This window comes from Coturnix japonica, chromosome 2 (assembly GCF_001577835.2).
Source record: "Coturnix japonica isolate 7356 chromosome 2, Coturnix japonica 2.1, whole genome shotgun sequence".
In the NCBI taxonomy this organism is placed as follows: Eukaryota; Metazoa; Chordata; class Aves; order Galliformes; family Phasianidae; genus Coturnix; species Coturnix japonica.
Window position 1 is genome coordinate 117,808,315 of NC_029517.1, and position 144,179 is coordinate 117,952,493.

Genomic DNA, 144,179 nt, shown 5'->3' on the forward strand with positions numbered 1-144,179 from the left:
AGCAGATCTGGTATTTCCAGAGTAAAAGCAGGACATCTATGTGTGCCCCAAATCTGTTTGATATCGATGGCACAGCTTCATTTATGATAACTGCACAAACTTTTCAGCACTGGGATGTCTGTGGTGCTTTGTTTCGTTGTGCGTCTTTTGGTAAAGGATTTAGCATCCAGTAACTGGGCGACCTTAGATTTTACCTGCTAAACATTTTGAATCCTAGTCTGAACTTTGTTTTCTTAAAGACAAGCAGCTAACTGCTGGAGTGCTGTACTTTACAGTACTAGGGATGATTCTAAAGGCTAGTTTTCCTATCAGTAACACACCATTTGGGAATCAGTAACACATTGTTAAAAACTTGTGTACAACAGCCTTTTGTTGGCAGTGAAATACTCCTTTTGTGTTAATATACACTGCGGTTCTGCTTATTTTAAGCATGCTATACATTAAGTAGATATGATAGGTTGGCATTCATTGACAAATTAAGTGAGTTGATTAGCAATCTGAAATCTGCATGGACCTTCATTATGTTTGTCATGAATCGTAGGCCTCAAAAGTGCTTTCCAGATAAAAGACCCCAAACATGAAAGTGAAGCAGTGGCTGATAACCCTTTCTGAAGGAAGAGCTATTAGTAAGTCTCGCTGCTTAGCCATCTAGTAAACACTTCAATGACTTCTGATTACCATTAACCAACAGGATGATGTTTTTCTCAGTAAAAAAAGAATTACTTGTGTTTCCCAAGCAGTGCTTTTCTGTTCAATAGAAAGTGAGTATCTTGTTGGCAAGTCAGCTGCACAAATGTTGGCAAAATGTGAAAAATGAGAAATACAGGCTGATTTTACTTTGTGGATTTACCTGTTCTATCCAAACCAATTAAAGGTTTGTGACTAGAAATTATGATCTTCAGTATTTTTTTCCAAAGTGGAATTCATTGAGCCCTTTAGTCTGCTAATAGGTTCAAAACAAAGATCTCACTTTTGTGCACTTGATTTAGTGTTTTCTTACACTCATGGCTAGATGCTGAACTGAGGTTTCATACGGAGAGGAGCAGGGGAAAAATTCTTTGCCAGAACTGGGGTCCTATGGGAGTCCCGACAGCATAATTTAGGACAGACTTAATATTGCTCTAAATTGCATCCAAGTAGCTTCCACATAAGAAAACCATTGCCAAACACAGCAAAACTTTTTACCTTTTTCACATCCACACTCCTATGGGAGAAGCTGTGAAAGAGGCAGTGTAGGAATAAGACCTTATGTCAGTGTGAGAGAAGATGGTAAAATTTAGTTAGCATTCCTGAGAGATTGATAATAGGGATCAGACTCAATATCCATGGGAATATGTTAAGGCATTTTAGCATATGTAAACAAAACTTGCAAGAAAAGGTAAAATCTTTTTCTTTTTTTTAACCATCTACTGTAGCTGGAAAAAATGGGCATGCTTTCAGGTGCACCTCCTCTCTGAGTCATTCACAGTTCTCTTTCAATTTCTATTTTTAGAGCAAGAGCAAAATGGACACCAATATGTCAAGGCAGTTTTGAACATTTATTTTCTAAAGAGGCAATATCATCACTGTTGTCAAAGGCAATGGTTAAAAGAAATTTAAAATCACCATAAATGCAAAGCTTGGATCATTTTATGAAGAGGTGGGGCACAAACAACTCATCTCACAGCATGTGTAGAGCCCAGCAGGCCATGCGAAGTCTAAGTGTGCATTTACTCTTTCATTAGAGTTAGGGCCTGATTCTGCTCTGTCAAAATGATCAGAACATTGTTATTGAGTTTACATGAATAAAAATCGCCTGATAGGGAAAATAATTCATATCATATTATACAGGTAATTTTACATGTACAGTGTCAGAGTATGATTAATAATAGAGGATCTACGCACTGGAAAATGATTTACAGCTATAAAAACCCTGTATATATTTTATTATCTCAGCCACACTACAATAAACCACATCAATATAACAAAATATTTGACTTGCAACAAAGGTTCTGCTACCATTTTGGAGGAAACTTAAAGTCTTACAATATCTACAGCTTGACAGAAACATTTAATAAACTGGAAAACACAGTCAGTCCAGAAGCATGCTGAACTAAGAATGTAGTTGTTTGCAGTTTTCAGACAGGCTTGTGTAGTCCCTCAGATGGACAAAAGCATTTATTTATTTACTAAGTAATCCAAAGCTGAGAAAATTTTCAAGTATTTCTCTAGTGTCAGAGAGTGTATTTGTAATGACCAGCTTTATTTTGTCTTTTGTCAACACTTGTTCATTTTAAGATGCACAATGCTTTGTACGTAAGTCTTGTCTGTGTTGATCCAAGACGGAGCTGATGGTCCTGAGATGCTGGGAAGAACTACTCCATTCTTAGGTACAGGTTTGTTAGCAGCAGAGGTACTTCACAGTGAAGGCATAATCCCAAAGAAATTCACAAATAAAATCTTCAATGACTTCACTGTCTGTTGAGGTTAAACTATTTGCATAAGTGTGGAAATGAATTATCTATTCACTTTAGATCCATTGTGTCCTTATTCAGCATAGCTATTAAAGAAAGGCCAAAGAAATACTGAATTACACTAGAGGAGCTTTCAAATTCTTCAAAGATTGTAGCATCAATTGAAATATCATCAGGCATTCAACATGCAGCTGTCAGGTAAGCCTGATGGGCTGATGTTGTTACCACCTTCCCAATTATTAGTGCTAATATAATTATTTCATCTAATTATAGGATAAGTCAGCTTGCTTCAGTATGTGGTGTATAAACACAGAAGGTCTCTGTCCCAAAGGCTTGCAAAGCACAAGGCAAACTCTTCCCCACTTCTCCATCAGTTAATGCGCTAACCCTAGCACAAGCAAGGGATGCAGAAAAGAAAGGAAGGACAGACTGACTTTCTGTATTAATCAGTGATGTCTGATATGTATTTACTGTAGATAAAGTACATTACATTTGATGCATTTTCTATATTTATTTATTTAGTTAGTTGCTAGACAGTGCAAACACAAATAATTCCTACCCAACCAAATCAAGAGGCACTAAAGCCCATGGGTAAAATGACATATTTTTTAATTGATAGCAAACAATTGATAACAAAAAAATGAACGAAATCCAGAAGAAGAGCAGGACAGTTCTTCTTCCAGAATTTATATGTTAAACTCATTTAGCTGTGCTAAATACTGAAATCATGTCAGAAAAAGCTTGAAAGTATAAGATTCCACAAATCTTTTCTTTCATTTCATATGCTTAAATTTCCATAGTGCTTGTGCTTTTTAGTATTGCATAAAAGTTGCATTGTTTTCATTTATAAGCAAATTTATTTCTTAGAAAAATCTTCAATATTGATATCTTGCATTTGGATGTTTTATTTTGATAAAAATTGAAACCAGTATTAGAGCATGCAAAATTTCAAAAGCGGTATAGTATGCAAAATCCTTTTCAAAATACTTCTAGAAGTTTCAGCAAGAGGATAATGAAATGAGCCTAAAAGATCCGCAAAGTCCTTAAGTCCATTCAAAAATAATAGCATTTTCAAATTTCTGTAATTTTTTTTTTTAATATTATTATTATTTATTTTTTCTTTTAAGATATGAATCCTGATTGTGCATGATGACTCATAGTTTTCTTTCTACTTCTTAGTTTTCTTTTCCTTTTTCTTCCCTTTACATATTCTCAGCCCAGCTTAACAAGAACCATTTTGTGTCTCTCTCCACTTTATGATATGATGAATGCAGCCATTCTTCTCTCCCCATCATTACAGCTGGTCTTTGATCCAGTACAGCTAATTTATATTTACCATCTATCATCTACCATCAAAACTTTATTGAATGGGGTGCACCTGGACTGAATTAATTTCTTTTGATGGAGTTTGAGACTGTTTTAGGAGGTACAATTAGGACATATTCATCCTCTTAATGTAATGCAACAGAATCATCTTCAGATTTGTGCCAGCAAGCACTTGGTTTGTTTGGATATTTCAGTTTTCATCCAATGAGATCTGGTTAGTTTCATTTTTTGATCAAAAAAAGGTTACCTTCTCTGATAAACTCTTCTTTGTTTGTACACATATAAATTGTGTATATAATTGTAGTACTGTTCTAATTAGAAGTCATTATAAAATTGTAAAGAAATATCTACCTAAGAGACGGTAGAAAGAACAGAATATAGTAAATATTTCTCACCTCTGTTATTCCATAGCTGAAATGGTGCGACCATCTGATCTTGCTGCTATCATCCAGTTTAGCTGTGCCCTCTTTGCACATTAACACAAACATACTAAACGATCATAGACATAAATTTTTTTAAAAAGTGTATTCTTTATACCTCCATACATTAATCAATTATTTTTAATTAAGTTTCTTTAGACACTTCATCTGTAAACATCTCTATTCTAAAACAAATATGTTATCATATAATTTTAAAATCTTGCATTTAATCCAAATGGATTTATTTATTTATTTATTTATTTTTAATATGCAGCTGAAAAGTTAGGGCTAAACTCTCAGTTCCCTTCTATGAGATTTGAAATACGTGTTGCACTAAGGAGTTCTGATGGTAAATATATGTACGAATCTTAGTGGGGTCAGCTGTAAGCTAAGACAACTGAACTGAAGGCTGTGAAAGCATATGCCCACATGGACACAAAGTGTTTAAGATTTTATTATAGTTAATGAAGTTATTATGAATAGAGCCAAAAGAGTGAGTTAGCTCATCTAAAGTAAAGAACTACATAATAAAGGAATATCTAAACATGGCTGACTATAATGGACTTGATTTGATAGCCCCCATAACCGCTAACCATTGTAATTTAAGATGACATTGATTCATCTCGGACGAGTTCAAGAGCTCTCAAATGTGCTACAGATCCTAAAGAAGAACAACCTCCTTCTAGAGTGGCAGCAGGAGGACCAGTTGGACACTCCAGGACATCTCAAAGGCTTCCAAAGTTGTGCTTAACAGACTCAGATCAGATATCTAGCACACAGTTTTCCTGGTAGACCCTTAAAATACATTGTATTAACTACACACTGAATATACACTGAAACTGATCTTTTTTTTTTTAATTATTATTATTATTTTTTAATTTTTTTTTTTATTGGTATGTTTTGTAATGTTTTTCTAAGAAAAATGGAGCAGCCAGCTATTTGAGCTCCTAGAAAGTCATCACGCTCTCCCCAGTAAAAGCAGAGCTGTCTCTTGGTAATGAAAATTAACTGGTGAAGCCTGACTTATGGGAAGCCTTTTGATTCAGGGAAGACTCTTGTCTCAAAGATGGAAAGCTAGAAGTATAGAAAGTTAAAATTCAAATTAAGTTCTGCAAAGCTTCCACTGTGACCAGTCCCCTGGCTGTGAGAGAGGTCTAGGGTACCTGAATTGCTTTATCACACACAGGCCAAACAGGCAGTTCAAAATTGTAGCCTGCTGGCAGGGAACCTGGAGATTCTCCAGTCCATGTGGCTAAGGTAAACCATAGTAGTACTGCCTCTGGGTCACAGGATCTTGCAGATGGCTGTGTTCTAACAGCTTACTCCAGTCCTCTGATATTCTCGTATAATGATGAGAACTTTTCTTATTCAGGAGAATAATCCTGCAAAACATTTGAAGTTAAAAAAATATCTATTAAGAATTGTTTTTCAGGTCTGTAGCTGGTCCCTCTTAGCATCTTTCAGCAGGGCATGATTGCTCCATGTCCCATAATGAAAGAGTAGCAGTATAATCATATGTTAGAGTTGCACTTGATTTCATGGGTTATGTTAGATAAACATCCAGTCTTATCATTTGGAAGATCCTCTGTATAAAAATAAGAGAGAGTTCAAGTGGAAAATTCCTGCCAATCTAACATTTGTAGTTCAAATTTGATACAGAAGACTGAAATGGAGAGAAGAGTTTTTCTGATTGAGACCACAGACTTCAAGAATCAAGATTTTACACAATCCCCAAGACAGTACTGTAATGATTCTGTAAATTACAGCAAGCTCGGGGGTTGACTTTACATAGGTGTAGGAGAAAGTGCAAAGAGATCTATCTGTGCTGCTCCCTCCCCCATTAGCATGACCTGCCCTATTGGGGAAATGATCCTGTGGTGTCTCTGCTGTCTGCTCCCCACCTGGTCCCCGTCACAGCTGCCTCCAGTCACTGACTCCCCACGTGACTGTTGATGGGTTGTTCACTGATAATAACCCACACTTCATAACTCATTTTCTTCAGTACTCCCTGATAGACCATCAGTTCCAGCAAATCTGCGCTATACAGTGACAGAAATGCAAGAAAAGAGATTATTAATAAAAGCATAACAGACTCCAAACACCTAGGCAGAGTCAAGGCATCCATACTTCACCTTGTTAAAATGTAGTAAGAACATAGCACATCACACTTAAGAGTTGATATAATCTTTTTCTGTATTTGATTTAGAATAAAACCAGCAGATGTTACATTAATTGAAGTCTGTTGGCCTTGGTCAAGTTAGAGGATTGTAATCATTTACTTACTTAATCCATTTCCTGTGTTTCAATCCCGAAAATAAACACTCATTCCAAAAAATAGTATCTATCTGCACAACTTTTCGTTGTAGCCAGAGCACTGATGTTAATTAAGTGTTGTGTAGGATTTTAATCCCTATCGCTTGCCAGGATGCACACAAGAAGGCAGCACCTTAAACAATGCATCACATCAGAGAAATCTATTTAATCATTTGCTTTATTCTTCAGAGGATGTAAAACACCTTCCTATGGTACTGCAATACTCAGTATTTGCAGTTGCTTGATAACACAGAAGTGAAACCATTGACAAATTTCCAACCACAAGTTTTCAATAAGCCCGAGATTGGTTTAAGAGTAGTAAAGTTTTAAAAATAATGTAATTGATTTCTTTTTTTTTTTTTTTTTTTTTTTTTTTTTTTTTTAAATGGACTTTTTGGTTTCAGTTCTGTTGTGCATTTCAGTATTTCCTCGGCCTACATGAGATCTGGGAATTCTTTCTTAAAGAATGCATTTCTGTTATTTCTTGATCACAGTGCTGAGGTTTTCAGAAAAACAAATGAACTAACAAATAAACAAAACCCCCCAAAACAAAGAAGTGTGACAGAGTGTGACAGAATTCTGATTTATTTGGGATTTTGAGAGGTATCTGCCTACATTTTATGCACTGTAAGTCATAGCTCCTGCCCATGAAGTAAAGGCCTTTTATTCAAAATGCCAGGTTTTATTTTAATCTCAACAAAGGTAATTAACAAATTCTTAAACATCGAAGAAAGCAATGCAATTAGGTCAAAGCGCATGTAAGTAACAAGAAAGAAGAGAAACCCTTTCTTGCATCTATAACAATCATTCAAGGTCTGTTTCTGCTTCCCCACTGGATCTAGCCACACTGAAACCAGGTGCATTGCATCACCTTGCACGCTCCTCTGCAGCTTCCCATCCCTTTCTTTTCCCACTGCCTCAGAAGGCTGGCTATGCATCTCTTGCTTGCTATCCTAGCAGACCCACTGGACCTACAGTCTCCTGGATCCTCACTGTGACTTCTTTCATTTCCCATTCTTGCCAAAACTGGATTTCAGAAGCAGTTTTTCCAAGAGACCTCCCAGGGCCCTCCCAGCTGCTGAGGGTTCTCCCCTGACCCAGTCACTCTATAAAATCATTAGGGAGTCAGAATGTCATTTTGAAGTCATTCTCACTCTTTAAATGCTCAGATATATTTACTATTTTATTATGCAAGTTGAATACAAATGTATTCTGCAGTTGTGTTGCCTTCAGAAATCTCATGTAAATAGAAATTCTTTCCATACCAAACACAACAATATATGAGTGATTTTCATTCACTTGATTAGATTTTATATATTGATTTATAAATGGGCAATAAATGCTACTAAATGTTTAATAGATTTGTTAATAAATGATTTATCAATAATTACAAGTTGTTGGAAAGCCTAGCGGGTAATTGTGGTTTTCATATGCATCACTCACCTCTCCTTTGATAGGGATTTTAAGCATTGTCTATGGCATACCATTTGTGCTTACACTATCAATTTATTTACCATTTTAAGATGAAAGTGCATACGATGTTTGATTTTAAATAATGCTTAAAGATGTAACGGTCAGTCAAATACAACTACAAATTAGATACAAATCTACTCACTGGCAATTGGGCCTATTATATTCTTATATGTTGTTCTTATATATTGTCTCCATAACTAGCATAGGGACTTAGAAGTAAATCCTTGGTAGGAGTTTCAAAGTGAAGAGCATAATCCAAATATAAGCCAATAAACTTTGTAAAGAGTAAGCCTTTGAAACTCAGGACAAGAAAACTCTCTCACTTCAGGAGAAATGTTTTTCTTTCTGTAGCTAAGCAATCACTTAGCTGATATTTGAATCTCAACTTATGTTTCCTGAAGTTGTTCTTTGATCCAATGCTGCTCAGTCAAAATGCACTGTTGTAAGTTTATATATGGGATAGAAAAGTGACCTCAGAATGTCACACCATGTGTTTCTCATGAGCTGTTAAAATGCTGTTCCCTTGTGATTAGAAACGGCAAGATTCCCCTGTGTTGAATGATCCAGTGATATCACAGGACTTGCATTCCTCTGGATCTGTAGTTACTGCATGGAGACAATACAGCACAGAATCCACTTTTTTCTTTCTTCTTTTTTTTTTTTTTTTTTTTTTTTTTTTTTCTTTCTTCCCTGAAACAAATGTAAGACTTTCATAGCTTCAGAATAATGGGATTTTATGTAAGCACGAGGACAATGGCTGATTCAGGCTGGTGTTCAGAGGCAAGAACTGGACATTTAGTTAATCAGCTGGAAATGTCTGTTAACTGAAGACTAGATAAATGATACCGCAAAGGACAATGCACCCTTGGAAGACTGACTCTATGTCAAAATGAAAAGATAGGCCTGCAGACCATGATGCAAATTTTGCTTTCAAATAGTGCTGTCTATTGAAATATGACAGCGCACTGAGTAGCAGAGCTTCCTCCCCACGTGTGCAAACACAACACTGTGTGCCTTGTTGTACAGTGGCCATGTGCAGCAGACTGGCATGAAAGATCCACAAGTAAAATGGGACTGGAAAGAAAATGAAGGAAGACTGTTAGGCAAGAAAGGCTGGTCTTGGAGATGGGAGAAGTCTTCGGATAAATCTCAGCATTTCAATCTCCAGGTGAACTGGCATCCAAGAGAGGGATGCAGGTGATGGAAGGTGGGTTGTGGATGTTCTGTCTCTTAGTTACAGAGCAAAAATGTAGCCTCAAAGGAGGCTGCCTTTTCTCTGAAGGAAGAAAAGTGCAATGATTATGTCTATTCCTATAAACTGTGTGGAATGAGATTATACGGGGGTGGAGTGGAAGGAGGAACAGCATGAAGAGATGGGTGAAAGCCTTAGGGTTCCCACACACACACCAGCTAATCTCCTGAGACCACATGTCTTGGAAGAGGAAGAGCTCATGCTAAGATGCCTGAGGCTCTTCCACTGCTGAGCTGCGCACTCTTCCTGCTGTGTCAGTACCTCCGTTGGAGGAAATGCTAGAGGGAAGGAGGAAAAATGAAACTTGGAGCTGTCTGGGTCTATCACCAAATATTCTGGACACCCTGTACGTATTCCAGACGCAACAGTCCAGTGTAAATAAGAATGGAAAAACACCATCTACATTTTTAAGCCAGCACTGCTAAACTATTGTTTGAAAGTGACTATGTGAGTTTATTTGGAAGAGCTGTTTCTTTCTGCTGTCTTTCAAATCTGGGTGTGTTGTGTGGTAAGGGCTTGGTGAATGTAGTTGTTTCTGAGTTCCTTACTTAGCTCTGAGCACCTCAGAAAAGTTCAGGAATGACTTTCAATCTGGCATTTTAAAACTGTTTTTAATTTATCTAAAAACAAGCTAAAGAGTTTAATTAACCAGCTCAGAGTAATAGTTATACCATTTTTCCACCGCTATCAGCTTTCACTTTTATTTACGATGGGAGTCCCCCTTGTATCTCCTTTCCCACAGGGCCCACTATCACTAATATTTCTGTGATCTGTGAATAAACCAAAATTTAAAGTTAGTACTTACAATCAATGCAAATTAATGATTTCTTAAAAAAAATATTTCAATCAGGAAAAGCAGCTTTGTAGTTGAAAATCCCATGCTGGCCTTAGAGTGGGAGTTTTTCCAGCCTCTGCTTAAATCCAAAAAAATACTGCAATCTTCTGGCACAGGCTCACTGTAATGCTTTAAAAACAATTTAGCAACTGTCATTGCTGTAATTACAGTAACTAATTACCATCCTTAGCAAACAAATAGCTTAACATAATACGCAAGCCGAATCAATTTTGAAGAAATGCAAATTCCGAAAGCGAAAAAGGGCATTTTGGCAAACCTGAAAGAGAAGCGGGAAAATAATACACTTTGTTTTATCTGCACATAATTCCCAGGGAATATCATATCATAAATATTTGCATTCAGTTCTTATCAGGACATTTGCATTTGCTTCTTATCAGTCTGCAGGCCGGACTCTGCCAGATAGAGAGTAGAGCTCCACACCATGCACATATTTCTAATGAATCACGTCTCAGGCCGAGAGAATATTTTGGCTGGAACTTTATCACTGAGATGAAGAGGTCATTTACTCTCAGAGTCGGTTCATCTTGGAATTGTCTTGAGATTTTGATGTGATTCAACCAACATTTTTCAAAAAGAAAAAAGAACTTTGCGTTCTGTTCATTTCTGTGGCACTTATTAAGTCTGATTGTTTGAGAAGTAATTCCTCCCCCCAAAATCAAAATCATATGTAAACAGATTTGATTCATATTTGTATCCAGTGCTGCATAACAGACAATGCTGCACATTTTCCACTGTACAGAGAAAGAATAAAGCAATAAAGACCAAAAATAAAGACTAAGAATGAAACAAGCCTCACTTAACAACCATTATCTTGAAATTTAATGCCAAATCCTTTTGTAGTACTTCAGAAAAACGTTTGATTAGTGGCAGTTTTCTCAGTAATGAGAGGAAATGTTTATGATGAGAGAACAGTCTCTCTAATGAGCCATCAGATTTCCTTAGCAGTTTCTCCAGAAAAAATACAAAAACAACAAACACGTATTTTTTTATCTTCTTATTATAAAAGGTGCATCTCACCTGTAAGAAAACCAAGTGGAAAATGTCATAAATGAGTTGCATACATTTTCTCATTACAACCTGAAACATACAAACAAAGGGAACATGCAGCAAAACCACTTAATCGACTCAATTCTACTCATTTCATCCTATGCGTGTTCAAGGAGGTTTTGTTTGTCTTTCTTTGGAATACAAGCGTGAGCTGATAAATACACTTTGCAGTGGCAAAAAATCACTCACAACTGACCAAACTTAAGTATAAAACTGATAATTAAAATGTGCCACCTGGGAAAGGTGTATTCTGCATGAGTCCAATATCTCCAAATATTGTAAATGAACTGAGTAATTGTTTTATATGACTTCAGTGCCCAAATATCCTTTTTTCTTATTTACATGCATTTATTTATACTTAGTCAAATTCAGGATTTAAAACACCTTTTCTCCCAAAATGCATCCCTTAAAACCATGTCTGTTACCACTTACAAATTCCTAGACTACTGCACCAGCTGGATTCTCACCTAATGCAAATTGGCATTGCTCAGTGCAGTGTTGCTGTTTACAACAGCTGACTATTTGACTCTATTTATTTCTATGTAACTTGGGAAGTTAAATCTGGACTAGCGATCAATCTACTGTGTGGAATGTGATTTCTTTTTTGCATTGTTACAGCAACAAATTTCTCTCCTGGTCATTTAAAGCAGTACAAAACCATTCTAAAATGGATCTATTTTTTCTTTTTCTTTTTTTCTTCTATGTAATGTTCACTTAAGGTAAGTTTCACCTGATGCCCAAGTATTCCACTTTGATTTATTTGTTGGAAAAAACAGTGCAGTTTCTAGTTCATTATTATTCAAATGACTGATACAGCTCATTTGAACCAAATAAAACATTGCGTCAGTGGTGTCAGAATTATCTGAAAACAGCTCTTGAAACCATACTGTATTGTCCTAACTTGGATATTTTTGAAGGTGTACTGTGATATTACAGGGTGCATGCTGTACTGCCTTTTCCTGATGGAAAATCTGGACGCATTGTTGCAGTGCTACAAACACAGGGAAGGACACTTGGCCACCTGTAATGAAGAATGCACGCACACATGCAAGAATAACTGCTGGAGAGCTGCAGTCATAGAAATCATCCAGTTGTTTCTGTAGAAGAGAGTGTTGCCTGGATTTGTTCCTTAATTATTAGAAACTGATGGAAAAGACTCCACAAGCAGACAGTAGCATCTTCAAGAAATCTTAGAGACATCTCTGCAATAAGTACATGTCTGAGGGGATTCAGCCCCTAAACATTTCTGCCCCATATAAAATGTGTAAGAGAAAAAAAGAAAAGAAAATGACTGTCTGTCTCTATTAGATTGTATGAAATTAAATGTGACTTCACTGAAAATGTAAATTTGGTATTTCTTGCAAAAAGAGGGCAGTTAAGCCCCTTTTTTTATTGTGTTGCTGAATGTATACTACTGCAGTCAGCGACAATTTAGTCATTTTAGCTCATTGGCAGCAGTTTCATTCTCATCCACAGCCTTTTTCTCCTCTTCTCTCATTTTAAATTACATTCATATTAAGCTAGGACTAATCGTACAGGGCAAAAGGCATTTTGAACAGGCAGTTGAATTCCACAATTCATCTGGTCTAGAAATCATCTCTGTGGTTCATGTTTTATCATTTGTTTTTAGCTCTTTCTTTGAGGTGGGAAGGGCTTACAGTTAAGAGCCCATTATCAGAGTGAAGGATGCAGGAAATCCAAAATATTTATGTTTGTTCATGGCACATGGACAAGAAACAGTGCTCAGGAAAAGGGTTTTCTGATTAAGTGATTGAAAACACTCTGGTGTATGTTAATGGCATCTTCTGTCCAACAGATAACATCATCTTTAGCCTTATCGTTGTTCTTGAACTTATTTTAAACATTTTTCTGTGCTCTTCCAATTATATACTGTGCTCTTTTGGCATCCCATCTCTTTACTGCAAATCATCTCATTTGTTTGCTTTCTAATTTTTTTTGCCAGCAGGTTGGGTGTAAAAAGGAGCATTTAACAGATACTTGAAGTGAAAAAATACTTTCCCGAGTGAAATTAATTTACACAGAACTAAACCGTACACTTACAGAAAAAAGAAAAATTGGTTTTAAAAATAATATGGTTTGAATTTTAATATGTTGATATCATTCTGGCTGCATGAGCACTGTGAAAAGATAAAGATGAAGGAAGATCTGATCATTATTTAAATGTATGCAGAAGAGCCTCAACAAGATAAAATTATGTAAGATCATGATAGATCACAATTTTTAAAATACTGAATATGTCCTTGTCTTTTTGGCTGTAAGAATCTGTCCAGGATAAGAAATTATGGAGGCTTTTGTTATAATCATAGTACCAGTAATAGCAACTTAAAATGCACCTTTCATTGTGCAGGATCCCAGGGGGGTTAACAAACCTCTTTCTGCTTCTCATTCATATAATTATTACTGTTTCCATTTTAAAAAGGTGCATTTGTTTTAGTAGTGCTTTGTTACTGGTAGCCACATTCTGTGTAAGGGAGGAAGAAGCCCGGTTCAGAAATTAGTAGGCTAACTATATGACTGGATTTGACCTAGCCTTGTTGGAAGATGCAACACTGTGCAGAAAATACAGCTTTTAACATATGAGCCAGAGAGTGAGGGAGCAAGAACAAGAGAGCAAATAAGGGTTTATTTCTGTATTTTATCTACTTATTTAGAAATATAGAAAGGCATTGTCTAAAATTCAGCCCTACCTCTTCCCAAGCCAGCTTAGATGCTCTCCTGGCCAGTAGAAAACATGTTTAAATCCCCTGAAAGGAGCAGGGCATCGAAGGAAATCTGTTATTTTCTCATTTGGAGGACTACTCACTTTATTTTTTATGAGAGGTAGTTTGCACCAGTAGAGACAACAGTAGTTTGAAACAAATGGTGCTAGGAGCTATAGGAAAAGTCAGGCTGTGCATTGACAAAGGCATGGCAGAGCTATGAGTGAGACAAGAGCCTGTAGTGCTTGAAGTACCCGCCCTTGAGTGGTGTTCATCAGATGACTAAAATACAGATCTTACTCATGTACAATTATAAACTGTTCCTAGGATGGACTTATCCTCTCTATCCATGAAAAAATATCTGAGTCTTGGTCTGTAATTCATATATGTCTCCTGTCTGCAAATTGGCAGAAAGAGACCTCTGTTATTCTCTGAGAAAAAAGTTGACCAAAGTTTTTTGAAGTGATCAGTATTGGAGATACGTCAGTATTTCTGAATATAAAAACTAATTGACGCTGGCCACATTTTTAAAGGAATAAAAAAATTGAACACTTTTTTTTTTAAAATAAATATTACTGTTGTTTATTGTATATTCAAACATATGGTACTCAACTACACATAGAATTGCTTTAGCACCTCATAAAACTATTTGTTTAACACATTATTTGATGAAAAATGGTAAATTTTCTCAGATAATATATTCCTTAAGTACTCTTCATCCAGCTAACATATAGATAAGAGATTTTTACAAAAACACAAAGCACTTTAGGATCCCTTTGAAATGAGTGGTCTACATAAATATTGTGTCCTATATACAGAAGAGTATACATTGGTTTAGTTCTACTGAAATTTCAGCAGCTACACCCATTTTTACAGATGTGAATCCAACCTGTGTTATAAACATTACATATTGCCTTCTCTTTTCTATTAATGAATACATTTGCCCATCTGTCTAGCCTTATGTTTTTGCCTAACTCTTTCTAGGATATATATGTGAAACTCTCCATGCATCACTGAAATGTTGGCATCCATTGAGGCCTCCTGCTTAACAGGAGACATAAACATAAAACAAATGTTTAGGACAGGAAGTGAAAGAGAACTAATACAGCTGAAACTCTGGAGGATTCCAAACAGACAGAATAATATTTGCAGATATGATTAAATTCCCTGTTATGAATAGGTTTTTCCATGAATTTAGTGCTTTTTTTTTTTTTTTTTTTTTTTTTAAATTTATCTTGTTTCTGTATCATAAACTGAACGTAATATGAATGTAGGTACAGTAGGTAGGTAGCTGCAGGTGTTTGCCTTCCTGTTCTTAGAAAGGTACTGCAGTCAATATAATTTTGAATCACTGATGTGGCCAACAATATTTAGTATCGTTCATAGAGTGCAACTGATTATCTAAGCCTTATACTTTTGGTTTAGGTAATTGATTAATGGTTGATTCTTTTTAAAGCCCCCTATTTAAAAAAAAAAAAACAAACCAATAAATACCAAGGGATGAAAGATGAATGCCTAATAGCACCCTCCTAGTATAAATATTCATGCTGAAATAATTCAGAGTCTTGGGAATTGTGGACATTTCTATGAATGAAGAGGTAGTTTTCAGTAAAATCTATACCCTAGTTAGCTATAATGACAGAAATAAAGAGGTTAACAGTGTTAAGAGCTTATTCTTTTAAAACTAGTCAGGCAGAGCTTTTCATTTTCATTCTTCCAACCACAGCAATTGTCCATATTATAAGCTGTCACATAGCAGTCCCTTCAGTGCCAGACTACACTGATGGCTTGGAGACACAAGTAAGCTCAGGCACTGTAAGACCAGAATACCTCAGAGCCATTAGAACTATAGGAATCATAGAGTCATTAATGTTGGAAAAGATCTTTAAGATCATCTAGTCCAACTGTCCACCTACCACCGATGTTGCTCACTAAACCATGGCCCTAAGCAACATATCTACAAGTCTGAACACCTCCAGGGACAGTGACTTCACCACATCCTTGGGCGCTCTGTTCCAGTGCCTGACCACTCTTTTGGAGAATGAGTTTTTAATTTACCCACCCCTAGTTCTGTTGATTTCACATTGTACGTTTTGGGGAGCTTAATTATGTGTTACGTAGTTAGGGGAAAACTCAGTTCTGCATTTGCTTGCTTGCATGGGCTCAAGACCATTCTGGAAATCATAATGTATGTGGGTGTAATGTGCGGGCTTTGTTAATTTGGAAGAGCAGTCTCATCTCTCTCTGGTTCTCCTTGTAGGAGACATGCTCCAATCCTTTGATCACTCCTCCACTGAACTCTTTACTAAAACCTTGTGGTGCTGTGATTTGGCAACAGGGAGAGAAAGACTTAAGTCTATGACAGCTCATCCTGGAGCTCTGGGGCCATGACAAGCTGTTGCTCCCAGTCACCACCCTAGGAAACATGATTTTTGGTCTGCAAGATTAAAGACAAGGGCAACAGAGTCTTGTCAGAGGGCAGCAGCTAGGGTGCAGTATGTAGACCAGCAGGCTGCCTGTTCCTGGCTGAAGCCATCACTCTGTCTTCTCCTGAACCATTTCCCACATACCCTTGGCCCACCAGTGTAGGCCTATCACATTCTTGGCCCACATCCATGGAAAAAGCAAAACAAAAGAAAACCTCTGCAAGTAGAGAAAATCACAGTAAGTGGTGAAGATGACCACGGTGGAAACTTTCTGGACCTGACAGATTTTCAAACTAATATTTAAGCACCTATTCTATACCCCAATTGTATTCTATATCCACAGTAATAATTACTCCTTTTGATGTAGACTAGAACAAAGAAGAAAAATATGGTCTCTTTGCATCTGGTAAATGTACTGATTGAAATATCATCTTTGGTAAGTCTGGTCTACAGACACTAATTGATATTGTCTGAGTAAGTGGAAGTGCCTGTCAGAAAAGCCTTTTAAGCTACTGACTTGTTTTTCTATCCAGTATACTTAAAACTGGCATGATTTTAGATTCCCTCTTAGAAACCCTTGTATTTTGATTTATGAATGTTTTCAAATTTTTAAGATTCTCAAAAACGTTGTTTCACCTGTAAGTAGAGAGATAGCTTGTTGGCTAACTGCCTTGAATGAGTGTGTGCCAGGTAATGAATAATGCCATGTTCAATATTCTAAATTTGTGTTCCAAATTCTGAATTCCGAATGAGCTGCATGGAAGTATACTGATAAGTGACTGATTTTTACTGCAAGGATTGTCTTATTTTAAACTTCAAATTTAGTTGCCTTACTTCTACTTAGAGGATTTTTGAGTGGAACGGGATTTAAAGTGATAGTCAATAATGTTCCTCCATCTTTCTAAGTGTTGGAAGATTCTAAACTGAATAAAAGATGAATAAAACTGTGCAATATATTTCTGCAAAATAGAAGGACCAAATTCATCCCTGTGTGAATTAAGCTGGGAATGAATCGAGCCCAAGTATTAAGGTACCAAATCTTTTGAGATATTCTCCTGAGACCAGTTAGTCTTTATAAGTAAACAATATATTTTAATTATAGCACTCCTCTTAATTACCTCAACTAACACAATTTGAAAACAAACAAACAAAAAACAAAATGAGAAATTCAGGCAAAACAGCTCTGAGATGCTGCACCAGTCTGGAAAACATTGTATTTGTTTCTCATTTACATAACCTTATGGTAGCTGCTGTCTATCGGACAATCGTTTTTTTGAAAACTGAGAATAATAAAATTAATTTGACAGAAGAAAAGGAAATAAGTCTTTTAGAAGTTTAAAATGAACATTACCTAAGATTTATTTGAATGTATGACTAAGGTTCTCATCATGTAAAAAAATGTGAAATAAGGATAGTTCACATAATTTGCTGTGGCATATGCTTAAGAGAATATATATCATTCAAAGCATTTTTTTTCCTCTTTAATTAACACTTCCAGAGAACAACTGCAGTCATATTTACAGACATGGAAAACTACTGAAATGGTGCAACTGATAAGCGAAATATTATTAAAAGTCAATTATAATTATCATTATGTATCTTGCTCGGTGTAATTCCATAAAACTGATAATCATTGTTTAAGTGCAGTTAAGTAGCTTCCTTAACACTAATATAATACTAAATTAAAAAACAATTTGGATATACAAAAAAAAAAATTCACAGTAGAATTGCATTTAGTCAATGAAATACATGTAACTTTGTAGTTGTGGAAATGATTGACTACATTATCTACCACTCCATACTGTGATTGCCCTTCACCTCACTTGTACAAATCCTTCAGATAATTTTAGTTTATTAGTAAAATCTGAGTTACGGAGAGTTGTTACCAGCTTTATTCCTTCTAGTGTTGTTTTACTCTATTTTATCAGGATATTGTCCATCTATAGAGTGCTCTCTTGATAAGTGTGTTTGCTGTTAACTTAAAAAAAACAGCCATCCTCCTGAGCAACCTATAAGTCTCAATGTTTTATTCGCTGAAGCTTGTGAGAATTAATTTACATCTCCTCAGCTGACATGAAGAATGTTTCTATTTCAGTACAGTACAGTATATGTTTTACAGAGACATAAAAGGTAACAAAAAGTGAAAGCTGAAAGTAAAAAAGCATAGTCACAGACATAGTCCACTGGAAAAACAGTTAATAACTGCATGAAGCTATTACTGAATTTTTTAAAACTACATTTGCTATAGATATTAAGATCACAGACATGGAATGATTAGAATACTATATACAACTGCCAGAATGATTTCTCAAGGATATGTTGAGAGTAAAAAAATTTCTAGAAGTCATTTGGTTACCAGTAACCCTGGACCAAGGCCAAAGCCAGAGATTAATTAGTGAAATTAGTGCCAGAATACCATAGTCTGCAGTAAGAGATGCAATCGCTTTTCACAATATATGGTGCAACTGCATCCCACGAAGACAATGGATGTTCTCCTATCATAAATTAATGTTCACTGCTTACAAATGAATTGAATACGGCTTATTATTGAAACCCCTTTAAAAAGAAGTCTGTATCTTAAAAGAAACAGGAAAGAATTTGGTTCTCTCTCTCTTTCTCTTTCTCTCTCTTTTTAATATGTACCAATTGAAATTGGAATTACTGAAAACATTTTATTCCTCGTGTTCTGTGATTTTATATAATTTATTGGTTTGGGTTTTTCTTTGTTTTGTTTTGTTTTGTTTTTCTAGAAAGGAAAGATTTCTGTGTTTTCATCTCTAGGGGCTCTTCTGTATAGGTTAAGGTAATTTCATATCAGCGAGGAATGCTTCAGGTGCTACTATGATGTTAAATGGTCCTTTTAAAACTTTTAGATTCTTTTTACTTCCCAGTTGGCGTGTTGCTTTCTAATGACATTTAATGTTAAAAAACTTGGCTTGTTTTTCTTATCTATTTTCTTATCTCTGTTTCCTTATCTATGTCTCCTTGTTTTTCATTACCCTTATGTTATTCATCAAGATAAAGGGGGCCCCAGCACTGTCATTCTATTTCCCAAAAGATTCTTTGTACACTCCATCTTTCCTTTTTTAGTTCTTGACCTTTTAGAGAAGCTTTTGCCAAGATGGGCTCTGTACATTATCTGAATCATGCTAAATATGTTTGAAGTTCAGCCCTATGTTAATGATGTCTACAGAAGTCTTGGCGTCATCTTCAAAGTTGCATAGGGCCATATTTTAAAGGTATTTAGGCACCTAAGCATGTTTTTATCTGTAGTTTAAGGTGCCTAAACATGGATTTATCTGCTGTACTAGCTGATTAAAAAAATGTGTTTATGTGCAGTTTTAAAGATCTGACCATAAATTCTCAGGTAACTTCAGAAATGTTTAACCAGAAAGAGAAAAGCTTCCAGAGTGAAATACATCACTTTATGATCTGGGGAATTTGGTGGCTGCTTCTTCAGCATGAATTCAAGTCTACCCTGTAAGTCCAGTGATAACTCATGTGAACATTTGCGTATTTATAATGGAGACAACAAAATATTCATCTGGTCCTCTGTTCCAATGCCCAGTAGTTGCCAGTAGCAGACTCCAGCAAAGAATATAACAAGTAAGGAGAGAACAGTACTTCTTGTGGCATAACCTGCCATGCTTATCATGGATTAGAGATTTTGTAAGGCAGAGACTGCCTGCTTAACAACTCCTTCCTAACTCACTATCGGCACGTACTGGTGGCACAAAGCAGTGACCTGAGGATTACAGAAAAAATAGCCATTATATCTCTAGAATCTCTTTTTGAAGGGCAGTAGCTAACTGATATCATATTACTGCTATTCCTTCTACATTTAGGATTTTTTTCTCAATGCATCTTATTTTAGCTTACTTGACATTAACTTGTATCAGCAGATGCACGGATATCTTCCTGTAAGGTCCATCCACTTACCACTTACCACAGACCACATCACAGGTCTTAGCTTCCCCACTGTTGTACATGGTGATTTACCTATCTCTCACTTCCTACCAGCGTTCTTGGTACAGAAATGAGTCTTACTAATCCATAGTGCCAACAATATCCCCTGGAGCCCTTCTTAGACATATTTGCTTACTCTCATGCCTTGTGGACTGAAACACAGTTGGGCAAGGAGTACCAGACCACAGTTCTGCATCAGATTGAACTTGTTCTATATTTTCCACTTTATTTTCAGTGTGATCCCTTTTTGCATCTACTTCATCTATCACCTCTTCAGACTCTGTGGCAGACTCATTTCTTTATGGGTCAGAAGATGACTTACTGTCAGTTTTTATGTTATTAGCAAGTTGTTCCTCAAATCCTTTTCTGGACTGCTATTGGTTTTATATTTATGGTTTTTCATTTAAATTACTTATATTTAGACTAGAGAGAATTTGCAGACAAGCTAAATGCCAAGATTATCCATGGAAGTAGAACTGGATCAGATTAGGAGTCCACTTCTCTTATCTTGACAGTGGCTAACCCCAGATATTTCACCAAAAAGAAAAAAAAGGAATATGTTTTCCGAGGACCTGTTTTAAGATATTACAGTGGCTAAATACCTCCAGAAGCATAAAATTTTATAACAGTAATGCTTTTTAAAATCCTACTCTTATGAAAACCTGATTGCATGCTTTTGCAATATCTGTGAGCAACAAGTTCCACAAAGTTTTTATTATAGGGCGAAAAAAGTATATTTTAACATGAAACTTGAAATTTGAAAATTTCAGCATGACTAATTTATTTGTCTTTCTGTTGTACTATGAAAAAAAGGTGGAAAATATGACTGAGTTAATCTTCAAGATATTTTGGAATATTCAGTGGAGAAGGGCCTTTATTTTAGAAGAAAGATGAACAAACTGGATGCAACCAATACATCTTTGATTTACTTCAGAGGAACAATTACAAACCTGAGGACAGAAGACTCATGAAATGGCTCAGTTTCTGATTTTAATGAAAGGAAGCAAAAGTAAAAAGTAATCACAAACACAATAAGCTTTGGAAAAAACAAAATAGTGAACTTGTGGTAGGTAACTCACTTGGGAAATAATTCTGAGAAGAAAAATGAGTTCAGAAGTGCTGAAAATATCTAAAAGAGCCGTTAAAGAGGACAGGAAAGGAGAGCAGTGGAGAGGAGAGGAAAGGTGGGGAGAGCAGTTGAGAAGAAAGGAGAGGGGAGGAGAATTTCCTTAGAATTCAATAAACCAGTCAAACCAATGTAGCAAGTCATTACATTTAAAAGCTCCTACTATATAGAAGGGATTCACAGAGCTGCAAAATGGGAGACAGAGCACTTGATTTGTAAAAACGAAAAAAGCCACAATAGGATGCAGTAAGCTGTAGACCTAACTTACTATATTGAATCTAATGATTAGTCAATAATCTATAAGCAGGAAGTTAAATATGGCGTTGTCCAAACAAAATTATCTCAATCTTATCTATTTTCTTTCTTTTTCAGAGTAATTGAAATGAGCTTGAAAAGATAATGATGATTTGTCTTGACATTTGTAAAGATTTCTGTGCTGTCATATATAACCCTCCTCAGGAAAATCAGTGGAATACAAACTAGATTAAATAATTTCATGGTAGACAAACAACTGGTTGAAAAACAATACTAAAAGAGAATATATCAATGGCACTCTCTAAAACTGGGAGTCAAATTGAACCGCATACAATATTTTTTATGACCTGGATTAAGAGTTGGGAAACACAGTTACAAAACTGGTGAGTATCAAAATTAAGTGGGAGGATTACTGACAATTTGAAGAATGAAATAAAGTATTAAAATCTCCAATTAATGAGATCAAACTCAAGGGAAATGAGTAAAAAGTGATACACCCAGAAAAGAGAAATGTGTGCAAAATGGACAGTAGCTAGAGAGACTGCTGTACTGCAGAAAATGTCTTCAGCACCACAGACTAAAGGTGAGGCACAAACCTGCTGTTTCAAAAAGAGAAAATTGCAATCCAAGATACAGAAAAATGATGGTTGGATGGAAGATTTGGGAGGTAATTATTCTGGTCTATCTACTACTTGTAGAATACTTTATCCAGTTTTGGGCACCATGCTTTAAGAAAATCTGAGCTTGGAGAGAATCCAGGAGTGACTGACAAGAGTGATTAGAAATTTAGAAAGCATGGAGTATGAAGAAAGGTTGAAAGAATTTGGTTTGTTTAGTCTAGGGGAAAACAGACTGAGAGGGAGACATGGTAGCAGCTTTTCAATATGTAAAAGTTTGTTACAAAAAGACTGAATTTGTTCCTCATGTCCAATATAGATAGATTCAGAAATAATTGGAACAACTTTATGTAAAGAAGATTTAGGTTATAAGCTAGACATGCTCTTATGACTGATATTCCTAAGCAATGAAACACAGAAATGAAAATATTTGTGCAATCCAAGTTATTTATTTATTTTTTTTTTCATATCAGGTAAACTAAATATTTATGTGCTGTTTGGGCATGTCAGGGCAGGAGGAGATGGTCTCTTAAACCCCCTTTCATTTTATTTTATTTTTTTTTTTAATTCTTAATGATTTTTATTTATTAGAAACATTTCAAAAACATGGCTAATGATGAAAAGAGATGATCCTATCCCTCTCTACTCTGCCCTGGTGAGGCCACATCTGGTGCACTGTGTTCATTTCTTGGCTTCTCAGTTCCAGAAAGATAGGGAACTTCTAGAGAGAGTCCAGCTAAGGGCCACAAGGATGATAAAAGGCCTGGATCATCTCACATAAGAGGAAAGGCTTTGATCCCTGGTGCTACGTAGACTGGAGAAGATAAGACTGAGGGAGATCTTATCAGTGCTTATAAATAATTGAAGGGCGGGAGGCCAGTGTAGGCCTTTTTTTTTTTTTTTTTTTTGGTCCCCAGTGACTGGACAAGGGGCAATGAGCACAATAGAGGAAGTTCCATATAAGCATGAGGAAAACCTTTACTTTGAGGGTGACAGAACACTGGAAAGGGCTGCCCAGAGAGGCTGTGGAGTCTCCTTCTCTGGAGATGTTGAAAACCCACCTGCAGGCAACCTGCTGTAGCAGGGGGTTAGACTGAATGACCTCCAGACATTCCTTCTAACCCCTACAGTTCTGTGATTCTGTAAAGAGATGTAAAAAAGTAGCAAAAATCACCATCTCAATTATTCTATATTTTCCCAGAATCATTTTATAACAGTTCTTTCTTGACTCTAATAATTGTAATCAGCTATCAGCAAACCTCTTCTTTACCTACCAGCTGAAGACTGAGTTCCTGTTGAGGATGTACTATTATTTATTTATGTAATGATCTGATACAATTTGTTAGAGTAATTGTCTATCCCATTCTTTTCTCAGCCTTACACATCATGTTCTTTGACCACTATTGACAGTGAAATTATATTTCATTAGATGCCTGTCATGCAGACTTGTATGTGCTCTAAACGTATCTTTGTATATGCTGGTTACTCTGAATAATGTTGTGTCATCTGAACATTTTGTTGCATTGTTGTTCTTTCTGCCCATCATTCACATATATTAAGAAACAGTCCTAGTTTACAACCTTTATGCACTCCAATCTTAATCCACTGCCAGGATAATACTATCCCATTAATTTTCTCTACATTTTTATTTTCCACATAACGAATACTTATAAAGTCACTCAATCGCCTTTATTTCATCTTAACTCCTTATATTAAGGGGGCACAGTAAAAGTAACTCCATATCTGACTTTGCCACATTGAATGTCTTTATATTTAGAGGAGAAAAATGTATTCTTAAGAAGGCTATTTTAGATGACTATTATAGACTAGATGATCTACTTTTTTCTGTTATTCTCCAGTGATTATACAGATGGGCAGACTGGCTTAGATATGGAGGTTGACTACGTTGGCTAGGTCAATTCTTCTAAACATGGAAGAATCATGCTGTTTCAATGTGTCTGAGAAGTATGTTTAAGTTTTGAGAAACATTACCTGCTAAGATTTTAGATGTTTTAAAATGACATCCAGTGATTAACACAGTCTGAGCGCACATTAGCTGATATCACAAAATATTACATAAGAATCGGAAACTTATTTGCTGTACAATATACAAGAAGGCATGGCCTCTTTAAAGATTTGACAGAGCATGATTTTTCTAAGTACATACATCACTCCAAGAGTATTGCCTCCTATTTATTTTTGTGGAAATCACAACAGATGCAAAAAGAACAGTAACACAGTTTGACAAAGCAAATTGTCAGCTACAAAACACTATTTTTCAACACAATTACACAGTAATGTATGGCTATGCAGTTTCTCCAGTAATGAACAAGTGCCTGCATGCTATGCTTCTAAAAATTTGTGTTGAAAGAGATGACCCACTGTTGTTGTTGCCTATACTCACCCATTCCTCACTATGCTCTTGGTCTCCATAAATGTTTGGCAAGCATCAGTGAATGTCAGCGGATGCCATTTTTACACACGGAGGAATTCAGTGACACACCTTTTCTCCATACGTACTTCCATGTCAGACACCAATTTCTCAGACTGCCCATCTACTGCCATCTTTCATATAGCAACAAAATGTAATGGAATATTGGAAAGAAGGTTTGGCCTTAACAGCCATATCACCAACATCTGCCTCTGAGGTTGTGGGCCAACATAAAAAAATTGTAGAATCATAGAATCATGAATCATAGAATGGCCTGGGTTGAAAAGGACCTCAAAGATTTCAGTTTAAGTCCCCTTGCTATGTGCAGGGTCACCAACCACAAGACCAGGCTGCCCAGAGCCACATTCAGCCTGGCTTTGAATGCCTCCAGGTTTGGGGCATCCACAACCTCCTTGGGCAACCTGTTCCAGCGCATCAGCACCCTCTGTGTGAAAAACATTCTCCAAATATCTAGCCTAAACCTCCTCTGTTTCAGTTTAAGACCATTCCCACTTGTCCTATCACTATCCATCCTCATAAACAGCTGCTCCCCCTCCTGTTTATACAACCCTTTCTAGTACTCAAAGGCCGCAGTGAGGTCTCCCTGGAGCCTGAGTCTCTTCTTCAAGCTGAACAAGCCCAGTTTCCTCAACCATTCCTCACAGCAGAGGTGCTCCAGCCCTCTGATCATCTTAGTGGCCCTCCTCTGGACCCGCTCCAAGAGCTCCATGTCCTTTATGTACTGGGGGCTCCAGGCCTGGATGCAGTACTCCAGATGGGTCCTCACAAGAGCTGAGGACAGGGGGACAATCACCTCCCTCTCCCTGATGGTCACCCCTTTTTTAATGCAGCCCAGAACACAGTTGGCCTTCCAGGCTGCAGGTGCACAATGCCGGTTCATGTCCAGCTTCTCATCCACCAGGACCCATAGGTCCTTCTCTGCAGGGTTACTCTCAAGGAGATTTTCCCCTAATCTGTATAAATACCTGGGATTACCCTGACCCAAGTGCAGCACCCTGCACTTGGCCTTGTTGAACCTCAGTAGGTTTTCATGGGCTCACTTCTCCAGACTGTCCAGGTCCCTCTGGATGGCTATCCTTCTTTCCAGTCTATCAACTGCATGGCTCAGTTTGGTGCCATCTGCAAATTTACTGAGGGTGCATTCAATGCCATTGTCTGTGTCACTGATGAAGATGTTGAAGAGCTCCGGTCCCAAGACCGACTGCTGAGAGACACCACTAGTGACCGGCCTATACCCTGACAAAGAACCATTATAAATGGGAGGCATTACATGCAGAGCATTGCTTGAATGCATCATACAAAGAACATGAACCACCAAAATCACAAAGACAACCATGATACAACCACGGTATAGATGATTTCTAGACATCTTCCTACAGAGAAGTAAAGATTTGTCCTTATCATTCACTTGAAAGGAGTGAGCCACTTGAGATAACTTCAGGCAGAGAGAGATTTTGTCAGGTTTTGAAAAAAACAAATCCGCGAAAGCCTACAACCTGAGATCACAGAATTAGTACTGGTTGGGAGGAGTGGGTCTGAGTAACCTAGATTTTGCAGTCACTGAGCTTATAGGGATTATTGCACTGTTTTATGTTTAAAACTAAAACCACAGGATTTTTTCTACATAATTATCATTGGCTGCAGAATCATCTCCTTGATGTTAAATCAAAAAAGTTTTAAAAATAAAAACAACAACCATATGCTCATCACTGTGATCTCTTAAAACATGCACCAGGTAGGAGCTGATAAAAATGCTGTTTTCTGAATCTTCAGGGAGCCTGAAATTTTATCTGTAACAGAGATGTAACCAAACTGGTTCATTCAGTTGGATTGTCCATTGTGAAACCTAAAGATAATAGAAGTGCCACAGCTGCTAACTACTGAAATGCTGATGAAGTTGAGGATATTCCTGTGAGTTTTGTTGAACTTTAGCACTCTACCATTTTTGTTTGTGTCCTTGTTTTTTTCCTTAGAGCTCTCAAAACTCATTCTTTCATCTTTCCCTATCTCTGCCCAAGGCAACTTCTACTGTGCAGTTCTGTGCACAACTCCCAAAATCTGTAGCTCACTGAAAATGTCTGGTGTGACTCAGATAAAGGAGATGTCCCAATAGCAAATGAAGAAAACAGCGGGGAATTAAAAATTTCATTTAGATTTACAAAATTTTCTAGCTTCTCCCCTTAGTTGGCCAAGTTGTGATCACCATAACTGTGCTGAGCAGTAGGTTAGTCTGAAAATGGTGAGATCACTGAAATTAGTGAGGAAGAGTGTGACTGCCATGAACAGAGGTGTCACTGGTCAAAAAGGCAGCCCTGCCTAAATGTGAAGGATCTGCCAGACACACAAGAATCCTTCATTGTATATCTCAGTGATTATCCGATGTTAATAACCTCATCTTGGTTTGGGATTTATCTGCAGTAGATGCTCTCATACAAAGGACAGGACTTCAGCGCAAATGGCAGAATAGCTCAAAGCCAACTGAGCTAGCATGGCTACCAGAAGCAGTACTGATATTTTAGCATATAGGTTAATGGCATGTTAGGCACTAGTTATTCTTCCTGTTTAAAGCTAGCCCCGTTATCTCTGTAGTGCAGTGATGTCTGCAGTGTGACATACCCTTAAAACAGTTCTCATTCCTGGAAAAAATGAGTATTGTTTGCATGGTCACACAGGAACCCTGTGGTTGTATAAGGAACTGAATCCTTAAGTCTCAAGTTTCAGTGTTTAATCTAACTACCAGATTGCGTGTGATCATTCGGGAGTCATCTGTGCCTGCACAGCCCTTGGAAGTTCAGCATGTCACTCACACACAGGCATAGACATGGCACCTTCCCTGCCCAGGTCCAAGCCCTCAGCCTGGTTGCATTCCCCAGCCTTCCTTAGGCCTGCAGTGCTCTGCCTCAGGCTCTGGGCACTGCAAGAGGGATTTCCTGTCCTGAGGTCAAGGACTCTCACATCCAAAGTGACAGGGGCCTTGCTGGCAGCTTGCTAAACCAAAATCAGTCAAGAAACAAGCTGTGCTAAGACAAGAACAAATAAAATATTTACCAGATCTGAATGTAAAAAAAATGTTCATAAAGCAGGTGTAGAGAAAAGAAGGGAACTATGCTTATTTTAAAGGTGCTTTTTCATTCTCCATTGACAAGTTGACAAGCAGTTCATGTGCTTATTTTAGCACATGGTTGTGAGCTAGAACTTTTTGTCCTTTATTTTGTAGTCACTGAAAAAATCTTAGCTTGCTGTAATTGCTTTAAAACGTAATTCCTATATTTTCATTCATTCTTTGGGTAAATTGATTTGCTTAAAATAAATAATATATTAAAAACAAAGTAGAACACCCTTTGCAGGTAAAGTTTCCACTGTCATGTTTGCCCTTCGCATTTTTATGAATCAAGCAATGCAAAAACTACGCTTTACACAATTAAAGAGGATTTATGCAGAAAGTTTCACATCATATTAAAGCTGAGACCAGGAAAAGATAAAAAATTATGTCAGGTGAGTAAAGGTTAGAAACCAATAACATGCTCACTAAGGGGTATCTTAACACAGTCTCTTTCTTTGGACTTTATTAAAAAAAACTTTTAAAAAAATGACTGTATATTAGCCTGCTGTAGCTGTGTTTGCAACCATGAAGTTCTGTGAGAAGTGCCTGAATATTCACCAAAGTCCTGGGGAAAACAGGAATCCCCTTGAAGTTCTTGTTAATTTGAGTTTATACAATTCTGGATGAAGCCCTTCAGTGATGCCATATTGAATAACAGCATAGTAAACACATTGATTCAAGATAGTTTTGAGGCTACTTATCCAGTGAAATCCCTGAAATACCTATCAGCATGAGTATTTTATGGAAATATTATGAATGCTGTAGAATAAGGAAGATGATGTCTGAATATTTTCACCACAAGAGTCATTAGACAGCAGTTCTGAAGCAATGCACACACACACATTACCATCATAATTTTTTTCCTCTCTTTCTGTTCCAGAAGGAACATGCCAAGGCTCTCACCTCATTTATATTGAAACGAAAAAAAAATAAGCTAACATGTGAGAAAGACCAAATTTTGGGGAAAAAAATTATTTGTTAACACTATGACCTGTAGACAATAGATTTTATGAATACACCCAGAAATTATAATTGAAGACAAGGAAAAAATTTCACCAGAGTTGAACTTACTTCTGATTTATGCTGCTTGGCTGAGAAATCCCCTCAACCTGTCACTCTGCTTGCTGTGTTCACACACTGCTGAAATCACGGCAAACATGCTGCCAAAGCAGATCGTGGTGCTTTCTTTCCTCATCAAACTCTGAAACTGTTGAATTTATCCACACAAGAAGTGTTAGAGCTACTTTAAGACTCCTGAAGAGTCGTTCTCTTCACAGCACATTTCTCCAGCTTCCTTCCAAGATCACTGTGCCAGAACGTCGTGATGTCTGACTTGGGCAAACCACAAACTCTGGGGTCAGTGTAGAATTAGAACTAATCACTCTTTAAAATACATAAGGTACAGTACTGAATAGATCTCCCAGCATATCTGTGGGGCAAATGACAAGACAGATAGCAGTTTGCCCTCAGGAGAACTCTAATGAGACATGCACTCCCTGAAAGACTTGCCTGCAGTTCAGCCATTTTATTTTAGACACCAATCTAGAATTGTTTCAGTTTGCATCACTAAAATACTTGGGAACGCTGACATTATTATAAAGTATCCTATTTCTTCTCCTTATGGGAGCTGCTAGGTTTCTTGGGTAGCATCCAAATCTCTAGAGCATCTTTAAAGAATACATACATAGAAGTTCCCATGGTTAGCACATGGGAAAGCAGATCTTTGGATCTAGTTACACATCTCCCTGACACCAAAGGAGTTAGTAGCATGGGTGATTCCTTGCTGAGACACTCCAGCTAGTAGCTGGTCTTGCTGATGTGCAATGAATGAAAAGAAGAGACTGGGGGGTGTGTGTGCCACTTTCAGGTCTTGCCTTATAAGACTAGCAGTGGCTTGGAGACGCTGCAGTGCTGCAATAAATATTGTCTGATGGCTGACTGATTAGTAGTCCAGCAGCAGAATCTAACAGTCTTTTTAAAAATATACCCTTAAATGTAGCTTTGCCTTTTTCCCCATTATGGCAAACAAATGATTTGCAATGGGTGAAGTAACAGAGCCCGACAGTTCTACCTTCTGGTGGAAGTCCCATGCCAAATTCAATCAACAGCGATACTGAGAAATTCTGATGGTTTATTCTGAGCTTTTATGGGCAATGGAAAATAATATTTGCCTCCTCTCTAGTTTCTGCAGAGTGACTGATAGCCTGATTAAACCAGGCTGACTCCATTTGGTTACAGAAGTGAGGTTTTGTTACTGTGAAAAAAAAATCCTGTTACAGTGCTTTGCAGTTAAAATGAAATCACGTGGATTTAGACAGAAATATCTGCATCCATGGCGACAGGGCAATGTTCAGAGAGGACAAATGTTAGTTCTTCTCAGTTTGAGTGCTACTTGTTACTTCCAGAAGTTCAGTACAGTAAGGCCCTCACAATGCAGAGAACTACACCCATATGCATTATGGTAAATATAAAGTTGATACAGTACAGGGAGTTATGATCTGCTTCTGGTAGTTATGAAAAACATTACAACTATCTTCAGTTATGCTGCTTGTTAGATCTCTGCTTATAAAAGGTCTATTGAAATTTATAATAGCTGCATATTTGGATAATGATGTGATTTTTTTTAGTAAGATCAGGATTTTAAGTTGTAGGTCTGAATTTCAAGGGGATTTAGGTAGAAAGACAAGCTTAATCAGAATTAATAATTATACATTAAACAAATAATAAATACCACTTTGCTTGAGATCTGGAGTTCAGCAGCCATGGAGTGCAGGTGACACACCTTCAGACACAGTAAAAGAAACCTGCAAAATTTCTAAAATCAGTTCACCTTTGCAACGTCAGTTCCTCATGTACAACCACAGAACTGGAAAATGCCTCTGTGTGTCCTCAAAGGATTCTCTTTCGATGTCACAGATTTTATACTTTTTGCTAACTTACTATATAAATCCACATCTTCATTCTAAAAGTGTTTTTGCAAACAGCTGTGGTTTTTACTTCATTTCAAAATTCTTACTAACTGTGCTTTACATAAAGATTGTACATAAAGTATGCACTTATTGTTGCCTAAGTGAATTGCATGAGTTTTACGTTACTGCAGCTATTATGCCAAGCTGATGAGTATAATGTAAATAATCCAGCCATTGTTTTTGTATTGTGCCAGCATATAAGGACGCTGCCCTAACCACTGCATCCTGATTTAACAAAGGTTATTTTTTTTTTTTTAATAAGGCATACTAATCCTACTGCATTTGTAACTCTGTCCTTTTTTTTGAGTTGAGCTCTGCTATCCCACAAATTGGATGGAAATCTCATTAGTGGAGCTATAATGAGCTGGCAATGAAACCCCTTCAAGCTTGCGTGCTTACGGACATTTGCCTGTTTGTCTTACTCTTCATCATGAGCCTGAAATTGCCCATTAGGATTACAGTGAAGAGCAAGTTGGACAGAACTGTGATGCTGGTGGAACCACCAAACAGGTAGAAATCTGATAAAAGCAAAGAGAGCTGTTGGTTATTATTCACAGAGAAACTGCACCTGTCTGCTTATATAGTTTATAGATGTTTGTGTTTCTGGAGGTCAAACTACAGGGGGAAAGAGGAAAAAAAAAAGGAAAGAGGAAAGGAAAGGAAAGGAAAGGAAAGGAAAGGAAAGGAAAGGAAAGGAAAGGAAAGGAAAGGAAAGGAAAGGAAAGGAAAGGAAGGAAACGAAAGGAAACGGAAAGGAAAGGAAAAAGGAAAGGAACAGGAAGGAAAAAAAAGAAAAAGACAAAGAACAGAAAAAAGAAAAGAAAAGGACAAGGGAAGAAAAGAAAAGAACAGAAAAAACAGAACAAGAAAAGGGAAAGAAAAGAAACAGGAAGCAAGAAAAAGGAAAAGAAAAGGGAAAGAAAAAAGAAAAAGAAAGAAAAGAAAAGAAAAGGAAAACGAAAAGAAAGAAAAGAAAAGAAAGAGAAAAGAAAAGAAAAGAAAAGAAAAGGAAAAGAAAGAAAAGAAAAGAAAAAGAAAAGAAAAGAAAAAGAAAAGAAAAGAAAAGAAAAAGCAAGAAAAGAAAAGAGAAAACGAAAAGAGAAGAAAAGAAAAGAGAAGGATAAGAAAAGAGAAGGAGGAAGAACAGAAAAGAAAAGAAAAGAAAAGAAAAAGAAAAGAAAAGAAAGAAAAGAAAAGAAAAGAAAAGAAAAGAAAAGAAAAAAGAAAAGAAAAGAGAAAGAAAAGAGAAGAAAAAAAATGAGAAAAAAAGAAAAAGAAGAAAATAAACGAACAAAAAGAAAAGAACAAAAGAAAAGAATCGCAAAAAAAAAGAGGAACAAAAAGAAAAAAAAAGAAAAGAAAAAGAAAAGAAAAAGGAAAAGAGAAAGAAAAAGAAAGAAAAGAACAAGAAACATAAGGAAAATTAGGAGTGAATAAGAGCCAAGGACATTATTGCAACATTTAGGTGTGATCCATTTTCTTATGACTGAAACTAATAAAATAGCAATAGGAGTAATCTCTTAAATAAATGCCAGAATTACTATCAGAAAAGGGAAAAACTCAAAATGGTTCTGATATCCTTAGAATCCCAATTGTTTACATCTGTCTCCAGAAAAAGAAAATAAATAGAGGCTCTGACAAAATCACAGCCACTCTGTTAGTCCACCAGTAAGATAATATTTTAGTCAGTATCTAAGAGTAGGAATGTTTTCCACTCCAATAATTAAAGTACTGTCATAATGGCAGAAGCCTCAAAGTTGCCAAAGCCTCAAATCAACGCCGCCCTTACAGTAAAAATAAAAAATATGTATTTAAGAAATGCTCATCTAGTGTTCAGCAGCAAGCAGAAACCCACCCAGTATCTGTGTTATACATACAGGATTGAGTACTTCTTGTAAAAAAAGTATGTTCAAAGTGATGTACCACTTTAGTAGAACTGGAACAAGTGGCAAATAGCATTGCATGTCTTCATTTTCTTGCTTTTCTGATTTCCTTTATAAAATGTATTTCATGCTTTGGGACCAAGAACTTAACTCTTTGCTTTGTTGTACTGAAATTTGTTTTGAGTGAAGCAAAGAGAACCTGATTGGCACAGAACTTTCAATGAATTCTGTGTATTCAAACTATTAAACTTGCACTGCAGCCAATGTTCAAAAGTTTGTATGTTTTAAATCAAGTTTAGCAATCTGTTAAAATGATAAAAATTGCAAGTTAAAGCATAGCTGGTACTGAACACAGTGTAAGAAAATGTCACAAATCAAATCAAACAGGATCAACCTGATGACAGTTATAAAGAGTCTACATTGGGGTTCATTTTACTTTAACAATCTAAAAAACAGAATTATAAGTTAGTTATGCATATTTTTTTGTTGTTGTCAGTAGAAATAGTTAACTCCAGCAAGTGAGTCATCACACTGTAATGAAGAACCTCATCTCACTGTCTACAAACAGAACCTAGATGAAAAGCAAAAGCTTCAAGAAATATATGGTAGAAAATGGAAATTTAATAGCTGAGTTTGCTACAGCCTTCCAGCAATCTGCTTAATGTCTGAAAAATATTTCTGCCTGCAAGGAAAAAAAAATCTCATCCACACATTAATCAGCTCCTGAACCACTGCTGTTCTCAACCTCATATAGGACAAAGTGGCTGAAGTAGTCATTCATGGATCGAGTGTTTCTGCCCCAGTTTGGATATACTTGTCATAGATACAAAATGGCCTTTTCTTTGTATTTTGGTTCTAAAACGTTCATTCTTTGTGTGAGCTCTTAAATTAGACATCACTTTTCAAACAACTGAAGTAAATAACATCAATCTCACACCTTAACATCTATGGCGTTAACTACAAAGTGTTATCTTCTGTGAAATTTGTTGGATGGAAGGAGAATTAGTGTACAAGAACACAGCAGAAATGTTAGAGACCTTGGAGATTCCTTATAACTCACTGAGTTTTCCAAGAGAATAGAAAAAGCAAAGACAAAAGCAAACAAACAAAGAAACAAAAAACCAATCTGAAGTCCATTACATTCTATTGCAGAATGTGGTGTTTCCTCTATTTTATAGATCCAGCTCTAAGTATTTATTATATGATTTCATGGCATTTGTTGTATAAAATAATGAAGTCAATATAAAACCTTTACTGCAGCACTTCACTTTTAAATCTTAAATTGAAAAAGACGACAGAAAGTTAGTTAATTATAGGTCATACGTACCAGTGTACCAGTGATTATTAATTAACTGTATTCTTTTCCAGCAGTTTTGTTAATCATAGAACAATGACTCAGTGAGCACTGGATCCTTCTTGATTCGACAAAACTGGACCTAGTCAAGAGGTCTGCTACTTCTGCAGTACTATGCTACTGTACCAGAGAATACCTCTCAAAACAAGCTCAGGCATATTCAACACTAATCCACTGTATACATTCGCCAGGAGATATGTGTGCCTTCAGATTTATTTCCTTTAAGTGAATTGCATGTAGGAAAACACAGAATCACAAGCAATTGTATTATTTTTTTCTAGATGGAATAATTTCTTCTCAGGTCATAGAAGAGGAACAATTGCCTGAAAATGATGCTAGGGAAGGAAAACATAGCCACAATCACAAATACACCGTGCTGTTAAAATCATTGCTTGTGTAAACAATGCATTCTAGCAATGGCAGAGCAAGTGTTACTGTTGGAAGATCAAGTCTTTGCCCAGGTCAGGTTGTGTAGGGTTTTCAGGCTGAACCAGAAAACTTTAAACTTGGCACTCTTCTGATTGCTCACCTTCATGTGCTTTTTAGTGCTCTGCTGAAGGCCAACATTCCTAGTGGTTGTGCTTAAATATATTAATTGTACTTCCTTTCCTGTTTTACATTAAGCATACAAGCAGACGGTGTTGATAATGATGATGAGGATCTCTGGAATCGGTTTTTCTGCCTTTTACTGATTTATCCAGATACATGATCCCTAAGGTTCTTACCTTTTTCTTTCATTTGTCAGTAAATCAGGCTGCTGATCTCATTGTTCGTGATGTCTAGGAGGGAATATTGGCCACACAGATCATAGTGAAGGGCAATGCTGATGCTATCTGTGGTTTACACATTGTGCCAAGTGCAATATGGCATTATGTTTTATAGTCTTTCATGTATGATACCCCTCCTCCCTTTGTATGTAAAGAGACAGTGTGCAATTGAAGCCAGAACTGTAGTGAAAGATTTTATCTTACCCAGAAGAGTCTTTATTGACATTTTAATGTCTCTTCCCTCATTCCAAGTATCAGGGCCTGCTACCTCTAAAACTGACTTTTTTCTCACTTGGATTTTCTTTTTCATTCATCTTACACAATTACTCCCTTAGCCAATAACATTAAGGCATATTAGAGAAGTAACTCTAAGCACAAGTTTTTCAGACATCTTCCAACTTTCCTCCTGAGTATATTTAATATTTTCACATCTGGCTTTGGATGGGTTGCACATTAGATAGTAAGTCCATTTATTATTCTTCCATCTGTCTCTGTTCTATTAAAACAAATCCATGCAATACACAGTCAGGATAACACACAAAGTTATTTACCTTGAGAAGATATTTCTCCTATGTGGCTTATAAGGTGATATTTTTATCTAAGAGTTAACTACTCACTGGCTTCCTTAGGTGTTAAATATAAATAATTTCCTGCAACTTGATCTACATGATTGCTGGTTGGAATAAGTTTACCTGACCTTTCAATCATCTGACATTATTTGTGCATGGGGTGGTTATTAGTACTATTTTGTAAGATGCACTGAATTTCCATTCATATTTTCCTTTGAAGGCTGACTAATGGCAAAATGCAAATTATAAAAATTGGAGTGATAAAAAGTTCCCCAGGAAATTTTCTCAGGCATAAGTTGTAATCCTGGAGGATGAGATCTGTCTTCAGGATAGTTTTATGTGATGTTTTCAGAATTATGTTTGTGTAGTGCTATATATTCTTAATACTTGAAGAATGAAGGAGAAATCAAAAATCTCATTGTCTTTGTCAATTTATTGAGATCTTCTGCTTCTGGCAGTCCACATAACCAACATGTCAGCTCTCTTTTGATTCCTAAAATTCCTAGTGCTTCTTATGCATCCCATGATTCTTTTCTCATTTCCACATGAAATGTGCATTACACTGTAGTAGATTTGCTCTGACATTATCAGTGTTAGCAGTTTGTGCATGGTTGAGAGATGGGATTGTATAGGAGCTGGATCTACTTGATGGCCCATGCTTTTGTTTTCCATAATCACAGAATCACAGAATTGTAGGTATTGGAAGGGACCTCTAGAGATCATTGAGTCTAATCCCCCTGCCAAAGCAGGCTCCCTACACCACGTCACACAGCTAGGAGTCCAGGCGGGTCTTAAATATCTCCAGAGAAGGAGACTCCACCACCTCCCTGGGCAGCCTGTTCCAGTGCTCAGTCACCTTCACTGTAAAGAAGTTCTTCCACACATTTGTGTGGAACTTCCTATGCTGTAGTTTCATCCCATTACTCCTAGTCCTATCCCCACGCACTACTGAAAAGAGACCAGATTCACCACTATGGCTCCCACTCCTCAGGTATTTATAAACCTGGATCAAGTCCCCTCTCAGCCTTCTTTTCTCAAGGCTAAACAGACCCAGTTCCCTAAGTCTCTCCTCATAGGGGAGATGCTCCAGGCCCTTCACCTCTTAGTGGCCCTCTGCTGGACTCTTTCCAAGAAGATCCCTGTCTTTTTTGTTACTGGGGAGCCCAGAAAACTGGACAACAATATTCCAGAATGAGGCCTCACCAGGGCAGAGTAGAGGGGAGGATCACCTCCTTCAACCTGCTGGACACGCTCTTTTTAATACACCCCAGTATGCCATTGGCTTTTTTGGCTACAAAGGCACACTGCTGGCTCATGGTCAATCTGTCATCCACCAGGACGCTCAGGTCCCTCTCAGCAGAGCTCCTCTCCAGCAGGTCTTCCCCCAGCCTGTACTGGTGCATGAAATTATTTCTACCCAGGTGCAAGACTCTACACTTGCTTTTGTTAAAGCTCATCCAGTTTCCTACCACCCAGCTCTCCAGCCTGTCCAGGTCTTGCTGAATGGCAGCACAGCCTTCAGGCGTGTCAGCCAATCCTCCCAACTTCGTCTCATCAGCAAACTTGCTGAGGTTTGCTAATCAACACTATTTTGACACGAATCCTCATGATTGCTACCAAGAGAACTGCCCAGAGTTCTGTGATAGTTTTGGGTGCAAAAATACAAATACTGCAGCCAGAAACTACAGATAACATCTGGTCCTTCAATTTCTTATTTATTTTTCTTAAGGGATCTCTTGACCTTTTTTACATGCTAATTTTACTTTTGCTTGATTTCAAAACTCTGTTCCAGCATCTTTAATCCATCTGGTAGTACTTTTTCTGTTTAATAGTGTTATTCAGTATTTTGTTGCACAACTTAATAGGCTCAGGGTAGGAGTAGTTTCCAGAGATTTCTCCCAATAAACTATTTTGTTCAGAGTTGAATGGCTAACTGTTTGGATGCCTCTTCTGTTATATTTTTGTATCTCTAAGCCAGCTGATAAGGAGGGCATGGCTTAGTTGCTCACTGTTGGATGAATAATAAATTTTAACAACAACCCATGTACAATAAATTCAGATAAAGATAAAAAAGATAATATTTTTTTTCCTGGTTTAGCAACACAAATGTTTTGGGACACTGCAGATTTTTGGATGTGCATGACCAGAAAGAAACGACTCAGTTCCTGTGACTGTGATTGACTGATCTTGTCCCATTAAAAGATGTGTTTTGCTGTTGGTTGTTTTCTCTGCTTCTCCAAATGCGATTTTTAATCTTACCTGAACTTGCATCTGAACAATTTTCTTTTTCTATTGTTATTATTATTATTATTATTATTATTATTATTATTATTATTATTATTATTATTATTCTATTCTCATTCAGATATTTAGTCAGAGAAATACTATTATCTGAACACTTGTGGAAGATGAGACTTGTGTATAATCCACAGGGTGATGGTTTGGCCATCCCACCAGTTTTACACAGGAACTGAATAAGAAAGGTTAAAGGATTAAAACCTCAAGAATGATAAACAATTACCTATTCTTATCCCTGGAGTCTGTCAGAGAAGCTGGGGTAAAGTTCATGATTTAACAGAAAGAGAATCTTCAGAACTTTGTGATGCATGGGAGCAAAAACAATTGATAGAAATCACAATATTAATGTCTGCTTTGATCAGTAATGCTTGTGATAGCTCAATCACAGCTATAAGATTAGCTATCATTACAGTCAGAGACGTGTCTATTTCTTATTCATTTCAGTAGTCACTCTGGAAAGATCTGAAATATGGTTAAAGGGAAATTTTATGCCTTGGGAATGGGATCATCATTACTTTTCAAAGTGAGTCTGGCCAACGACCAAAGGTAAATCTGTAATGATTATTTTCAGCATTTTTAGTGCTAGTTGATAGTTTTTTGTATTGGGTGTTGACTTGGCAGAAGGAGAGGCCTCTGTGAGGACAGGCCAAGGCAGACTCCAGCTGAACATAGCTGGTTCCAGATAGTTCCAGGCAGTCCTAGCTGGCTCCAGCAGCCCCACCACAGTGACCAGCTGACTTCATGAGCCATGCTGGTGGTACTGCTGTGGTAATATATTAAAGGGCAAAAACACAGGAACACCCTCTTGAGAAAAGTAACCAAAAGAGGCTACCAAAAGACTACCCTCCAGCTACTGAAAGGTGTTCTGGCTGTTGGAAGGCTGGAGCTAACACACCATGAAACAGCTATAGCATGAAGATTATATCTGTAAGCACTTTTGCTGCATGCATCCATTCCTGTAGTGATATCTGCTAGTGTAGACAAAACCAATAGCTGTCTTGGAGTTGACTTTCATTAATGATAAGGAGCATGGACTAATTAAGTGAATGACAAGATGGATTTTCTTTAGTGTTTCATAATTTTCACCTGCATTTGCAATGTTGTAGGAACAATTCCTGACCTACATACCATGTTGTACAAAATATTGTCCTCACTGGTCTAAGCCATCTGTCACCCAGCCGTGACATGTAATGCAATTTGCAGGCCATTGATATCCCTTTGAAATATACCATAAAATACAATGCTACTTTCAGTTTGAAGTAACTAGGTTGCCATGAGGCTACAACACAGTACTGTTAACAACAGGCTGAGACTGGTGCATCGGCAGTGGTAAAACACAAAGCAGGGTGTCTGTAAGACTTAGACTGTGGTCCTTTCATCCTAGAGCAAACAGCACTCAAGACATTTGAGTTTCACCTCAATAGGTAGTGAGTGCCCAGGAGCAGGTCACAGTGTGTTTGACTGGGACAGTGACTGAAGCAGTCTGAGAGAAATAAAAGTGGAGCTGAGACTCTAGGAGCACCTTCTGCAAACTAAACGGACTACTCCCCAATAATGGAGTATGTAGTTTCTACAAAGTTAACAAATGTCACTAAATTTTCAAGTAGTTTCAGTCTATTTCCATAGATTCATACTGAGATGAAATTTTGTACCATAATGTATATGGTGTTTTCCCCTGATATAAATAAACATTACTAAGGGGATTACAACGAGGTAGAATTATCAGCCCTTTCAAACCTGGCTAATTTTTCATCCCTCTTAAGCAAAACAGTCTAAAATTTCAGTTCTTCCTTCAAGGATAACCTTGATTTTAAGTAGGCAAAGACAGTTAGGTTAAACAGTCAGACCTATTGCCACCTTCTGGAACACTTCAGCCAGTCAGGATTTAAATAGGAATTAAAGTACAGGAGAAGGAAAATGTCCTCAGAAATCTGTGTGTGATAATTCCTGCCAAGACCAGCTTCCAAGACTTTTACTGATGACATTCGGGTTCAGACTCAGCAAAGTGGCTCTGAACTTCCCATTAAACCTGGGCCCTGGGTCTTCATCTCTTTCTGTTAATTAGTCTCAGTCTCTGAAGAATTATGATGTCTTGTGATGCCAGCACAGCTGTGAAAGGTCTAAGTTTGTCAGTTAGTATCACTATCTCCTGTTTGCAGGGCTTTATCAGTCTTCCAACACACTCATCTCAGGGAAGGATAGCACTCTTCATCAGGATGTTCTGGAATTCATATCCCTTAGTGTCCTGCTATTTTAAAGTGACTGAATGAAAAGAATTAATCTTTCATAGTTTTACAAGCTTAGAAAAAATACCACCCCTTTACCAGGAATATTGTTAAGTATTACGTAGCTAGTGCTATGAGTGACTCCAGGAACAAAACTTCAGATTTAGGACAGGATTGCCAGGATGCATGAATCATTCACTTAATTTCAGAGCAAATTCACAAAGCTATTCTTAGAGGACTAATCTTTTCAGTAGAAAGTATGTGACGTACAGCTACTGGTATATTTTGTTATTTTTACTGTTTGCTTGGTTTCTTATGGAATTTTCTTTTCGGGGGAGTAAGGGGTGTGTGAGGGTTTACAAATGTTTCAACTTTCAATTATCTTGAAATAAAATATTTGTTCTGATCATTCCTGAAATTTAGTGCACATTTAGTTAGTGACATCAGTGTAAAGGGATGATGTTTTGCTACTTCTAAAACTTGCGCTACACATAATGGTTCCTGTATAAACTTTGTGAACTTACATTTCTGTTTAGACGTATGGACCTACCTTGGAGAACTGAACTTGCTCAATACACAGAACAATTTACAGAGAGAACCACCACTGAAACCCTGGTGGTTTAGCTGTGGTTCTTCAAGTCTAAATTACAAGCTACCCTCATTCTCAGTTGAATGCATGCAAAAATTTTTCAAGGTCAGAATTTGACCATATTATAGGAAATGTGTTTATTGTTAATTATTGCACATGTGGAACACTAGTATCAGAGTTGCTTTTATTTGACTGTATAGAGTGAGGATAATTGAGGCTTGTATTTGGAACAAGTCAGCCTGAAAGGCATTTTTAACATTTGCTCTAAGGACAAAAGGACTTTGAAAGCCAATGTTACCAATTTTTAAACAGTTAAAAAAACAACAACTGGTAATTCCATTGCAAATATGATGGAGACTAATTTGGGCTGGTAATATACCATGATCATAGCATCTTCCCTCTGTTTGGCTGTTAAACAGCCCTGGAAGATGTTAAGTGCCAGATAGAGGGTACGAGGAGGAAGAGAAGGCCAGATTCTAGCCAGAGTCTTCAGGAATAATTTCATTAGATCAGTTTGTCCAACATAAAATAAAACAAAACAAGAATATTTATCCTTCTGGATTGACATTTTAACTGGAATTTGCTAATTAAGACAGAGAAAAGGAATGCAGAAGGAAAAACAGGGACCCTTTTATGTGTTAAAATGAGAGATTGTAATTCCAGTGCAGAAACAAGTTCTACTAAAACACCTGTGTATTATATCAGGCTGAAAGAGTCACTGCACTAAAAGCTGTCCAATTGTGCAAATGGCTCGATTTTTTTTTTATTTTATTTTTTTTGGGGGGGTGAGGGGGGTGGGGGTGGGGGTTAGGAATATCGTTTCATTCTGTTTACTGCTCTCCTAAGAACTGCTACATTTTGTGATGTGTGATTGAGTGATGATGATGAAACTATTTCCATTTTTACCCATAGGAAATTTGCTCCAGTGCATTTAACATAAAATTATTTTAGTCTTGAAACTGATTTCTGTAAATCATATTTTTCGCTCTTTAAGCTTGATTATACTCTGCAGTTGACTGAAGTTTATATTAAAATTTTACATTTTTCTGAAGCACAAAATCTGCAAAAATTTTGCCAAATATATATATATATATATATATATATAATTATAAATTTATGTTACTTCTACAAGGCTGAAACGTGTCTTTACAAATCTTTTTGATTTGATAGCACTGAATGTTCAAAATTACTAAAGAAGAGCAGGATGCAAGAGCTGATCACTGTCAATGAGCAGTGAGTGCTTACAGAGGCATTAATGTATGGTATTTCGAGACAAAACAGGTAATATTTTCTGTGCCTTTCTGCAGTTTGTCTTCCTGCTTTAACACATTACATGTTATAATGTAATCTATGAGATAGAAACAATACCAGGGCGCCTAATTAAATTAAAAGTAATTACCCGTTGTGTAGATAGGGCATTCAATTGAGCAGCTGCAAGTTGATATTTTGTCATCCTCAGTTTATCTATATGCACATGCGTGATTCTTTGTATCAGTTATTAATGACGTGTTCTCAGTAGTCATGAAGTGTTACAGAAAACAGAAGAGGAAAAGGATGAATGGAAAAAGTGCTATTGAAAATGCAAGCAGTGAATGAGTGTATTCACTACTATAAGTCCTCAGCTTGGACAATAGTTTCATGCTAACTTATTTTCTGTTGTATTTCAGAGTGATCTGAAAGCAATATCACATTTTTTATTTTTCTATTTTTTTTTTTTTCATTTTTTTGGGGGCTGGCATTTTTGAAAATTTAAAAGTAAGCATAAGAATTTAATTCTTTTGCTTAATAAAGACCCTTCTGTCCTTCCTTAGCAATGTAAAAAATATCCAATATTGATTGCAGAGAGAATTTCTTTTTAATGTAGTGACATACTCAGTGCATCTCCAAAGAGCTTTTAGAATATTACAGAGGAGAGGAGGGGAGCAGAGAGAAGGGGAGAGGAGAGGAATTTCAGTGAGAGCAAGACCCAAAAGTCCTTTCCCTCCCCCCCTTTTTTTTTTTCTTTAAACTGGAACAGATTTAGCAGTTTGAGAGAGAATGGAAGGAAACTTCATTACAGAAAAATATTGCACAAGAGGTTTAAGCAGACTGATTGTATTTTTCAGCTGCATGATTCTCCTGTAACAATTGGATACAACATCATCCTCCGGTTGAGAATAATATACAGCTGGTTAAGAGCGTAAGCAAGGTGATGTCCGTCTGAGTGACTGTTATCTTGCTGGCATAAGCCTGCTACCAAACAGGAGCAATTATTCCCAATGCAGTCAAATTAAATTTTCATAACTATGAAGCTGCTTTTTACCTTGGGGCACTATCTGATGTCCATTTCTTCATTCCTAGTTCCTTAATCCTCTATATTAAATCTAAACAAATCAATGTTTACTAACATTAATATTTTAACATACAGTACTTGCTCTGCCTTCTGACATCTTTTGCCTTTATTAGTAATATGGTGAAGGTTTTCTGCAGTGTACAGCTAGAAGCTCCAATTTTTCTTTTCCATTATTGTTAACAAGTTTATTTCTTCATGCACAAATGCGCAAGTGTAGGCATACATTTTTCTGTTACTTAAAATATCCAAAATTACTGAGAAATACGAGGAAAAAAAGATCATGATGTCACTGAACTGGGTTGTATAATAAGAAAAAAAACAAACAACACAATGGAGGATTAATTTTGTTTCAATTCCTTAATTAATCAAAGGAACGGCATAAGTTTACCTCCCTTTAAAGAACCAACAGTACCTTCTTGGTCCCCACATTACTGGTACAAGTTCACACACCTTTGACCAAGTCATCCCTCTGCCTGGAGGCTAAAGTTGAATGTTAGAGAAGATGCATCAAAAGCAAAGCTCCTTTGTCGTTTGTGAAGGTTCTTCCTAGATGTGGCAAACCCACAACTGCCCTCACAACTACAGACCCAATTCCCTGCTTGTAGTTCCTTTCATATTCCCATTAGATGTCTGCCAAATATCTAATTATAGCATTTGACAGGACATTCAATACCTTGAACTGGTGTTTGTCTGTATGAGATACTAAGCAAATTAATGGATATAAACACAAAACAATTAAAAAAAATAATTACTCTAAAACAGTATTCTATTTCCTTTCCTCTTTCCCTTAGTCCCATCCTTCCCACTCATTTTGTGATTTTTCTGCTTGTATCTGTACTGTAGGTTCCCTGGCATTATTTCTCTGTCCCCTGTGAAGTTTGAAACTCCTTTCAATTTAGTATCAGCAAATGTAATTACAGGCTAGTTACTTTCACTTCCAACTCATTAATGAAAATGTTAAATAAGACCAGGCCTAAAATACCTTCCTAGAAAATCCACCAGATAGTGCTTCTAATTTCTATAATGTGGTCACTCTTTCTCTTCCCAGAAAGACTTCTCAGAAAATAATCAACATCACCTCTTTACTTCCTGGACAGTCATCCAGATTCCTCCAGGACTAAGTATAATCTCTCTCACACCCTTGAGTTTCTTGCCAGCATACAAGCTAGCAAAATAAGGCTTGAAAACTGAGATTCTTGGCACATGGCTGCTGTTAGTTTAAGGGTTTGCTCCCTTTTCTGAAGATGAGGAGATGGGAATAGAAAAAAACAAACAACACCTTTATAGTCCTATGGCTAGGACTATAAATTTGAAAGTCGAGTTCAGTAGGCTGTGTCCATCAGCAATGAGGGAAAAAAAGGCAGATAATATGGAAGCTGATAATTACCAAACTAACATCAGCAGCCACATTTTCTCTGCCCTTTCATTATTAGAAAAAGATAAATCCTGATATCTAGTTTATTCGTTGTGTTTTCTGGCACACACAGGATGTTTGTATGCCTGCTGGGCTGGAATCCTGATGCTGGAAAAAATAAAATAAAGCATGCTGCAATTTTGAGCTGGCTACTGGGCTTTCCTCTGCACTTAGCTTCAAAGATTTTTTAAAATATATTTTTCTGCACCACAGCTCAGAGTTGCTAAATCCAGAAATTGAAACATTCTGGGAACCAAATCATGTGGGGGCAAATCAAAGCTTTTGGAATGTTGCCCTAGGATTTTGAAGATAGCAGTTAATAGCAAAAAAGTTCAATATTTTTAAGGAAATCCCAATTATAGAAGGCAGCACCATTCAAATCCTTGATTCAGGAGTAGAATGAGAGCTGTATGCCTAACAGTAGAGGAAATACTTGCCTGTGTTGTGAAGACAGGAGTGAGAGTGATGAACGAAAGGAAAACCCTTGTGCTATTTTGCATCTTTTGCATATTTATACTCATATGTTGGTGAAAGTTATTTGAGACGTCAGAAGTTCATTTTATTTAATAGTCCAGGTCAATATTCTATTGTACATTTGAAAACCAGTATGGATCCCTGTGCAATTTATGTAGTTGATTCTGAAAGTGTCAGTGTTGAGTTCCAAATTAAAAAAAAAAAAAAAAAAAGAAAAAAAAAAAGAAAAATATTAGCAATAGAAAGTTTAAATGGTTCTAAAGCTCCTTTTCTTGCTCCATCAGGACTCCCTAACACTTGAATTGTGTAATGGCATTTTAAAGCATAGCTTAGCTGAATTGCAAGTTTGCAGAGACTACGGTTACACTGTCGCTTTCATCTGACATAGATGTGCCTTGCCTGAAAGGAAATCTCAGGACATCAAGACTTACAGCTCAGGTTAGATCTCAGGTTAACTCTCAACAGGACCCATCTCTGTGAACAGCTCTGCAAACCCAAGTACCAGAACAGTGGAGTTAGAATAAATTAGTAGCCAAGGATGGAGAGAAGGTCTAGAAATAATTTGAGTTAAGCAAAGCTGACCAAAACAGTGAAGCCGCATACAGAATATTGTGCCCAGTTCTGGGTTCCTCTAGTGAGTATGAAGAACCTAGACTAATTCTACCTTCAGTGCTGCTAATGAAGCTCCACTTGATTTGATAAGAACCCTAGTAACAAGGGTGGTTGTCAGCTACGTTTAGCTTTCTCTAAGCCTTACTGAATATCCAATTGCAATGGTTAAAACCTGCCTTGGAGTACTTACCTAACAAGCTTTGTAATTCACCCCAGAAGGATAGAGAGTTTGCAAAATATTTTCTCCATGAAAGTGTAGAGCAATGCACAACTTTTCTGTACATCCTGGTGACTATTTGGAAATTATTCTTGTTTTACCATTCCTGTCCTTGAAATATAAGAACAGAGGATAACTCTCTTTCCCATCTATAGAGACATCTGACACAGAACTTGAAGCAGAAAACCAGTATTTTGGCAGTGCTGTTTCTGTGTAGAGTGGCAGGTCTACTGGACAGCTACCCCAGTGAGACAGGTGACTGCACAGCTGGGGTCCACAGGGAGCTGTGGCCAGTCTGTGTGGGGATCCTGACTCAGCTCTTCAGTGCAGTTTGAGAAACTCATTGCTGCTGACAGCTAATGGGGAGTCTCTTCAAGCTCAGGAAATAGGGTTAGTGAGTCCATTCATTGCTCTGGCTTTGTTGTTTGCTTGCCAAGCAAAATAAGAGCCACAGCTATAGAGTGTTTTCAGCAGCAGGGCAGAACAAATTCCTTTCCCAGAATTTTTTTCTTTTCCTCAGAATGTTGAAGTGGCTCACTTCCTTTTCAGAAAAGGAGTATCTTGGAAGCATGACCCAGCTATTATGGAGCAATAAGAAGTAGTGAATTAAATGTTAACTGTTTGGACAGTACAAAACCTTCATGACCAGAAATTTCAGAAAACAACATTTTATTGGTACTAGAACATCCCACAGAAAATGCTTGGTTTTAGTAGACTTTGCACTGGTGTAAAGTATTCTGTTTCTGTAAACAGAATCTGTAATCTCTATGTACAATTACAGTGCATTTCTATGTCCTCCAGGTCCTTACCAGGATTCAGCTAACTAGATCTAATTCTCCACAGTGTATCATGGTATCCTGCAGTCCAGGTGACTGTAATATGCTTGCTGTATCATGTATAAATGAACATTAGGGGATGATTTTATTTTATTTTTTTTTAAATTTACTTCCAAACCAAGCCATATCTCTTGCACAATGCTATATTATGTGCTGCATTTGGTTTTGTTTAATTCTCAGTACCAGCTTCACATTTCCTAAATGTGTCAAAGATGGTTAGGAGATTTATTTTTTCTTAAAATAAGACGTGCATGTGAAGATGGATTTTTAAAAAGTCTTTACTGGCTTAACTCAGCTCTCTTTGATAAGGATAATACTAAGACTGTTCCAAACATTTTTCACAGTCCCAAGTATTATGTAGTGAACCTCAGATGCACTGCAATACTCATGTTTCCCACTCAGCATTACCTACTTTCATTTCTCTCACTTGGTCTGCCTTTGGGAGACTGATTATGCATTCTTTTTGTTAGTTTGCTGTTGTCTTCTATGCTGAAAAATTTGCTAATGCTGCAAACCTGTGACTTTAAGTATGAGAGATATTACCCCTCTGATGATGTGACTGCTGAAATTCTGCCCTTTACTCATGCTTTTCCTACATGAGTTATGCTGATAAAATAATCTTCTTATATTCAAGACTTGTTGGGGTGCCTCTCCCTCTGTTTAGTTTGCTCCGTGTTTTCTCTTTTTCTTGTGGAGTCTGTAACTCCACATTTTGCAAGTCATAATTGATTTCAAGAATATTAGTTTTATGCATTTTAGTTTAAGAAGCAAAAAATCACATGATTTCACAAGATTTTGAAAATCAGAGCTGTTTATAAGCTTGTTGCTTCTTATTTGAAAAGTAAAGTACAAAGTACAATAAATTCCCAAGTGAGATGTTTCAGAAGTTTATACAGTGTGATAAAGATTAAACCGGGCACTCAACAATGTTAACTTCAAAGTTACTGGTGCTTCTTTTGGGATTCTTGTTCCTTGTTTTGGACACCGTCTTCCTAAATATTCTATATTTCAAATTACATTACCTAATAAGTGCTTTGGATATGGACAATACTTTGGTTCTGATTCCAGCAAAACCATGAGGTGTTTATTTTATTTAGCATTTGAGATGAGGAGGACCATTTCTGGATGTGTCAACTTCATTACTTCCAACAACATAATTCTTATTTATAATATGTTCAGAAAGAGACCTGCACTGTATTTGGAAAAAAATGAATATGCACATAAAGATAAAAATATACATGATTTTTCTTCCTGTCACAAAACATCCTAATTGCTCTTCTGTTGAGAGAGAGGAATCATACACAAATAAGTTCTCTAATCTCACTGACCAGATTGCTGATGAAACCTCCCTTGCACTCTAGCACTCAACTTTCTGTATCATATTTATGACATGTTCAGAACTAAAGATCAAGTATTATTTGTAAAAAAGGAATGATTAATTTTTTTTTTACAAGTTAAAGTGTTAATATTTAATTGTGACCTTGGTAGAAATGCTAAGATCAAAATATAAAAGTGAATAAAACTTCTATTTGAAATAACAGCAGATATTCATGTAGTGAATACAAGCTTACAGTCACTCTTGGGGCTTTATTACATTCACAGACTGCCTGAGCTATCAATTACCATGTATGTTACTGACAAGAGAAAAACTGAACTCTGTTTCATGTAGTGCACCTTCACTGAGTATCATCTGACATGAAGGGCTATAGAAGTCTCTGATTCCTAAGCAAATCCCCTGTAGAGTTGCGTGGCATGTTAAGTTAAAAAGGTATGCTTTCAAGATTACTGTTTGTTGTGGGTTTGGTTTTTTTTCCATGAAAAATTTCATGAGTACAACACAGATTAAAAAGTCATGTGGTTGTAAAATAAATACTTTAATTCCACAAGGCAATGCTTTTGAAAATATGAGAGTGGTGAGCCATTTCTTTTTGTGTAGGAGATACAGGATTGGAAATACTGGTTAAGAAAAATATTCGGTGAAAGAGATACTCGTGGCTGATGCCCTGGAACTTGGAAAGTGAGCCCAGTTTATGAGAATCTGGAAAAGCAGTGTACAGTAGAAGGAAAAGAAATTGGATGAAAACTGTAGAGAAGAATTAAGCAAACTCAGTGAAAGAAAGAGGTGATATAGCTGATATTGAAAAGGCAGACACTCTCCTCTATTCTTGTATTTTTTTAAATAGCTTTAACCATCCTGACTTGCTGAAATTTTACTGGCCTCTTTTGTCCTCATATGCCCTGCAGAGGAAGACTGCCTTTTTTTGTTGTTGTTGTTTGGCAAAGGCAGACAATGCAGGTGGCAAATTGTTTTTCTTTGTTTCATTTCCTTCTTTTCCTGCTGGCAGGTATTTCTAACCCCTACTATGTTTTCCTTTTTTATATCCATGGCTACACTATGTTCTTTGGGGCAAAATATAGGAATGAAAAGAACTGTCAAAATAGGCCTTTCTAATAATATTTTTGCCCCATTCTCCAGTAAATGTCTAACAAAAGTTCCTCAGAAAGATGGCACAGACCTTAGTCCTGTCAGACTTAAGTACAACACTCGCTTCTATTTTACCACACACTGGGAACACACTTGCAGGAAACAATGGGCAGGAAAACTAAAGTTTATCCGCAGTGCCTGATATGAGGACTTTAGGGAGTTTCTCATGTACGTATTTAAAGAAACATATTAATGGAGATACACAGGGGTGAGAACTGAAGTCAGCCTGTAACATGAAGTTTGACGGTTCTGTGAGGTAGCTGGGTCTGAAAGTGGGCTGCAATATTAGTTGATTTTTGTAAGGATAAAATTTTCTGTTTCCTGTTTTATTGGTGTCAGAAGAAGCCCTCTATCTTTATTGGTTCTTCTGGGAAAAAAAGAATGTCTACTGAGAAAAAAACAACCAAACAACAACAACAACAAACAGATAGTAAAGGATAAGCAGGGAAGAAAAAGGGACAAGCGTGGAATCAGATCATCAGCTGAGCATGAAAGACCTGCTGCACACAGACCCATGGGCCAGCTTGAGTCACCCACTTGATCATAAAACCTCCCAGGAGAGATTTTCCAATTCATTCTTACCTACCAACTAATCTGGATGGCACCGATGCCTTTGGTTCCAGTCATAATATTTTGTAAATGATCAAAAAGTGAAATGCTTGCAGGTGTCACAGATTAATTAAGAACACTGCATCTGAGGCACACAGCACATAGCAACATGCTAAAGAGATCAAAGAAGGGCTGTTGTAGTAGCGCAGCAAGCAGAGATTTTCTAAATCTATAAAAAAATAGTACTTTCTCCAGTATTTCAGGAGAAAATGGCCTTTCTGATGATCTGGAGGTCCAATAGTGGACAAGAGGATTCAGGGAACAGCCAAAGAAGGAATATAAAGAAATTGCTTTGTGTTCACTGAGCTTTAATGCTAACATCTTTACATAGAATGTATTAGAGTCTGCCTGAAACCAAAGTGTCAGAAAAAGATGATTTTTGAATTTATTTATATTTTGAATGACAAAATATCTTCAGCTGGGATTACAGGCATGCAGATACATGTTATAATTGCACTGCATCAAGAAATTTTAGACTCTATTGTAGAATTATAGAACACCTTAAGCTGGAACGGACTTTAAAGAGACCGTCTAGTTCCTACACTGCTGCTGTAAGCAAGGTTGCCACTCACTTGACCGTGTTCCTCAGAGTAAAGAATTTCTGCCTCACGTCTAACCTTAATGTCTTTAGTTTAAAGCCATTCACTTGCTTTGCATTTGGCTTTGTTGAACCTCATGAAGTTTTCCTGTGCCCACTACTCTAGCCTGTCTAGGTCTCTCTGGACGGCATCCAGACAAGTTGACTGCATCACACAGCTTGGTATCATCCACAAACTTACTGAGGGTGCACTTGATCCCATTTTCACAAATAAGTGTCTTCTTTAAATACATTAAAGAGAGGGTAGGAGTAAATGGTCAATAGAGGAGGAAAACCGTGTACCCTACTATGCTGAGGCTTGTCCTATTCAGCATATTCATGAAGAATCTAGAAAAGGTGGTAGAGACTGATAAAGCTTGATGATGATAAATTATTCAGTGTAGTAAAACTGAAAGCTGGCTCTGAAGAGCTGTGGAAGAATCTCACAGTATTGAGTAATTGGGCAGTAAAATGGAAGATGAAATTCAGTGTTAATAAATGCAGAGTAATGCAGTTGAAGAAAAACAAGCCCAAATATACAAATGGAATAGGGCTCTGAGCTGTTACCACTCAGTAAAGAAATTCCAAAGCTGTAACAGGTAGTTCTTAAGAAAACATTCGCCTAACACACAGTAGCTATTAAAAACAAACAAACAGACAAATAAAGGAAAACATAATTGAAAGTTCAGAATCATAAGGAAGAGACTAAGGCACAAACAAAGAATATAATTCTGCCACTAAGTAAATCCAGATACCCTACATGCATACTTTGATGCATTTGTCTCAGTAAGGATAGAGCACTTAAGTGCGTTTGATATTCTCCTTTTATCTGAGAAGATCTGAACATATCTTCTGTCTCAGTGGCTTGATCTTAGAGATTCAGGAATAGGTGCAGTGCTTCCTTTTTTTCACTTTGCAGGAGTGCTTATATGTACATATGTATACCTTCAGATCAGTCCTGGTGTAAATGTAAAATACCTCATACAATGATAACAGTGTTGAGATAAGCATCAGTAAACACACTCACCAGGATACATGAACAGTGCATGGATGAATTTGAGAAAACATTTCAGCTGCTGGCAAATGAGTAAATTTCAAAGGAAACATTGAAATGAGGCTACATGACTACAAGAGCAGGTGAAGATGGGATACAAAATGAGGATGTGTTTCATATGCTGAAACAGCAGCAGAGGTCAATAGAAGCTGCTTGGATGCTGATTTGAGAAGATGGCTTTCAAAGAGTCTTTGAAGGGGAGGTGATGGTTTTAGTTTAAGGCAGAATAATCTGAAGAAAAAATAGTCATTAAAAAAAAAGGTTCACTCAAACCTAATTTATAAGAACAGTTTTGAAACACTCACTCCCGAATAGGAAAATAAGCTAATATAACTAGTCTACTTCAAATAAAATTATGGTGGATGATGGGTGAGCTCTGGGTGCCCAGGTGGGAATTCTCATTCTTCATTCAGAGAAGGTTGTTTCTAGAGCCAGGAGAGTTCTGCAGGGAAATGTTTGAAGTGATATCCTTGGGGAACACACATAATGGGCAAGTGAGAAAAAACAGCCCAGACCCTATACTGTACAGTGATTTTAATCTCAGACCAAAAGTAAATGCTGAGCAAGTGAGAAGTGAAAAAGTTCCAGACAATAGTGTTTATACAGAAAAGTTTTGGAGAAAAAATAACTGTTTACGTTGAGTCCAGGGGCTGGAAAATCAACTCTTTACAGGCACAATCCTACCTCATATTTTCTTTTGAGAAGTATTGTTGTCAAAAAAAATAAAAATAAGAATAAAAAAAATCCCTCTGTTAAAATAAAATTAAGACCAGCTGCAAAAATACAAAGGTTCTTTCATAAAACAATCAGAACCTGACTTACAAAAGGAAAACAAAAGTAGCTGCTTAAATGGAAGGGCTTTGGAGTGCATGAAGGGGAACACATTTTTTTCATGCAAACTGACAGCTTTTCACCAGGAAATTGAGGATAAATACCAGTGCAAAGAAGACTTGGTGAGGAGCTGGCAACCTGTGTCATTTTCTTCTTGCCTTGCTGATGATCTTATGTTCCTTCCATTCCACTGCAAATCCTATTTATTTCTCCTTCCTTGCCTTCTCACAACTCATCTTTGTGGATTGCTTTTCTTTTTGGTCTTAGAGCCTTAACTTGTGTCCAGCTCTCCTTTGGAATGGCTCTTTACTTTCTGAAACTCGTTTCTTGTCATCTTTTGGATCTTTTTTCCACTTGACTTTATTTCCCACTTAATCTTTACGGCAAAATAGACAAGGAAGAAGAGGTGCTTAGAAAAGTGCATAACATAAATGTGCACTCTAGACAAATTCTTTGGAGACAAGGATTTTCAAAAGCTGTATTTGTTCACTGAGAAACTCACCAAATGTTTCAAGTCCAAATCTTCAACTGTTCAATTTAAGGCCTTTACACTGAGAGCCATCATTACTTTTCCTTGGGGAGTGTATGAGTGCCACTGCTCTGGAGCAGGGTTTCTTCCAACATCTGGGAGGAAGTTGAGCCAGTGGTGTGATACTGCCCTGCTCAGTTCTGCAGAGACTGCAGTAAGTCATACAGAAAGGACTACACAATTCCTGTAAAAAAATAAACTGTAAAATCAGCGATAAACTAGCATTGACAGGCTGGCATGCTTAGATACCTTTAGACTTTGGGAAAAACCTGTGGCTCTCATGCATTTGCAGCTGCTTCAGAAAAAAAAAATAGGCAAGTTTCTCCTTTTCAGATAGTCTGTGATTTTTATGAGCTCCTAATTACAGAATGTAGAAAAGAATTTCACACGTGTTTACAAAACAAACACTTACGGTACTTGTATAATTATGAACTCTGCCATTAAATTAGTGTTTCATGTGTTTGTGTTTTAATTATTAACTGCAGGAGAATATTGCTAAAGCAGAAATCATGTAATTTCTATGATAATAACTGAACATGATTAGCTGCATATCTTTCTATAAACAAAATGTGTTTTTCATTTGCATTCTTCTCTTGTCTTAGTTGCATTTTAGGCCAGTACAAAAGATTTGGCCTCCTCCCTGTTAACTGTACATGAATATATGGTACACATTTTATGGAATTTATTGGGCTCTCCCCAAACCAGGTGGGACATGGTGGGTTTTCTGTAACTCCATAGTCTTACAGATCTAACTGGAACACTGGACTCAGTAGGCACACTTACAGCATCTCCTAAACCTGAAGTCTCAGGCACTTGTAGTGTGTGTATATAAGAGCAATACCAGTTCACTCCTGTGGTCAGGAGTGAATTCTTATACATTTTTTTCAGTTATTTAATTCATAGAGCTTTCCTCCACTTAATTTCCATGGCACTCTTTAGCATTTGTCACATTAGTCAGGTAATATTTTTCCTTCTTTAGCCTTGTTCTTCCCAGAGAGAGACAAAACTGAATGTTTCTCAAAGTGTTCCTCTCACAAAACAGAGAACAACTGCATAACTCCTGAAAGCTGCCTCCAGGGTCTGTGGGCTGGGTATGAGAACTGATAAATCTTGAAAATGTTCTGATGATTTACTTGATCAGGTACAGTTACAGTTTACTTACAGGTGCCCCTTACGGTGTGGTGCAGTACAGATCCTGCATCTTATAGAAGTAGACTACTCTCAGTTTCTATACAGATTTATTTCTTTACTGTAGCCATCATGTCATGAATCCAGCTTTGGCAAAGCTACCCTGGCAGACTTTCAAAGAGTTCCTGACTGTACGGAGTGGGCTTTCAGTTCTCTTCAAGGGGATTGTCCTAGGTAGACCTGTGCAGGCTCACTCCATCATCCAAACAATGCTAACAATAATTCTCTGAGATGTGTTATTCTCATCTACTCTATAACTTGCCATCTTTTTCTACTTTCAGAGCTTTTGACAACCTGGATGTGTATAAATGGAATACTAGACTAAAGAGCATACATAATTTTTTGTCCTCACTATCATAAGGTAAAGAATCTGATGGGAGGTGAAGGACATGGAGGGCTCAAACAGACACTGAATACCAGAATATCATGATGCTAAATGCACAGAGCACATGAAGTCCACTTGTGTAGCTGATGTGGCAACAAACATACTGCAGATAATGATTAATCATGCATAGATGCAGAGCAGTAGGGTTGTCTTTGCCATAAGCCATTATTTTGTATAAAAGATAGTATGTATTAGGATATAGTTAGATGACCTTTCTTGACAAATTCACTGAAAAAATAAAAGTGGTCTGTTTAAACTTTCCCTGGTGAGGACTTCCTTATGTGACCCACATGTTCATTTCAGTAGGACTCCATTTGTTCTGCAAAGCCACGATTTCACAATTCAGTTCATACTGAAAGATTGGCACACGTAACTTCTCTCTGTGACTCTCACCCACATCTACCATGGCTGAATTCGATCCAAATCACTTAACATTATTTTCCTTAAATATTCATTTTTCAGATAAAGGGTTTATATAACCTGTCGCTTTATATTATAGCTGATGTAAAAAGTTTTTGACTGCAACCCTAAATGTTTTATCACCTGTCAGACATTTCAATGATAATAAAAAGTAACATCCTTTAAATTAATTAGACATGATTAGGACTTCAAGCCCACAGGCCACTTCATTATGCAAAAATTATAAGTTAGCTATTTAAATTACCATTAAATTGATTCTTATGTTAATTGATCTCTCACTTAAAACTCCTGTTTTTAATTTCTATAGGAAATTATTAAGGTTTAATACAAGTAGCTAAAATGTTTTAAGTAATCATTCAAATAGAGAAAATACACTGAAAGTGTTGATAAATATTTTTACTGCATTATTTTTACATTAAAATAAGAATAACTTTAATAAAATATATCAGACATCACTCATACAACCCTATTACTATGCAAATTGTTGTGATTTGCTCTTCTACCCTACCATTCAGCATAAGTAAAAAGTTCCTTCTACACATGCGCAGAGGCGTTTTTCTGAGATATGCAATGATTTGCACAGGGTATTGAAAGGCAGAACTGAGGTCATGGAATACAATCAAACCAATAATGCAGAATGATAATAGTGGAGATGGGCATTCAGATCCATTAGAGTCACATACTAACGCTTAGACAGGATACTAATCTTGAATTTTCAAGGACTGCTTTACTCCCTTATGGCAAAGAACCAAAATTCCTGCAAAATATGTCATTTGTTCCTCAAGTCTGGGTCTGGCAATGCAATAGTAGAACAGAACTGTTTGTTTCACCAAAGTGTTTCACTTTCTTAGCTATTTCATTAAAGCATGTTTATGAATTCAGTTTAGTGACCTTGACCTTTTGGTTTCACATATTTCTATGAAATTTCATCTGCCAATTAGTTTCTGTCCCAGATTATTAGGTTTCTGAATGGTGCAATTCACACAGGAAATTGAGATACAGGATGATATCCTTTCAGTGCTGTTGGCAATGGCTGATCTGCCACTGATCTGAGTCAAGACAGACAGTATTTTTCTCTTGGACCTTCCAAGGGAGTTCAGAGTTTGTATGATGCAGATGAACAGCATTGGCCAGATCCAAATGGAGACACAGGAGCAACTTTCATGTCCCAAATATCGGCAGAGTTCTTCTCCATATCACTGCTAACTTCCAACCTCAGTTATGCTCCCAAGCATGCAAAAGATGCTTTTAGGATTTTGCTATAACAGAGCTCACAGTACATCAAACACTTTCACCTAGAAAACCACCCTAATGGAAGAAATCTTAGGAGGCCAAGCTGCCATGTGGAGTCTGGGACATCCTGGCCTCAGGGCCAAGAGGTGACCTACCTCTTATAAAGCAAACCTCTTATGGAGCAAGCCATTTGGCCAGGTGTCTAGGACTGCATCATGGAATGTACTGAAAAAGTCTTATGTTTTAATACCTTCTCTTTGCAGCTTTGGTACCACCCCCTGCTTTAAATAAACTCTTGATACTTCACCTATCAAGACAATGCATAAACAATATGCACTTCAAGATATACTTGAGATGGCAAAGTGGCGAGGCCAGACTCTTTTCAGCAGCGTGTGGAGACAGGACAAGGGGAAATGCCCAGAAACTGGAGCATAGGAAGTTCTGTACAAATGTGAGCACGAACTTCTTCACAGTGAGGGTGATGGAGCACTGGAACAAGCTGCCCAGGGGGGTTGTGGAGTCACCTTCTCTGGAGATATTCAGGACCTGCCTGGACGCCTACCTGTGCAACCTGGTGTAGGGAACCTGCTTTGGCAGGGGGGTTGGACTCCATGATCTTTGGAGGTTCATTCCAACCCGCTATGATTCTGTGATTCTGTGATGATAGAAACACAATCTTGGAGATTTTCAAATTTACTTACAGATGTTATTCTAATGCCCCATGCTGCAGCTGTGGGAAGTTAGTCCTGAAAGGCTGTTGAATCCAGAATCTTCTGAAAATCTGTTGATAAAGCAATTTGTGTTAATGAGTGTCATCTTTCCGCTGACAGCATCAGGAATTTTTATTCTCAACAGATTATTTATTTATTTATTTATTTATTTATTTATTGTTATTAGGGGCTTCCACCTGACTTGGTTGTAACAGGAAAAGCAAAATAATATTTCTCTCTGAACTTTTCCTGTAAATAGTGATCTTCTGGTACAGAGCAATAACGCTTCAGATGGTATCAAGGGACAGATACTGAACAGTTTAGCGACATCTTTCAGATTGGCCATTATTCTGCTAGTGATGGAGAAATTTAACAAAGCAAAAACCTAAAATGAACCTTAACAAAATATCTGTAATATATTTAGTATAGTAAAGTGTATTGAGATTGCTTTAGATCATACTGAACAGTTATGTCTTAATGGTTTTCCTTGAGGAAAGAAATGTGAATAAATGAAATAATATTACAGTAAGTAGCAAGGGTTATTGGAAGAACTGATCTATACAGGGTCAGTACAGTAACAGTTCAACAGATAAGAATTGGCTCCATTATCACACTGAGATAGTCCCTGGAATAGCATTTACCTTCATGTTTCTTTATTTTATATTTATTGTTCTTGGTTACATTTGTATTCACAGTCTAAGAAGTCATTGTAAATTATAGCAGTACTCAGTAGCATACAATAATTAAATTGCATAATACTTTTCATTATAAACTTTCATTTCTGGCTTTTATAGCTCAATAGTAAAAAAATAAACACACAAGTCTGAAAGTTGACATCAATTTAACTTGGGAATTATGTGAGTTTTTAAAAATAAAGTTTCAATGATAATAGTTCAGCTGTTTGGGGTTCTTGTATTGAGGATTTTTTTAACATTTGCGTAGCTTCAAAAGTTCTGCAGAGTAAGCAGGAAAATTTGGCGAGGAATTAGTTCATAATATGGTTTAATTACTTTGGCATTACATGTATATTTTAAGTAGCCAAGATACTCAAGTTTGAAAAAGGTGCTCAACAGAGGTATATTCATGTGGATTCTTTTTTAGCATAATCTGCCATAAAACAGTTGTTCTTATTCTGGGAAATACACTTTCAAGTACATATTTCTAAAATGTGCTCTAAAATTTCTAAATACATTCCCATATTTTCTTCACTGGAAATGAGACATCTATCAGATTTTGCTGGTATAGGAACTGCAAGTCAGTCTGCAAGAACAGAAAGTGAAATTATTGCTACCTTAGGTTGTATATTGTAAACAAAAATGACATGAATTCTTAATATCAACATAGCACTTTTTAAACTACATAGGTTGCTCTGTCTGGATGTACTGTCTCCTATTTATTTCCATGAAAACAATGACAGATAGAAAGAGCTCAGCAACACTACTTGATAGAGAAAATTCTAAGCTACAAAACACTGTTTTTCAACACAGCCACCACCATTAGCTATGCATTTTTGCCAGTGATGAACAATATCTTGAATGCTAAGCTTGTAAAAATCTGCACCAATGGAAGTGACCCACCGTCACAGTTCTTGCTACTGAAATGCATCACCCACCATCTCACTGTGGTCACACTCACTGTTTGGTCTCCAGAAATGTTCAGCAAGCATCAGTAAGTGTCAATGAGTGCAATTTTTTTTTTCCCCCACAGAAGAATTCAGTTCCATACATTTCCTTCACACACACTTCCATGTCAGATGTCAGTTGGTCAAACAGTCCCTCTACCACCATCTGTAAAACAGCAACAGAATTTAACAGAATAGTGATGGGAAGGTTCAACCTCTGCTGCCATATCAACAACATCCATCTCTGACATTGTGAGCCACTATAATAAAACAGGAGGCATTACTTTTGGAACATTGCTCATAGTTACCAAAACATTTCATTAGGAAACTTTTCATGCTCCTTGTTCCATGGATAAGCAAAAATTATAGAAAAATGTTGCTAGTCATATCAAACCAGGGGACTATTTCATCAGATCAGTAGATTTGGCTCTGTCCTTAGAGTGGCCTTTGACAATAGTGTGTGTTCTTTTGACGTGGCAAACTATAACAACTTTTAGAAACTTTCATTGGAAATAAGACAAAATAGTCAGGATTTTTGTGGTGATTTTTTTTGGTTTGGTCTAGTTTTTGTTGTTGTTGTTGTTGTTGTTTTTGCCCATTGAAACTTTTCTATCTGGTCCACTGGATCCACTGGATCATGGTGTGGAATTGATATTCATGAAAAGGTTTGTTAGCTCTCCATAGAGAAATTGTGAACTGACATTAAGAAAATGTCAATATGAGAGGTTATGCAGACCCTATGAAGCCTTTTTTTTAAGATTAGATTTTAACACTGAGATAGAATGAGAAGAACAACTTGTCGAAAGGTTGTTCCACACCCTCTCCATCTGTTCACCTGTGTGTCCTTTTCACTGCTGCACACAGATGCATAAATGGAGAAGGAAGAAAACTCCATTGTACTTCCTAAGTTTGATCCTCCTCACATACCCAAGTTATTGATTCCTATCCCTGAGATCAACATAGTGAGCTATGGATACTGTATACATTAATACAATATTTCCCTCATCATTTTGCTGTCCAGTATGGGGGATGTTTTTTTTTCACCTGGCTATTCAGTCATGGGTATTAACTGAAGTTTGTCTTAGAGTGTTCTCTAGTGAAGATACTTAGTCCACAGTGGAAAAGATTTCTTCATGAATCTGTATCAGAAATAGTCCTAGGGGTACGTGTATGCTAAAGATGGAGTAGGATAGACATGAGTTTCTAATATCTTTTAAGCAAATGAGTAGCTCAGCAGTGTGGAGTTAGTCTCAGACCTCTTCAGGTAGGAATGATTTACAAATGACTTCATGGTGCAGATAATAGTTTCCAAATAAATTGAGTTGCAGCTTAATTAAACAACGTTTTTTTCTTCTTTTTCCCATTTACCTGAAATAGCCATAACTAGGATTAACTGTTGTATGAGAACATAAAATAGAGAGTCGGTCTCTAGAATTGCAAACCCTAAAGCTTTGTAGGGATTTAAAGATTATAACCAACACTTTGACCTGGCAATAGATGGGTAGCCAGGAAAAAGCATGGACTATGAGTACAGTGTACCATTCTGATAAAATGAACCATAACATTCAATACCAGATAAGGCTTCCATGGACATTGGCCTCCCAATGTTATACTGTGTGTCAGTTTCACTCTTAGAAGACATTGATGCTGTAACATTTTCTCAGCATCAGATATCTGGGCAATTTAGTCAAATACCCCAACATCAGCTGCCGTCTCTGTGCAGATGAATCCTATACATGTATATGTATAGTTCTGTCCTGAAAGAGATCTTTGTGTTTATGTCATTTCATGGATACAGCTTTCAGCTCTGGTACATGTCTAAGAAAAACTATCCTTTCTGCACTCAGAATTTTCTCCATTGCTATAAACAGCAGCACCATTTTGCCTGCTACTCACACCATAATCTTTGTCCAGGCTTTAGATGTTATAACCAAGTTATTACTCAGCTTCATATATTACGGCATAGTATCTCAAAAAACGACAGATGGTGCAGGAAGCCAGGCACATTCAAAAAAGAATAATTTTCTTTTCTTTACTGGATGGCTGGATGGCTCTGAAGTTACTGTATTATCCTTTGTTTCCTAAATGCTGCCAAAGTGACATGATTTTCTTTTTGTCCTGTTTTGTGCAGTCCCAGGCATGATGTAGACCTGCTCCACAGCTAGAATTGCACGATGCTACATTAATAATGTATTCTGCAATGGTATCTCTTAGCACCAAATGAAGTTTCATTTCATTCCCCTAGTGGTGGAGTCAGGCCAATGATGATGGGGATTTGGACCACTCTAAAACTGTACATCAGAAAAGACAATATAACTAGTGTCCATGAAGGGTGCTATGCTGAGGTTAGAAGAGAATAGCTGACATCTTTTACTGAACCGTTATCTGCAGCAAGATCTCTCTTCTTCCTCCCCTCCAAACATGCTTTGATTTACATTTCTCTCACACTCCATTTATTTTTTTTTTCAAACAAGAATCTGAAAACTCTGAACATTTTTCAATTATTAGAGGCTTTTGTTTCCTCTTTGATAGGACTTTCAGGGGTACAAAATCTATTTTTTAAATATTTAATTTAATCTTTTTCTCCAAATACAAAAGCAGAGGTGACATGTGGTAAACTTGGTAAACTTAGATTTGCATGGAAAAGCTCTGCATATCATGGAAAAGGCAGTTACTTGGGTTGGCAATGGAGGCCTTTGAACTCTGAGTCTATTGGAGATGCCCTGGTTCAATCAGGAATTAATTCAGAGAAGTCCTGTGGCCTGCATTATGCAAGAGGTCAGACTACAGGGTCACAATCATCTCTTCCAGCATAATAATCCATGAATCTCTAAGAGCTACCATCCTTTACGGTTCATTTCTTCTAAATGCTTGTGTTTACTTGTAGCATTCTTTAATGTAACATATACAGCAGTTGAGGTAAGTTAGCATCAGTATATTTGCCTAAATATTTCATTTTTATTTTTCATCAAAAAATCAGAAAGCAAGTCATAGATGAAGAGATGAAAACTTATTTCATATATCATACTAAGAGAAACTCATTTTCTTCTCTCACATTCTCTCACATTCTCTCATATTTCCTAGGCTAGAAGATGTTTTTTTTAAAATATTTTCACTGAGGCTAGGAGAGGATCCTGAGCTTTTGCACAGGGTCAGACTACAAGAGGGTTAATTTAAATATCAGCAGAACTTTAAATATAACTGTCAGAGATCTCTATATTTTTGGCAGTTATGGGCCACCTTTTTTCTGTGTAATGATGAAGTTTTGACTTCATTTGATTTTTCTTTTTTAGCCAGGTGAACAATGCATCTTTCTTTAATTGTGATCTTCATCAACCATTTGGCCCAGTAATAGTATGCAAATTGAACTCCTCAAAAATTAATGCTAACATTTATTAAATAATGCATCATACAATAAGATAATTTGAAATTCTAAGTTGAACTCCCTGCTCATAAGAAAGAGGCCTTTTTTTTTTCTTGTGTCATCTTCATAAAACATCTTTATAGTCTTCCTAAATACCTTGGATGTGCTTCCTGAGTTTTGAAAAATTTGTCTGTGGCCGCTGGTTAGGTGATATTCTCTCTGATTCAGAGTTTTGATATCTTCTATTTCTTGAGATTTTCTATTTTCATATAATTGTTAATATTTTCTTCACTTGAACATTCTGTAAGAAAGTATTAAAGGCAGCAAATTAGAAAAGACAAAAAAATTCACATCTTTTGCAAAGAGGCATTATCTTTATGTCATAAGACATGACATGGATCCAACCAATAATTTAGTTGGATATACATTATTACACTCCATAGGCTCAGGACACTTGACGATGTGTAGAAAGGTGAACATACTGAGTATTTATATGCATCTATCTGTATACATATTGTTATTAACATAGTTATTATTGTACTTACAGGACTTTGGGGAAATCAGAATCACATCCTAAAGGTAGATCAGAACTTATACTACACAGTTCTTTATTTAGTGTGACAAAAACAAGCGTGGATTTCAGCCACATTCAACCAAAAATGAATAAACACAGGCAAATGTCTTTCTGAATGCAATGAGGGTGTACTCAATACCTCATCCAGGTCAACAACAAAGATATTAAACAAAACAGGCCCCAATACAGACTGCTGGGGATCACCACTAACATCTGCTCACCAGCTGGATTTAACTCCATTCACCACCACTTTCTGGGCCCAGCCCTTCAATCAGTTCTTTACCCAGCTGAGAGCACACCTGTCCAAACCATGGGCTGCCAGCTTCTGCAGGAGAGTGCTGTGGGACACTGTCAAAGGCATTCCTGAAGTCTAGGTAGACCACTTCAACAGCCTTTCCCTCATCCACAAGGGATGTCCTTAAATCATAGAAAGGAGATCAGATTGATCAAGTAGGACCTGCCTTTCATGAATCCATGCTGGTTCATGGCATGGCAGACTGAAACACTTCCAGCCTTGATTCAGCCCTCCTACCCTGTACAGCCATGCTGAGTGTAAGGGCTAAAGGGTTTGGAAATGTGAGCAGAAGTTTTGCTTCTGGATTGTGCTGAGGACCAGTTCCATTTGAAATGTTAGGATACAGACACTAGCTCCTTCTCCTGCAGAGAAGTCAAAGGCATCTGGAAGTGCTGTTAGTGGCCTTCCTCCCTCACATGCAGCTGCTCAGAAGTTGAAGTGCCACACTCACTCTGTTTAGGAGATACTTTTGTCTTTTTTTTTTTTTTTTTTTTTTTCTTTTGAATAGAAATCACTTTAGTAGCCCAGAAGGCCACTATTTTTATGAGTGGAAGAATGCGATCTATTTGAGTATTATGGGCTCCTGTCTGAGCAAAAATGATTTGGCAAATTTTAACAAGAGAACATGTGGCCTGAATAATCAACCAGAGGAATTCACAAAGGTTTGGCTTGGCTTGCCTAACTTTTTCGCTGATTTGTCTGTTCTTATAACTGCCACCTGTTCCTTTGTTTTCCTCTAAATTTGCAGGTTTTTAAGACTAGAAGGGATATGATGATAATTTAGTTTGACTTTTTGCATAAAATAGAAACTATAATTTCATCCATTGTTTTGTAGCCTTTAGAAAGACATCAAAGGTAGAAATCTAGGCAATGCCTATTGCCTCCTTACATAAAAACTTACTGATACCTATTTTTAGTGTTGAGGACATTTCACCGTTTTTACTTTCATAAAATGAATTTTGACCATTCTTTGAATGAAGGTTGGAAGAGCATGCAGAAATCTGCCTTTTGGCTTTTTACTTACTGGCTCTGGCCAAGTTTCTTCTTTCAATTGTCTTTGACAAACTAAAGAACCATAGCTCTACAGTTCTCCTCCAGTAAAGCAAGTTCTACATGTTCAGACATTTTTGTGGCTCTTTATTGCACTCCTTGTAATGTGACAAGGATCAGTATTCCAGTAATAGTTACCTCAAGTCTACATCACCTTACTTCTGATAATATTCACATTTACAGGTAGGCAGAGAAACTATCTAGTACAGACCTATTGGCTTTTACTCTGTGTAAATGTAATGATGTATGCTGCATATTGTGTTCATTGTACTTTATTCTACCTCTTCTACTAGTGTAAAATATGTGCCCTCAAACTTAAACCTCTAATTGCAAACCTCTCAAGGCTAAACTACTTTCCAACTTACCCACACAACATGTATGCATGCACAGGTCTGAAAGAGCATTGTAACTTACGTTGTTTAATTAAATTACTGACTTGTCCTAATACTTTCCCAGAGGGCAAGTTTGGAGGCCTAGAACCTCTTTCTCTCTATTCAGAGAGAAGGTACATAACCTGCTAAGTGAATGATTTAGGAGCCTTCACTGCTTGATGTCTTCCATAGAAACTGCAGGTGAATTGCAACATCCTTCACAAAACCTACATGCATTGAGTTTCAACTATATATAGCAAATTAAAACACTCTGCATACATAACATATTTATTTCTCCACCCAAAACCAGCTAGGCATTCCCCAACCACTACAGAATGATCCATCAAAAAATACATAACTCTGCATATTTACATTTAACAGGTGGCTGTTTCTTTATGGAGTATCCATTCAAAGAATTCTTCCCTCTTGCATGAATAGGGAGGAATGAATGATGTTGCTAGTATTTAGTTTGCCTCAATTGTAGTTTTTGAGCACCTTTGTTTCTACCACAGTTCTAATTTTTTTAAGAGGGGACTCCAGTAGAATTCAGCCCCAATTTCAAGTGTGTTCACACCATGAGCTAATTTTCTTATTATGGACTAATTTTTTTTTCCTCATGTATTCTTTTAAATGGACTTTTATTACCTGGGATGCTGTAAGCATCTTAAGGATATTTTTATTATTAAGATTAAAAATCAGAAATATCTCAGATTTTATAAGCCAACTTCAAAATTACTGTGGTTTGCCATGAACTTCAGCGTTAATATTTTTGTGTGTGTGACTTTGTATACACTTGTGTTGTTTGTCTTCTTTTACAAGCACATATGATTCTTTCAGTCTGGTAAGTAAGAACATAGACTGAGGCTACATAATTTTGTTTTCAAATGCTGAACATGTGTTGCTCTGTCTTTTTCTCTAGTGCAGAAATAAATTCTCCCTATCACGCTCAGAAGTAAACGTGTTCCATGTTTGCTTCTTATTTTAAAAGTTTTAATAAAAATGTAATTAAAAATGTTGCTTAGGCTATAATATGTTTAAGACTTTCTCTTTCTAGAACATATCCTATATCATGAATAATGTGATTACACAAGATGTAATATAGGGCTTCTCAATATGAATATGAATTTTGTCCATGCAATGGTTTTCTATATCTGTCTTTTATTATGTGACACAATTTACTTTATTTTCCTCAGGGCACAGCTTGAGCTCAGTTACCACCTCTGATTTTTGTGTGGATAATAAAATATTTATGGTCTTCAAAATTAGGCGCTGAGACCATGATTAGAGTGGTATGAATGAGCTACTGAATAGATAAGGGCATGACATTTTGCACATGCATTACCACATTCTGAACTTACATGCACAAAATCCCAGTCTGTGTGTGTATGTATATGTATGTAAATGTCTGTGATTTCAATTCAGCAATTCTTCTTACCTGTGGCATTACTCCTGCAGTTTTACCTGTCCAGTGCCTTCACCTGTTGGGAAGAGCTTTTGTCTGACATCCTCCTCTGCAGCTCTGCTGTTCAGGATGCAGTTGGGGACATCTTCAGGAAGACTGATTTTTCTAAGTGTTTATTCAAATTACAATGTGATTGCCTCGATTCAGTTGACCTCCCTGGGTAAATAATAGCATTCCTTGCAATTTTCTGTTAGTTGAACAATACCTTAAAAACCAGTGTTCTGTGTTCAAAAGACATTTGGACAGTGCCCTCATTAATATGCTTTAACTTTTGGTTAGCTCTGAAGTGGCCATGCTGTTGGGCCAGATGATCTTTTTACATCCCTTCTAATTGAACTACTTCTATTCTATTCTATTCTATTCTATTCTATTCTATTCTATTCTATTCTATTCTATTCTACTCTATTCTATTCTATTCTATTCTATTCTATTCTNCTATTCTACTCTATTCTATTCTATTCTATTCTATTCTATTCTATTCTATTCTATTCTATTCTATTCTATTCTATTCTATTCTATTCTATTCTGTTACCAACACAGACACTGGTGAATTCATCACTCCAGAAATGCTTTTGATCAGGTTACTTTATTACACTGTGCTCTCCCCCTGCCATATCCCACATTGCACTCTTGCTTTTACTGGACATGTTGAACTGTAGGCTGTTTCTTTGTCATTGTACTTACAGATGAATGTCTGAGAGACAATTCAAAACATAAATGACATGTTAAGCTAAAGGATCACTGAAAACCATTTGCCTCTATTATACAAATTTTAGGATGTGATGCTACTTTTCATGCCTGATTCCTTCTAGTAATACTGTTGAATTCAGTCCTTGGCTGCTTGTCTTACTCAGTTCAGATCTGTCTGTTTGGAGGGCCTATAAAAGCAGACATTACTTTGCAGACCTAATAACAATAGGAAACTTTAAGCTTCCTCAGCCCCCAGAAATATTAGGTGCAGTCTTACTTCTACCATGAAGTAACTCTACCCTTGAATGAAGTACTTTATATTTTGATGGAATACAAAAAGCGAGTTATCTGCTTGTATAAAGCCCTCAAGAATATAGCCAGATTCAAGAATAATTTATGAATCTGTTTGTTCTTCTTTAAATAGAAAGTTAGTTTCCCAATATTTTGTTCCTGAAAATGATTTTTATTCTTTGTAAAAAAAAATACTGTATGACAAATAATTGTGTGTTAATAATGATAAAGTAAATACAGAGGATCCACGCTGTGAACCTTCAAAAGGGGTAGGTAATTTGGCCAAAAAAATTGATGGCATGATACAGACTCACAAGAACTGAATATTTGCAGGCTCCTTTAAAACAGAAGGAGTTATACATGGAAGTAGCTGAGTTATTGCTGCACACAACTCCTCTGTTAGTGTTCTCCTTTTTGTAGTGTTTGAGAGCATTGTTTCATCCCTTTCCAGGGGCAATGCTGACATTGCTGTGGCATATACAGGTCACACAATAAACTGGCTGTTAGCAACATGATGATCTGAAGACAGCTTCCTTTTCCCAACCAAGTTTAGATGTTTTGCAATTGTGAAGCAACATTAATCACACAGTGTGCTTAAACATTGAATATCTAATTTAATATTAGTTAAACTTGATCAACAATTCAAGAGTTTAGGGTCACATTATTAACAGAAAACATCAATCCTTTGGATAATTCAATTAAAAAACATCAATAAAAATCTAATTTCAAAAGTCACTGGTATCCCAATATACCATATCCGACAGACAGAAACTGCTCAGCCACCATTGAATCATTGCCTGTTTTAATAAGTATTCAGAAATTATACTGAGACTTCAAAAGAAATTGTAAGGAATTGTTAGCAGGTTTATTAATGTTTTATGTTTTATTAAAAGTTTGGGTGTACATTTCACAATGAGCAACATCAAAAATCAGACTTTCTGCCTGTAATTTTGCTTCCTCCTGTCTTTCTGCCTTTGGGATTCGCTCTTTTCCTTTCATCAGCTGCCATTTTCAGCAGCATGCAGTAATTTCATGGCTCATTGCAAGCGCTGAAAACCTTTGAAACCACAAATGCTAACCTACCTGGCCTGCAGCCATTTAGGAAGAGATTAATTTAGCAAACAGAAGCAAAACACTTTCTACTTCTAGCCTGTGCATAATTTCACTTCTATCTATATTTATTTTACAGTGAGCAGCGTAATGACAATTTCAGTAATTGCAACTCTGTAAAAATTTGCCTACCTAGCTTATCTCACTATCACAAGACTGTGAGTCAGTCAGATTAGAAAAAGTACAGCATGTGAAACTGCATTGGTTGCCTTCCAAAAAAAATATGTCTTATATAAAACTTAAGTGATGCTTTGCACTTGTTTGTATACTTATCTGCAGGACAATGGATTCTCCATGATGTTTGCTTGGGATGTGTGTGCCTTTTTAACGCACCGTGATTTATGGGTGCCTTTCCCATACAAAAAGATCAGCAGCGTTAGTAGGCTGCAAGTGCCAGCCCATTTCTGCAGACTTAGTTACAAATGGCTGTTATGGTGCTGTCAAGCGATTTGAACAGAACTGAAAGTCCATCTGGGGCAAATCTAAGCTATCGTGCTTGGAATGAATTCAAATTCAAAATTAGCTTACAAACTGTTAGCTGAAAAAAAAGTTCAGAATGTTTTATTGTTTCTAATTTAACTCAAAGATCAAATTCCGTAAGTAAACACACAAACTTTTCTTCTAATCCATTTTTTATTCCATCTGATCAGCATATTCAGGTCTACGTATGTAATGCCAAGCTAGTAAACATTTATTTAAACAGTGAAATAGAAATGGCTTGATTTCCATTCTCCCCTCTAATTCCAATCAGTGCTGAGCGTCCCAGTTTTTACCAAGCCTTCACTACTGTGGTCTATGTTTATACTCCAATATGTGTAAAGGTTACAATAACTGTTTCCAAGGCTTGTATGCCATACACTGTATAAAAAAAACAAGAACAAACAAAACAAAACAAAACAGCAGCAACAACTACAACAACAACAAAAAAAACACACACACAAAAACAGAGATCAAAATAGAATTACTGAAGCAGGATTTTCAGATACATGGGAAGAAAATGGTTTCCTTGCCATTCCCAAGTCTGCTTTGATAGGTAGCATGATAGCACTGTGTAGGAGGAATCCCTAAGGTATCTTAGGTTCCTGAGTTCTATATTGGCATCCTGGCACTGGTAACAAGGCAATCTGGTGCCACTTTCTGGCAGCCATTTCTCCAGGCTTGTGCTGCTTGGAAGGCATTTTAGAGACCTTGAGTGACCTTGTGGATGGCAGTCACCGAGTAATGGTTTCCTCTGCAGGATTATGCAGTGGCACTTCTTTCCATGAGGGGATGCAAGGAGGCTGCTGCCAGTGCCACTGGGAGAGAATGGAGTCAGAGCAGGGATCCTCAGTGCTGAAAATGAAATGGTTTGAAGTGTTCAGCTTTCCAGCTCTTTACATGAGAGTAGTGAAAGAGCAATTGAATATCATTGTTTGCTTGCTTTACTGTGATTCAGATACTTTTTTATCAGCAAAAGGGAAGTGTACAGCATTAAACTTGTTTATGCAGTGTTTTTATAATAGCTAATTCATTTAAGCATACAGATACACAGACGGCAGCAGGATGACTGGCCAACCCACACAGATGTACACCTCCAATCTGGCATCCCAAAACATTCATAAAATATGTCAACACAGCCTGGATTCCTTCCATAGTTTATGTTAAACTATTGGTGTTCATACCATACAAGCAAAATATTTCATGTTGTTAAAATTTGTGTCCCTGGTAAATAAATATAAAAACTAAACACATTCCCTCTAAATGCACAAGCCGTGTGCAGCAGCGTTGAAGCAATATGTACTGTTTGTACTTCTAGTAACACTGGAGAAATTAACATTTGTAGAGCTGCTTATCATGCAGGCAAGTGATAATATGGAGGCTCCTGGGTTTTATTAGTATTTTGCTTTTAGCTGTGTGGTGCTGGTATGACACCCTCTCTAGCTGCTGGATTTCCAGCACTAAGCAAAGGTGCAAGGAGAAGAACCCAGTGAAGCACATGGCTGTGTGCAGTTGTTCCAGGGTCTTCTGTCCCACTGTGCAGCCTGGCAATGCCCCTTGCTCACCCCACAGCCCCAGTTATGGGACGGGCAGTTGGCAGAAACTGGATTTGTTTGGCATGGAGTGACCTCGAGCAGTAGGAAGTAACAGCTCTGCTGAATATGAGAACATGAAGATGCTCCAGCACACAATGAAGGCCAAGAATTAATCAGTCCTTGTTTAAACTGGAGGAAGAAAGCTACTTCCTATTTCTTGACCAGAATTTAGATAGAATCCAGAATGTGAAGGATATTCATGCACAGTCTTCATGATCCACTGAGCACCAGAGCAGCACGGTGCTCCTGAAGTGTTGGTTCCCCCAGGCAGTGTCATCCTACCCCCCTCAGCAGAGCTCCCATTACAGAAGGCCAGGCTGGTGTTGGTAGCCACGATACACAGCTTCTGTCTGAGTAGGACAGAAAACATCTCCCTTTCAAGGAGCAACAAGAAACATTGTGAAGCAGTAACTGGCAGCTCTTGTGGGTGCATTTGATTCCCTGAGATTTGCCCCAAACTGTTCTTGCTCAGAACAGATCTTTTCCAAACCTAATAACCTGAACATTTGTGAGTTTGACTGCTTACAATATTTCAGTTCCATGCACCTCAGATGTTTATATATTATTATTCAGTGATTGAAAAACTATTTTTAAATTTAGCTTTCTCAGTTATGTCTCCAATAAATTATGCTGCTAATATATAGCCATGCAAACTGAAATAAACTAGCATAGTGCTGTGAAATACTATAGAATAGTGCTGTGTAGTAAAATAGATATTCTGCCTTTATGTTTAATGAGTAATATTCTCCATTAACATGCATCTTTAGATTTCAGTAACTCCAGAGCTATCACATAGACCACTCAAGAAAATACATGGTAAACAAGAAATAATTTTACTCTGGCTGTGCAACATAAAATTACTTAGTAAAATTAGTGAGCAATGTACGCAGAGGCACTGTAGGATTTAGCAGATATTCAGGTGTACCCTCACCTTTCCTTGATTAACAAAAATGCCCATCGAGATAAAGGGCTAGTGTGGAGAGAAGAAAGCAATACTTGATCATTAATACACAAATGCAAAACTGCACTGCTGTTAGACATGCAGAAGTCAGTAAAACCACATGCTGTTTGGAGAGGATTGAATTATCTTCAAGCACTACCATCTAATTAAATATGTATATATTTCTAGGGCCTGAGCTCTGGAAAGCATTCTGATTCAAGAGAGCGCTTAAGCATATGCTTAACTGTAGAATGGAGGCTTGGAGGAGGTATTAGTATGTGTAGTCAAAAAGTACATTTAGCAGATGAGAAAAAGAACTTGTTTCACAATAAAGACTGATGATTGTTTGCTATAGGTTAATCAATTGTCTGGTTTCATTACTTCATTTGAAGGTGATTTTTATTGTTGTTGTTTGTTTTGTTTTTTTTTCCTGTTAGATGGTGCAAAACATTGTTATAAGCAACTAAATTGTTCTTTTTGATTAACAGATGGCTCATGAGTAGGCAAAAAAATTACTATTTTTTAAATTAAAGTAACATTGTTCCTTGTTGAATCTCTCTGTGTTGCAATTCAGCCAAGAGAAAATTTATTAAAATGAAGTTGTAAACTTAGGAAAAACAGAATTTATAATGGAAACACTGATGCAACCATAAGTATAACCATGCGAACCATGCTGCTATTATTTACTATGGCAACATTATAAAGGACTACACTGTTTGGGCCATTATCCTTACGGTTTTCTTTTCACTACAAATCATTATATTTATTATCTGTCTTCTCGTATAGAGGGTCATGGAGAAGGCCAATCAAAAGCAGAAGAAGCCTGCTTTTCAAAAGGAAATTGGACCTATTTCTAATTCTTTTTCTTTATCAAATACAAGGAGTGCAGACTTTTTTTGTGAAAAATTGTTTCATGGAAGATAAAAGTGCAGATTATTGGTGAGAAAATGACACACTTTCCCCTACATCTTGAAGATTCTTGGAAGATATTGCCAGTTTTCCTAATATATTTTTACCTTACTCACAAATACATTTCCTCACAGACTTCAAGCAGCAGGTGCTGGGGCTCTCAGTATTTATTTGGGGACGCATGGCTTAATTCAGCTACTAGTGACTCTGATAGACATCTCAGCAATACAGTATCTTAGAATGAATATTGCACAGAGTATCAGACAAAATTAATATTTTCAGAAATTCTTATTTCTGATTTGCAGATTAAAAAAAAGAAAAAAAAAAAAGGAAGAATTTGTTCTTTTCTTTCATCTTTTCCTTCTTTCTCTGTCTGTAAAAAATACCAATCTCATCACCATTTTTCTTGCCACCATATTTCCATACATTATTGGACTTACTGAGTGTAGCTGGCCACAGTGCATAGTCTGTTGAGCCCTGGTGCCTGGCTTGCACACTTGCCTTTGTTATCAAGACTAATGAATATGTGCAATTTTAAAAAATTCTTTCTAGATGTGAAAGGAATGTGGTAACAGTTGCCTCTCTCCCTGTGGGCTGGACAAGCTGTGATATGTGTTCATGTAGAACACAAGAAATGGTCTTAAAATTAAACATTAAAAGTGTTCTATGGTTGTTGAGTCATCACTAACCTTAGATGAAGAGTCAATATAGATGGTATCTTTTTCTTTTGTTTCTTTTTTCTTCCCCCCCTTTCACCCTCTCCCCCCCAAAAAACCCATCTACTTAAACATGAGTGTAATATAACAAAATATGATTATTCCATATTTTAAATAACTTTTTTTTTTTTTTAGTGTGTTCTGTTTATCTGTGGTAAAATACCATGCATTAAAAGTATGGCATAGAACTACACTGTGTCAATATTAATATCGATGGTTTAATGCTATTATCAGCATGACAACTATGCTTAATTCAGTAAACATTCCTGACATTGTAAACACAGCCAGTACTGCTGTTAATACAAAGTAGACAAATTGATTGACAAATACGTTCAGAGATACAGGTCTCTGAGAGACTATGGATCAGTTGTTTACTGATAACTGGCAAAATGCTCTGACTCGATTGCTAACAGTTAAGCTACAGAAGAAAAAGCCACTTTATAACTGCTGCTTGGTGGAACAATATTCCTGTGTTTTTACAGATTTTTTTATTTGTTTGGTTGCTGATTTTTTATGCCAGACGATGCTGCCAATTAAGAAGTATCAGCTCTACACAAAAACAGTGTCACAATTTGAAAATGATAATGCTGTACTACACAGTGGTGTCTCCGAAGTTGTGACACTTAAAGCTTTTCATAGTGTTTGATGACTGTCTATGACAATTAAAAATTGCTTTATTTATTAGGGAAGTAGACCTTGAACATAAGAGTTAAACCAAATGGATTTTATTTTAGACTACTTATTGTTATCTCATAGTATGTCAATATTACGTGCTTCAAAAGAATGGATAGGAAATGTTTATCAGTAGACAATGAAGGCAAATAGATTGTTTATGACAGTATAGGGAATACATTTCTTGGCAAGATTTTGAAGTGCAGTCAGGAGGGTCATTCTTGTGGCTGCTTTTGTTGACATTCATCATAACTGAACATCTAGATTGTAAAATATGTGGTGTTTTTGCACCAAGTGATTCTCTAGGTGCAGCATATTGTGTTTGTATTGGACTTTGACGGCACAGTCACAAAAGACAGGGATGTTCAAGTACTGCATACATCACTGCTGCTTCTATTTTAAATGTTTCTTGGAATGCTCATTGCAATTTACAAGTCACCACGAAGCTTTAAAATGTTTCTTTCCCTATGAAATTTTTTGGAATATACTTTTTAGCATTCAGCTTGAGTGCATCTTTTTCAACAGTCTTCCCTTGTTTATGACTCTAAAGCCTAGATTCGAATTTTAAAAATAAATTAAAATTGCTATTTTTTTTTTAAATGTAAAATATCATACACCATACACTAATAGGCATATTTCAGTTGTAGTTTATTTGCATACACTTCAACAGCTTTGGTAAACCATTGCCTTAATTCATTCATTTTACCACACCAGAAATCTCGTGTCAGACAAGGTAAAATCATGTCGTGGATATGATAAAGGCATATTTCTGTTCTGAGAATTGTAAGAATACAGCTATTTTCACAAAAATATTCCATTTTGTATCACCCTTTTTGCATGTTAATGCCCTGTTAGTAGGATAGGGAATTCTGGTTTTAACAAGGTCTATAAAAATTGCTGAACAATAGGCAGTGAAAGGAAGCCTAGAGAAGCAAAAGCCTCATCACCACCCAGACCCTTTATGCTGCTATTTGAACAATGCACTGGAGTCTTTACAACTAGTCACCAAAAAGAATGGTCTCAATGTGTGTAATCACCACAGATAGCACAGTACATTTTATTTATTACTGAAGTTATTAATGGTATTGTATTTTTAAGATGCAGGAATGACATTTCCTTTATTTACTACAACTTACATGGCTGTTCCTCTCTACCCGGAGCCTGCCCCACGTAACCTGTTTGCGATATCCATCTTTTTTCATGTTAAACAGTCACTCCTGCTCTTGCCTCAGAACAGACTGGCTTTGTTCAGCTGCTTGCCTGCAAAGAGCAGTGGAGGCACAGCCCTGCACAGCTCCCACCATGATCTGTCCTTCTGCAAAGCAAACGTGCGAGATGTGCAACCATGTGCAGCATTTGGTCTACCCAGAGCTCAACATTTTATTGATCCATGCAGATGGTAGAGAGTGGGTGTGCAAGGAATGACTGTTCTGATTTAGCATCATCTCATACCTACTTTGCACCCAGCAGTGTGAGTTCACAGCTGGTTCAGAGCACAACAAATTCAGGCATTATCAGCAGAGATACATTTTTACTGAACAAAGTATTGTCAGCATGCCACATCCTCTGTGTTTGATTAATGTGCACTTTCAACAGGAATCAGGATGGACCCTCCAAAGAGCTCAGTGCACGTAATTGAGGCCAAATTTTAGGCAGTGCTGATTGGTGAGGTGATTTTGGAAATGTGGCATTTCACACAGTCAGTGCCTTGCTACAATAACGCTATGCAAAGAGTCAGAGATTGGTCTGTGTAGACCTGCTGTCTGAAGGTGCAGCCCTAAGGCATGAGGGGGACATCATGGCCACTCCCAGATGTGCTTAATAATGAGAATTAATGATTTATATATCACAGCAGCCATTTGAAATAGATAGACAGTAATCCTTAAATACCAGAAAGAAGAAAGAACCCAGTTGTGATATAGGAAGGGTAAATATCTTGGACTCCTGATTAGGAATCCAGATTGCAGAGGGGAAACATGAGATGACCCATTCAAATACAGATATGACGTTAATGGAGTCCAAGAAAGTGTTCACAGGATAAGGAGCCAGAAGGAAGCTGGAGGTTCATGATAGGACAGGGAAACTATGCCAACGGAACAGATACGTAAGGGGAACCACAAGTTACAAAACTGAAGGTTTATTTCACACACACTTCTCTTTTTGGCCTTGTGGTCTAGCCACAGCACCATGTTCCCTTTCTCCAAGTTTTTGAGTATTTGCATTTTAACCACATTTAATTAAAGGAGAAAATAGGAAATGTAGAAAATATAAATGTAAGTGCAATTTTTAAGTGAAAATTGAAAGAGCTGCAATCCAATCATAATATTTATTATAAGAATTGAGGATAAAGTTAATATAACGAGTTCAAAGTAGACTCCAAGACCATCTGGATTTCCTAACTAGAATATAATATTTAGGTACAGTGCAGGGGAAGAACCACATCTTTGAATGATTCTCAGTGTAAATAAACCCTCAATTCAAGTTTGCTAAACCGAAGAAGAAAGCAGCTTTGTTCTACTACATTTCCAAGGATATTAAAGATGCTTGCAATCGCATATATATGAAAAACCCCACCCTCTTCACTGTTCTCAACATTGAAAGCCATTATATTCACTGAAAAGAACCTGGCACTAAATCATCTGAAGATTAAAAGTATTTGGAGATGTTTAAATCATCAACCTTTACTGATATGCACTTCAAGAGAAATCACCTCACATTTAGATCAGATGCCTACCAGCCAATCTGAAAGAAAGCTGTTAAACTTGTTCCCACTCTCCTTTGTAATTTTGCCAGAGTCTCACATGATATGGTGCATCATGTTGGCATACAGCATGATGCTGCATAAACAACAGGAATGCATTGTACACCATCTGAAATATGTGAAAATTCATTTGGATCTGCCACCAGCTACCAATATTGACAAGGAATGTATCTGCTCCTTCTTAATTAGAAAGGATGAAAGCAGGGTCCGCTTCCCAGTGCTAGCAAACTGGTGGAAGCTCTGCTCTGTGGCTGTCCGCTACTGCTGTCAGGACAGGTCAAACCTAAAGTTTCTCCAAGAAATTCGTTAGGACATTCTATTTCATGCATATACATGAGCCCATGGGCTACAGATGCCAAGTGACTTTTAAACTATTAATGTGATTTTAATTTTCAAGTCAGAAAATGAATGGCAGATGAATACAAATATTTTTTTCCCTTTTCCAGGCTCTCTGATGGGTTTTGTCCAACTTTGGTGCAGTATCTCTGATTCACAGTGATGCTACAGACAGCAAACCTCTAAGGAAAGGTCACTGGCTGAAAAAGCACTTTAGCGTTCGATTTTGTGTATTTGCATAGGTAAACAAATAGCTCTTTGTACATGCACACCAATATACAGATCCAAGTTGTAATACTTTTCGTACAGGAATACTTTGTAACTATAATTAAATACCATTTCTGTCTCCTTGACTCACTCCATTTAACTTTGAGATTTTCACATTTTTCATAGTTTTACAAAACATAAGGAAAACAGAATTTTAAAATATATGTTTTTCTTCTTTATTTTCCTACTGTCTTTACTACAATTGCACTTTAAGTAATAATTGCATTACTACCAGTCCACCCAGATAGTTTGTGGCAAATAGTTTTACTGGTCTAAAGGTGACTTTCATATTCATGTTGACTTTACCCTGCACCCATTCAGAGAATCATTCAGTGAAATAAAATTGCTTTGCAATTATTTCTACTTAGAGAAATATGACAGCCAGAATTTTTATGTTAATTAATCTTTGTTGTTTTATTTTTTTTATTATTATTGTGTAGCTGCCTATCATAAATTTCTTTGCAATCTCCTTTTAATGCATTCTATAAATTATTGTGGCTTCTCTCAGTCCCGTCGTGCCTTGCAAATAGTGAACTTTGCATGGATTTCTGCTGTTTGCTCTAATACCAGCCCATGTGTTTTTCGGTGGGCATGGAATGGTTTGCATTTCTGACAATAAACGTGACTAAGAAGGACACTCATCAGGAATGAGCCCTTGGTCAGCCTCTGGTCTTGTTATGAGTATGTGCAACAAAATTAAAATACATTTAAAAAAAAAAAAAGAAAAAGTAACACAAACTCCAGTGCTTACTGAGCTGAAGGGAACAAACAAGGCATTATGTTTCTTCTTGTTTTGCTGGCTCAGTGAAATTAGGAAGCCACTGTTTCCTCACCTGCGTACCCAGTTAAGGGCCATCTGTTTCCTGTTTAAATGTAGTATCTTACACGAGTTTTCCAAAACCCCTCTTGCATTAATCAACACAATCCCAATAAACAGTGGCACCAAATCTTGCTTATCTTTCTTATGTGAAGCAAGCATTTCAATAGCTGCAGCTCAAACACAGTCTAGCTTTACTTCATGTCTTTGTTTCACTAATGTTTAGCTTTATTCTGGGCATTTAAAAAAATGCCTCTACTTCTAGGCTCATTTTGCAAGCCTTCTGCCACAGCCCAAAGCCCTTTAGGTTACTGTGGATTAAATGAACAATATGTTGATTTTGCCACTAATGCTTTTAATCTGGGTCTGGTGCCATGTGTTGTACTTTAACATTCTATGGAATGTTAAAGATAATAAGGTCAAATGTATCCTTGATGTTATACTTTGCCTTTGATGAAGGTAACAAATAATGTCTGCAGCCTGGTCTCCTTATTATCATGGTTTAGATTTACAGGAAATCATTGGTGGATGGATACTTCTGGTAGGGAGAATCAATGAGCCAAATTGGTTACTTGGATTGTGGTAAGATTTACACAGAGAAATAATACCTTTTATTATATCAAATAATTGCAGTATTACGGGGCTACCACAATGAATGCAGACGCTATAAATAATAAGTGTCATCTTCAGTAGATATTATCTGACAAGGTACATTATCATTGATATCAGGATACTTTTTAATTTACTTTTAAATAAGAAATCTAGATTAATGAGAACATGTAAAAGGTATGGAACAAAAGTAGCTTATAAAAATGACTGAGTGAACGATTTTATTTCATATACACACACAGAGAAAGCCTTCAGAAGAACTCTGGCAACATTGTCAGAATTAGCTACTTAAAATCTAGAAAAAATGTTTGGGCAACCATGATTTGTCTCATTTTTTGTGCCCACTCCTGTGCAGCCCCTAAGTAATACTAGTTTCTCATTTCATACATGGCCCTGCCTCATTCATGGTACCTGATGGACAGCCCCGCCAAACGAGATACTGTTCAGTATTTCACTCTTTCCTTGCTGCTCATCTTGTTCTGTGAGACGATATTTAAAGCTTGCTTTCCATCCCTCTCCTTAAGGCAGAGACAGCTATTTTTGGTCTCATCTCTGGTGCTTATTTCTGGCAGAAGAGAATAGGGAAAGCCATGCAACTCCTGCTGTGAAATTAAGTTGGTGGTCTCCCGTTGTCTTGCCCTGCCACCAGTGCATGAGTCCTCTCAATTTTATTTGTCCACATGTGGGAATTCTCAGTAAGTGACATTAAAGTGGGTAGTAATTTTGCCATCATTGTCCTCAGGCTTAAGATGAAAGAAATTCTGATGAAAATAAAAAGCTTGTTTTGATATTGGATTCCAAATCAGGTATACGTAGAATATTTTTTTTTTTTTTTAGTCTTAGGGAGGACTCAGCTGCATCTCTGTGTACATGCAAAGCCCCTCCATTTGCATAAGACATAAATGTCTACCATTTGCACAAATCAAACAACTCAGCTTAAAACAAGGTCCCAGAAAATGAATAAAATACAGTTATTGACCTCTCGTGGAGCTCCTGGCTTAAGCAGTGTCTAGAAATCTCAAATGGGAAGCAGCGTTTCTAGTCTCTCTTAAAATGTGCTGAAAAGCATGTGTAAATGCGAAGTGAAAGCTATTAAGTGAGCTGCACAAGCTGAGCAACTCAAGTGTTTTACAGCTCCATCGGAAGCACAGAAGTGCATGGCTCAGAACAGGGAAGTTATTTCAGCTCATGTGTCAAATAAGCAGGTATAATAGACTGGCATAAAGGGTTAAAGCTTATACAGCTGTTTCATCTGGAGTATATTGAACAGAGCTAATACTGATAGATGACTTAAGCTACTAACAGTTCTACGTAATAGGACGGTTATATAAGTTTATAGAAGCAACAAAGAATGTAGAGCAGGCTACAGAAAGGTGCAAAAAAAAAACAACAAACACCTAAATGAATATTTATGAGAGGAAATATGTTGCACATGGAGACAGTTTTATTGAAGAAGGGGCAGAAGTCTCAATTTACAAGGAGAACTTAAGGATCCTAATGTCTCATGAGGCATCTAAATCCAAATTTTAGGTATCGCAGGTATCTAATAACATGGTGTCAGCTTGTCTAGTCTTATAGGTACCTAGTCTTCACTGACACCTTGAAGAAGCAAGAACTGCCTAAATCCTGAGAAGCTGAAGCACCCATGGCCACTCTTTGTGCCTTAACAGTCACAGCTCAGTGCTGCTCTGCTCAGATCTGGACCTAGTATGCTTAGATAATGCAGAATGAGAGGAGGAGAGAGGGTGACTGTGTTTATATATGTCCATGGTTTTTACCTTAAAAACCAGTATGGTTTGTTTTGTTTTGTTTTGTTTAATTTAGACAGTGAAATGCCCAACTTTAACAACCCTTCATATTGCGGCTATCAATCACATGTTTCAGTACTTCCTTTGTCTATTGTGTGAACTTATATGACATAATGAAATATTTATTTGGGCCAATAAATGGAAAAAGGCAAGAAAATTACTCCATAATATGATTTTTTTTAAAGCCACTTGAACGCAATGAATACAGATAAGTCCCTTTCCTTAACAGGTCAACCTTCTGCTTTCACAAATACAGTTCTTAATACCCACCTCTTCCTGTTCACTCTACAGGGAATCCCTGAAAACTAACTGAATCAGGACTGGGAAGTCCATTAGATGGCATGACACTTGAGCATGACAAAGTTCAACATAGCAGCAAATAAATCTCTCTGTTCACTTCCTTCTTGAGATGACTTCCTTCCTTCTTTCCTGTAACTGGGCATATGTTATGCAGTAGAGGGGGCGGGGTGACTACCTGATGCAAAGCCTTCCCTCCACCTGCTGATATATTTAATTTAAATTCACTTTTATTCACTGAATCTGAATGCCATGTTCCTGAATTCGTCTACTTGTCATGGTTGTAGTTTTCTGAAGGGAGACCAGTAAAGCTGCGATGAGTCATATTTTCTGACACAGTAAATGTACAGCTTCTTTGCTATTATGAGTCTGTATTTGTGGGCCTCACATTAAGACCAAAACTGACACCACCTATACAGGAAATTAAAATGGAAAACGGATCAGAAAGAACACTGTATGCAAGTTTGTCAGCACCTGTTGAATCAATATGAGAATGAAGGTGATGGTTTTCTTAATCACATCATTACTGGTGATGAGACACGGTGTTGCTGCAATATGCTGAGTAAAAACAATAGTCCATTGAGTGGTGACATGAATTTCTCAAGGAAGAAAAAATTCAGGATGCAGTCCTAAACAGGCAGAGTGCTGTATGCTGTCTTTAGGAAAGGGGTGATCCTTCAGGATTTACTGGAACCTGGACAAACCACCAACTCTGACCACTACACAGCGATGCTTTCTAGGCTGAAGGCTGAAACTTTAGCTCAGTCAGACTGGAGGAGAAAATGACCTTTCTCTTGAAATACAGTATCACAAGGCCCCGTACAAGTTTGAAAGCTGTGGAGCACATTACCAGTCTTGGCTGAACTGTCCTACCACACCCACTAAATAGTTCAAGCTTGTCACCTTCTGACTTCCATTTCTTTCGGCTGATGTAAGGAAGACTGCATTGGCAAAGTTTTCCGAGCAACACCATCATAGCAGCTGTGAAACAGTGGGTCACCTCCTCTGGTGTTGATATTTATGAATGCAGCATGCAGGTTCTTACTCATCACTGGCAAAATGCATTACTAATGGTGGCAAATATGCTGAAAAACACTGTTTTGTATCTGAGAATTTGTTCTGTCAAACAGCATTACTGTGCTCTTAGTATTTCTTGTATTTTCCATGTAAATAAATGGGAGGTATTACATTTGAAGTGACTTTTCAAGCATTTTCAAAAATGCAGCATTTTCAAGAAGAAACATCATCTCAAACAATATCTGCCCTTGAATTAGCTTCTACACTGTTTTTTTGGACCTGGAGTAGATCTCCTCATGCAAGCAAAAGATGCTACCTCTTCTTTATAAACTCATTTTAAGGAATCAGGGAAAGGTTTCTTACGTGTACCAACAGAACTCATGTTGCTGCTTCCACTTGCAGTCCTTCCATTTAACTTGCATTAACAAATTTAGGACAAATTAAAAGGATGTAGGAAAACTGGTAAGTTCCAGTGCATGGACTCTCTGCTTTTATGTCCATGGTGATTCTTCCAACTCTAGCTTCTACAACAGTGTATGTATTACTGTAGTCTCTTGGTTTTCACTCTCATAATTTATAGTGGCCAAAGAACAGATAAATATATGTACCAGCCAAAAGTTAGTTGCTTTGTTCTTCTCTTTAGCTTTTTTCTTTCATCTCTTCTTTCTCTTTTGACCTCCTCTTTCTCATTTCCACTTCTTTGTCCCTCTTTCCAGTGTTATAATACCTCTCCCTCTTACTAACCTTCAGTTCTATTTCCAGTCTTTGTGTAGCTTGCTTAGTTCTGTCATATTCTCTTTTTCTCTTTGTAGCATTAACTTTCTTCCTTTTGCTGATCCATTGTTTCCTCTGGTCATCCAAACTCTGTTTCTTTTTCTTTGAAGAGATTCCATTACCTTTCTCCTTCCTTCTCCCTCCACCCTTCCTTCAGCTTTCCCTTCTTACTCTTCAGATACTTTGTCTTATTACAATGCCAGAATATTTCCTTTCTGACTTCAGTGCAGAAAGCTTTACTCCCCCCCCCTTTTTTTTTTAAATTTAAATTTTTATTTATTTTTATTTTTTTCCTACCTTTCCCCCAAGTTTCTGTTCAGTCCCATCTCGATCTTTTAGACACCTCTGTACCTAGACAATGTAAGAAGCAACAAGTATCCATTCAGAAACCAGAGTCATTTCAGCTGACCACGTACTTTTGATCAGACAAACATGAGATGAGAGCATACGTGAAGGGGGCTGCTGCACTGTGGAGCACAGAAACTGGCAACAAAGGACTTGGGACTCACAGAAATTCACCAGTTTTGAGGGTTTCAGGAACTCTTCAGATCTGCTTACTAACTTTGTATTATCCTTTTTTATGTCTTTCTGTCATTAACATTTTGGGTCTCTCACTAATATTTTGGGTTGTGGATGCCCCATCCCTGGAGGTGTTCAGAGCCAGGTTGGATGGGGCCCTGGGCAACCTGATCAAGTAAACATGGAAGTCTGGTGACCCTGCCAGGCACGAAGTTTGGAGCTTCATGATCCTTGAGGTTCCTTCCAACCTGAGTCATTCTGTGATTCTGTGATTCTCTCAAAGCAACTTGAAGGAACATTCATATTTGTTGTTAGAAACAACTCTAAGTTGTGTTATTCAGAGCACTGGTGGCTCTGTTAAGGTTGTTTCTAACATGGGGACAAAGTTAATTCCTCCCAGATCACAGTTATTATCATAATCTCCTAGCACATGTCTATCATAACTGTGTTTTCTTTGTTCTTGGAGTCCTTCCAGCAGGTAATTTTGGGAGATCACTGAAGACAGCCAAATTTTTCACTATGGTCGCACCAGACTTCTCTACAACATTAATGGGAGCTTTGGGATTTTTATTACTATTACCTTCTCTTTAACTTTTTATCTATTATTTTTAAAATTGTGAACTGTTTTTTTTTCTTTTTTTTTTCATTCTTCCAGTTCAGCTTTCAGAGCGCAAAATGAAGGTCTGGCACTCCAGGGTGTATGTTTGCTACAGGATAATGTTTGTGGCAGAGAAGTATACAAGGCAAAGAAATGGCTTTTGTAGGTGATTAAATGCTGAAGTGAAGCTGAGGTGTTTGATAACCACAGAAGCTATTTATTGTGTCTATACTCCAGTGCCATGAACATTATTCCTATTATACAACAAGACAAAAGAAGATTCAACAAACCATAACGGGAAAGGATAAAGGGGATTTTTGGTTGTTGCATTTTGCTTGATGGAAGTTTGAAAGTTCTTTTTCATTTTCTACCTAACGTTTCTTTTGGGGTGGAGATTAAGAGAAAAGACAAAGATTGGCCTAGTAGCAATGGCTAAATTCTTAGTAATACTGGGAGTTATCATATCTGTTATCATCAAACAGCAATGCTCAATGTTTCACTGGGGTATATAGAAAGACCACACTAATAGTACTCATTAAATGCATTTTTTAGGTTGTGACAAACATGCTTAGGAAAAGAATCGAGTAACATCAGGTTTAGAGAAGCAACAAGATATACTATGAAGATAATGGTAATATACATCTTTTACATGCTTTGTTAATCCTCACAGGAGCAGCGTGAGTTCAGGAACTGCAAAACCTAGCTCACAAATATTACATAAATTCCAAGTAGCAATTCTGTTCTGGCAGCTTCCTGCTAGCTTCCTGCTATTCCTGTGGAGTATTTTGGGTTTGGGGAATATCCCTCAGGTGGGGAGCCCTGTGTGCTAGCCAGTGTGCTACATCCAAACCTATGCCTGTTATCAGGAGGATCTGAAAAATACAGTGTGATTTTGAGCACAAAATATTTGGCATATGCAAAAGCATACCTGTTTCTCTCTGTCATTACTTTGTAAGTGGCATTTCCTCTTTAAATCACTAGAGTTGTTACAAAAAGAGCAGAAACAAAATGGTGTGGCCAAGGTGGCCAGTAACCCAGTGGAAACCCAGAGCAGAGGAAATTGCTCGCAAACAACCTCAGCACTGGTCTTTGTTTGTGAATGCTGCTCATTAAACAATTATGAGCAGAGAATACATTTGTGAAGTGCGAACTCTGTTTGCAAATGACTTGCTGCAGATAAACAAAGCCTGCTTTGTCAAATCAGGAAAAATAAATTAACCATATGTGGTCACAGCAGCTCTGCAACACAGCTATTTTTACAGCACTTTAGACGTGGGGAACCATAACAGACAAAAATTTCTTCATCAAATGTGAAAACGTGCATTAACTCAAAGCAAAAAAACAACAACAAAACAACAGCTGTTAATTGTACAACAATTCTGTGGTTGTGTTTGCACATCTCTAAACAGGAAATCCTACAGACTCCTTTGTAAATTTTATTACTTTAGGCAATTAATTTCAATGCTTAATAGCACTTGCTCTCTGCTCACAGTCATTCCTTCAGGCTGGGTTATTTCTACAACTTTTTTGAAGTCATTAAGATATTTTCTGAACATATCATCGAGTGCTGCTTTGAAAGGTGCTGGACTGTCATCGCAGCCTCACTGGCAGTGATGAAGGGGCCTGCACCTGCCAGCTGCCAACCAACAGCCAAGTTCAGTCCTGCTGCCCCTTGAGGCCTCCACACCCTTGCGGTGCTCAAGCAGGCTCCATGACCCTCCATCTCCTCCTGCTCACAGCAACCAATATTTCTTCACCACCAGTATATGAATGGGTGCAGTTGATTTTCCTGTTTTACACATCATCATATGTGGCTTAACAGATCAGTGCCCTTTCCTGCGAGAGTCCAGCATCCTACCGAGCACATCTTCTCATTTGGATGATTGATTGCTCTAAGTACCCTTGAAATGCATACCAGTTTTGTTTGAAAAGATGCTATTTTCACATTATTATTTGCATTCATGTTTTATATTATTTAATGCATCTAGACGTTTTTATAAATTCATTTTAAAATGACAACTGCTGTTGAGTTGTTTATGAAAAACATAAGTGGACAAATGGAATTTTATTTTAATGCTTAATGCACAGACACACAAAACAACAGCACGGACTTGGTGATTCTTGTGTTGTTTTTCAGGTACAAATTTCCATATGAATTATAGGATAATATTTCTGCTCTTGAGTGGAATGTGAATACTGCTTTCTTTGTGCCATTCAGTACTAATGTGCATATTTAAATGACAAATAAAGTCCTGCTTATTCTAAATTATCTTGAATGACTGTATGGTATGAAAAAGGATGGTTACATTCAAATGTATCATTTAGAAAAGGGTTTCCATTCTCCTACGATGTGACCTAATTTCAAAAAAATTGAGACTGGGAGTTGTGCTCTCCTTGTTTTACACAGCAGATGTTAATGCCATTATCTACTTAATTTGAAAGCTTCACTGATTTCCACTCTGTTTCTTCCTTTGAGTGTCATTGCTATATGAAAAAATACTATCAAGTGTAGCAAAGGTCATTTAAAGTTACACCCAAGATGCTGGCCTGACATAATGAATAATGATTTCTTATTAAAGAAAAAACCAACACAAACTAAACCAAAACAGCAACACAGATGAATGTATATAGCTGTAATACAACTATTCGGTAAGACCTTGTAGAACATAGGAATATCAGAAGTGGGAATAACATCTGAAAAAAAAGCCATAAATTACCACTGATGCCCTCCTAGCAGTATTCTATATTTTCCCTCAGCATACACAATTTAAATCATATAGAGTTGAAATAAAATATCAGTGGCCTACTCATTTACAATAGTTATTTCAAGATCAAGCATGCTCAGTTTACAGGTTAGATCTGAAATAAATTTCATTCAACCAAAAGTTTCATAGATTTAGCTGTACTCTTCTTGGCTTAATTATCAGCCAAAGATTTTGGAAAACAGTCTAGTTAGCAATATGGAACAGAGGTGGGATACAGCATGGCTTGCCTCACTGCTGCATCTCCAGTCAGAAGGCATGTTATAATAATTTTATCACTAGTCATTTGTCTTGATAGAGTAATGAGAAGATAAAAGCTCTAAGCAGTTCACTCCACAGTCACTGCTCTGATTACTATGTGCTTTTAAAAATTATATGTGGTCTGTGATCCATCAGTATTGGCTTCTCTGAACTTAAAAATCTGCATTAGTGTTGCTTTAATTTGTAGTATTTTCAGTTCTGTAAAAGTCCCCCAATTCTACTTTCTAAATCCTTCTTCTAGAAATGCACTGTGTCACAGAATGTACTAATACTTCCTATCTATCTATCTATCTATCTATCTATCTATCTATCTATCTATCTATCTATCTATCTATCATCTATCTATCTATCTATCTATCTATCTATCTATCTATCTATCTATCTACCTATCTATCTATATTATATATATATATATAAATTCTTGATTTTGACTATTTGCAAATTTAACTGCTCATTGCATGAATCATGAAGTCATACTTCTTTAGGTTGTGGTCTTGCCAGTTATCAGAGTCATCTAGTATTGAACTTGATCAGTATTAAGATAAGAGAACAGTAAGAAAAATATGAGTTGTTAACTGAATTGGTATTGATAATTCAGTAGGTGGCATTATTTCCTTTAACTGCTACATATTTACTTGATCAGAATGCTATTAGAGAGCTTTGCTTTCAGCTAAAAAATTCTTAGGTATACGATTAAATATAAATGCCCTACACCGATGCTGGTTTAAACATTCCTAAGCTAGAACATAAAAATACCATAATTATAAAAACAAGAAAAAAAGTGGCTGATCACTAAGCATGTAAGAATAGCTATTATAATTCTGATTTGGAGAACTTGATGTAAACGCCAACAACATGATCTTGCAGACAGTAGTTATTGAATGAACATCCAACTGGGTGCTAAAGTTATACTCTATGTGTTAATATTTTGAGAGATAATTAAGAGGGACTATGAAGTAAGCTAACGTTTACAAAAATTACAAAAGAAGTAAAGCACATCAATTCAAAACTATCTGATATTTGTTTTTGTATGTAAATAGAATTTACAGTGATGCAAGAGGCGAAAGTGAGAATTCCTCTGTTAATTGTAATTATTTCTAATTCACACAAATGACATTAATTTTCCTATAGAAAGATGTGTTAGGATTTCATGAAATTGTTTACACTGTAAAATGAAACTTAAATGCCAGCCAAATTCAAATAGAGGTGTAGGTGACATTGTGGTAGGAGGAGATCTCTTGGTGATTTAATATACTAGGCTGATGTGAGAAATAAGGGCAAAGAAGCCACCTATTTCTCTGAGCTTGGCACAAAAATGCAACCCTTTATCTCTCTCTCTCTCCTTTTTTTTTTTTTTTTTTTGCTATTATTTTACTCAGTGCCCACTGCAGAATTTTTCTCTCTGTCTTATTTTACCTAATTACTTTTATTGGATTAAGAAATCAAACTCTACAATACTTTACATCTCCAAACTGACTGGTACTCTTTAGCATCTTTATCAATGTCATCGATGATGGGATTGAGAGCACCCTCAGCTAATTTGCTGATGACACCAAACTGAGTGGTGAGTTTGACATAGAAGAAGGAGGGGATGCCACCCAGAGGGATGTTGATAAACTCAAAAAGTGGGTCCTTGTGAACCTGACGAGGTTCAACAAAGAAAAGTGCAAAGTTTTGAACTGGGGTCAGGGAAATCCCAGATATGTATACAGATTGGGAGAACAACTACTTGAGAGTAGACCTGCTGGGGACTTAGCCGTCCTAGTTGAGAAAAACTATGTCTATGTGGAAACCACACTGTGACCTTCCAGGAGTTAATAAAGAGGAGGGATATCAAATTTTTAGAAGGGTAAACAGTTATATGACGAGAGAAGATGGTTTTAAACTAAAGAAGGGGAAATTTAGGTTGGATATAAGGGGGAAATTTTTCACTGAGAGAGTGGTGAGTGCTGGCACAGGCTTCCCAGAGAGGTTGTGGATGCCTGATCCCAGGAGGTGTTCAGGGCCAGGTTAGATGAGGCACTGGGCAATCTGATCTAGTACTTGATAGAGTGTCTGGCAACTCTGCCTGTGGCAGGGGTTTGGAACTTGATGATGCTTGAGGTCCCTTCCAACCCAAGCCATTCTGTGATTCAGTGATTTTATGATATGAATTCTTCCTGTAATTATTACTAGTTTGGGGTACTTGTAAGTAAGTTAATGAGGAAAATACTTTCCAAGAATGTATCTCTCATTAAAAAAATCAAACTACGTGGAAGAAATTGTTACCTGAGTCCTTCGGAGTTGATGTTTTTCTTATGAGAATCTCAAGCTTTTGAAAAGACTACAATGCAAACTTGAAAAAACCTTACATTAAAGGTCTTTAAAAAATGAGTTTGAGAGAAACTTCTCTAGAAACAACAAAGCATAATTCATCTTCACAGAATGGAACATAGCTCAGATCATCTCAACTGTGCAGTCACAGTCCTGAATCCAGACATTCTAGCAATTATACAGTATGGAAACAAACATAAACTTGGTAAACATATGATTAGGTAGGATTCTTCTGCAGGTTCCAGGCTTGGGATAGTCACAAGCTCCTCAAAGAATTAAGGAGGTTGTATATACAACCTCATTAGTGACAGACAGTGAAATTGTCAGGGATAAATCTTCCAAAAAAAAAAAAAAAAAAAAAAAAAAGTAGTGAAAAAATGCTATCCACAGTATTAGAAATATGTATCAAAACCATTCTTAGCAAACATTCTGCTATATCACATGCAAATTGCTCCATAACAAATGTCCACCATTCTATTTTATTGATGAAAAAAAAGTAGAAAGAATCTCACTGGTATTTTCTCTGTATTAATGCACTGCCTTTGTCAAAGTAAAGACTAGAAATAGAATTTATGCAGAAATGATATTCAATCAGGAAATGAGAAATTTAAGGTTTAAATGTAGAATTTTGAAGAAAGTTTAGAAAATAGCATATTCATTTTAAATTAAAAGTTTCCTTGTTTCTTAAATTATTATTATTATTTTTTAAAAAAAAGCAGAATTGAATTTCAAATTTGAATTTTAGTATTAATAAAGTGTTAATACATGGCTTTGTAATTTTTGCTATTGGAATTCCACATCATAACATCATGTGGAGCACAGAGAAGAAGAACTACATGTCCCAGAGGACCTCACGGTCAAGGAGAAAAATACATCATGGAAGTGCTGCTGTCTCTCCCTCTCACTGCCTGGCAGTGGGTGTGGGTGTGCTTCCAAGCTGTGCGCCTTCAATTTCAAAGTAGGCTTCTCAGTCTTTGGAAATCTCTCTCTCTTATATTACTTAATTTATTAGCCTCAATTTTAATTAGATTGTATTATATTGCATTATCTTGTATTCCAAGATCATAGTTAGTAAAATATGTTTTCCTCCTTAGATCACAGCTTCTGCTCTGTTTGTTTCCTTGAGCCTTGCTCCCATGTCCTTACCCTTTTCCCCTTTTCCCTTACCATTTTCAGGGTCTGGGGGGCCCACGGGCCTACTGCCCCTCTGTCAAGGACATTGATTGATCAAGATATCTCCATGACAACAAATGAATATGGTTGAAAAAATCAGAACAAAATACTTAAAGAGTAGATTGCAAAAATAATTTAGTTCACATGAAATTAACTTAAAAATTGTTGAAGAACAGAATTCAGTTTAATATGAAATGAATTTTTAATAATCTTTTAGTTATGGTCAAAGCTGAAAAAATCATTGACTTCTTTCTGCAGAAATGGGACAATGAAGTTAAAGACTTCCGTTAGCAGCATATGTATTCTTAATCTGAGGGAGAAACTAAATAATATGCAGCTAGATTTCTTTAATGTTTAGAACAAACCAGTTAAATCAACTGCTTCTGCTACATACAGCATTGTACAGGAAGTGCTTTTTTCTCCCATGACAGCACAAAACAGCAGATGTTCAGGCGAGACATGCTTGACGATTCATCTGAGACAAATAACGAAATATCCAGCTTTTTGTGATGAGGTACCACTTGCTACTGATGCAATTATTTAAAAAGAATTAGTGAGAAAAGAAACATCATGTCACTTGATAGCATATACTGGCATGTGGAATTATGGAACAGAGTATCTTCTCTTACTCTGGTCTTAATATTCTTCTTGCTTAGATAGGAATATTAGTGTGCCAAGCACTTACCGCAATTACATGAAGAATTGCTACATCCTTGGCAAGTGCCAGGTAGAGCTCTGTAAAAACTGATGTTACTTTGAAGACAAAATGCATTTGGTGTCATTTAATTCATATTTGGATATATTGAGGAAGGCTACTACTGGCATGGGCCTGAAAGGAGCATTCTGCCTCACTTTGGTTTGCTGTGATCATAGACAATCTGATCACATTATTCCTTTTATTTCAGCCTTTTATAGATTCATTGGATTGAGAAGCTCTGACTGCATGAAATTTTATCTCATATATTTTCAGGGTACGTTGTTAGGTAAATGCCCATAATATACTCTCACTCTCTCTCAAAAACAAGCAAACAAACAACAAAAAGAAACACAGACATACACACACACAAAATGCCACAAACAATAATGAAAAGCCAACCACCCTCTCCCCCCCAAAACAAGTAAAAATAATCCAGAACCTGTTACTGTGGATGAAGTTTTGGATAGAAGCAAATGAAGGCTTTGTAAAGTTCAGTGCTCTTGAAATCAGGGATGGTACCACACATGTAAAGCTAAAACTTGATGAGTTAGTGTGCACATATCTACTATGTCATAAGGAAAATAAAGTTCATTGCTCTTGCTTGCCTTAGCTTATGAAATATTATATGCTAGTTCTGTTTGGCAGGTGAAGTTGATGATGGGGATATTCCTTGTTTTGTTTTGCAGACTTTTTTTCTTTTTTAATATTTATTTTTAATGCTGTTCTATACATTTAAAAACAAACCTATTTTTTAATCCTTGTGCACATGGAAGGAAAGAAATTCCTGAGATCTTTCAGACAAGGCTCAGATAAAGAAGCCTTTTCTCTTGACTTTCCTTCATGGCCACCCATGCCTCAGATGGTGCATATCTCTGTATTTCTCTACCTGCTCCCCGCAGCAGTTACCCCTGAGCCCTGCTGCCCCCACACATTCACATACACAGCCCTGGTACATAACTCACTGCTTCTTGCCATGCCTGTGACCCATGGCACTGACAGTTGTCTATTTGTTGTTTGTAAGAAGGGCTCAGGAGACCAACTGACCCGGCTTAATTAGTTTATTGATTAGTACTATAAAGTCCATAACCAATTAGCGAGAGTAAAGATATTAATGTCCAATTCTGCAATAGTCTGTTGCAGGGATGCAGAACAAAGGAAATGCAGTGTACTTGTTCATCATGCCCCACTTGTTCACTGCACCATGTAAGAAAAACTTCCCTGTGTACAGTTGTCTCCCTGTTTTCCCTATAATGGGTAGGAGGATTCAGCTTTCTTATTTTATTCCCTCTTGCTGCAATTACAAAAATAATAAGTGACCCAGATGCTGGCAGATGGACTTCACTACTTTAACTATAAATAAAATGTCTATGGCATGGATCGTAGCAGGAATGCCAGCCACTTGGTGAATACACAGCATAGAGTAAGTAGCAAGGCTTTGCATATGAGAGCAATAGATCCTATTCAGTATCTTTCTCATTGAGTTTTTGTTATATCCATCATAAAAAAATGTGTTTGGTATAGTTATACTGTGAAATTCATATTTAAGTGCAATGGTGGGACTCTACTTCAGAATTAGAAGTTGAGGGAGGAATTGCAGGATACAGATAGGACACAGCGATCAGTACCTGTGCTTTGGTAGCGCAGTCAGTGCCTTAGTAGATACATTGTTAACATGCTTTGAAGTGTTTGGGTTATAAAGCAGGTATTCAAGGGGACTGTTACTCTGATTGCAGTGTCTGCAGGTATCAATGTGTTGTTTAGTAGAAGGGCCCTAGGAAGAGGGAGGAACAACATGGCTGCTTCTAACAAAGCCCAACAGGTGGAAAAGAACATAATCCCCACTGAAACTTTTGAGACCAACCACAACTGATTCTGGTCAGCACCTTTAAAATACATCCTTAAATATAATCCTTTGTTTACAACAGTAAAGTTTTCCTTCTCTTTTTTGAGGAAAACTCAAAACTCTTATTCTTTCTCTTCAGTATAGTGCTGTCCAGATTATTTTACATACTAGCTTTTGCAGTGCTTACTCTGTGGCATTCATTTGAAGGAGATACAGAAGTTTCTTAATTTCATTTTTTTAAAATTTCCATAATATTTTATTATGAATGTTTTGATAGCACTACCATATTTTCTTAAGGGAACAGCAAGTGTAGCACGGCATGATATTAGCAAGGACTTATCACGGAAAAGGTATTTGAAATGGTTACAGCAACCTTCTTAGAGCTGGGCACTGAAATTAGTTGTTTTTTTAAAAAATACCAGTTAATTACCAAGTTTTATCCTGTAAATCTACTTCAAACAGGAAAGGCAGAACGATGGTTCATCACCCCAGCGTTTCTTCAACATTTCAGTTGGTGCCTTGCTCCCATGATGTGCTCTGGGGCCTTGGGCTGTGACTCTCCTTGATGATTCTTCAGCATAGTTCATTTCTGAACGTGTGTTGTAATACCATGCTAATAGTTTGTTCTTTTTCATGAGAGAGTGCTCTGGAGCTCTCCTATAAAAAAATGGAGTGTAAGCGGCCTATGTTGTTTCTAGCCTGAATGCACGGAAAGGATTATGCATTTTTCTGTCTTAAAAGGGATTTGCATCTCATGCAAAATGCCAGAGGATGCGGAAAACTTTGGTAAAGAAAGAAATAGCCAAAACATCTGTGGGAACCAGATATTTGACCCTTTGCAAACAGAAGAATCAACACTGTTCTTCATTCTGAGCAATTGCTTGTTGGAATGGGAATCTGCTACAATAGCGAGAGAACAGCTTTTTTTCCTTCTTTTCTGAGGTCTTCCTAGAAATTTGCAGGTGATGAGAGAAACCTTCATTCTAATAAAAGAATAGGGCAGCTTACTGATTGGAGAAAATTACATGAAGTTTTTTAATCAAAGTCTCTGTGGTCTGCTGTCTGATTTTCTAGGCCAGATGTCAAATGTTTTTCACTGATGTCGATGCTGAAGTAATCACTAAGCCAATTCCAGGAATGAGTAAGTGAGACTGTAATAACATTTCATTTCAGTATTACATAAGCTTTTTTTTCCCCAGCTACGAACAAAGTAACAGGACCCTTCTGATTCAATATAATTGCACAAACTATTACTTTGAAATTTGTGAGACAGTTTTATGTGTGGTCAACTGCTCTATACATATATATGGGAGTTTTCAGTATAAAATGCAAAAACACATTTACAAAGTTTTATATTTTTAAACATTTACATTTAATTTAAAACATAATTACATTTTTAGTATTTAATCTATTTTATGAAGTTTATCTTTGCTACTACAGTATTAACCAGTAATTTGAAAAGGCAAGAACTTGTTAGAATAGGAGACTTTGGTTTGCAGTTTAAAAATGGGGAGAGAAAGTGCTCTCTGGCTCAGTGGGTGAAGAGCAGCAGTGAGTGAATCAGAGCTGATTATTGCAGGGTGGGAGTGTGGCATCAGATCAACTACTGAGCAGTTTTTATGTGGAATATAATCAAAATTGCTTGTAGTCATGGAGAGAATTAGTCAAGTAGAACTAACGCAAACTGGAAGAAGTGTGTTTTATATTGCTGTCTCGAGAGGAAAGTGTTGATCAAATGAAGTGAATAGGTCTTTGTTTCACAGGTAAATAAAGAACCAAGCAGATCTAATATGAAACTATAGTTAGCACGCAGAGTCATCTTTTTCTGTGGGTAAATTACAAGTGAATGCTAATACAAATGTATTCATGTGAATACTCAAGACTTACACCCCTCATAATCAGCAACCGCCAGGGTGTTAACATTGCCCCTTTCACCGCAATTCAGGTCTTTACTTAATAGGTATTTTGATTACATGTCTTCTGCTTTACCACTATGTTTGGTGATCAGCTCTCTGGTCTGCTGTTTTCTTAGCTCTGGTCTTCATGAGCTTTGTTATGGTGCTTAGTCCTGCAGTTTCGTAACCAGAGACGACACCAATGTTTTCACACTGCTATTCTGAGAAGTATTATACAAGCTCATATTATAGACAGAGAACTGAGGTACATGAATATGCATAATTATTTTCTGGTAATCATGGGGATTGTTTTCCACCATTTCTCACCTCAGGGGTCACTGGCCACTCAAAGCCCAGCTTGCTTTGATGTTGTGCCTCCAGTAACTGGGCAGAATGTGAGCAATTGGAGAAAGACTTCTGTAGCATCAGCCTTCTGAAAGTTCAAAAGCTTTCAGCTTACTTATTCCCCAGGGACAATTCTCTGTCCTGCTACAATACTCACTCAGTTTTCAGAAAGTTCAGAAGACTGTAACTGTAGAATTGAATATACTGTATATAAAAGTAACTCAGAAAAGTTGACATTTAATTTATAAACAAAGCTCAAACAGGATCTTTTGTTATAAACTGTAAAATTTTATATTTTTTTCCTACAAATTAGACAGCTTTGTGTTTAACCTGAGGACTTCTAAGGTTCAGTGACACCTTCCTAGTTTCTCAAGAAACACTTTCACGTGCTTGCCTACCTACATGGCAAAGATTAAAAAATCTGCAGTGTCTGATACAGTACACTGCCAGTTTGATAATGTAATGCTAAATTAAATGTGAAACTTGTCAAGACCTTGTTTCAGTTATTACATAAAACAACAGTTTCCCAGAACTGCTTCACACAAGCAGTTCATGCACACACTGCATTATTTGCGTTCACCCATGTTGGGATGCAGATGGCATATCTGCTTATTTACATCTTGGGCCCTAAATGAAAAGTACAGTAGCTGCAATTACTTTTTCAGACTAAAACAAAAAGGAAAATGGACATCACAAATATTGTAACAGTTGAGGATGAAACAAAAAGGAAAATGGACATCACAAATATTGTAACAGTTGAGGATGCTAAGGCATCAAAATCCAGGAGAAATTCATTGTGTTATGTGTATAAATACCTTCAAGGGTATGAATCTGAGACCATTTATGTGAACTTCCCATTGCAGAATCCAATTCTATTTAAGTTAATACAAAGTGAAACATTAGATTGTTTAGCACTGATGAGTACAAGCACTCTAAACCAAAAACTGTTGAAAGCCATATCTATTTTTTATTCTCCAATTATTAAAAAAACAAACAAAAAAAACCCACCACCACCACCAACAACAAAAAACCTCACCACCACCAACAACAAAAAACCTTCTCAATAAATCATCGATGCTTTCAGGGAAAATATTACCTCTTTATCTGCTTATTGAAAATAGCTTAATTTTCCTTCAATCTATTTGTGTTTGAAATTGCTCATTCTGTGATTTTTTGTTTCTCCACCGTTTGTCACTTCAGTTGTATTGCTTACCTATTATAGGTCACAGGGGGCTCGTATAATTGTTTCTTACTCTCTGGTTGGCTGTGCAAGGTTGTAGATACAGAGTTTCAGCTGTGAAAGCTCCTAGAAAATAAATACCTGCAATTGTTGAGCAAGCGACCTTAAAATATGGTTTATGAGATGTCCATGGTAATAAAAAGACACTTCAAAAAAGTATATGGGGAGAGAAACACAGGGATGAAAACATCCTCAAATCATTTTTTATTTTGTGTATTTACAGGAGTGGTATTTGCTGTGTTGGGCTAGAACTTACACAAACAGTATTTTGTCTTACTCTTCAGGGAACCAGAGAAATAACGTAAGTAAATCCTACCATAGATGCTATTTTTTTAAATTTTTTTTTTTTTTGTGAAAATATTGCTATTTCAGTACTTTCAAAATAGGAATTGGTCAAAAGCTGATTTCCTGATTATTATGACATAATCAGTAAAGCATATTCAGGTGAAAGCAAGCTGAAAATGTAAAACAGCTCCAATAATACTTAAGCAGAAAGTAACTGTGGCTACCTTCTCAGCTGCATATGGCCAGAAGTCGAGCTCTAATGCGGAGTGAAAAATGAAATTCCTTGTGAATCCCAGGAAAACTCACAATCCTCTACCTTTTCTTAGGGGGATGAAGAGCTGTCCGGCTTCTCTGAGGGGACTTGGGTTTAAAATAAAAAAGTTTATAAATATCAAGATGTCTGTGGTGGGGAAAACTGGTCATCCCAACTTTTGTCAGAATATAGATGGGAGAAGGGAAACTTTAAATAAAAGTTCTGCTTTTGTGAAAGAGAAAAAGAAGGTTGATCTCAGCAAGATATAATGGCAAGTGAGCAGTGATAAAAAATGATGACCACCATCAGGTTGTTTGAACAAATGAAGAAAATGAGCTTTTGTAGTGTACTGAAAATCAGCTTAGGGAAGGAAGTCAAAATGGAAAATAAACACTAACTTATATTCTGTATAGTTGAAGCCTGTTATTGTGATTTGAAAACACAGCATCAAAAAGAGGGCTGAAGGAGAAATGACATCCTATTCCAACAGAAACACATATCTCTTATCAATTTGAAAGGAAAGAGCTACCAAGTCCTTGCTAAGGTGGAACAAAGGAGATTTTAGCTTTTGGAAAGAGTTGCAAGGACCCATGTAAGAACAGCATCTGTTCTTTGGGTTAAGAAATTATATGCTGGACTGACTCACACAGAGATAGAGCTTTTCAGTTTCTTTTTACTTGGACCAGTGGTCTCCCACATCTTCCCAGTGGGTATGTTTTCTACACTGACTCCTCTCCAGCTCCTGAAACATACCATTGCCAGCCGTGAGGTCGTGACTTACTGTGGGTCGCACTGTGGGCAAAATGTTCTTCAGTTCTTGTCAGTTCTGCAACTGACAGAAAGCCATTCTACCATTGCCCTGTAGGCCACTAGGGTGACTCATTTAACCATGCCTATACCATCTGCACAGCTGACAGATGTTTTCTGCTGCTTTTCTGAGCTCTTTAGGTTTCATCATGTTACAGAGGGCTCATATCACAGAGCACATATCTCATAAAAAAGGAACCTTTACTCATACTGGCGGCAAAAGTCATTTTACACAGGCTATTTTAGCCCATTACAGCAGTACCGTGTACTTTGCATTTAGTAAGAGACATGCTATTCTGATTTCTTTGAAGGTGTTGTGGAGGGTGGACTCACAGTACAGTCCTGATCCTGGTCCCACCTTTTCCTCAGTCTGAGTAATCAAAGCAATTCCACTAATCCCTTCACAGAGATGAGAACGGCTTAGCTGTATTCAGCACAATGGGTTGCTGTTTTCCAACTAGAGAGTTATTCATAAATTGGTCTCAGGCAAAAGGACACTTTGGGAACACAGTCTTGAAAATTTGGGACAGCAGTGAATTTGATCTCTTCAGTATCCAGTGACGTGGTTTCATTAACAACTGAATCTTTGGAAGTAAGCAAGAACCACTTAAGTTCTTCAGGTGTCTGACACACTTGAATTTGGTGCCCCATGCTTGAAAGCAGACTGAGTTAGAATTTGAATTTTCTTTTGTGTTTTCTCCTTGAAAAAGATGGCTGAAAGCCACAAACTAGATCTTTCTCTTAAGAATGTTACAGGACAGATATTTTGCTCCCATCATATCCTCTTGTCTCTTGGGATAAACTTTAGCAATATTGCCAATATCAGTGGAATATTTCATATTAAATGCTAAAGCAATTGCTCTGAAACTGTCTACGAGAATGTTAAAAATTAAATAGTTACTCCTTCAAAGTACCAAAGTACTATACAATCAGTATAGCGTGGATATGAAGGATCTCTTTGTAGTTCTTAGACTGCTTAAACATTAGTTTGAAAAATGGTTTGGTCTGTATTTAAGAGTTGAGCAGTGCAGCAGAATTCATTTTCTCCCTTTACATTCCCTGAACCGTCATCCAGGGCATGTTCCAGTTCTGATAGCTGCAAGCAGCAAATAATGGTCTTCGCAAGAAGAGAGCAGGATAAACAGCCTCACAGCCGCTTGCTCCTAACTTTCAGCCAAGTAGGTAGAATAGAGAAGATGGCTTCACTCCAAAATTATCACAACAGAGATAGATAAGGAGATAAGTGTCTTCTCAGTGAGCCCCTAACAATGCACACTATTTTGCTCTGAAGCACTGGGATTCAGAGGTAAGCCACCTGTGTTCTCATGACGTCACCAATCTAAAGGCCGGGGTTGATTGCTTGATGGGTGCTCTTTTATTATCATATATCAGGTGTCACCTGCAATTCCATGTCTCAGGCAGTGTGAGAGAATCCATCTGTCATCTACCAGTGAATCTCAGAGAAATTTCTTTTCTTTTGAAACTGAGACTATTAGCATGTTGAAACAGATATAAGACAGCCCAGAAGTTAAAAAATGATTTAAAAATATATCTTTAAGGGATAAAAAGGATTGTTACTAGAAATAAATTGATTTTAATATTTTTGTATGTTTACCTTCAAACCACAGGGCCTGTATCTCACAAAATATTTTGCAGCTAAACAGAAGTTAGGTTTACATGTTTTTGCATAAGTTTTTCCATGAATCTAAATCATTTGTAATAGTTTTAACTTCAAAAACTGCATATGTCAATGTAAAACTGGCATGTAAAGATAAAAAAAAGCTAACAGCATAGTGCGTTTTTAAATTTCAGCTTTTTTTTTTTTTTTTTTTCTTCTTTTTTTTTTTTTTCCTGTTTTGAAAGACTGGAATCCCATTTTAGTTTTGTAGATACCACTGGTTCCTAGCTTCATTGCCAAGCCTGTCCCTTACCACTCCTTGGTAGCATTCCCAAGGAATCATAAGGAAAGTATGCCTTATCTGTGCAACGTGACACCATGCAAGTCATGGAGAAGTTATGGTCAGTCTTTTACCTGCTTCAAAATATATCTATGGCTTAGAGGAGTTTACTCCAGACCAATTAGAAGACTTTTATACCTCTTTTTCTTCTACTGTGGAATGGCAGAAGCAGTATTAAGTAACGATACTTCATCCATTTTTTATGAATGCTTTCAGCATGATACTCTTTGAATGATACTTGATGCAAATAAGATTAACTGTTGTATTGTTGGGTTGTTTTCATTTACTGCAGTATAGTGCACCAGCACATTTCCTGGTAAAATCACAAATTACAAGTCATGAAGATAGTTGAAATGATGAAGTATTTTGGAAAGTTTATGATGTTACCCATGATCCTGGTTTGCTTATACTAATAGAAGACAGGGAAATAGTATTGGCTTCTCTGTCTGAAATACAGCTATTCAGCTTTGGTTTTGTTTTTTTTCCCCAAAGGACACTACTGCTCTGAAAGTAATGCCTACTAGTTTATGATCTTGGCTTGCAGTGACAGATGCAGATGTTGGTGATAAGGCAGTAGAGTTTGAACCTTCCTGACAGTGTTCCATTATACTCTGTTGCTCTGTGACAGAAGGACAATCTGACAAAATGGCATCTGACATGGAAGTGTGTATGGACCAAAGGTGTGTCACTGAACATCCCCATAAGGAAAAAATGGCATTCACTGACATTCATTGATGTTTGCTGAATGTTTCTAAAGACCAAACAGTGGATATGAGCACAGGAATCTCATTCATTTCAGCAGTGGTAACAGTGAAATGTTGGACAAGCCATGTTCCAGATGGCCATGCAGATTTTCACGAGTGCAGCATGCAGGTTCTTGTTCAGTACTGTTAAAAATGCGTAGCTAACCGTGGCAACCATGTTGAAAAATAGTGTTTTTTAGTTGAAAGTACAAATGTTATTGTGCTCTTTGTGTTTGCTGTAGTTTCCACAGAAATAAATAGGAAGCATTATTTTTGGAGTTACCTATGTATACATGCACAGAATAATATATGATAGGATTAATGATAAAATTTAAATAATTGGGGTTTAAACCTCCCACTCACATTTATGGAATGTTATATTTGAATCTAAAGAGACAAAAAAGAAGAGCTGAGGATTGCTAATTAAGGTAATATGGAACTTCTTCAACTAGCAGAAAAATCAGTTTACATGAGATAATCTCACTCACAGAAAGAAACAGTAAAAGAATAAGGAGTAACATTTTCCCACTATTCATTTTCCACTCTTTTTCATATCAACTTTTCCTGTCTCTAAACTTGAATGTCATTGTATATGTTATGTACCTTGTGTATATTGTGTACATTTTTTCTACCCAACAAACACTTGCAGGCTGTGATCTCACTGTCTTTATAACTGGTAATAGGTCAGTGTGACAGCCCAATTCATATACAAGTGTGCACTGCATTACGTGTTATAGCATTTATCCCTGATTTTTCAGGTAAAGTACTACTTGCAACCTGAACTTTTTATTGAATTAAACAAGTCAGGAGTATCTCCTAATGCCCTAGGCAGGTTGTTTGTTTAATAACTCAAATCCTTCAGCTATTGGGCAGGAAAAATCTCAGCTTTTCTTCGTAAAATCTCTGTCTGAATCAAGTGTGAAATGTATTAGTATTGTCATGTTATCAGTGACTGGTTATTGTGTAATGCCCATTGCTTACATCAGAAGAAAAAGTTGTCAGGCACAATGCTCATTTAAATGGAAGGCTTTGAAGAGTCTGGTAGATGGCCAACTAGTTGCTGTCATTTGTACTGAGTGAACTGATGGAAAACATAGTAAAGAATGGACATATTTTATAATTAACACATTCTTAAGACACTTCTGTATTATTCAGATGCCATTCAGATAACCTGTTGATATCACATAAAATGTAGAATTTGTAACATGAAATGTGCAGAGAGAACCTATGCTTCACTAAACTGAAGGAGTTCTTTAATGAAGTCAGTGAACAAGTACATAAAAGCATGCAAGTTCATTTACCATATGGGGAACTCCATGAAGTTGTTTGTTGTTGCTTTTTTATTTTTTAGAAAAAAGTTCAACAAAGTATTTTAAAAATCTGGGCTCACACATGTTCCAACACATGAAAAAAAGTAGCAAAATTACAATGCAAAGGAGCTCCATAAGGACCTGTGAAGAGACTGTTTTTATTTAATGCATTTATCAATGAAGTGGGAAAGGGTTTGTTATTGAATGGATGGTATAAAATTCCAGTTTCGTTGAAATGTAAACTGAGGAGGCTTGTATCAAACGTCATAATGCTTCTGGGAAATAAAATGGCAGATGAAATTCATCCTGACAAACACAAGGTTATGTAAATGAGGAAAACTATCTCTGACTGTATGTAGGAAGTGATAGGCTATAAATCAGATATTAGCATTCAGGAAAGAGATCTTAGAATTATAACAAGTATATGAAAACATCAGTCAAAAAGGGAAATAAATGCTAAAAATTATTAGGAAAGGAATAAAGAGCAAATCAGAAAATATCACTGCAAGAACACACAGCACCCTCCTGTCTTAAAACGTGTGCAGTTCTAGTGGTCCAAACTGAGAAATGGTGTAGTAGAAAATGTAGAGAGAGAGGGAAAAATATGAACCAAATATGGGTTAAAATAAACAATCTGACAGACACATGGGTAGAAGGGAACATTCTCCTAAAATTAATAATTCCAAAGAAGGAGATTCAGCTTCGAACTCAGGAAGTCTTTAAGCCTTACATTGCTGGATGCAGAAGGCTATAGCAAGGGAAGGTTTGCCTTGTTTTCAAAATCCCTTTTTTAATCATCTGCTGTTAACAATGTTAACCATACCAATATTGTTCTAAATACTTAATGTTTGTGATTTTTGTTTTGTTTTGTTTTTCCTGAGAAAAATATTGCCGCTATCCTGAATTTATAAGGCTACACAGTTTCCAATAGAATTGGCTGGGTCATCATGTTTGTGAAAGAGAAATCAAAACATAGTTAATTTGTGATTGTTTAAAAATGGTGAATTTAGAGCACAATTTCATTTTCTTCATGGCTATGAATCCTAATGCTCTGCAGTTCTGATCTGATCAATGCCATTTTTACATGCAGGCATCTTAACAGCCTTATTTTTAATTGTCCTGCTTAGAATTAGTGTGACACAAACCAGCTTTATCAGCTCATCAGCTCCCTGATGAGCAGAAAAGTCAATGGAAGATGTAGTTTGGATGTGGCCTCCCTTTCAGCTGTGCATCTAACAAGGCAAAAGCAACCGAGTCCTTCTTCTTGGCAGTGGGCTAACAACAGATGTGGCAGAGCCCAGTCCCTCTGTCTAACAGCATCAGGTCCTACCAATGGGAACCTATGCTGGATCCAACCTATTTACACTAGACAAGAAAAACAGAAGCATACACAAATGTGCTCAGTTGGAGGGGGTTTGTTAAGGAAATGAAGGATGTTGTTTTCAAGGACATTTTCAAGTTCATAGCACTAAAGTCTATATGATAGCAAATGATTTAAAGCCACGTGTCTTCAAAAATCACTAAGTTTAAAAGCCAGGCCAGAAGCCAGCTTTTGCTTTGAAGCCTACTGTGCTACCCTCAGTAGATTTCTTCACTTCCCGTTTTTCTATTGGACCCTTTCACTTGGGACTTCTCTCTGCCTCTGGGAGTCTTTTCATGCTGGCTGTGTCAGAGCAAAAAGCTCATTTGTTCATATTTTTATTCACCTGTAATCTCAAAATTAGGCAACCTCGAAAAGGAGGTAATAATGTCTTTCTGAGCTCAAAGAAAAGTGCTGGGTAAAAGCTGTGCAAAAGAAAATGGGTGCTGCTTACCTCTGAGAAGTGCTTCCATTTCATAACACAGGTAAAACTGTTCGTCAAGGTACATTTTCTTACTAAGTCTGATAGCAAGAGAAACTTTAAAACTTTGTTGATCAGAAATGCAAATTCTTATCCTGCTTTTTTAATTAACTTTTTAATTTTCAAACACAAAGATAGTGTTGATGATGACTGGTAAGCTTGGGCTGAGAGATGTACTGATCTAGCGCTGTTCTTTGGAAATCTGCAGAGAAACGAATCTCAAGGAACAAATGAAATGATAATGGGATTTCAGTTCATCAGGGTTCAATTCCACAAAATAAATGTTCAGTTTCACAGATTGTTTCTTAAAGGTCTTCTGTAACATGCAGAATTATTCAAGACCCAAATTGCAGTTAAAATTATCTTTTCTTTTTCTTCATATTCTCATTGTCTCATGCCCAGAAAGGCACCATCAGGATCCGAACCTTTTTGTGCTCGTCACCAGGAGTGAGGGGGAGAAGTATTCACTCTTTTTTACTTCACACAGCTGCTTTTAGAGCTTTAAATCACCTTCTACAGGCTCCTAACTCTTTTCATATATATGAAAGCTGGAATCCTAAATATAGGTATGTGTAAGTTGGTAAATGGTCACCTAAAGTAGACTTTGTTAATAATTGAACCTGTATTCCCCAAAGCAAAGATGTTCAGTTTTGTTTGTTTATGAAGGAGAACAAATGCTGATAACTTACTCAGTATAGGGTATCAGGACAGAGAAAGAAAAGCACACCTTAAGATCCAGCAGGCCATCAGCTGACAGTGTCTACATATTTAAGAGCTACGGACTGGGAGCACCTTGCCCTAAAACACAGGAAAACTATGGTTCCTGGAGGTCCGCAACATAGGAGTTGTGTATATTTCATGTATTAACACTTTTTTAAATATTAGGAAAATCCACATTCTTATTGTCTCCATTCTGTTTCCATTTACAGTTAAACAATTCATTTCTTTCTGATGTCCAAATGATGGTGGAATCTAGAAGAAAATGAAGTTGGAAGGACTCAGTGGATGAATCTGGAAAATTGTTATGTTGAATTAGACATGGAGCCTTTTTTGAGTAATGGTGAGAGGGGGATGGATAAAAGCTGTCTTCCTGGCTGCCCTGTAAGAGAGCTAACTAGGCCAGTAAGGTATTGGGGGTGGTTGCCCCTCCAGTACCACCAATGGAGAGGGCTGCAGGCTGATGGGCATTGGCTGGTTTGTGCAGTAAAGTTGGGAAGAATTAGGTAAATCTCCAGGGGGAAGAACTGAGAGCCTGATTATGATGTGGTCAGACAAAGGGATTTGGTAAAAGAGCTCAAGCTGATGACTCAGCTAAGTAGTTTCAGTGTCAGAATTCTGAACTAACTGATCAGGAGGAATATGTAAGTGAGAAGATTCCCATGAAACACAACAAGTGAATTCTAATTCATTTACATATTAAGCTGCCAAAGGGCTGTGAAAGGGTCTGACTGCTGAATTTGCCCCATGACAGCTTGCAGTCCTATTAGTCCTTTTCTTTCTAACTCTTAGAACAGGAGCAGAGAACAAAATACAAATCCCAAGGAAGAGAATTCTGATCACTTTACTTTTTCATGTGTGCAGCATTGTATGACAAAGGTAGATCTGGGAAGGCACCTAGGCAAATCTCATAAAGTTTTGCCAGGAAATGTCCCTGAGACACACTGAGCCATGAACACACCTGAGCGCTGCATACTGGCCCTCTGCTGCACGCTGCCAGTGCTTGGATTGCTGCAGTAGCAAGGATCCTCTGCACACCTGATTGCTCATAGAGGCTGCTTTGTAAAAGCATCCTTTTATTAATGAACAAAATAGCACAGTAAGTTGATGTAGAAAGGAACCATAAAAATTAATGGGTTAAAATAATCCGTGTAACATTTAAAATAAAATTTACTTGCACAGAACTGTTAATTTTGTTTGTTCTTGCATCCTTATGCAGCAGGCACACCTTTTATTTTGAGATAAAATAAAAATAGAAGAAAGGAATAACCACAAAATATTTTGCTTGAACAATTCCTGCCTGGCAAAAGACAGCACAGTGGGATACTGTGTGTATGTACTTGTATACCTGAGCCATCAATCAGTAATACAGAGGCTCAAGGAATCATAATTAAATTTAAGCTTGTTGTAGATTTGATATATTTTCATCCACAGAAACAAAAGAGTGGGAGGGCTGTGGTTCAGCATCACCCTCTCAGTGACACGTGGCCTTCGCCACGCCTGTCGTTCCAGAAGGACTGCACTGCTTCTGATCCATGTTCACACAGGGGGGAAAAAAAAGAAAAAGAGGGCTCCCGTTTTAATACTGACAATATATTAAATGAAGAAATTAAATGAAACAATTCTGGGAGGGAATATATAATGATAAGAAAGTAAACTAGCAGTGGTTACATTTTCTGTGGTAGACATAATTGATATGTTTGTTGTCTGTGATTCACACATTATTTTAAGTTTCTGAGGGGGATTTTTATTGCAAAATATTCTGCATTTTAAATACTATTTAATTATGGTTTGTTTCCTTAGGGATTATATCACCATGTGATTTTAATTTGGTATATACCCTAAGGGGCAGCATATTTTCAATTATGAAATATTTCCTCCAGAAACAATAATGGTTCAATGATTTATTGCAGGATCCTATTATAAGGTGCCTCACACAAGTGAAATCTGAAATGCAATTGGCTTAACAGTATAGCATAGGTAGGACTAAAATGCATGCGAACTGAGCGTATGGGCCTTTTTCACAAAAATCATATTTATATACTTTCATCCTTTGCATAATACTTCAATTATTATATCTTGAAAAAAGAACTTGGAAAGCTGAGAGCTATGAAACATTTACATTATTATCTCTTCAAAAAGTTCATTTTTGGACAAGTATCATTTGGATAGGGATTAACTTAATCAGAGATTTTGAATCTTCTTTACTTTAATTTTTAATCTCTTTTTAAAAATATGTCTGAATCTTAAAAAGGCCTAAACCTGTAGTCACAAAGCACTGCTTCAAAAAAGGGGAAAAAAAAGAAAAAAGAAAAAAGAAAGTTTTTAAAGCAGCCACCAGCTGTAAGAGAGATAGTGCAAGCAGCAGATTTGTGACAGAGTGGAGCATGAAACCCATCAGCTGATGAGTGAAAATCCCTGGTTTCTAATTAATCGAGGTACACAGGCCAAGGGATGAAGAGGATCAGGGAAATGAAATCAGGAAAAAGATACCATCAGTCATTTCTGCGGCCCATTGTCATACTTCAGAATCTGCTGTAATGAATCACTCAGGCATTCCACAGATACATTCAAATGGTGAAGAAAATTCATTGTCCGGTGAAGAGTGTTTGATAAAAATCTTTCTTTTCCCCCTTCTTTGTCAGAAGCCTATGATCAGTAAAGGAAATCCAGACAGCACAACAGGTGTGCTTCTGCAAGCCTGGTGAAATCTGCAAATGAACAGAGGTACTAAAGAATTTTTTGTGCTAAAATTTCACCAAAATGAAAAAAGTATCTCGTAATAGCAGACACTGAGGAAATACACTGAAAACAGCAGAAGATTAAGGGGATAAAAGGTATAAACGCTCTTCTGGTTGAGAAGCTCCTGTCCTTCTGAAATCTTCTTATATGGAGACAGCGAACAAATATTTTTGTAAAATATTTTTGCAGAGTTTAGCATTTCCAGTTACTGGCATCTGCTTGGGAGAACTCCTAATCCACAGTTTAAGGCAGCACTAAAGTTAGTGGCGGTGGAGGTGTTCGGGGGGAGCTGGGGAAGATCTACCTTTTTAGAGAAAGGAACAGTTCCGTATTTCTTACAGTTATCTGAGAGAAAGAAATGACAAAATAAAAGGCAAATGACTTTCTTTTCTCATGCACACACATTCGGGCAGATGCTCGGACTGAGGAGAAGCCTGTATTTTCGATGGGAGTTTGTTCTCTCCTGAAAGACATCTTAAAAGGTTTAGGATTTATGAAAAGGTTAGGCTGAAATTCTTTGTGGAGCTCTCTTTAGGGACAGTGTTTTCCTCTCTGTTTCTTTAGAGGTGCCAATATCTGTTTTTTCTTCCCTTTACCTTTGGTTCAACTTTTTTGACCCTGAGCAGTTTTTACACCAGTGCCTTCCATAAAGTAGTGTGTCCCACTACGTGACACCAGAATATAATTGTTTTTAAATAATCAGGTGCTCTCCTAAGACATATAGGGATGGCTGATTCATTTTAGATTTAATTACCATAATATAGGGTTTTGCTGTCTATAGTATCAATCACCGAGACACTTTATAGTTGATAATATTAAAATGGCAACAATAATGAGAATTCTGCTTCATGATGAAAATAATTTTAATCATGGGTAGATTACAAATCCATTTACTGTTACGGTTACTGAGAATTCTATTATCTACCTCCTATTGTGAAAGATGTTAAAACTTGTTTTCAGGAAATGTGAAAGATTATAGAAGTATGCTCTCTTTGCAAAGTTTCTATCAGCCAAGCAACAAAAACCTTCTTAATGCTGGGGACCGCTGAAGATGAAGCTCATAACATTAACCAGTAACTGGCATGAGCCTATACCTGGTGGTGTAGATCTGTTTATAGGCTCCAGGTCTGTATTGGCAGCTAGTTTAGATCCTGACCATGATTTCTTCTGGTACCAAGCCAGGTGAAGGCAGTACTGACTGCCAGCCTCTATCTATTGTGCTGAATTCGCATTCCGAATGTGGAGGGTACTTTCTTCTGGTGGCCACACCTCTGACATGTCTCTGTGGCCATGAACATAGCTTCTTTTCATACCTTTTTTTTTTTTTTTTTTTTTTTCAATTTGTTGACATTTACAGTCTCACCTGAACTACATTTGCTCCATCAGGTTGGAGTCCTCTGTGCTTCCTGTACAACAAGTCTAAGACTGGTAATGGGATATGGGATTGAATCCCACAGTCAATCAGCTCTCCAAATGATGTTGTGATGGGAATGGCTGTAGGTCTCATCCATTCCCTATTTACAGAGTGCCTAGATGGGATTACAAAGCTTTTCATGGCCCTCACCGCCATCTTCACTGGAAGAAGTGGATGACAGCCATGAGACTCAGGCTGGGGAATTGCCCAGACTGGAGGTGACTATTGCAGGGGGACTGGATCTGTGGCTGCACTCCTAGAAGAGCTGCTCTGCTCCAATTTCTAACAAACAAAGAAACCTCATTGAGCTAATTTTAATACGGGATTTTAGACAGAGTCTTTTTCTACTGTAGCAAATAGTGTAAATCTCACCCTCTCGAACCTTTTCCTGAAACCGTGTGTGACTGTGTGCGCATGTATACATTAGCACTGCTTTGATTATATAATGTAATGAGCTCAATGGATTTATTCTGGTTTTATACTATGGAGCCTCAGAGCAGAGTTTGGAACAGTATCTCGTCTTTAAGATGCCAGTTTTGTAAATGCTTTTCTTTTCTTAAGGATACTGATGAAAATTTATTACTGATTTATCATGCGTAACTCTGCAATGGAATCAGATTTTTCTTTTCCAGCTTCATTGCTGTTTCCAAATGGGGATTAAAAATTTTTACAAACTTAGTAGAGAATCAGTTATCATCAAAGTCCCCAGGAGCTCATTTACTGGTGTGCAAACTGCGCCCCACACTGGTCCCCTGCTTTGGAGGAACTCAATGAATAAATTAAATTTCCAGAGACAGCCAGCTTTATAATCCTGGCCTACTGCTCGCCCTTCCTACTCACATAATTGCCGCCGTTCTGGCCCTCATTCTCCGTTCTATTTCCTTTCCTGACCAATGAGTCCAGAGGGAGGGACACAGGCCCATGGGGTCTGGGAACATCGCTTGCAAGGAGCGATGGGCAAAAATTGGAGGGGTATAAAAGCTGCAAAACTCATTTGTGAAGCAGTCTGCTCATGGAACAAAACTGTAAAATACACTGTCTGCATCTTCATTTGCAGTCATGAGATATACCATTAGTAAAATGAACAATAACAAATGCAGCATCAATCTATTTTTATTTTTATTTTTTTTACAAGAAACAGAATTCTTTTTATTGCATAGTTCTCCTCAAATATATGGTTACTGAACCTTGTTAAACAACCATAATTTCATCTAACCAATAAATCTGTTTCATTTCTTTATTTTTTTACCTTGTATTTAAAGAAGCATGAGATGAATAAGAAAAAAACCCACACTTTATAGGTAACATAATCTTCCCTGAGCAAAAGTGAAATAGGAATGGCAACAAAACCCCCTTCTAATCAGTCTATTTTGTAACTCAAAGAGACTGTTTGGAAAGGTTTTCATCAAAATGATTTTCAGTAGATAGCTCATAGGTGATCAGGATAAAACCCCACAGCTTCAGCACTTCAAATATTTATCATATACATGTTTGCTTGAATCTTGATAAGAGTGAGGTTTGGGACTTATGGACACTGAGATAGGGTGTCACCTGAGACACGCATCTGATTCAGAATGCAGACAGAAAGAAAGTGCCTAGGAGAGGCCGGAGGAGAGAGGGAGGGAGAGGGTAAGGGATAGTAGGAATGGACAGCCCTTGTTCCCAGCTCTAATATCCCAGTGCAATTATTTTGTGGACATCCACTCCTTGCCTGCACAGGAGATAGGGCTATAAGTGTATGTTATTTTTTAATTACAAGGGGGTAGAAAAAATCCTGATGATGGGCTGGAAGGTGCCATTGCATTGTTATTTTTTTCTCTCCCTTCGTTTGCTGATTATGTGAGCTGGGCTCCTTTGCTAGCCGATGATAAGCAGAATTTCCATGTTCTCTGCATAATTAATCCATCTCTGCCTCTCTTCATGCCAACTCGCCCGTTATCGCCGGCACATGCCTGAATTGCAAAAGAATCCGCTCTTCAATTGGAACTTATTGATATTCTAAGAAAAAAAAGAGAGAGGGAAAAAAACTGAAAATCCTTAAGTTTAAGCCGCAGATTTTTAAATGGATTAATTTCGCTGCAATCGCAGCCATCTAAGGCGGGAAGGCAGGCAGAGCAAATTGAAAGCATCTCCATGTTTGCAGAATTGGGTCCAGAATGCTGAAATGTACTGGCACAGTTCTCTTTTAAAGTCAGAAAATTACCATTCATTTACATCACATGAAATACTTTTTTATGCTAGAAATATTCAAGAGACGTTCCTTAAATGCCTGCTAATGCTAGATAACATTTCTAACTTTCAACATTTTGCTAGACTTTGATATGACATGATAGGAATGCCTGCCAGTGAGGAATATTATATGTACCAGTAATCTCTTTTTATCACATATTTAGATTATATCATCCTCTTCTTAACCATCCTGAAGTAGTCTTTAAACAATGTACTCGGTATCGTAGGCTCCTATTTAGTACGGCTATACAATCCCAACATAGTAGGGCACATTTAGACCTTGTCTAGGATGAAGGGTCTTTAAAGTACTGGCACTCTTTCCCCAAAAACACTTTATCTTTTTCTATCTTTCACAGAGTTACATTTCCTTACACTCCCTTCACAGGCACCGTGTTCACCTCCTTTACAAAACGTAACATGGTTTGTTATTTCGATGTAGCTCCTGTGGACTGTACTTACGTTTTGACAGGGCTCAGCTGTGCTCCATGGCAGCGTGGTATTGCAGAGAGCTGGTGGAGAGCTAGGACTTTGCCTCTTCTTTTTTTTTTTTTTTCTTTTTTTCCCCTCATATATTACCGAAATCTCAATACTCTTCTCCTTTTGTTTCTCTAACGCAAAATTTGCGTCCTTCATTTCCTTGACCCTAGAAAGCAGCAGCACTCAGCAACACTGAGAGATTTCCTTAATGCCTCGGCTAAGCCACAACATATCTGGCATTCCATGTCCATATGCTGGAAATCAGCAATTTATGCTGTTGTAGAAGGTAATGTTGACACTCACAGTTAACAGAAGGGGAAAAGTTGCTACACTGACTGCAAATGGAGATTTAGCTGTTAGCAAATCTTTGCCATTATAAGACCTATCTCTTTCATTTTAAAAATAGACGGGAAAGAAAATAAAGAATAACCGTAGAGCTGGCAGGCACAAAGTAGAGGGGGAAAAAAAAAGGGGGGGGGGAAAGAAAGGGAAGACATACAGGAAAACAATGTTATTTGTGGCAACATCTGCTTCAGGAACAAAACAATGAGCTTAATACATGGTGGGGCCATATTACCATACAAAATTAGCACCTGTTACGATATGCGTGTCACTAGTAAGTAAATAAACTGTCAGTGTTCCAGTTCGGATATCCAGGCAATAAAAAGCACCATGCAAATAATGACTAGTGATCATATTAGGATATGTTTTTATAAAGCAGAAGGAGAACAAAGAAGGCTTTTCCAGTTGCTTCAGAATGATTGACAGTACTAAGGCAGAACTGAACCTAAGGATATTTGTGGTATATTACAGTTTACAGTTTTTGCAAAATCAAAATGTGTAAGGATGCTTTTTAGAAAAAACAGTTATGTTCGGGTTCAACTCTATTAGTTAACAGTTAAACTGTTGAAACCATATTTTAAAGAAAAAAAAATTAAAAATCACTTCTGAAAATTTCAACTTAACAGATAAACACTATCTCTAAAGAAAGAAATGTCTGTGCCCTTTCTGTGTAAATCTATAGCCTAAATAAGTAAGTTAATCACCAATATTCAAAGTGCTTGAGATTTAAATGTCCAACTGTATGACATTTCTATTAAAAATAACTAATTTCTACCCAATTTGGGTAGAATAAAACCCCACAAATTACATGAACTGAACATTATCATAGAACTTTCTCATCTGTTACAGTGAATTCCCTAATCTTTTGATGTCTGTCAGAAATTATTGTCTTTAACAACTTCCACATTTTACTGCAATTTCATTAGTAAAATAATATTTATTTAAGCTTGCACTGCATTAAGTGTTGATCTTCTGTAACAAAAAGATTTCTCTCATAAGACTCTATACTGCAAGCTGAAAGGATTTACATTATTGGACACATACACAAAATATTTAAAACCTGATAAACACAGAAGTAAATAATAGCATTATATTAAAAATATATACGTTATATGCAGCTCTACTGTGAAACCTGACTTTTATATTCTCATCCTATTGTAAATAATCAATCACAGTAATTTAAGTAACTACAACTGGGTAGTTATTACTCTGGTATTTTATATGTATAGTTACACTGTACTGAGGATTGCATTATTGTAAACTTATGCTTGATTTTTTACACATTAAGTCAAAATATTTTTCTTTTCTGACTGGTAAAGAAACCAAAATTTCTGCACTAATACTATGGAGGATTTCTTGGCATGGCAGTGCGGGGCAAATACAACTGCAAAGAATGCCAGCAGCCCCAGCATGGGGGACAATGTCTGTTTGCAGCACACAATTGTTAGTCATATCAGCATTTTTTTCAAACGATAAATACAAGATTTCTCAGGTTCCTTCTCATCAGTCACTGCACTGATTCAGCCTTATTAAAGATCAACACATAGCCAAGAAACTGAGATCAGTGGACACTACATATTTTACCCTAGTTTAGAAGCCTAGACTCACTGCAAAGGAAATGATTATAATTTATCCATGCATTGCTGTGCCTGGCATTAATCTGTCCTCAGTTTTATAACTGAAAACAGCTCTAAATGAATTACAATTGATTTGTAAATTTTATTTAGACTAATTTCCTTGCTCTTTCAAAAACAAATTATAATATATATATTCACACTATTTAATTTAAAAATTCAGATTTTGTGTGGCATATGAATTCTTTTTAATGTGCTGAAGATCGATTATCTGGGCAGCTACATGACACAAGGGAGTATACTGAGACCTATACCAAGGAAGCTGGGAAAGCGACTGGGAAAAAGCTTCTAAAGCACCTATACTGGGTGCATATCTATACTGTATACACTCTGCATGGTGGGCCAAGTGATTTAAGCTATGGCAGAATCTGAGGAACTGAACACACATCAGAATTGGTCAAGCAAACAGTATCCAGTAGAATGTCATAGGAATTTGTTGGACTGCTTTCTGACTAAAAGGGTATTAATATTTGTCTAGATGTATGCCACACTTACTTACAATATAAAGGCTGACTGATATTTAGAAACATTGGAAAGCCTTTGTGCCTACCCACTTCCAACTTCCTGAGGACACAAAGAGTAAACTCAAAGTTCTCAGTATGCTGGAAATCTGGTAATGAATGTGGTTGTATAACCAGGTGTCCAGTGTATTAATCTTAGCTTGGAGACTTAGGAAGCTGATTGAAGAAAGTAGCTCATGAAGAAAGACTCTAAGTAACCAAGAAGATAAAATGCTGTGGACAAGCAAACTCTTAAAGCATCAGTGAGTCTGATGTTTTGCCCATAAGCATTCTTGCATAATCTCAGAATCATAGAGTCACAAGGTTGGAAAGGACCCACAAGATTATCTAGTCCGACTGACTAGTTCTATCAAGAGAACTTGGCCACTGTTTTGTTACTGTATTAGCAGTTTAACACAGTGCTTAGAAATTGTGCAAAGGTAAAGAATAATACCAAATCTTAACTCAGTCCTGACAGTTAACCAGACAGCAAACATGATCTTTGGTGTATGTCCTCAAATGACTTTTGGCCTAAGAGATGATCATCTAGGCTACATGGATGTACAGTATAAGTTTTCTAAGAAGTTATGAGGGAAGTGTCATGAAACAAGCTGGATAGACATCAACTCCATTTTAATTTTATTTGCATTTTTGTTTTATATTCTACTCAAAAATGTACCCTTAATTTCTACTCTATCGATCAGGATGTATTAATAGAGGTAGTAGTAAAGACAGATGTTGTCATGCATTGTTTTAGACATTCAGATGCTGCAATACGTTCAACAAGGTATTGATGAAATTTATGGCTACAGATGCTGGAAGGTTTCTCTTATGTCTTTCCTTCTCCAATTTGTTTTCATCTGAACCTGGGGAGAGGACTAATGCATGTGTGATAATGAACCTTTTAATTCTATGAAATCAAAGTGAATGGTCGGTAGACAGCTTTCAGTGAATGACAAGTTCTTGAAGGGTAGGAAATGAGTGGGTAAAATGCTGAATTTATTTGGGGTATGCAACTCGCTTTTTGTTTGTTTGTTTGTTTTGTTTTGTTTTGTTTTGTTTTTCCCAGATCATGGCCAAGAGCTACAAAGGGGTTGTCTACAATAGAGAGATATCTAAAGCTTGAATTTTCAAGGGCAGAAGTTACAGGGTAGGCATAATATGAGATTCTTTTGCTCAGGAAAAAGTATGTGAAAATGTAACTTTTTTTTTTCAGTATAGTATATTCACAAAGGGATATTTGCATGAAAAGCCCATAAAGACACTCAACCTTTGGCTAATGTTGCCAATGGAGAAAAAAAAATCATGATTTCCTGGAACCAGGAATGCCATTGTGTCCTTTATGTACTCACCTTGATAGTTTGTTATTTGTTGAGAGCTGTACAGAATCAGAATCAGAATCAGATTCAGCCATCCTATCTGGCTCTGGGGCAGTTTGATTCAGACACAGGAATGGAGTAAGCCCAATGCAGAAATTCAATACTCAGTGATACACAGATGAAGTGGTGCAAAATTCCTACTTCATTCAGAAAGGCTTTCCAGAAAAGAGCTTGATGATAGGATTTGGAGATGGATGATTGCCTTTGGCAAATCAAACGGGGGCAACTGTTCCAAAACTAGGAGAATGGATGTGGGCACTAAAATGGTAAATCCGGAAATAACGGATGAAAGTTTCCAGCCTACTGGAAAATAAGGTCAGATGTTCTTCATGGTGTAACTGTTTTTTCTGCTTGCAAGAAACTCAAGATTATTTTCCCTCTGGTGCCACATCTGCATGACCTTGCCCTTGCTTGTTTTCATAAATGCCTCAACAATGAAGCACAAATCACTGGAGGAAAAACTTTATACTGCAGATTTGTTCAGAGGCAGATTGTAGCCTGGGAATAGAAGAGGCAAAGCCGTAGAGTTGCCAACATTTGACAAATCACAGTGAGTCTCTTTGCCTCACTGAGAGAGAGAGAGCAAGGGGAGTCCAACTGTCTAAATCTATGGCATCTAATGAGCAGGAACGAAATGACTTCAAACTGTCAACAAAGAAAAATTCATTTTTTTCCAAAGATACATTTCCTATGGGCCATTACAGCTAAAAACAAAAGTAAAGTGAAAACCTACTCAGAACCGAGCATATTTTTTATTTTTCCATTTGAAACCTGGGATTATTTCCTCCAGGCATTTGGAAGGACAATGCTAGCAGGACCCTGTCTGCCAGTAAAACTCAGTTTTGGAAACCATCATCAGTCAGCATGAAAATGGGTCCACTGCTATGGAAATGAGCTCATTACTATTATTTTTTTTGCTGGCATTCACACAATTTGTGCCTTTAGAATTTTGAAAAGCAGGACATGAATTGCAAAGAAAAAATGAGTTAACAATATTAAACAGCCAGTTACTAATTATTGAGCAATCCAAACCTGCGTCTGGAATGACATACTCAGAAATCCAGCTGGACCTCAGGCCATATGCTATCCTAGATCCTTGTGCATAGCTTCCATTACTATCAAAAGCTGAAGTACTGGGTAAAAAGTTCATTTTGCAGATTAAAATGTGGTCAGAGCTGTGTACTCGTAGGTACTATAAAGGGAATAATGAATATCTGCAATATATCACTAAAGGTAAAGGATGACAGCTGTAGACAACAAGGTAGGAAATCACTGAATCATTGTATTTGTTTCACTCTCATCACTTTGGAATAGAAGTAGTTTTGTTTTTTTTTTTTTCCTTGAGGATGTCACGTACAGAGATTTAGAAGGCTCCTTCATCCTACTAACACATTTTCAGCTTCCATAGATCACATTTGTAATTGTTTAATGAAATAAATGGAGTTTATGATCTACTTATTGATCCTGAGGTATGATACTTGGCAGAATGAAACAAAGAAAATTCAAATACAATGCAGTAAGTTTTAATGATGCCATTCCAACGATAATAATGATGCTAAAAATATTATTCCCTTAAGTACAAGAAGACATTTACCTTTAGCTTCAGGCTTCTGCTTGGTCCTAGAGAAAATATTAACTTTTATTTTATTTGAACTGCATTCTCTACCACATATTTTTTCACGTATTTTTTCAGATAAAGACCATCTGCAATAAAAAGTGCACATTTGCTTAACAAAAACAAATATTCTACAGTAGCTTCTTGTAACATCCAAAATTTCATTAGGCACAGTCTCCTACATGTATGTAACACCATCTTTCATGTATCAAAAATATGCCATCATAAACAAATTGCAAAATAGAACAGGTCTTTAAAACATATTGCCTTTTGATTTACATATGCACATGCACATTTGCTTACCTGTGTTGCCATTACAAATGATTTCAGTCTGGATAGGTGATTAAGTGTAGACCTGATAAATCTGGTGCTGTAAATTAGGTAGTGACTGCCATCTTACTGTCCTTTCCAAAAAGGCAGAGGAATTCACAGGTTTAAAATAATTATAAGGAATTAAACATAAAGAACACAGAACTTTTGGATGAGAGTTATAATCCTGACTCCTTTAAAGCCAGGGTCAGTAAAAGAATGTAATTGGGAATTTTGAAAGAGAAATGATTGCTCTGGCAAGATCCCAAAATACTCTGCAATTTCTATAAAGCGTTGTTTGCATGATGTTTTCTTTCATCTTTAATTCTTGTCGGAGGAAACAGGTAACATGTATGCTCATGTAAAGCGATTCAACAAAGAGTCATACGTGTAACTAAGATATAAATGAACTAGTCAAAGAAGAAATCATAAAGTAGAAAATAACATGGTAAACAGATTTGTTTTTAATTATTTCACTACACTGGAAAATAAAATTTCCTTTGTATACAAATTCCTTAAGCGCTCTGTAGTATTTGAATCAAGTAATTTAAGAACAAATCCTCAATGATTGGGAGGAATATGAATATGAACCACTCAACATTTTATTTTTGAATTGTGAATTTAGATGAAAGATTATTGTACGAGCTTAGAGTTGGATGTTTACACATTCACCTCCCAAATTCAGCAAATAATTTCATGCAGAAAACAGTAAAGAAAAATCCTTTGGAAAGCTCAAATCCTAAGTAATTCATTTTCCACTTTAGAAGAAGAGTCTCAGTGATTGGTATGAGCTCTATTATTGTTTTATTTGCAGGAATTATTAGCTCTTTCTTAAATTGTTCTGTTGCAAATCTGAAACACATGGATTTTACATTACAGTAATATTTAATGGAGGACTGAGAATTGCAAGATAGTTTACAAGTGGAGCTAATATTACACTTCTTGTAACATCTTTCCATTAAAAAGTTAACAGGCTGAATTAATTGCTTAATGATAAATGTTACTTTTTAAAACCTGTTGTTTTCCATACAGCAAAATGTAAATGTCGTATATTGCCGTAGTCTCTTTTGAAATACTGCTTTTCTCTTTAAAAAGTTTATGGTGTAAATACACAGTCTACATTCTCATGTTCTAATTCATGCTGTAATAGCTTATCAAAACAGGGAACTCTAAAGAAACACAAATATTATGCATTTGTCTGGAAAAAAACTTCCAGAGAAATTCTTAAAACTCACACTGTCACAATAAATTTGTAGACTGTAAAACACAGCATATGACAGGTATTATTAATTTGAAAGGGAAAATAATTTCACGTTTTTCAACTGAACATGCATTTAGTTATAAATTACAATATAATATCATTTTGCCCCCCAAGTTAGTAACGTATTACAATCCAGAAAGCTTGGAAGAAGTCTGTAAAATGACTGATGAAAATATAAATAATATGCAGCATTGTTCAAAGTAATTTAAAGTGATTATAAAATTTGCAGTTGCTAAAAGGTATCGATTTTAAAAATAAATTTATACTGTAAAGGTGACAACATACAGTATTGCATAGATGGACATTCAAATTATCTATTGCTTTTCTATTAATGACTAAGAGCAATTATTAATTATGGTATTCATCTGTTTTATAGCCATCTACGCATATCTCAGAAAGAAGCATATTAGTATCTGAGAACAAAAACCAGAGATAAAATTATCCACTATGTTATTGAAAAAATATATTTTTAATAGATTAATTCTGTACTTCAGTACATGCAAGAAATGACTTATTTTTGTAATAAAAATAATTAAAAATTAGCTCAGAAAAAAAATCAGAAATGTGATTTTTGATACTACGAAGTATTTGGTAGATGTTATTGTTTAAAACTTAGGCACCCTGGCTTAGAAAAAAAGTCTTTTTTCTTTGATATGGACGATTTAATTCCCTTCTCTGTTCTATTCAAAACCTGTGTTGAGTATGTCGATATTTTTCTTCAAAACGCCAGTCCTCAGTTACATGTAAATGAAATGCAACACATTCTGCACAACCTTCAAGCGTGGGAACTCTACTCAATAGGAAGGACTTGAGTTTTCCTCTTTCAGGACTTGAAAAAACACAAGTGCATCATATGATTGAGTAGGACATTTATTGGGCCCAAAGTCCCAATGATTTATAGACAATAGATGAACAGTCCCAAAAGTGTAATTCTTATGGAACACATGTTTTGATCCAGATCCGGCTTCCCAGTAGTGGTCTATTAGGCAGAAGGAAAATATTATTTTTTCCAGTTCTCATACTGGCACAACCAAGTTGTTCACTGTCTCCAAATTAGGTCAGGAAATAAAGGTAAAGATGCTGAAACACTGCAGATGGAAAATCTCCTTTTTGGAAGAACAGAATTCAAGGTATTCTACAGGACCTCTTAGTGTTTCATATGGTGAATGATGATGTGATATGATATGATATGATATGATATGATATGATATGATATGATGATATGATATGATGATATGATACTTGCCTGTATGTGCGAGTGAGCTGTGCATGTAAATGGACCAGAGGTTAGAGGCAGCTGATAATACCCCACTTCAGGGCAGAATACATTCAGATCCAGCACTAGAATTCATTTTATACTAGTTATACTTGATAATTCCAACAATTGGTAATTAAAGAGATTTTGTGTATCTTTTATGTTTTGCATAACATTTCCAAGCTCACCATGAATATGGAGGCATAGGAGTTGCTCCAAGAAGGAGGGCAGGCTCCAACCACCTAAACTTGCAGTTTCAGTCAGTGGACAGGGAGTGTGCCTGCTTGAGAAGTGGCCTGGGATAGTTTCTTCTACCATCTCACATGGTCAGTGGTTTAGGAAAGCAATGCATAAGCTAAATAAGTTGTCTACATCACAAGGAAAAGCTCTGCATTCTGTGGACTGGAGGTTTGTCAAAGTGGCCCCCATCAGCAATAACTAGGCATTCTTGGCAGTTGCTCAAACTAACCCCTGACATTTTTGTAGCAGTGCAAAAAGCTCTAACATTTAACAAATATACTTTACAAGTATGCTATTGTTTAAACAATTTCCCCTAAACAGAGCACAGAATATAATCTTGACCTTTGCATTGTAAGGACTGGAAAAAAAAAATATTCGTAATGCTGTATTTATAATATTTTCTGCAGAACGTATCAGATATGCATCAGATATACAATTTCTTAAGCACTCTGGCTTATTTATGATCATGACTGCTTGTATAAGGCCTTTAGAAAAGGTAAAGCTAACAGGATCAGTTTGACGACATATGGTACTTCACAGAGTATGGATTTCATAGAAATATTCTACTTTTCAAAAAAATATCTCTTAAGTTTTGAAACATTACATAATTTTTTTTACAAAACTACATAATTGAAAATACATAATTTTCATCTGGGATAATGTACATCTAATTAATAAATATATAAATCATAAATCATTTATTCATACAGTGTAACGTAGCAGTTTATTACATAGTTTATGAATTTTGCAATCAGGGAATCCCCTGATGAAATAATAGCACAGTATTAATTACCAGCACCATCTGTGCTAAACAATAGGAAAAACAATATTTTAATACAATGACTTCATGCATGTCAGTTATCTTCAACATTAAACACTGCAGTTTTGTTGATGTGGTTTACCTTCTACTCATTTAAATAACTGATGTTCTTACAAAGGTTATAACTATGAATAAATGAATTAAAGTTAAAAATGCTGGAAAGTACCAATAGATACAGAATGGATCAAGCTCATTCATCAAATTAGTTTGTACAGAAATAGATACACGTATCTTAAACATAAATTTTCAAGTTTGCCTACATATATTTCCCTAAAATTGATCATTTCCATGCTTGTTACCTGCAAAAGACTCCTGTTCAACTTCTAAGGGTAACATTTACAACACAAATATTAAATCTACTAAGCAGACATTGTGTGTGAAAGTAATTTTTATGTAACCCAAACTCTTTAAGGCACATTTAGCACTCTGGAAATTTGTTGAATTTTCCAATATATTGTGTCAAGATCAGAAAATTGACATGTGAATATAAGAGAGTTGTATTCTCCCAAAATGATGGAAAAAAAAATGTCACTGTTGCACATCTTGGTGCTTATTTTGTTCAAAGATTTATTCAGTGTAAAATATGTTAGCTGAATCAAAATTACCTGTGTCAAGTAAATGCCTCCTTGAAAAGTATTGCCAAGGGTGCCAGCTAGCGGGGAGGCTGAGGAGGACCAGATTCAAATTCTTTGGTAGAGTTTCTCATGGGAAATGGGGTTTCCTTATTTCCAAATTCCACCACCTATATTTGTGCTCACATTGCTGATGTGCAACATCCTGTTAGTTGCACAATTGTCCTTTTGGTTTCATTGTTTCTGACACAAAAAAGTTCTGGTGTTCTGCACATAAACTGTTATCATGTTCTGATTATATTTAAACATGTCTGCTACCAGAATTTAATCACATTGATATCCTATATTGTGGCTATCAATTGGTTTGCAACTTTCCACACAAAGGCCACACGAATTTTTCAACACCTTCAGCTCACTTTGGCATTTGTGGTCTTCCAATGTACATGTCAGAGCACTGACCACAGCAGGCTGCATCCCAGAATGATGTTTTCATTTTTGCATGTACATGCTTTTGGTGGTAATAAGAATTTATTTTATATTTTATTATTTTATTTTATTTTATATAAGAATTTTCACTTGCTGATATCCTTTTTTTAGATATCATGGATAGCATTGCAAGAAATTATTGGTAAGGAGACAGTAATGAGACTCTCGGAGCTTTAGGAGAAGCCCTGAGCGTACACTCACTGCAGTAAAAAACAATTCCTTGTTTACAGCCCTTAGCTCACTTCCTGAAGGCAATGTGAATTCTCCCAGCCCCTGGCAGGCTGTCCTGAAGCCTCCAGTGAGCCATAGGTAGCTCTGCAGCAGCATGGTCTGGCCATGCTGCTCCTTGCTCTCTGCTGTCCCTTACACTTACTTCAAGTTGCCGATTTTTGCGTTTCCAATTAGACCTGGAGCACACAGCACTGCTGTGCTGGAGGACACTATTCCTCTGTACTCTTACCACTTGCCTTTTCTGTAGCTGGGTCATTAGCCAAAAAGACCCCTCAGACAGAAATGCAATTCTTATTAATGCTCAGCATCTGAAACAAAGACATCAAGTATGACTTTGCCATTTGAAAAGCAACAGTGGTACTCAGCAAATATTGTGACATCCCCAGTACTGGCTCAGGGCTTCTGTTGCCTCTCGCTGTCAGTGGATATCTGCAGGAACTGAATCCATTCAGGTATTCATCTCCTTGCCAGGGCTATCTCAGTCTGTTAAGAGAGTTGTAAATCTCATCAGATACTCCATAGGGATGCCTAACCATTGCAAATTCAGTCTAATTTCTTTTTCTTCCTCATTTTGATGTATGCTTGTGGCCACTGCTCCATTTCCATATCAATAACTCTCTTCTCTAACCAGCCTGGCTATTCTTCCCTCCCAGTGTTTTCTGGGGGTAGTTGAAAAGATTTATTTCTCCCTTGCAATCTCACAGTTTTCTCAGTTGTGAACATGACTCCAGGCTGATATCCACTTCCATACCTACATCTCTCATATCTTTTCTCCTTTCAAGCTTCTGTGATCTCCCTAAATTTGTTAATTAAAGGGAACCTCTTCAGAAATATTGCACAGACTTTTTACCTTTTTCTCCTTAAAGCAAAACTCCTCCTCAAATTTATCCCAAGCTTGTGTTATTCAATGCTGCCTTTGCCCAGTGTCAGTCTAGACTGCAATCTGGCCATTATGTAGAATCACTTCTTGCTGTTAGTGACTAAAAGACTCCTTTTTGCTGCCTGTACTTCATTATTTCTTCTTACTCCCTTTGACCTAAGCAGTTCTTCTGACAACTGTAGATTTCTCACATATGTGGATCCTTTCTATGGCTCTATATATTTAATTTCTTCTTATCTCATTCCAATACATTATTATAGGCAGCTTTATTCCTACCTATATAACATGTTTTTACACTTCTAAGTGGTGACTTCTGCTGTGCAACAGGGCTTCTCAACTATGTTTTATCAGGTATCCTCAGTTCTCTTTTAAATGTTCTTCTACCCTCAAGTAATTTCCTTGCTCTTTTCTTCCTGTTTCCTCCTTCAGTCCTAATTGATCAGTAATTTTCGAACAGCAATGTCTAATTGTTTAACTTTTTCTACTTGACAATGATTTTTCATAATTATCTTTTCTATCTTTCTTGATGAGGCAAATCCAAAATCTTAGGCCCTGTGCTGCAACACTGATGGAATAATATATTATGTTTTTAGCAAGACAAACCTTCAATACTGTTTCAGCTTTTCTGCTCTTTCTTCCTTACTCTTTTCATTCTCCTGCTCTCATTGCATTCAATAATAGATCATGAGAACATCAGAGTGAAAGACACTCCATTTTGTATAGAACAGGTCTTGATTGCCTTGATCATCCAAATAATTCAGCTGAAAATAGATGAACAGGATTCAGCCATAGAGTTCTGTTACAGCACACTTTACTTACCGTAAAGATCTATTTTGTGAATAGCAAATGTTATATTCAAACATTATTAAAGCCCAACATTTAATATCTCTCAAATTGAAAAACAATAACAGAGAGGTAAATCACTCTAAATAAAAAAGTGAAGATACACAACTTCTGCTCGTGCTCCAGCTTGACAACCTGAAATATTAAGTACTCTCATTCCAACATCTGAAATCTTTAGAAAATGAACAGTTGAAGAAAATATCTATTTTCTGTATTGCTATATTGCCAAATGGCTAAAATTTAAAATATTAAATGTCAAGCACTACATTTATTGGATTGTAGTATTAAATTTGCATTAGAAATGACAACATGCTATAAATACAGCTGAACCCTCAGAGATGGGTACAACTCAAAGTAAATTTGAACTTAGTAAAGATTTGCAGCTGATGCCTACCTTTGCAGTTAGGCAAAGGAGGCTTTTCATGATGAGGCCAATTATGAGCTCCTGCTCAGTGACACTACTTTTGTAAATGGAAGGAGAATCACAGGATCACAGGATGGCTGAGGCTGGAAGGAACCTCTGGAGGTCACCTGGTCCAACTCTCCTGTTCAAGCAGGGATACGCAGAGAGACAACACTGAAGTGTGCTTCAAACATTGTCTGTCTCTGGAATACTTTGAACATCACTGAGTGAGCTTCATCTGAGCAAACTTCAAGAATGAGCTGGGCATCAGAAAATCACAGAAAAGCCAGTTACACTGTTCAGAGTGAGTAGGAGGGATACAGGCATTAAGGCCTCAAAGATGCAACACTGCACTCTGAGACGTTGGCTATTATAGCTGTTTTATGGTTGTGGAGCTTTGTTAAACACTTAGAGTACCCTGAGTATTGATGGAATATGTACATCAGTATATCCCTAAACCTTATATGGTGCATAGAGAAATGTATAATGTGTGCAGGCTTATTTCAGATTCAGGAGAGGCTTAAATTAATCTTGTACTCCAACTGCCCAGCACAGAACCAGACAGAAAAACAAAACTGTCTCATTTTAAATTCTATAGTTGATATTAAAATTTATGTCTTATTAAATAGCTTGCCGTCCCATTTATATCGGTATTGATCTTTGTCTGCTTTTTATCAGCTCTTCAAAGACTCCTGATAGAAGACTTCTACTAGTATCCCTTCAGTATATATTTCATATACAATGTATATGAAATGTATACACTTTGGTTCCCAAGGATGTGGGACTGTTTTCAACCCACAGTTTTTGAAAAGGGAATACTTTTGTGGAGAATGCATATTCTGTTCTGACATTATAAACCCCTGACTTATTAGCTACACCAGACATCCAAGAATCATGAACTAGAGTATGCTGTTTTGTAAACTGGACTCCATTTACATAAATACTGTATTTAAGAGTGCAGCTTTTAAAAAAACTTATGTTACGCCTCAGCACATATTTTTAGCAAATAGTCTTTGTACTTACAGGTAAAGTATTTATACACTTGTGGGCTGGTAAATAAATCACTACTAATGAGGCTTTCTAAATAAATCCTCTCCATTTTTTTCTTCCCCCTTAGATAACACACACATTAGAAATGGGACATTACTGCATTTAGCTACCAAGCAAAGGTTAAGATTGTTTTCTATTTCATTTCTTCTATAAAGGGAAATTGAGTTTAAATGCACCAAATTCTGTTTCATTCAGTGTTTTCAGAATTGTCTACATATTCACCATTATGTCTTGATGAATTATTCTGTTGGGTAAATGAGCAAAGTAGTACAAAAACTGAGGAATTCTGCTATTTTGCATTTGTTTCAAGATACTATTCCACTCAGAACTGAAAGAAACAGGAAAAAAAAGTATTGTGATAATATAGATTATGTTAGGGTGTTTTAAAATTGAATTTGTGATCAGTACAGTTATAGTATATATAGCACAATTGTGCACATAATACAAACTGTTTGTTATTTGGTTTTTCTTTGTATGTCCATAAAGAGACCAAAGAATGAGCAAACAGGGAAACTTAGGTCTCTCTTCTCATTGAAGTCAATCTTCTGTCCTCACAGCTTAAATATATAATGCTATCAACAGATTTTTCATAAATAAAAAGTCTAAAATTTTCAATTCAGTTAGAAACAAAAGAGTGATTATCTGTAGAAAGCAAATGAAAGAGAGGTTGAGGAAGAGACTTTGGGATATATTTTTCTATGTACTGATAGCTTCCAAAGCATGTATTTTATGTTCAGGAATGCTTAGTAGCAAACAGTTATCCTATCTGAGTGGATTTACCCACTGTTTGAAAAGATTAAATTGGAGATAATGCCTGCCTGCTACAAATACTATGCTTAAGATGTTCATGAGATACAGTGAAGAGTTAATTCTATTCTTTCACCCAAATTTAATTGTTTCTTCAGAAGATAATAAGCTTTGGAGTCACTGGATCCTTTTCTCCTCTATCCCGCATGGGCAAGGATGGTGTTTACCCTAGAGGTACTTTCCAAATTACTGTACCCTGAATTTGTTTGAACAATGCTTAAATATCAAGTGAGGAATTAGTTTCATCTAAGTCAAGTCAGCAGAAGTTGTATGAGCACTTAGAAAATATATTTATAGTTTTGGAATCTAGACTGAGCTCTGTATTTCCAATTCTGTGTATAATCAAAGCTTCCAAAGCATGGAATGAAATTGGATACTTCTAGTGGATATTTAGATGGCAGATATATAGATTTAAGGCATCATTCAGTGAATCTTAAAGTTGGAAACAGTTGCTTCACTGACATAAAGTTCTTCAAATGATTGTCCTCTGTGGCAGGTATTCGTCTTCCTTATGTTCTACCATTTTGCATGAAGTTTATTAAGTATTTGTATCTTCATCTTGTTTGCAGCTTTGTTAATTCTATTAATTACTTTTTCATCATTTATATAATCTTTACTTCAGAATGTATATAAATAAAATAATATAGAAAGCAACTCTGTCACAGAACTACCTCCTTCTTTTCATTTTATTTTGGTAAGGGTTGTGATCATTTACAGCATTTTAGAAATGATAGTACATTTATAGCTGACAATTATTGCAATTAATAATAAAAACACCTGAACTAGTTTGTGTTTTGTAGGCGTTATTCTATCATAAGTCAAATTCAAATTAAATGAAATTCATGCCAGCAAAAGAAGCAGATAGTAAATATATATATTTTAATATCTTATGGGTTTCATCCTCTAAATTATAAGCATAAGTTTACACATATAAAAACAAATTAATTCTAAAGATACTGTTCTCATATGTTTTACTCAGGAATGTGGAATGTGGAGACATAGAAACAAGTCGGCTTAGTCGTATGTTTTACTTAGCGCGTCAGCATTTCTTTAACATTGATTTTGAAATTGAATTAAACAAGTTGTTTACCAGGTAGTAGGACTCAGGGAATCAGGTCCCTCTAGACTTGCTTGGAAAATCTTGAAGCTTCAAGGCAGTGCCAAATAGGCTTGAGATGAAATAGAACCTGGAAGCTTCTCAGATTTAAACATTACTTCCAGTTGAGAGGCAGATCAGTCAAAAAAAAAAGAAAGAGAAAAGAGCGTGAACACAGAAGCAAGCAGTATCACCGCCAAGTGTTACACTGCTGTTCATACTCTACCCTTCTTGTAGTAACAGGCATGGACATCAATTAGAAAAGATTTTTTTTTTTCCTTTTTTTTTTTTTTTTTTGTGATGGATGATTTGTCAAAACACATAATGTATAAGAAAATGGAGAAAGATATAGTTACCTCTCATGAACTGACTTTATACCTGCTAAATGAGTTGTAGTTCTCAGCTGTGCTCACAGTAAAGCACAAACAGCAAAAAAAGAAAAATAGTTTTCGCTGATCTCTGAAAGGACACCAGAGAACAAAAAAAAATATAAATAATATAATATAAATAAATAAAGACAAATGCGATGGAACAAGCAAAACAAAAGGGAAAAAAAAAACACCAAATAAACAAACAACAAAAATCCACAAGTCAAAAGAAAACCACCCGGGGGATGCCAGGGGAAGAGAGCAAATGGAATCAATTAATATAAAAAAAACCAACCATATTTGTCATTTCCCACTAGAGAGAATAGCTGTGGGGCAATGGGAAGGACCATTTACAATTCATAAGCAGATCACTCATGTTTCCAAGTTTTAGACCTATGGAAATTTCCAATTGTAGTTTTCTGAAGATCCACCTAAATATCTGTTTAGAAGAAAGAGTTAAGAATTTAGGAAAAGGGAGTTATATTGCTATGAATGTTATTGTTACCAACATGAATAATCTTGCTGGAGGAAAAATCATGGAAGCAAAATGTAGAATTCAAAAGAAGTCAAATTTGTCCCCATACTTTCTTTGTTTTAAGCATTTTTTCACCACCTACATTTGCACTGTTTGAAGACTAGGTAATATTAGAATGCATCTAAAGAAAATTGTCAGAGGCTATGGTTAGGTGGATTTTCTAACATAGTCTATTAAAATACAGTTGTACAAATTTACTTCAAAATTTTTACTTGAGTCATGTATAGAATCAAAAGCTCTTTGGGAAGTATTGTAATTTCAAGATTATTTAATATTAATTTAATTTTACTATCAATCAAAGGCTGTACTGTGTGGCATGCTACTGAGTGTCAGAGAAAATAATCCTTTATTACTGTTGTTGTTTCATCAACAAGAGGGTTACACAGGTCAAGCTTACAGAGCACCCTGGAGTGCCTTTGTTCTCGCCTCTAAGTGCACTGGCTACAAACTTCCCCATTCCTCTGTATTCTGCAAACTCTCTGCAGCTCCTTCAGCCCCTTACTTCCTTTCAGAGTTTCTAGACATATCCACCTCCTCCCAAACTTGGATATTTTCTTTTACCTTCATGTGAGAAGTTCTGCGTGTATCTTTTCCCCTTCCTATATTTTTTCTGTTCACAAATCTGACACACATTCTCTGTCTTGGAAATATTCTATTCAGGACTTCCTGTTCTTTAAAATACAGAAAGATATGTGTGTCAGTTGCTAGAAAGACTGTAAGCTCTTTATGCCAGAAAGTCTATAGGCTGCTGGAAAAGTTCTTTTAGGTTCAGAATAGTCATGAGAGTTCCAGATATTTCTGGTTTTCCCTGCCTAGACACTGAGAAAATTAATTGGGTTTGACCCACTGATTCACCGAAACTGACTGAACACAAAATTCCAGGTGCTGGTCTTACTAGTGGAACTACACAGAAATGCCATTAATCTGGGTATTAATCTGGGTATTGAATCTCAATTTAGCAGTTACACTGTCTGTTATTCCCTTCTACAGCTGTGCTTCTAACTTATGGGTAGAAATGCAACACTGGTTTTCTTAAAATTATTTGAAGACCCAGTTAAACTATGAAGTCTACTTATAGATCCAAATCACTGGATCCCTGATGGTGACTATCCCTTCTTTGTAAACCATACGGTAGGATTTCTCTCTTTGCTGCTGCTACCTTCCCTATCTTTCCCACATCCCTTAGTAGCTTAGAAATTGTAATAAACTGTTGGACCACATTTGGCCTCATTTGCTGCCTGAATCTTCCTCCAGGTACACACATGTAGGACTGTTTCCTACAGTAATTATACTGAGACCTAATGGAATTCCTGTTTATTACAAGCACAGCTGCAAGAACCACTTGTTTTCCAATGGTAAATAACCCCATTAGTATGAGCACAGAGTTACCTGAATAGTAATGTCTTTTTCTTTTCTTAAGATATGCTCTTGTTAGTCTGAATAAGTGAAATTCTCCACAGTCATTTTCTCCAACATTTTATTTCTATAATATTATGTCAAAGCTGACTGATGAGAAGTAATTTCTATGCAAGTAATGTTTATAGTCATTCAATATTTTATAATTATCGATACATATAGAGTAGTACAATCAAACTATGTGTTTTGAAGGGAGTTGTAAACATCTGTGACTTTTAACATGTCAGGATTATCCATAATCATAGAATGGCTTGAGTTGGAAGGGACCTCAAGCATCATCAAGTTTCAACCCCACTGCACCGGGCAAGGTTGCCAGCTGCTAGATCAAGTACTAGATCAGACTACCTGGGGCCTCATCCAACCTGGCCTTAAACACCTCCCAGGAATGGGGCATCCACAACCACTCTAGGAAGCTTGTGCCAGCACTTCACCACTCTCTCAGTGAAAAATTTTCCCCTGATATCTAACCTAAATTTCCTCTCCTTTAGTTTAAAATCATTTCCTCTTGTCCTATCACTGTCTATCCTTGTAAAAAGTTGATTTCCCTACTGTTTATAAACTCCCTTCAAACATTAGAAAGCTGCAGTATGGTATCCCAGAAGCCTTCTCTTTTCTAGGCTGAACAAGCCCATTTCCTTCAGTCTGTCTACATAGGAGAGGTACTCCAGACCTTGGATCATCTTTGCAGACCTCCTCCAGACTCTATCCAAAAGTTTCACATCTTTCTTGCACTGGGGGCCTTAGATTTGAACACAGTACTCCAGCTAGGGCCTCACAAAGCAGAGTAGAGGGGGACAGTCATCTCCCTCGTCCCACTGACAACCCCTCTTCTGATGGAACCCAGGATATCATTGGTGTTTCAGGCTGAAAGCTCATGTTAAGGTTTTCATGAACCAGGACCTCTAAGCCCTTCTCAGCAGTGCTACTCGCAATCAGTTCTTCTCCCAGTTTGTATACATATCTGGGATTACCTTGACCTTGTATATACAAGATAGAAAAAAAATACACGCTCTAACCTTTAAATTGAAAAACAAATATTTCATACATGTAAAACACAACAAAAATAATGATTGTCTTAAATGTTTTCAAAGGCTTTCTACCAAGTCAAGTCAAAGGCTTCCTTGAAATGCATGTGCATTCGTAGTGCTTACATATCTGGGCATCTTGTGGATGATGAAAGCCACCAGATTTAACATACACATTTTACAGAAGGCATTACAGCTTTGATTTACACACTATATCTTTTATATGCACTCAGTTTTTGGTGCACACAATTACGTTTTTATATATTTCTGACAGTCTCTCTGAAACCAGCTAACTGGAAGACCAGCTGGAGATCTTTTCAGAATATACTCCATAATCTTGAAGAGAGGATGTTTTTATTTTTCTGTTCAGCAGTACATTTTCTACCTCAGTAGCGTGGCTTATGGTACAGTATTAAAGATCCAAGCTTTCACAGCAGGTTGCATTGGCTATGTAGGTTTACATTGATTAAACTTCTAGGAAGAAAAGATCAAAAATAAATACACAAAACAACAATGTGAATTCTCAATTCAGTTTAAGAAAATGAAATGTGAATTGTGAATTTATCTCAATTTAATATACATTATTTGTACAACTAAAGCCAATTTAGTAAATGCTCAAATACATGGCCCATAGATTAATCCACATTGACATTTCCTTTTTAGTATTTTTTCCAATTTCCATTACAGGATATCCAATATTAATAATATCCTGTCAGTTGACAGTCACATTTTATTCTTTTAATAAAATTCTGTATTGCATTACTGCTAGGCTGAACAAGAAGTAGATTTCAACATGAGAAATTTTGGAAGAAAAAGCAAAGATTTCCACTAATTACTGAAGAATCTCTCTTGGAAAATAAAGCCAAACCAGGCTGTAACCTGGGTGCTACCTCACCTGCGCAACTGCAAGTTCCCCTCTAGTGGTTGCTTTGGGCATACAGAATATTTTTGGTATCACTGTTTTTTATTTCTTTGTCGAGGTGAACTGACAGCATTTTACTGACTTGAAAAAGCATATATATAATAATTGCCTGAAAAATTTGTGAACTTCCCAGCACAGTTGGGCTACTCCTGCTCCCAAGCCAGGCATTCAAATACCATGCATGCATACATAAAGTGAAGTTCAAGATGTATTTCAAAATCCATCCCTTACACTTCTTTTATGGCTTTTGGAAATGCTTAAGATTCTTTCAAAGTTGTAGGTTTTATTCACAAAGAGGAGTAACTTCACAAAACTGAAATCTTTCTGATAACACCTCAATTTTGCCAAATTTCCAGTGAAACCTGGGAAGAGCTTTGCGGCTGCACATGGGGCATCTTATTTGGCTGTCTGCTGCTGGGCCCCAGCTCCTCATTCCTTGTTTACTCTTTCTGTGAAAATTTTCCTAAACTAGGAACAACTGGACTTTGCTCAGTGTCCTAAACTTTGAGATCTAGGAAGACCCTACCATGTAAGACCATGAGGCCCTGAGTATTTTAATATTCCCTGAATCAGAGTTAGAGTCTGGTCACTGCTACATTGCTGACTGGAAAGTCTAGCAGGCTGTGACACCAGGAAATCCAGCTTCTCTGCTCTAGAGCACAGAGGACACAGTGGTTGGTGATTCACTTTCCATTTCAGCTTTGGAGCACCTAGAAGAAAGAGAAGCCATAAAAACTGGAAAGCCTTAGAACTTGATTTGTCATTCAGTTTCATACAGCAGTTTCCATATTGTTTTGAATGGAAGTAAAAATGAAAATCTTCTACTTTGATTTTGAACAGAAATTTTGAGATTCTGCTGAAACTGAGTGGAAATGGAAAAAAAAAAAAAATGCAGAGAAAATCAGACTTTACACCAGCTGTTGGGGATTGAATGACCTAAGTGAAGTATTATTTTTAATGTTCCTTCACCTGTGGTCTCGTCAGTATTGAGGATGTGCTCAAATATGTTATAATCACGGCTTTTTGATTTGTAATTTTAAACATGCAAATGAACATATAAATCTCTGAGAATGACACTATCACTCTATATTTTCTTGGAGAAAATAAAGCTCATTTTCTCTGAAAAAGTAAAAAATGACAACAGACCTTGTTTATTATATGCACAGAATAAATTACCAAAGGGAAACAAACATTTTCATTTGTTTTCTAATCTCATACAGTTATATTTATTTTAAAGGTTATTTGCAATTTCAGGGTGGAAATGTTTGTTTGAAATTGTTTTAGTTTTTCAACAGTGTTTGCCAGTAGCTGCCTTTTCACCTTTTCCTCTGTGGAGGATATGAGAAAGAAAAATACAGAGGAGTAAATAATCAGACTACAACTCAATCTCCAGAAGAGATTATATGTATTTTTTAATTTTATACAGATATTTGGTTAGAAGACAAGCCATTCACATTAAAAATAAGGTGTAGCTTTTCTTTCTCACACTGAAATAGAATTTTAAGTCTTGAGAAATTCCACTGAAATAATTTTATATTGTTAATGTTTAAGGTGAGTCCCTGATCCCACTGAATTTTGTTGCAGTGATACCTGTAACTTCAGAAGATCGAGATTTAATTTCTGATCTTTTCTTTTCTGTCTGTCCTGGCATCTAACTAACAGCATAAAACAAGGAAAATACCAAGAAGGAAAAGGATAGTAGATTCTTCATCATTATCATGCAGTAGATACATGTTTCTGTACTCACATTATAGTCCTTCAGGTGTGCAATGTCTGTTTATATTTTCCATACAGTTCTAAGGTGCAGCTCACCTCTGAAGCCACTTACATGGTTTACAGCTGTGGAGTTGTATAATGTTGAGGTCAGCATTACAGGAAAGGATTTGGTTAGGGATATATATGTGTTTTTGAAAGGAACTGATGAACTAATTCTGTGGAAGGGAATACTCCTCTTCAGGAATTGTTTACCAGTCACTTTTATGAAAGGTACTTTCTATTGGAGAGGAAATGATGGATTAGTTTTGTTTGCGGAAACTTCTGAACTTTCATTGTTCGAGGGCCTGGAGTGCAGGACACACTTGTAGGCATTGCAGACAATTGGCTGGAGGCCAAATGAAAGTTTTGTGTGAAGTCTCTCTTGGATACGATGACTCCAGGAAGTGAAAGTTTGACTCAGTTCAAGTTGTGATGAACAGGCAAAATAAATTCATGCTCATTCAAGTGCATTTGCAAGTTATATCCACACAAGAGAATTCAATCACCATCATCTTCCACACCGACATTCATCAAGTCCTAGATTGACAATACAGCTCCTTCCTTGGTGGCAAAAATACAGCATACAGGAAGCAACTAAATAAACTTTGTTTATGGTTGATGCAGTATAGACTTAAGCATGATCCAATATAATGTGCTTACCTCATCATTCTCCATTTTATTTTACTCTTATGAGAGAAGATGAAACAGTACCTGGATAACAACCTTTTTAGGGGAGGGGATATGTCACTTTGTGATTAGTCTGAAGTGCCTCCATTACCCTACGGTTCTTTACAAACAGTAATAACAGTAATAATTTATTGCTGCGCAGCGTGGACTCATCTCCCATTTACACTCAGAAAGATTGTCTGTGCTGTGTCGCTGTCTTGTTCATCACTTCTCACCTTGCACTTACATGCAACTTCTATTATGGTTATTTTTAGAACACATAAGACACTCAAATAACATGATTACAAGCGTGGAATAACAGCTTAGGAAACAGATAGGAAGACAGTTCACAGAGACAGCATTCTGCACCTAAACTTTCCAAGATCAAAACTGACTCTGTAAAATCAAAAAGAGAAATTCAATACGAAAATAATGCAATTAGATATTTTAATGAGTACTTCTTTTTCTTTGCAGTTTAATCAATATCATTAAATATTTTCTGTACTTCTTTTTAAAATTACATATTTGCATATGCATATCTGTGGGTATATGTGTGTGTAAATATATAAATGCACACATATTCACACTTAGTGTGTTTCTGTGCTTACATGTGTATTTAATAAAACAGAAATTCTGAACTGCATGAAACAAAATGGGCAACTTTTAAGGTCCTGTAAAGTCATTTTCCTTTACTACAGGGAAGTAAAATGGCCATAAGGCTCCTTTTCACAGATCTGAGCAATCTTTATAGAAAGCTTCATTTTGTGTTAACTTCTGGGATAGGATACATTTACATACATGCAGACAGTCTGTGATGCCTGCAGGCAATGAGTAGCAGGGAAGGGTGCAGCAAGGAATGCTCTTTCAGTGCTGTCTGACAGAGGGTACTGAGTGTTTTGTTCTGCTTGTCAGGAGCTGGAGCACCCCTGTGATTTCTCCAGCTTTGTGTTGAAGGCTGGCTTGGGTTCTTATCTCCAGGATGGTGCTGAACTGGTGGAGGCATAAAAGACTCTTTATCTCCCCTCTTTACTTCATTGAAGCAAGGGAACAAACACAATATAATATAATAATCTCAGGTAAAGTTTATAAGTTTGTATCCCTCAGGATATTGCCTTTTATGACATCTAATGTACCAAATGATGGCAATGTTTTGCGTCAGAAGAAACTTGTTCCATTTGGTTTTGATGTTGAATTAAATTTATAAATTAGTCTGATACAAATGCTATAGTAATATTTTGAGACATGCAAGGACATACATTTTGCAGGTAAACAGTGCAAATAAAAATTATCATGCCCTATCCCCTTCAGAGTCTATCCAGTGTGAACCTCTTCTGAAACCATTTGTTTCATCTGAACCTTACTTAGCTTACCTGTAGACACTTCACTTGCTGGGAGTACTTCCAAAACCTTATGGCCTTATGGCTGTCATGACTAGTAAGTTCATTTTAGTCTCCAGTCAGTTTTATTCTTTTTTTTTTTTTTAATTTATTTATTCATTTATTAATTATTGTTTAAATATGACAACTGTTTTGGAGTTCCTTCATTTGGTTTCCCCTTCTCAGACCATAGGAAGTGAAGGTGCACATATACACCTCAATAATGTGTAACAGAACCCCTGAATAAAACAATGTTTTATGGAACATAAATGCACTGAGGCTATTAAATTTATGACATGCTTCAATTACTTTCATGATACAATTTTTAATTGAAGTTGCAATTTTTTTTTTAACCTATCTGAGATATATGAAAATGCAGTAAAATTATGGTGTAAGCAAAGAAACAGTAGTCCTGTAGATTTCCAGTTGTTATTGAAGCTCACAGTTGGAGATGATCTACTGTAGAAGAATGGGATTATGGATTGTCTTGGATGAAATTAAAGAACATTTAGTTTCTAAAGGCAGGGAAGTTTCTAAATTAACCTTGAAAAGTGACACTATATCATAAAGGCACTTTTAAAAAACATTTGCTTAGTGACAGATAAATTGTATCTAAAATAACAATGTTAACTTTTTGAGGCAATGTAATTTTCCTCTGGAACTATTTTTAATTTGTTTTATTTGTAGAAAGATTAATATAGATCCTGAATAGTAGTCTTAGAGACATGCATGGCAAGGTAACATCTGGACAAGATATAATGAAAACGGGAATTCATTTTAAGTAATACAACCGAGCCTGAAAGGAATGAAGTTCCATCCTTCTAAATCATTTTTAATTTTAATAATAATTTGGGAAAAGATGTAGTTATTGAGGGCAGAGAACATAGGATATGTTATAAATATTACTGTTCTACTGCTTAGAAACCCATGGAAACTGGTAGTCAGTAAAGAGGTGTCTGGGGACTTCAGCTGACAAGGTCAAGTGGTTGGATTTAATCAAATTCATTTTGTAGCTGGAGATTTAGTCATGGTTATAAGATAGAGAAGTCACCTTAAGTAAGAAAAGCTAACAAGAAAGCAATACATCATATGCATAAAGTGAAATATATTGCTTACAGTCATTTAGCTTTATGTCAGAATTAAAGAAGATTTTGGAAATAATGTTAAAGCACAAGCTATTTAAACACCAGTAAGTGATAATGTAAAGCAGTTGTGCTTTGCTTCAGTGATACTGTGAATCTCTGGTAACAGTTTGCCATTATTGCTACTGGGATATGCTGATGTCATGACCTGATTTGGGATGAAGATCTGTATTTGATTACCAGTTTGAAAGTTTGCACAGTTTTAACATAAGGGACTGATTTTCAACACCTTCTACTGCTATCACTGAAGTTAAAGGGAGATATATCATTAGTTTCACGGAGGAGAACTAGGGTCTTTGATTTTCTTAAGCAGTTTGAAAATGGAAGAGCCTGCATGAGGTCAGCTCGTGAAACAGAAACAGAATCAAACTGTTGGAGGCCATTGCTTATAACCTCAATCTAAGATTCAGATAATATAAAACAAAGTTGAAAATGAGATGTATTTTAGAACAGATGGTATGTGGTTGTGATGATTTCAGGAACTATAGTACACTTAGAAAAGAAAGAGATCCATTCTGAACAGATAGTCAATATGTAAATATATACATTCAGTAGGTGCATTTATTGCATGGATGATAGTTTATCCTAAGATGAAGTCACTATAAATGAATGTTCTGAAATGTAAAAAGCAGAAACTGGTTGAAATTAAGTCTAATTTTTATTTATTTATTTATTTATTTATTTATTTATTTATTGTACAATGCAGTATGTCATTTTCAATATGAAATTTTGTTTAATAAAATGTATACACTTCAAAATGAAAAACTAGAAGTAAAAAAACCCAAACAGATAATAGCTGTTTACTTTTATGTAAATGAAATCTCTTGAACTCAAAAACTTCAAAAGGAGGATTTTCCAACAATACCATGCAGTCCAAATACTGCTGCATAGACCAAGGTCAACACTTTATAACCTATAAGTTCAAAAGAGTTTAACAGAGAGAACAAGGATGATATATTAACAAATACTGACAAAAATGTGAAAGGTAGATGAGAGAACCATGGAAGTAAGAGAACTGAAAGTAATATATGGAGTGGTGAGTAATAAATAAAATAAGGCATAGCTATTAACATGAATATTTTTCCACCTATCAAATGATCAAAAGCTTTGTTCAGTTTGTTCTAGATGAGGTAAAAACTGATCATTCTTCACATAAATCCTGTGTCTTGCATCCAGAGGACTTTATTGCAAACCCCAGAAAAAAATGACGGGAAGGAGGCCAAAGAAATTAGTACACTGCTATGTAGGCTGTTGAATTGAGTGCTACAAGCTCCGATTTCTTCTGAAAGAATGCATTAAAGTTGAAAAATGTTGAAAGTTACACATATTTTTTTGTCATCTGAGAATACAAGAAATGATGGTTTCATATAAATATTGGATGTCAATCTTTGATAAAATAAACGTCTACAGAAAAAGGTTCACAATATAGCCTTTGGGTAAGATAATCAAAATTTGTTTTCTGATCTCAGCTGTATCTGAGTTAAACTAAGGAGTTTTCTGGTAGCACTTACATTTTTAAACCAATTCATAGTTACTCCTGTTTTTCAGCCATATGCTGTTCAGTATTTTCTATTTTCAGAGACACGTCAGTCATTAAGACATTGGTATACCTACAGTATGAAGCAGTAAAAAAACTGAGAGCTGTGTCCTCCAAATACTTCACAGCAAATATCTAGTTTTAATCTCACTTTTACACTTATGGAGACACTCACTAGTGAAAATGCAGACCTCAAAAGTACAGAATACAACATGGAAGCATAATGACAAGGAATATAAAGTAGAAACATGTGTTGATTGATTCCTTAGCTTCAGAGAAATAAAAGTTCCTTTCTGATGTCCTAAAATTTCATAGAATCATAGAGTGGTTTGTGTTGGAAGGGATCTTTAAGATCATCTAGTGCCAATCCCCCTACTATAGGCAGGAACACCACCCAGTAGACCACGTTGTTCACAGCCCCATCCAGCCTGGCCTTGAGTGCTTCCAGGGAGGGGCATCTGCAACCTCTCTGGATAACCTGTTCAGGTGTCTCACCACCCTCACAGCAAAGAATTTCTTCCTAATATCTAGTCTAAATCTACCCTCTTCTAGTTTAGACATTTCCCCTCTCCCTCGCACTATAAATCCTTCCTTATAAAATGTCTCTCCCCAGCTTTCGTCAGGTCTTCTTCAGGTACTGGAAGGCCACTTATAAGGTCATCCCAGAGTCTTCTCTTCTTCAGGCAGAGGAGACCCAAATCTCTCAGCCCATCCCCATAGGAAAGTTGCTCCAGCCCTCTAATCATCAATCCTCAGACCAGAAGCAACATGGAATCTTATACATTCGATATGCAGGCTAAAAGGATGGATTAAAGATTAGGTGCAAAGTGGTGGGAAAGCAAAGGAAATAGCACTGTTAATGATTTTACAAAAATAATAATGAGACATAATATTAAAATAAGAAAATAACTCTTCATTAATATTTCCAGCGAGTAATTCAGGGAATCAATTGCCAGGAAGCAACAATTTCACTTGTACAATTTTTACTTTTTTTATTTGAACCAAAAGCAAATTAAAAACAACTGCAAAAGCTCATTGAGCAAAAATGCTAGTCTGTGACTATCTCAGTCATGAAATCTACCACTTCATGGCCAGAGAGCGACCACAGCAACAACCTCTATAGAACAGATCACATTTCAGAAGTTTCTAGGATTTTGTTGGTTGGTGTCCAAAAAGTGGGAAAATAGGAATACGAATATGGGTTACATAAATTAGACTGCTTGGTGTTTATTATAGAACTATTACCACATAAACAGTGAAAAAAGAAGCTAATTTATTGACTCAGCATTGTCATGTCTATGGAGTCACTATTGGAGCTCTCACTGTTGCATGGTGACTCCAATTAACAAGTACTGAAATAATTTGAGACATATGAAAGTAAAATAGCTACCCACATGTTTGAAAAGAACATCACTGAAAATGAATTTATAAATAGCACCTCTCAGAAAGATACCTTTTGTTTACTAGTGGCAGTAAACAAAAATTAGTGATCTGGATTTGAAAGTAAATGGATAAATCTAATGCGCAAGAAATTTAAAAGAACAAATACAGTAAACTCAATGTTTTTGTTACACTCAGCAAGTTACTGAGGTCTGCAAAGTTTAAAGAGAACAAATTCGGTCTAATATTTTTGATTGACAGTACTAGAAATTCTGCTGGTGGATTAGATTACATTTGACATACAAGAAATGAAGGTAAATTAATTAGAGCAAGAGACAAGTATTGTGTACCAGGATTTAAAGAGTCTCTAACATTTACTGATCTTATGGACCAGAGCAAATATATTGCCATGGCCTACGTGCTGGTTTATCCAAACTCCCTGAAGTAAGTAACAGCGGGATGAGACCGATGTGTGCACTGTTCTGTGCACTATCCAAGTGGCATGTTGTGTGGCCAGTAAAACTGCCTTACAGCAGTGATCTCTCCTTGTTGTGCTGCATCTCATCACTCTGGTTGCTTTCTTATAAATGCAGCTCTGCTCATTTCTCACTGCTCATTGTCACAGGTTTTTGAATCACATACACTTCTGTTCTGATTCCATAAAACTTCAGTTTCTTAAACTGAAATGTAGAACAGTGAACTTATACAGTTTTCAAAAGTGCTAGTTCAGTGGGATCCATACAAGTTAACCTTAGTTATCTGATATTTGGGTAACTTCTAATTTACGAAAATATGAATGACTGCTTGTTGCATAGTAGAGAGAACCTGTAATACAGAGTCGTTCATTTTAGATTCTGTTCCTAATAAGATGCTTTATTACTTAAAGATGTTTCATTAATTACTACTAAATATTCATATAAAATACTAAAAATCAGTATTTTATATGAATGAGGCTAACCAACATCTTTCCTTTAAAATACAGAAATCAAAGGTTAGATTATTAACTTTATTTAGTTGCTTACACCACAGTGAAACAAATGCTAGGTAATTTATGATTGGAGAATACTACAAAATTAATTGCTCTAAACTCACTTGTACTGATGAAAATGATCTTCTGAAATTGAGGGCAACTCGATCCCTTGGGTTCCTGATGGGAAATGGTAACGGAGTGGTTCTTCAGGATTTTTATTTGGAGAGCTTCCATCGAAGTTCTTTCAAAATCAGCGAGACTGAGCAACAATCATGAAATTAATTTCCTGCCTCCTATATGCTATTTTATTTCTGAACTGGCAGTATTATTCAAAGGTTTGTCTCAAGTTTAACATTGTTGAAATCAGATTGATTTGTAACTTGAAATTTCATTTTCAAGAGGGATTAAAAAGGAAGACGAGAAAGGCAAGAAGTTATTGAGACAATAAAATTGTAAACAATTAAAAGAAATGATAAAAATCAAAGATTTTCTTTGAAAGTGTACAAATTTGTGGATGCTACTAGTGGATTGAAGGGGAGGAGAATTTAAGTTAATTTTTGCTCTGAGCAGATGCTGTATAAAGGAGATTAAGTTGCTAATAGCAGCAAAGTCAGTGATGTACTTAAGTCAACCAGATTTAAGTGTTATTTACCTTTTGCCTTTGTTCTTTGATCACTATACTGTTGTGCAAAGCATCTGGTTCTGAGGGTAGAAAAACCTTCTGAAAGACTATTTGGTAAGATTTCCTTTCTAATGTCATTCATTTTAATTGTAAAAACAGAAATTGAAGAGTTGCATAGTTTATTAACACCCTCTTAAAAAACAAAAATATATCTATGTAAATACTAAATTTGCAAAGGAGATGCTATGATGGCATAAACTGTGAGAATTTTATAATAGATTCTATTATTTATTGCAATTAATGATGCACTCATATATTTCTTCAGCTGGTAAGTGGTAACAATTCTGATAAACAGAAAGAGGATACTGTTACTACTCAGAGTTAGGGGAGAATCGTTTGCACAGTATGATGGCGCAGATAACTGTAAGTACAGATTAAGCCATAGAAACTACCAACAACTGTTACACATTTGTGCAAGACCACCCACAAGACAGATACATGGCAGAAGAAAAATTGAGCTGAAAAAGCTAATGAACGTGATTAAAAGGCACTGGTAAACCAGTAGATTCACAATAACCACCGTTGTACGTATAGGGTGGATAATGATTTCTGCTTCCAGTTCCAATATTTTTCAACTCTTGAGAATTCTGCGTATGTTAAAGAGATGCTCCGTGCATGTGTAATATTATTCACCAAAACTGGGCAGAGATGCCCATAATATCTAATTTGTTTATTTGCGGTGATGCAGACACTGATTAGTGCTCCCAGAAGGGGTGAAATATAATAGTTACAGTGGACTGGAAGGCCAAGGAGAAGAGAAAATGTTATTCTAGTTCAAGCTCTGATTATAGTTGCCCTTTATACTCATGTCAGTTCTTCATGAGTGTTGTAGTTGGAAGCCATAAAAAGTAATTTGACAATGTTAATGTTATCTTTTCCATGTTATTCTGTGTCTACATGAAATACTGCTATTGGCTTATTTAAAAACAAAGAAAGATGGAAAAAAAGATTTTACGACACTACAACCATCTGTTCATCTTTTTATTTTTTTTTCCCCGTCTGTTTCTCCTATTCGACTGTTCCTCATCTTTTTCTTCCTTTTTGTTTTATTTCCTTCCCAAATCCTCCGTTTCTGTGCTTAGAAGCTGATAGAGAACTTGTGCTACACTATTGTTTGTGTCTCTGAGAAAGGTGACTCTCAGAGGCCCAGACTATAGAGCGTTAAGTCTGCGTGAAGGGGCAGGGTGCTCCTGGGAAGAACAGGGTCGCAGAATGCAGAGTCCTGTGACTTGTAACAAAACTGGCCTCTGAAGCTCATGAACGTGCCAAAACAGTAAGTTACTGCTGCTCTGTGCTGTGCAGTCTTGCTACTGGCAGAAGTTCACAATGTGGTGTGGGCTTATAGATATTTCAGTAGATTTTTAAGTTTTCAGAGACCATCTGTAAACAGTGGGGGTGAATGGGCTGCATTTCATAAAATGGAGGCATCCAGAAGTGTTTCTTCATAGGACAATGTTCTTTCCACTCCCCACTACAGAGGCTGCCGTATGTGTTGATACAGTATCTCGTTCTGAATGTACACTGGTGTTTTTCAGCTTTCTTCAACTGCAAAACTTTATCTAGCTAAGCCACAGCTAGTAAACTTTCATTTGCAAATGACAGCATGTTATCTTGCACAAATCATTTTTGCAGTACTATTTTGCAGCTCTTAAGATTTATGGTTTATCAAAATCAGGAACTTTTGTATAATTTTTCAGAAATAAATGCAATTTTTAAATTCATTAATTTATTATTTTTTTCAGGGTATTAATGCAATCCTTTGCATTAAAAAACAGACATTATTATTATTATTATTATTATTATTATTATTATTATTATTATTATTATTATTATTATGATGAAGAAGAAGAAGAAGAAGAAGAAGAAGAAGAAGAAGAAGAAGAAGAAGAAGAAGAAAATTACAACAGCTATTCTGTGATTCTAAGTTACCCAAAAAGTCTAAGCAGTTTGGTAGACTAACAGTTTGCTGATCCATGAGATTACCTGAGCAATATCAAAGAGCACCCAGTCAGGAAATGAAGAATAATCTTTGCCACTATTTCTGGATAATAAATAAGATATAAATTTTAATGTGAGATGAGAAGTATCTTGCATAACTAAACTACTGAAAGAGTGCAAGAATTGCTTCTCTAAATAAATAAATGAGGAGACAGCAAACTAACACCAAGAAAACACTAAGCCATACACCAACCAAAAAAAATGAACTCAAATCCAGAATGTATCCTTCTTAGGAAAAGTCTGCTTATGAATCCAGAAAGTTTCTGAGGTCTCCATTTATTTCTAATTGTAACAGTATTCTTCCTTCTCCATATGGAATGGACATGGGATTTGGCCTCTAAACACTGGCAGATCTCCCAGAATGGATGCAAAGGTCTGGACTATCAATGTGCAGTCTGACTCAGCACTGATTCCAACACTCTGTGTGTCTGGCTTCCTACATTGCTGTATCCACTGAAATCTTGTGGCCAGGAACTTCACTATGGGGTTGTGACCAGTGCAGGGAAATAAAACATTCAAAAAAAATGTAACATTCTAACTTGTTTTCATGACCAGTTGAAAGGACAATACATACCCACCAGTCTCACTCACTCTTCTTGGATCTCCTCAGATCTTCCATAGGTTCCTGCACACAGTAACGAATCTTGCAGCATTTTCCCCATGTCTTCTGGATACAAACTGGCAGAGGTTTTTCTTCTTCATTTCAAAAAAACCAGAGGAAACGTTACTTCTGAATTCAAGGCTCAACATGTTCAGTCAGCTGCTTGGTGATATTTTTAAGTCTATTTTCTTGTCTAATCTAAGTTTCTTTACTTTTTCAGCATATGTGTGTCATGACAGCACAAAACATTTCCAAATTATGAAATGAGTCAAATTGTTTGTAGATTTTTTGAACAGCAGCTGGAAAAAGGTGTGAGTTTTCCATATTCGTGTTGCAATGATATTAATTCTGAGCTTTAATAATGATAATTTCTTTGTCAGCCTGGACAACTGCTTTCTTACTGAAGGGAGCAGAGTTGAAAATACTATGCTATACACAGTTTCTAACACTGTAAGCAGATAATATGTAAGAATGTACTACAATTTATAATTCTTCAGTTGGAGAAAATAAAACATAATGATTGAAGTCATTGAAGAATCCAAGTCCTTAAAAGAAAATCAAAATCAAAGAACCCAATAGAGTATATATTTTTAATATCACATACTCTTCCTAATTTCCTTGCTGTTTTTCCTTGGGAAATCTTCATTATATATTAGTGTTTTTCTATAAAACAGCTTGTATCCAGATTTATTTGAGAAGTCTGGAACGATTTTGCCAGCTGTACACTCCTTTTCTCTAAATAAATAAATAAAACCCACCTGCTACCAAGAGAAAAATGTAGTATTTCTGTATTTCCCATTTTCAGTGATAGTATTGAAAGGCTGTATTAGAAATCACTCTCTGAATCATTCTCTGAAGAAGGGCATTGTTTTTAAAACTATGCATGTTATCTATGTGTAAGTTTACTGACATTTAAAGATCATGGAAATCTAAGCTGCAGTTTTCCTAGTTTCTTTGCCAGAGTCCTGGCCTTTCAGGATTTTAAGTTTTAAACTGCAGTAACCATTCAGTTAGAGGCTTTTATAAATCTTAGCAGAACCTTCATAAGGTATTTTTAGACAGTTGGAAGTAATGATGCTAGAGACGATTAAGAAACAGGTCTCTATGGAGGTTTTCTTCTTGAGTTACTGCAATTGACATGTCTTCTGAAATGGGCAAATGCCACCAGTGCTCACTCTGAATTATCATTTTGGATAAAACAGTACAACATTTTTAATCTATTCTTACTCCACTCTTTCTAGTAATCTGTCTGTACTGTGTTTATTGGCAGACAAACACTAGAGACATTATGTCCCCAGTTTCCATGCTTGGATGCTGCACCTGGCCCTGCTGAGTAGGCAAACAACTCTGCAAGCACTTTATCATTGCAACAGGCAGCATTAAATAGGTGAATTTCAAGAGCCACAACAGCACAGGTACTGCAGCCCTGGTGCAGACATCATCAAAGCTATCAGTACAGTGAAAATGACATTGTTCTTTTTGGAAGATGTGTGTGTGCAGAGGTTAATTCTTAAGATAAAAATCTAGGTTGAATGACTGCCTCTAAGGGGCCTATTTCTCTAAGAGAAAGCTACACCACATGACTTGTGTCAGTACGGCAGTATGTCAGTCTCATCTGCTATACACACTAAAACTTTATTTTTATTTGGTGTACGTTATTTGCTATTCATTCTGCTAAAAAAAAATATATAATTTTCACACAGCACTTTGTGCGAACTGCAAGTTTCTCTGTTAAATTTGGGAGAACTGTTCATTAATTTACACTCTTAATTACATTTTAAAACAGCAAGCATATCTATGTTTCTTTCTAGAATTTCGTAAACAGCTTCTTAACCTTTAGCTAAACAAGTCCAAAACTCATTGAAATGACTGAGTATAATAACATTTTAAGTGATCAAATACATCTCTCGGAGTAGTTGAAGAAATAATACATCTTTATATGTCCTCTTTGAGCTGACAAAGTAGAATATGGCTTTAATATCTCAGAACACACAAAGTATATAACTTACATTGCTGCTTAAATATTTACGAAAGCAAGAGTCAGCATAATAATGATGCTCTTATGTAATTTACTCTAAACGGTATACAGGAATAAACAGTTATTTGTGATACAGAATCTAGCAGTGCCCCATTTTGCATTGTGTTTATCACTTATTTATAACTGTTCTATACCATGTAGAGTGTATTAGTTTTTAAGCTGCTGTGGCCAAAGTGTTTTACAACTTGCAATTTGTCTATAGTTCAAATGTAGGAAACGGGTTACGCAACTCCATTCCTTTGCATTTAAACAGCAGTAAGCCTAAAGTTGCTAGACGTCAAATTACCTGTTTGATCTGAAAACACTCTGTGGAAGGCAGGCAAAAAATAGATAGAGGAACAAGAACCTACCTGAAAAAGAGAACAGCTAATTCTGACTAGGAAACTGAGCCAAGATTCAAGGAAATGCCGAAAATAGGTAAAGATTCTTTCACATG